Source organism: Coregonus clupeaformis, chromosome 19 (assembly GCF_020615455.1).
Source record: "Coregonus clupeaformis isolate EN_2021a chromosome 19, ASM2061545v1, whole genome shotgun sequence".
NCBI lineage: Eukaryota > Metazoa > Chordata > Actinopteri > Salmoniformes > Salmonidae > Coregonus > Coregonus clupeaformis.
Genome location: NC_059210.1, coordinates 48630858 through 48775036, shown reverse-complemented (window position 1 = coordinate 48775036; position 144179 = coordinate 48630858). Strand labels below are relative to the sequence as shown.

The 144179-nt window shown below is 43.4% G+C and overlaps 1 protein-coding gene and 1 pseudogene across 2 annotated transcripts; both read left to right on the top strand.

The window, feature by feature from the left end:
• The first annotated feature begins 35190 nt into the window (after positions 1–35190).
• Positions 35191–43838, top strand: ehf (ets homologous factor). 2 transcript variants are annotated; one of them, XM_041836660.2, is made up of 9 exons: positions 35191–35385; positions 39649–39754; positions 39923–40180; positions 40519–40575; positions 40987–41028; positions 41129–41191; positions 42515–42559; positions 42719–42914; positions 43024–43838. In XM_041836660.2, exons 2-9 carry the CDS (start codon positions 39658–39660, stop codon positions 43121–43123), a joined length of 858 nt encoding a protein of 285 aa, XP_041692594.1. In that variant the 5' UTR covers positions 35191–35385; positions 39649–39657; the 3' UTR covers positions 43124–43838. The 2 variants fall into 2 exon arrangements, with proteins under 2 accessions (XP_041692594.1, XP_041692593.1); XM_041836659.2 differs by having other exon boundaries at positions 40984–41028.
• A 14530-nt stretch (positions 43839–58368) lies between these two features.
• LOC121531220 lies at positions 58369–142981 on the top strand (annotated as a pseudogene).
• Positions 142982–144179: the final 1198 nt, after the last annotated feature.

Sequence of the window (144179 nt, the reverse complement as noted above, 5' to 3'; positions counted from 1 at the left end):
TATATATATACAGTGAGGGAAAAAAGTATTTGATCCCCTGATGGATTTTGTACGTTTGCCCACTGACAAAGAAATTATATAATATATATAATAATATAATAATATAATAATATAATATAATAATATATAATATATAATTATATAAATTATCAGTCTATAATTTTAATGGTAGGTTTATTTGAACAGTGAGAGACAGAATAACAACAAAAAAATCCAGAAAAACGCATGTCAAAAATGTTATAAACTGATTTGCATTTTAATGAGGGAAATAAGTATTTGACCCCCTCTCAATTAGAAAGATTTCTGGCTCCCAGGTGTCTTTTATACAGGTAACGAGCTGAGATTAGGAGCACACTCTTAAAGGGAGTGCTCCTAATTTCAGCTTGTTACCTGTATTAAAGACACCTGTCCACAGAAGCAATCAATCAATCAGATTCCAAACTCTCCACCATGGCCAAGACCAAAGAGCTCTCCAAGGATGTCAGGGACAAGATTGTAGACCTACACAAGGCTGGAATGGGCTACAAGACCATCGCCAAGCAGCTTGGTGACAAGGTGACAACAGTTGATGAGATTATTCGCAAATGGAAGAAACACAAAATAACTGTCAATCTCCCTCGGCCTGGGGCTCCATGCAAGATCTCACCTCGTGGAGTTGCAATGATCATGAGAACGGTGAGGGATCAGTCCAGAACTACACAGGAGGATCTTGTCAATGATTTCAAGGCAGCTGGGACCATAGTCACCAAGAAAACAATTGGTAACACACTACGCCGTGAAGGACTGAAATCCTGCAGCGCCCGCAAGGTCCCCCTGCTCAAGAAAGCACATATACAGGCCCGTCTGAAGTTTTCCAATGAACATCTGAATGATTCAGAGGAGAACTGGGTGAAAGTGTTGTGGTCAGATGAGACCAACATTGAGCTCTTTGGCATCAACTCAACTCGCCGTGTTTGGAGGAGGAGGAATACTGCCTATGACCACAAGAACACCATCCCCACCGTCAAACATGGAGGTGGAAACATTATGCTTTGGGGGTGTTTTTCAGCTAAGGGGACAGGACAACTTCACTGCATCAAAGGGACGATGGACGGGGCCATGTACCGTCAAATCTTGGGTGAGAACCTCCTTCCCTCAGCCAGGGCATTGAAAATGGGTCGTGGATGGGTATTCCAGCATGACAATGACCCAAAATACACGACCAAGGCAACAAAGGAGTGGCTCAAGAAGAGGCATATTAATGTCCTGGAGTGGCCTAGCCAGTCTCCAGACCTTAATCCCATAAAAAATCTGTGGAGGGAGCTGAAGGTTCGAGTTGCCAAACGTCAGCCTCGAAACCTTAATGACTTATAGAAGATCTGCAAAGAGGAGTGGAACAAAATCCCTCATGAGATGTGTGCAAACCTGGTGGCCAACTACAAGAAACGTCTGACCTCTGTGATTGCCTACAAGGGTTTTGCCACCAAGTACTAAGTCATGTTTTGCAGAGGGGTCAAATACTTATTTCCCTCATTAAAATGCAAATCAATTTATAACATTTTTGACATGCGTTTTTCAGGATTTTTTTGTTGTTATTCTGTCTCTCACTGTTCAAATAAACCTACCATTAAAATTATAGACTGATCATGTCTTTGTCAGTGGGCAAACGTACAAAATCAGCAGGGGATCAAATACTTTTTTCCCTCACATATATATATATATATATATATATATATATATATATATATATATATATATATATATACAGTGCCTTGCAAAAGTATTCATTCCCCTTGGAAATTGTTCCTATTTTGTTGCATTACAACCTGTAATTTAAATTGATTTTTATTTGGATTTCATGTAATGGACATACACAAAATAGTCAAAATTGGTGAAGTGAAATGATTTTTTTTTTACTTGTTTCAAAAAATTCAAAAAAATTAATAATGGAAAAGTGGTGCGTGCATATGTATTCACCCCCTTTGCTATGAAGCCCCTAAATAAGATCTGGTGCAACCAATTAACTTCAGAAGTCACATAATTAGTTAAATAAAGTGCAATCTAAGTGCCACATGATCTCAGTATATGCACACCTGTTCTGAAAGGCCCCAGAGTCTGCAACACCACTAAGCAAGGGGCACCACCAAGCAAGCGGCACCATGAAGACCAAGGAGCTCTCCAAACAGGTCAGGGACAAATTTGTGGAGAAGTACAGATCAGGGTTGGGTTATAAAAAAATATCCAAAACTTTGAACATCCCACGGAGCACCATTAAAACCATTATAAAAAAATGGAAAGAATATGGCACCAAGCAAATTAGTAAGATTGTCTCACCCAATGTTCAAGAATGGCCTTTTTCCCTTTATTCAGATTTCAACCGCTCATTTTCAGTCATTTGAAAAGGAAATAGTCTCCCAAATATCACCATTTCTAAAACAAGCCATAGAAAGTTGGTTTCAATTTCAATTTAATCCTCCAGAAACGACAGAACAAATAATGCAACAAATATTGTGGTTAAATTCATATATACTAATTGACAAAAAACCTTTATTTTTTGACAAAATGTTTAAAAAAGGTATAATCTTCGTAAATGATATCATCGGTAGGACTTTTGGAGTTATGTCGCACATGCAGCTAACAAAAACATATGGAAATGTCTGCTCTACCCAAAATTACAACCAAATAATTGCAGCCTTACCGCAAAAATGGAAGAGGAAAGTGGAAGGGGGAGAAAGTAAGGAACTTGTCTGTCGGCCTTGCATTAAAGAACATAATTGGTTAAGGAAAACTGTGATAAATAAAAAAGTATATCAGTTTCATTTAAGGACCAAAGGATTGACAGCCGTCCCATATAGATTACAAAATAGTTGGGAAGAGATTTTTGACGTACCGATCCCATGGCATAGTGTTTATGAACTGACACGCAAAACGACACCAGATTCAAAAATGTGAATCTTTCAATTTAAATTATTATATAAAATTATTGCTACCAATAGAATGTTATTTATATGGGGTATATAATCTTCCCAGCTCTGCAGATTTTGCTGTGAAGAGACAGAATCATTAGATAATTTGTTTTGGTTCTGTCCATTTGTAGCTTGTTTTTGGACACAGGTCCAGGAATGGCTAAAGGATTGCAATATTTACTTGGAGCTAACCTTGCAGATAGCATTACTGGGTGATCTGAAAAGTCATAGTCAATCGATCAATAATATAATAATATTTTTAGCAAAAATGTTTATTTTTAATTCACAATCTGTAGAAGCAATGAGAATAGAAAGGTTCCGAACATTTGTAAAACATCACAGTACAGGTGAAATATATATGGCAAATAGAAATCCTATATGGATGGTGTTAAGAGATAGATGGGAGGTGTTGAATGGAGTTGAAGGATGGGACTAATAACAAATAACAACTAATAATAACAAGATAACTAATAATGTAAGCATACTTTGTCCATAATAAGTATATAGGTTGTATGTTGGGAGCTTTTGGGAAAGTGCACAGTTAGAAAGATATGGCATATAGAAGCAAACCGGATGGACATAATGCAAATGACCGGAGAGGTTGAGAGTAGAAGTAGTTCAGGAGCAAAAACAAATAAAATATAATTATTGTAAAATTGACTGTGTCCAAAAAATTTAGATAGTAAGTATAAGCTGGAAGTAAAGGCCTAAGCATTGTTGTTCACTAATTTACCCCAAGTAGGGAAAGGATGGCGGGGTTGAAAAGTAATAAAGGTGAGTATATATTTTAAAAAAGTCATGCAGACAATTACATTGATGGAAGTTACAATTTATCTGCAATATTAAGCTGATCTACCCCGAAAAAATATAAGAAAATAAAAAATATATATAAAAATAAAAAAAATATGGCACCACAACAAACCTGCCAAGAGAGGGCCGTCCACCAAAACTCACAGACCAGGCAAGAAGGGCATTAATCAGAGAGGCAACAAAGAGACCAAAGATAACCCTGAAGGAGCTGCAAAGCTCCATAGCAGAGATTGGAGTATCTGTCCATAGGACCACTTTAAGCTGTACTCTTCACAGAGCTGGGCTTTATGGAAGCGTGGCCAGAAAAAAAGCCATTGCTTAAAGAAAAAAATAAGCAAACATGTTTGGTGTTCACCAAAAGGCATGTTGGAGACTCCCCAAACATATGGAAGAAGGTACTCTGGTCAGATGAGACTAAAATTGAGCTTTTTGGCCATCATGGAAAATGCTACGTCTGGCGCAAACCCAACACCTCTCATCACCCCGAGAACACCATCCCCACAGTGAAGCATGGTGGTGGCAGCATCATGCTGTGGGGATATTTTTAATTGGCAGGGACTGGGAAACTGGTCAGAATTGAAGGAATGATGGATGGCGCTAAATACAGGGAAATTCTTAAGGGAAACCTGTCTTCCAGAGATTTGAGACTGGGACGGAGGTTCACCTTTCTAGCAGGACAATGACCCTAAGCGTACTGCTAAAGCAACAATCAAGTGGTTTAAGGGGAAACAATTAAATGTCTTGGAATGGCCTAGTCAAAGCCCAGACCTCAATCCAATTGAGAATCTGTGGTATGACTTAAAGATTGCTGTACACCAGCGGAACCCATCCAACTTGAAGGAGCTGGAGCAGTTTTGCCTTGAAGAATGGGCAAAAATCCCAGTGGCTAGATGTGCCAAGCTTATAGAGACATACCCCAAGAGACTTGCAGCTGTAATTGCTGCAAAAGGTGGCTCTACAAAGTATTGACTTTGGGGGGGGTGAATAGATATGCACGCTCAAGTTTTCTGTTTTTTTTTGTCTTATTTCTTGTTTGTTTTGTGTAAATGATACAAACCCCCCAAAAATCCATTTTAATTCCAGGTTGTAAGTCAACAAAATAGGAAAAATGCCAAGGGGAGTGAATACTTTCGCAAGCCACTGTATATGTCAAATGCATCACTCTGCATCACTTCGAAGTATCTACCACATTACAGGGGAAACACATGCTCATCATCAGAAGACAGAGTGAATGAAGCTGAGGTGTGCGTGGAATTTCAAGTTCTGCCTCATCATACGTCTCTCAAATAGGATTTTCATTCTGTTCCCTTTTGAGATCCCTCAGATCAGTAATCTGTGCTCCAGGTAAGAGCAGGTTTTCAGGAGAATAGTTTGTCAGTCCAGGAAATGGTTCAGATTAAAGGGAGGTAATGACACATTTGCTGGGCCTTTTGTGTGAGCGGCCCATGCAATTTAAGGGGCTGCCATACAGGGTGAGTTAATATTTCATTGCGCGGGGTGGGAGGGATTGGGAATAGAGAGGTAGAAAATTCATATGTCTCTTTTCGCAATCTGATTCGTCTCAGCAAATCAGCCTGAGTCAATGTCATTCCGTAATGAACTCTCTTGCAGAATTCTGCTGCTGCGACACTGCCTGCCTGGCTGGATGTGGCTGCTTTCACTGGAGCTGAATGTGGAATGTCTCTCTGTCTCTCTCTCCCTCTCTCTCCTTCTATCTCACATTCTCTATTTCTCCCTCTCACTCTTACTGTCCCTCCCTCTCTGTCAGGTAATAGCCAGCTGCTGCCACCTACTCCTCCACCTCCTCCTCTTTTACCACCTCCACACCTGTTTCCCCTCCCACTGTTACACCCCCTCCACCTCCTCCTTTTCCCTGATAGACTAGCGAGGGAGAGGAATCACTGTTGGGTTCACTGTTGGGATGGAGGTGTGTGCATGTGTGTGTGTGTGTGTGTGTGTGTGTGTGTGTGTGTGTGTGTGTGTGTGTGTGTGTGTGTGTGTGTGTGTGTGTGTGTGTGTGCATGTTTGTGTGTGCCTGTGCGCATGTGTGCTTGCGCATGGGCGTGTGTGTGTGTGTGTGAGGGGAGGCAAGTCGCGTGGAGACTCTGGCTTACTACATCTCAAGCTCATTTGCTTGTATTTTACACCTGAGTTGGTTCCAGGCTCTCAGCAGTGTCCCAGCTCCACGTTGGATCTGCCTCTGACCCATTTTCAAAAATAAATCTCTAAGAGCAAACCAGGAAAACACGCTTTAATACATTAACACATCTTAAAATTGTATCCCTGTTTTATCTATTTATGTAAGGTGACCTTGAGTGTTTTAAAAGTGATCAAATAAAATGTTTTGCTGACACTGTTCAATTGCTTGCACTATGTGTTTAAACACTGTTCCCTCTGTCATCTCTCTGCTATCTCACATTCTGCCCGCTGCTACAGTGTGTGTCCCGCTGACCACAGTACATGCCATGAAATCTTCTGAAAGTGTCCTAGTGAAGGGTTTCGTATCAGCACTGCTATAATTTCAATGTGGGACCTGGACTGAGATGTCTCACCCAAATTGGACTGTGACAGCCTTCTCAATTGATCCAGTGCTTCCAACCATGATTGTGAAAATGAAATTATATATTTATTTATATTCTTCCTCTCCTCTTTTACTTAATCTGACCAAGCTTCCTCTGGAAACAGAGACTCGGATAGAAACATCCCTTTGACCTAGGCCTGCTCTCTGAATCCCAAGGTTCATCTCTCTCCACTCCCTCAGGCACTGAGACATACGTGAGCATAATAGCATAATAGCGCATATGCCGCTACCGCACCTCGGGCACTCTGCACATCAGAGGGGTTGAGGATCAACTAGCCCCTTAGGGATGTAAACATTCTGTACATAAACAGGAACAGATTTGATGTAAACAGAAACACACTGTACTCGACCATAAATATTTTTGTTTAGGGAAGCAGAATGAGAGGGTTGAAGACAACATAAACATTAATATGTCCAATGAAGAACATGTTAATACTGATTTATTTAATCCCATGTGTTCCATTTGGGTCCTAATGTAAACCAGAGATAAAGCAGGTTGGTAGGGAATCATACATATTTATGTATACATCAGAGGGATATTTGCTTTGTTGGAACAATGATTGATTGATGATGAACAATGAAACACAGCTTCATGATTATTTGCTATGCAGAAGAAGCAGCAACCCTGTGTCTGTATCATTCCCTATGCTGGAGCACCAAGCTTTAGTTCAGTGTTATCTGTATTAACTGCTATGCTTGGAGAGGAAACCCTGGTTCAATAGAATGTATAGTACTGGGTCTTTATCCTCTCTCTATGTGGATCTCCCCTGGGTTCCCCCTCCTCCAGGTGAGCTGGTGCAGAGAGAGAGGGGGGAGCCTGGTGATCCATGCAGCCCAGGTGTGGGGAAAGCAGGTGGACTGGGCGGGAACGCCAGCGGACCCAGTGGGCTGAGGGGGGCACAGAGGCTTAGTAGGGCATAGTGGGAGGGGGCGGGCTGTTCAGTCATCTCCCTACCCCAATGGCACCTCCAAGCCACGCAGCCATGAAATTCTCGAAAGCATCCATAGACACATAGAAAATCACAATATATCTTTAACATACATGTTTACATATGCACGCATGCACACACACACACACACACACACACACACACACACACACACACACACACACACACACACACACACACACAAACAGTGTTGTAGTGCTATTTTTTTAGGTGAAGGGGTGAAATATATTTTTTCAAACAACATCATGATTTCCTAAATCAAAGTTTGTATTGTAGAATACGCATAAAATGTATCCTCCAATCAGTTTCGTGGGAACAACCCTCTGATGTTAACATCCCTTGATGAGATGTAATTTTAAGCAATTGGAGCGCCCTTCGTGGTGCTGAAAGGAAAGTGCCAGGTTCACGCAATGTTAAAGAAGTTGAACCAACTTGTGGTGCCGAAAGAAAGCTGAAGGATAGCTCTGCCATTCGGCAAGTTCAGGAACAAACAACAATAATTAGGCCTACAACTACTTGATATAGCTATTTGTAGACTATAGCCTAATGTAAATACATATAGCTAGCTTAATATCATTGAACTGTTTGCGAGGAGAGATTTATTGCGAGTAGGCATTTCATTGTATTGTGTATCTTACACGCTGTATATTAAACAACTTTGATTTTGATTAGCTTGAACACATGGTTACAAAATACCATATTACAGAATAAAAGAAAACAGAGTGGTAAACGATCAATTCATATAATTTATTTGCATAGATTAAACATGGTATCAAATCAATTGACAAAGTAGTGAACATAAATCATTACTACGCAGAATTGCACGACATCCGTTTTAAAACAGCCATAAAATCAAGCTTTTGGTGTGGTGTATTCATGCATCTCAATAAACTATAACGTCAATGCATTATTACCTCCAACTTTGCCCAATTCACATTTCCAATTGCCCACCCTGACATACCAAGCTAGAACGGGCCCTGCATCTCAACCAAAGCCAATGTAGGCTAAATATCCCAAGCAGGGCTACAGCAACTTCCAGAAAGGGTCCGGCTCCTTGGGCTTTGCTGTGGACACTTGGATTTGGGTGTCTTCAGCAGAACAGTGTCGCCATAACCAAGTGGTCACATATCGTTCTGGGTTCCACTGTGCAAGAGGGGTCTGTGGAGTTTTATGAACATCAAGGCAGATACATGGTGAAATAGGATTTTTTTTCAGCGTTCTGATTGGCCAAAGTGGTCAAGCCTCTGACGGGCCTCACACGTAGCCTATAGTTCTTCATCATTATCGGCACCGCCAGAGAGAAGACAGGGAAGACACCACCATACCTCTAGGCTGCTATACATACAGGTATTTATTTGATTTGACATTCTAACGTTTTTTATGGAATTTTAGTGGTAATGAAATATAATTTATTTAGAATTTATCAGAATATATTTTCCAGACATAGTTTTACCAGCTCTGTGTATTCTAAAACTGAAAAAGGTGAGGGAGCGCCAATCCTCCGCGCTCCGGCATTACTACACCCCTGCACACACACACGTCTGCTTTACCATCCTTATGGGGACCAAACAATTGATTGCCATTCAAAATCCTATTTTCCCTAACCCCTAGCCCTAAACCTTAACCCTTAACCTAACCTTAACCTTAACTCCAACCCTAACCTTAACCTTAACCCCAAACCCATAACCTTAACTCCTAACCCCTAATTCTAACCCTAACCCTAAACCTAACCCCTAAGCCTAAAATAGCCTTTTTCCTTGTGGATCGGCTAAATGTCCCCACATTCTCCTTGTTTTACTATCCTTGTGATGACTTCTGGTCCCCACAAGGATAATAAAACTAAACACACACACACACACATAGGTGAACTCCACATAGCCTCAGAGCTCCCACCTGCACTCATCCCCCTGATCCCACTTATACCCCTATTGTCCCTCCTACACAGCTCCCTTCTATCCTAGCCTGGCTGCCTGTGTGGCTGCCAGTGTGGCTTAGAAAGGCTCATGCCATACATTATTCCCAGGCAGGAGATCATTAAACATTAATCTGAGAGGCTCCAGCTCAAAGGGAAGACTCTGACCCCTGGAACAGCTGCTGAATTATGTAAAAGCTAATAAAGTTGTTTGCCTTTGATCTGATTCCCAGCCTCTTCCAGGTGAATGAGAGGTACACACACACAGAAACACACACGTTACCAGAAAAACATACACTGGCACAGGCGTACAGACAAATGCCTGCATGCACACACACACACACACACACACACACACACACACACACACACACACACACACACACACACACACACACACACTGTCTTCGGAGGATGATGATGGGAACAATAACAGTAAGTTGCTTTTCCCAAGCTCCATGGGTGTACAGCGGATCCCCCAGATATCTGACTCTCACCCTGGACCCAATTATAAAGCAGGTTTGACCTGGACAACAGTTAAGAGGAGAACACCTAGCTAGATGGGGGAAAATATTTGCTTGAAGTGATTAAATTGTACCCGTTCCCCATCCCACAAAGCCCATTATCCTCCTCTGTCACGCCCTGACCTATAGAACTCTAGTTAGTTTGGTCGGGGTGTGTGTCACGCCCTGACTCATGGGACTCTTGTATGTTGAGTCAGGGTGTGGATTTCTATGTTGTATTTTCTATGTTTCCATTCTATGTTGTGTGTTTCTATGTTTGGCCGGGTGTGATTCCCAATCAGAGGCAGCTGTCGCTCGTTGTCTCTGATTGGGGATCATACTTAGGCAGCCTATTGGCACTCGTTAGTTGTGGGATCTTGTTCCGTGTTTAGAGGCTTGTATTGTGTTTAGCCTTAGGACTTCACGTTTCGTTAGTTTGTTATTTTGTTCGTGTGTTTATCGGTGGAATAAACATGTATGCCTTTCACGCTGTGCTTTGGTCTGACCCGTCCTTAAACGAACGTGACAGTGTGCATGTTTAGTATCGATGTTATGTTTTCTATGTTTAGAATCTAGGTATTGGTTTTCTATGTTTGGCCGGGTGTGATTCCCAATCAGAAACAGCTGTCGCTCGTTGTCTCTGATTGGGGATCATACTTAGGTAGCCCAGTTGCCTACTATGTTTGTGGGATCTTGTTCCGTGTATAGGCTTGTATTGTGTTTAGCCTGAGGACTTCACGTTACGTTGTTTTGTTGTTTTTGTTTGTGTGTTTATTTTAATAAATAAACATGTATGCATTTCACGCTGCGCCTTGGTCTGACCCATCTCTCAACGATCGTGACAGAAGATCCCACCAAAAATGGACCAAGCAGAGTGCGCAGGAGCAGACATCCTAGACATGGGAGGAGATCCTGGACGGAAAGGGATCTTGGACATGGGAGGAAATTCAGGCTGGGATGGATCGCCGTCCTTGGGAGGCGACAGTGGAGGCCCGGGTTAGAGAGGAGCAATGGAAACACAGAAGGCGCCGGCCGAGGAGGAAGCCCGAGAGGCAGCCCCAAGAAAATGTTTGGGGGGTGCTAAAGGGGTGGTCGGGGAGCGAGAGAAAAGAGCCCCGACCACTGCACCCGGTGGGTTTCCAGGTTGAGTCCCTACGACCATGGGAACAAGAATGGGAACAGTTTTATACTGAGGAGTCGGAGGATGACGACGACGATGAGTTTCTGTTCCCTATCTCGTGGGGGCTCCCAGAGGAGTCCTCACTGGATGAGTATTGGGCGCGGAGAGTAAAGGACTGGCTCCGGAATGGAGCCGCTGACCGGAGCTGGCTTGGCACTGGTGGAGCGGACTGCTCTGGCTCCGGAGTGGAGCAACCGACCGGAGCTGGATCAGGCACTGGTGGAGCGGACTGCTCTGGCTCCGGAGTGGAACCATTGCCCAAGCCAGTTCCGGTCAGCGGCTCCACTCCGGAGCAAGAGCGGTCCGCTCCACCGGGATCCGTTTCAGCTCCGGTCAGCGGCTCCACTCCGGGTCCAGACGTCAGCCCCTCTCTAGGTTCGGAGTCTCCCACACCAGGGTCCAGACAGGGATCGGTGCATCGTGGGAGGACTGAGAGGGGAAGTTCCGCGTTGAGGTCCAGACCGGTCCAGGGGTGCATCGCGGAGTCAGTAAGGGAGGAGACGTCATGCCCGGAGCCGGAGCCGCCACCGAGGCTGGAAGTCCACCCGGACCCTCCCTGTTAAGTCAGGTTTGTGCACCTTTTGGGGGGGTACTGTCACGCCCTGAACTATAGAGCTCTAGTTAGTTTGGTCAGGGTGTGCATGTTTAGTATCTATGTTATGTTTTTTATGTGTAGAATCTAGGTATTGGTTTTCTATGTTTGGCCGGGTGTGATTCCCAATCAGAGACAGCTGTCGCTCGTTGTCTCTGATTGGTGATCATACTTAGGTAGCCCAGTTGTCTACTATGTTTGTGGGATCTTGTTCCGTGTATAGGCTTGTATTGTGTTTAGCCTGAGGACTTCATGTTACGTTGTTTTGTTGTTTTTGTTTGTGTGTTTCTTTTAATAAATAAACATGTATGCATTTCATGCTGCACCTTGGTCTGACTCGTCTCTCAACAATCGTGACATCCTCCATACATGTACAAACTGCACGTCTTCAGGTTTTCCTCATGTGGATTGCTGCTGTTCGTTTCCAGGGATACAGGTAGCAGAAAATTCTGAGGATACAGGATTGTTTTCTGATTAATCGGGTGTGACCATGCCTCATTGGGTGTTGCGTTTTATTGTCTACAGACTGCATGCCTTCTCTCATGGATTTTGGTGGTGCTGAAAAGTTCAAACAACACACCAACATGAGCATGATACACATAATCACACATGAACACAAACGCACACACACAAACACAAACAACAACACATGCACACAACCTCTCCCTGACCCAGTCTGTAATACCTACATGTTTCAAGCAGACCACCATAGTCCCTGTGCCCAAGAACGCCAAGGTAACCTGTCTAAATGACTATCGCCCCGTAGTATCTGTAGCCATGAAATGCTTTGACAGGCTGGTCATGATTCACATCGTCATCCCAAACCCTCTGGACCCACTCCAATGTGCATACCGCCCCAACAGATCCACAGATGACACAATCTCTATTGCACTTCACACTGCCCTTTCCTACCTTGACAAAATGAACACCTACACGTGAGAATGATATTCATTGACTACAGCTCAGCGTTCAACACCATAGTGCCACCATAGTCACAAAGCTCAGGACCATGGGACTGAACACCTCCCTTTGCAACTGGATCCTGGACTTCCTGACGGGCCTCCCCAGGTGGTGAGTGTAGGCAACAACACATCAGCCACTCTGACCCTCAACACGGGGGCCCCTCAGGGGTGAGTGCTTAGTCCCCTCCTGTACTCCCTGTTCACCCATGACTGCGTGGCCGTGCACGACTCCAACACCATTAAGTTTGCTGATGACACGACGGTGCTAGGTCTCATCATCGATGACGATTAGACAGCCTACAGGGAGGATGTAAGAGACCTAGCAGTGTGGTGCCAGGACAACAACCACTCCGTCAACGTCACCAAGACAAAGGAGCTGATCGTGGACTACAGGAAATGGAGGGCCGAGCACGCCCCTATTCACATCGACGGGGATGTAGTGGAACGAGTCAAGAGCTTGAAGTTCCTCTGTGTCTACATCATTAAGGACCTATAATGTTCCAAACACACCAACACAGTCGTGAAGAGGGCACTGCAACGCATCTTCCCCCTCAGGAGGCTCAAAAGATTTGTCTTGGGCCCTCAGATTCTCAAAAAGTTATACAGCTGTACCATTGAGAGCATCTTGACTGGCTACATCACTGCTTGGTATGGCAACTGCTTAGCATCCGACCGCAAGCCGCTACAAAGGGTAGTGTGTATGGCCCAGTACATCACTGGGGCTGAGCTCCCTGCCATCCAGGACGTCTATAGCAGGCGGTCTCAGAGGAAGGCCCAAAGAATTGTCAAAGACTCCAGCCACCCAAGTCATAGTCTGTTCTCTCGGCTGCCGCATGGCAAGCGGTACCGGAGCACCAAGTCTGGGACCAAAAGGCTCCTGAACAGCTTCTACCCCCAAGCCACTACTCTCTTGCATTTGCTCTATGAACAGTCACTGGACTCTACCCACACACACTCATACGTACTACATTGACACTCTAGCACACACATACACACATACAAACACAAACACACACACTCACTCACACACTAAATATGCTCATAACCACAAAACACACACACACATGCATATTGACGCCACACACACACACACACACACACACACACACACAAACACATAGACACACATTCACACTGTTTCAGACTCTTCACAAACGCTGCTGCTACTCTGTTTATTATCTATTCTGATTGCCTAGTCACTTCTACCCATACCTGTACATATTAACTCAATTACCTCAACTACCTCATACCCCTGTACATTGACTCGTTACAGGTACTCCTTGTGTATCGCCTTGTTATTGTTATTTTATTGTGTTACTGTTTCCTTTTTTATTTAGCAATTTTTTTTTACAAAAAATAAAAATACTTTTACACTCTGAATTGTTGGGAAAGGGCTCGTAGGTAAGTGTTTCACGGCAAAGTCTACACCTATTGTATTCAGCGCATGTGACAAATACATTTGATTTGATTAACTAATTCCCTGTTCAGTTGTTACCAGCCAGGCAGGCCAGCGAGCGTGTAGTGTGTAGTGTGGTGTGTAGTGTGTATTGTGTGGTGGTAGTGTGTACTGTGTATTGTGTAGTGTGGATGCCACAAAAGGTCAGTTGTTGCTGTGTTGAGGAGCTCAGAGATTTTGGAACCAACAGACGTCTGGGAGCTGGGAGCCTGATTCCTGCACATAACAAGATGTCTGGTCAAGGGCAGGTTCATGGCACGAGGGGAGCATCAGGTGTGGGGAGAGTTTGTTAGGTGACCAGAGGGTAGCGGGGTTGGAGGTAGCGAGAGAGGGGGATGATGGTGTCTAGTGCTGTGATTGTTGAAGCAAAGCATGAAAAACAAGGTGATAAAAAAGACATATGTTCCAAGGGACAATTATTTGTGCCATCAGAGGGACGAAAGTCAACCTTCCAATGTCAGGTGATTCAGTCTGGGGATTCAGTGTGACTTCTTATGTATGTGTGTTGGGTTTTTTCCCAGAGCTGCCCTGACGTAAGAGCTAAGAAAGATTACATAGTCAAAGTTAGCTTTGTATTTTGTTTCAGCAGTGGGCTATATGACCACAACATAAGCATGCTTTTTTGTCAACCTGATTTCGCTTACCCTGCTACATGAATTATATAGCATATTGTGACATCATTGTCAACATATTTGCAGTAAAAATAACAAGAGGCAACAGAAGACTTTCCAAAATCCTATGAGTTCGTATAAGCATACACATTACCAATACAAACTGTCACGTATCATTCCAACGTTTTTATGATATAGGCTATATGGCTGGAATGTGTGACTGGGATAACATGTCATCCTCTATTGTTGATATCATAATAAGTCTATCATGTTTCATGTGGAGCCTATTGTGCACTGTGCTTTTATATATGGGAGCCATGTATTACGGTCCAATAGTGTTCACAGCACTCCACTCAGAGAGGAAGTGGCCATGTGTGTAATAAAGGACAGCTTGATGTCTCTAGATTCTGTATGCATGGCCCATGTAGAGTACTACACATTAAAACACAATGGAACCCTGAGTGAGTGGAAAAGACAATGTGTGGTGAACAGTAGCGGTGGGGAAACCAAACCCCCCGCTCCCTCTCCCCCCCTCTCCCCCCGCTCCCTCTCCCCCCAGAAAGCCATGTTACAACCTATGTGTTGTGATAATTGCATTGTTTGCTCTATAACCTGTTAGTTCACATGCCTTGCGACCGTGATATACAGTGGGGGAAAAAAGTATTTAGTCAGCCACCAATTGTGCAAGTTCTCCCACTTAAAAAGATGAGAGAGGCCTGTAATTTTCATCATAGGTACACGTCAACTATGACAGACAAAATGAGATTATTTTTTCCAGAAAATCTCATTGTAGGATTTTTAATGAATTTATTTGCAAATTATGGTGGAAAATAAGTATTTGGTCAATAACAAAAGTTTCTCAATACTTTGTTATATACCCTTTGTTGGCAATGACACAGGTCAAACGTTTTCTGTAAGTCTTCACAAGGTCTTCACACACTGTTGCTGGTATTTTGGCCCATTCCTCCATGCAGATCTCCTCTAGAGCAGTGATGTTTTGGGGCTGTTGCTGGGCAACACGGATTTTCAACTCCCTCCAAAGATTTTCTATGGGGTTGAGATCTGGAGACTGGCTAGGCCACTCCAGGACCTTGAAATGCTTCTTACGAAGCCACTCCTTCATTGCCCGGGCGGTGTGTTTGGGATCATTGTCATGCTGAAAGACCCAGCCACGTTTCATCTTCAATGCCCTTGCTGATGGAAGGAGGTTTTCACTCAAAATCTCACGATACATGGCCCCATTCATTCTTTCCTTTACACAGATCAGTCGTCCTGGTCCCTTTGCAGAAAAACAGCCCCAAAGCATGATGTTTCCACCCCCATGCTTCACAGTAGGTATGGTGTTCTTTGGATGCAACTCAGCATTCTTTGTCCTCCAAACACGACGAGTTGAGTTTTTACCAAAAAGTTATATTTTGGTTTCATCTGACCATATGACATTCTCCCAATCCTCTTCTGGATCATCCAAATGCACTCTAGCAAACTTCAGACGGGCCTGGACATGTACTGGCTTAAGCAGGGGGACACGTCTGGCACTGCAGGATTTGAGTCCCTGGCGGCGTAGTGTGTTACTGATGGTAGGCTTTGTTACTTTGGTCCCAGCTCTCTGCAGGTCATTCACTAGGTCCCCCCGTGTGGTTCTGGGATTTTTGCTCACCGTTATTGTGATCATTTTGACCCCCACGGGGTGAAATCTTGCGTGGAGCCCCAGATCGAGGGAGATTATCAGTGGTCTTGTATGTCTTCCATTTCCTAATAATTGCTCCCACAGTTGATTTCTTCAAACCAAGCTGCTTACCTATTGCAGATTCAGTCTTCCCAGCCTGGTGCAGGTCTACAATTTTGTTTCTGGTGTCCTTTGACAGCTCTTTGGTCTTGGCCATAGTGGAGTTTGGAGTGTGACTGTTTGAGGTTGTGGACAGGTGTCTTTTATACTGATAACAAGTTCAAACAGGTGCCATTAATACAGGTAACGAGTGGAGGACAGAGGAGCCTCTTAAAGAAGAAGTTATAGGTCTGTGAGAGACAGAAATCTTGCTTGTTTGTAGGTGACCAAATACTTATTTTCCACCATAATTTGCAAATAAATTCATAAAAAATCCTACAATGTGATTTTCTGGATTTTTTTTCCTCAATTTGTCTGTCATAGTTGACGTGTACCTATGATGAACATTACAGGCCTCTCTCATCTTTTTAAGTGGGAGAACTTGCACAATTGGTGGCTGACTAAATACTTTTTTCCCCCACTGTATAGGCCTAAAGGCCGAGACAATAAGAAGACACAGTGGCAGAATAAATTCAACTTTGTTTTATCACAAAACCAGATAGCAACCTCTGTCCAGTGAAGTCCACAAAGCATATTGCATGTACAGTAACAGACAGTTACGTGACCTACAGCATGGTCAAGCAAATTAATGTTTCCAACATTTTCGGTCGGAGGACAACAACACAATGAGATGCAACAATTCCAGTTTTTCTGTCAATGACGTACGCTCTCAATGGGATTTGATAGGAGTGACGCAAAATCCTCGCTTCCCTTGAGACTTTTCTTTGGTGCGCCAGGACCATTCACCAGGCACATTTTAAATACTTTTTTTGTGAAGGGAGGCCAGATGCTCGCTGGTTTCCCTTGCCTTCAATGCTATGGGTGGCAAAAACGTCATAATCGTTTGGACCAGACAGCATCAGATAGATGGCCTAGACATAGAGAGACAGAGGGGCACTTTTTCGCTCGCTCGGATGCTTTAACCTGTGAGATACATTCAGCCTCTTGCGAATTGAAGGAACATTATCAAACACAGAGAGACTAAATATATTTTTATTTTTATTTTTTTTATTGGTCAATTTTTTGGGGAAGCCTGGCATCCCTTGGCACCATGAATACACACCACTGGTGGTGAACACTCACTGCTACAGTGTGAGAGAGTGTGTCATAAATCACAATGTTTTTATCTTTTGTATCTTTATCTTTAACTCTGCATTGTTGGAAAAGGACCCGTAAATAAGCATTTCACTGTTAGTCTACACCTGTTGTTTATGAAGCATGTGAAAAACTAAATCTGATTTGATTTACAGAATGGAAGGGAGTCATTCGGTTTAAACGTTACTTTCTAAAGCTGGCTTTGGTGAAAGGCAAAGGTGGTAACACTTTCTTGACAGTCTAAATTGACAGATATTTGCAGTGGATGACACCAACTGTGAGGTGATAGAGATGATTGTCAAATGTTCCAATTAATTGGGATGCAGAGTGTTTTTTTTCATTTACAAATTGGTTTGTTAATCTGAAAATCATGGGAAAATGTATCCAAAGTGCAGATATTAAATTACAGAATTATTTCAACAAGCTAGTTATTCTATGCTTTAAATTGCCACTGATATATTAAAATATTAAGAGTATGATAATACATTGATATGATAGTCATATTCCATGCCCATTCCATTTAATAATCATATATTAAGTTGAATATTTTACTGTGCATCCATCATCATTCTCAGTAATAGTCTATTTTGGTTTGGGCTGTATTAGTTGATTAGGTAGGGTATAGAGTGGAAATTATTCACCAGCGCTCATAACTAACCATCAGTTCTTTAACTTGCATAATAAAGTGTGTTGCTTGAATCAGCAGTATGTCTAATGTAATTGGAGTCAGGCAGAAGTGCAGGTAAATAGATAAAAAGTAATTCTAGCTGTGTTTAATGTTTCCAATAAATGTACCACTCAGAATGGTTTATAACAAAGCCTGTCCTATATGGCTTGATCGATCCAGGTTTTACAATATTGTATGGCTCCTAACGTGAAGGGAATGGACTGATATGCAGCCGCAATGTCACACTGAAGGTCATAAACAGTGTTGCAGCTTAGATGATAATTGTATTGACGGCAGTTTCCACCCCACCCCCACTCCTATATCAAGCAGCCACTACATAGAGCATAGTATATATTTTCTCCAAGTGTGTGTGTCTACAGCCTCGTGGAGACAACCCCAGATGGTCCCCCCTTCGAAATGTCTGGTTTTATCACCTAATCTGTAAAAGAGTTACAAAGCAAATGTATTTCATTTGATTACTGTGGGGCAATGGTACCTGATTGGCACCTGCGATAGCGCTATCTCCATGGCCATCTGATAGAATGAGAGTATGCTTCAGGTCATCTGAGCCTACCAGTCCCAATCATGACCCCCTACTGTATATACAGTGGGGAAAAAAAGTATTTAGTCAGCCACCAATTGTGCAAGTTCTCCCACTTAAAAAGATGAGAGAGGCCTGTAATTTTCATCATAGGTACATGTCAACTATGACAGACAAAATGAGAAAAGAAAATCCAGAAAATCACATTGTAGGATTTTTAATGAATTTCTTTGCAAATTATGGTGGAAAATAAGTATTTGGTCAATAACAAAAGTTTCTCAATACTATGTTATATACCCTTTGTTGGCAATGACACAGGTCAAACGTTTTCTGTAAGTCTTCACAAGGTTTTCACACACTGTTGCTGGTATTTTGGCCCATTCCTCCATGCAGATCTCCTCTAGAGCAGTGATGTTTTGGGGCTGTTGCTGGGCAACACAGACTTTCAACTCCCTCCAAAGATTTTCTATGGGGTTGAGATCTGGAGACTGGCTAGGCCACTCCAGGACCTTGAAATGCTTCTTACGAAACCAGTCCTTCGTTGCCCGGGCGGTGTGTTTGGGATCATTGTCATGCTGAAAGACCCAGCCATGTTTCATCTTCAATGCCCTTGCTGATGGAAGGAGGTTTTCACTCAAAATCTCACGATACATGGCCCCATTCATTCTTTCCTTTACACGGATCAGTCGTCCTGGTCCCTTTGCAGAAAAACAGCCCCAAAGCATGATGTTTCCACCCCCATGCTTCACAGTAGGTATGGTGTTCTTTGGCTGCAACTCAGCATTCTTTGTCCTCCAAACACGACGAGTTGAGTTTTTACCAAAAAGTTATATTTTGGTTTCATCTGACCATATGACATTCTCCCAATCCTCTTCTGGATCATCCAAATGCACTCTAGCAAACTTCAGACGGGCCTGGACATGTACTGGCTTAAGCAGGGGGACACGTCTGGCACTGCAGGATTTGAGTCCCTGGCGGCGTAGTGTGTTACTGATGGTAGGCTTTGTTACTTTGGTCCCAGCTCTCTGCAGGTCATTCACTAGGTCCCCCCGTGTGGTTCTGGGATTTTTGCTCACCGTTCTTGTGATCATTTTGACCCCACGGGGTGAGATCTTGCGTGGAGCCCCAGATCGAGGGAGATTATCAGTGGTCTTGTATGTCTTCCATTTCCTAATAATTGCTCCCACAGTTGATTTCTTCAAACCAAGCTGCTTACCTATTGCAGATTCAGTCTTCCCAGCCTGGTGCAGGTCTACAATTTTGTTTCTGGTGTCCTTTGACAGCCAGCTCTTTGGTCTTGGCCATAGTGGAGTTTGGAGTGTGACTGTTTGAGGTTGTGGACAGGTGTCTTTTATACTGATAACAAGTTCAAACAGGTGTCATTAATACAGGTAACGAGTGGAGGACAGAGGAGCCTCTTAAAGAATAAGTTACAGGTCTGTGAGAGCCAGAAATCTTGCTTGTTTGTAGGTGACCAAATACTTATTTTCCACCATAATTTGCAAATAAATTCATTACAAATCCTAGAATGTGATTTTCTGGAGAAAAAAAATCTCAATTTGTCTGTCATAGTTGACGTGTACCTATGATGAAAATTACAGGCCTCTCTCATCTTTTTAAGTGGGAGAACTTGCACAATTGGTGGCTGACTAAATACTTTTTTTTCCCCACTGTACTCTCACTGCACAGTACAGTAGGCTACAAGCAAAGACAATGGACAAAGTGAGATAAGCATAGACTCTCTGACCAAATTCAATATCTGTCTGTTCTAGCTTCAGTTATATAACATGCTGGTTATTTTACACCGAAATCAGGGAGTGGAACAATGAATGTAGTTATTTATTGATGAAGACCGTTAGGCATATAACTTGTGACACATGTGGTTACATTACATTCATGTTATGTAACTGACATGCAACTGCCAGTGTTCAGCACATGTCCTCTTTACAGAGAATGTATTGTATCCAGCTCAGTGAGCCAATACTTCCTGGTCAACCTCTAAATAATGTCCCGTAATTCCTGTCCTCTGAACTGGGTGATTCTGAGACAGTGTTCCCTGAGCCTGCCGTCACAGGCAGGATTGCCCTTTTGTGGATGGCTTTTACACTAATAACAGAGCTTTCCTGAATTATATTTATATCCATCTCCCTAACGACCTAACGTTTCCAGATATCCACTAATAATATTACCTTTCCCCCCTCCCCATGGGGCGTGGCAAGCGGGCTGCAAGGCTGCTTACTAGCCTGAGCTCAGGGTCTCTTTAATGTGAGTTAATATCACAGCTGGAGCCCACTGACACGCAATCACACAAACACACACACAAACACGCACAGAGCTAGGCACTCGCACACACACAGACACACACATGCACCACTCAGATCAATGTGAAAAGGATCTCAGAGCAATTGCCTGGCTCTACTGGGAAAATAAAGACGTAGAGGTTAAAATGGAGTGAGATGAATGAAGAGTGTGAGAGAGATAGAGAGCGGGAGTGAGAGAAATAGAGAAAATGGTTTATACCATTTCCAAACCCTCAAGCCATACCATAAATAATACCTCATTCTGCTTTCTGCTTGATATACAGTACAACTATGTTTCCCATGGTATCCCAGGGATCAAGTCAGAATCAGAATCACTTTATTCCCCAAGTACATTTACACATAACCAGAATTTGACTTAGTGAATGGGTGCTGCCAGCAATAGACAATGTACAAACAGAATACAGACACAAAGTCAATATAGTCAACATACAGAATATACAATATTAAAGGGATACTTCGGGACACTTCCCCAGAGTCAGATAAACTCGTGGATACCATTTTTATGTCTCTGTGTCCAGTATGAAGGAAGTTAGAGGTAGTTTTGCGAGCCAATGCTAATTAGCATTAGCACAATGACTGGAAGTCTATGGGTATCTGCTAGCATGCTAAAGGACCTCATTGCCAAAATCCCGAAGAATCTCTTTAATACAGTAAACATAAAACATAAAACTCTGGAGTTTAAGCTGATTTACAGTGAGGATATACAATTTACAGAGGGGATTCTGCCATGTGAATATATACAGTGCAGTATTGTTCAGAGGTGTACATAGTGTAAATGCAGTATAGTGCAGTTATTAGTATTAAAGGTCATTGATGACAAGGTGCAGTGTTAGGCTGAAATGCAAAGTCTCTAAATCCCGATGGCCGGTTGATGAGCGCCACAGCATGGGGGAAGAAACTCGATGGAGGGCAGGTGACAGCCGAAGACCCTCTCAGTAGATCGGACAATGCGAATTAACACAAGTGAGTCACTGAGGTGAAAACATCACCTAAATAATATCTGGCTTTGTCAAAGTGCCTAGGAAAGAACACAGGATGCTGGTGAAAGTGGCTGATGATGGAGCAGCTTCTCCCTAAACCTGGCGCACTGCATGTTATCATGAGTAAGAATGCTCCTCCACTAGAGCGCATCAATGCTCAAATACATGGGTTTCCTGGAAAAAATATAATTGTATAGTTCGATAGAGGAATAATTGTGTTTGTTGCCATGTGGAGGTGTTATTAGAAGTACTCAGCTCCACACTCATTCCCTACCATCCCTGTTGTGATCAGGGACGTAGTGGTAAGAACACGATGGATACCGTAGATGCTGAATACAGGTTGAGATTATTTCTGAAACAGATGATGAAAACATAATGCCTGGTCTATATTTTAACAATCAACATTTCTTTATAATTCAGCACACATTACACAGGTTTTAAAGTGTCTGCACTGGCTGCCTGTGAGTTTTATAATTAATTTTAATTTCTATTGGTTTTTAAATCAATCCGCGATTGTGCACCCCAATACATGTCAGACATGCTTTTAAGTTATGTACCCAGTAGGCCCCTCAGGTCCTCTGGCACTGGCCTTTTAACTATCCCAAAGCCTAAGACCAAGAGGCATGGAGAGGCAGCCTTTAGTTATTATGCCCCCAGCCTCTGGAATAGCCTGACAGAGAACCTGAGGGTGGCCGAAACTGTGGACATATTTAAAAGAGATCTTAAAACACATATGTTTAGCTTTGCTTTTCCTTAGGGTGCTTTTTATTTGTTCAGTTTGTGTCAGTCTTTTGTTTTTTATCTTATGGTTGTTGTGTAGTAAATATTTCAGCTTTGATTTTCATTGTTTTTTATTAGTTTTTTCCTGTAAAGCACATTACGTAGCATTCCATGTCTGAAATGTCCTGTATAAATAAAGCTTGATTTGATTTCATCTGTTGTTTTGTAGTTTGTCCTTGGGTGAGTGTGGCAGGTGGATGGTGGGTGCCCACTTCTCTGCCGCCATACAGCAGTAAGCTGATGAATGGGGTGCCTTTTAAAAGCTAAAAGTCTTTAAGATGGACCAGCTCTCTTTCCCCAGCAGGAACACAGCAAACACCATTATCACCCTGTCTGTTAAGGCTGCTGTTAGCTGCTCTGCTCTGTCCTTTCAGCCCAGCGGGACACAGCCTGACACCAGAAGGCCAAGATCAGAGAAGTGAAAAGAGCATGGTGGCCAGAGATGTGTGGCTGTAATTTAACAGGTTGGGCAGTATGTGGGATTGATAGGACATGTCTGGGTGGGTTATTAGTCTTTCATTGTGTTGCCACATGAAGAAATGGCATGAGTGTATGTGTCTCCATTATGTTGCATTTGATCGGAATTGTGTTGCACCCATTTCTGTTGCCGTCTTTCTTGACATACTAGTTCTACACAGATCTAATGTGCTACCAAACTGGCCACCTGGGTCATACCTCCCATAGTAACAGCAGAATTGATGTGTATGGAAACAAGGAGAGACTTACAGACATGCACACATGCATGTACACAGACACTCACGTGAGCACACACTCCTAACAGAGTTACAACAGAAGCCGCAGGCAAGACTGTGCCACGTACACTTAGTTCTCACCGTCTTTCTTTTATTATACCCCCTCCTACAGGGCAGCCCTCAGAGACAAGCACCTCCCAAACACTTATTTAAGGAGTTTGTTTTAGCAAGCCACAGACAGTGAGGGGTTGGGTTGTGACAGGCTGTCATCTGTAGGCTTTTCCTGTGTTTAAGGACTATTATAATGTTTGGACCTCGGGCCAGGCCCAGCTGTGACAAGACTATCAGACTTCACAGGCTGACCGCAATATGAACAAAAATAAAACCTAATGAACCTTTTAAAGCCCCTTGACCGCCTGTAGGCCAGAGGGAGCATGTGTGGGACAGTGATGTTGGGAGACAAGGGGAGAATAGATCTGCTAACAGGGAAACAGAGAGGGGAGAGGGGCTGTCACTGTCTGGTCAAACACCATGATCTACCTCCGAGGGGACAGATGCTTTAGAGGTGGCAAACTGTGGCTGGAGGGGGTGGATGGATATTTGTGATTGTGTGTGTGTGTGAGTGTGTGTGTGTGTGTGTGTGTATGTGTGTGTGTGTGTGTGTGTGCGTGCGTGCGTGTGTGCGATATCATGGCAATATTGATTTTAACAAGATTTTTCCTTTTCATTCAATTCCTAAATTTCTCATGCACAAACCAGTATTGCTTCCCCAAACTAAAAACGGTTTTTATTCCATAGATGCATTGCACACAACACTTTCCTACCCATGTACAGTGGGGGAAAAAAGTATTTAGTCAGCCACCAATTGTGCAAGTTCTCCCACTTAAAAAGATGAGAGAGGCCTGTAATTTTCATCATAGGTACACGTCAACTATGACAGACAAATTGAGAAAAAAATTCCAGAAAATCACATTGTAGGATTTTTTATGAATTTATTTGCAAATTATGGTGGAATATAAGTATTTGGTCAATAACAAAAGTTTCTCAATACTTTGTTATATACCCTTTGTTGGCAATGACACAGGTCAAACGTTTTCTGTAAGTCTTCACAAGGTTTTCACACACTGTTGCTGGTATTTTGGCCCATTCCTCCATGCAGATCTCCTCTAGAGCAGTGATGTTTTGGGGCTGTTGCTGGGCAACACGGACTTTCAACTCCCTCCAAAGATTTTCTATGGGGTTGAGATCTGGAGACTGGCTAGGCCACTCCAGGACCTTGAAATGCTTCTTACGAAGCCACTCCTTCGTTGCCCGGGCGGTGTGTTTGGGATCATTGTCATGCTGAAAGACCCAGCCACGTTTCATCTTCAATGCCCTTGCTGATGGAAGGAGGTTTTCACTCAAAATCTCACGATACATGGCCCCATTCATTCTTTCCTTTACACGGATCAGTCGTCCTGGTCCCTTTGCAGAAAAACAGCCCCAAAGCATGATGTTTCCACCCCCATGCTTCACAGTAGGTATGGTGTTCTTTGGATGCAACTCAGCATTCTTTGTCCTCCAAACACGAAGAGTTGAGTTTTCACCAAAAAGTTATATTTTGGTTTCATCTGACCATATGACATTCTCCCAATCCTCTTCTGGATCATCCAAATGCACTCTAGCAAACTTCAGACGGGCCTGGACATGTACTGGCTTATGCAGGGGGACACTTCTGGCACTGCAGGATTTGAGTCCCTGGCGGCGTAGTGTGTTACTGATGGTAGGCTTTGTTACTTTGGTCCCAGCTCTCTGCAGGTCATTCACTAGGTCCCCCCGTGTGGTTCTGGGATTTTTGCTCACTGTTCTTGTGATCATTTTGACCCCACGGGGTGAGATCTTGCGTGGAGCCCCAGATCGAGGGAGATTATCAGTGGTCTTGTATGTCTTCCATTTCCTAATAATTGCTCCCACAGTTGATTTCTTCAAACCAAGCTGCTTACCTATTGCAGATTCAGTCTTCCCAGCCTGGTGCAGGTCTACAATTTTGTTTCTGGTGTCCTTTGACAGCTCTTTGGTCTTGGCCATAGTGGAGTTTGGAGTGTGACTGTTTGAGGTTGTGGACAGGTGTCTTTTATACTGATAACAAGTTCAAACAGGTGCCATTAATACAGGTAACGAGTGGAGGACAGAGGAGCCTCTGAAAGAAGAAGTTACAGGTCTGTGAGAGCCAGAAATCTTGCTTGTTTGTAGGTGACCAAATACTTATTTTCCACCATAATTTGCAAATAAATTCATTAAAAATCCTACAATGTGATTTTCTGGATTTTTTTTTCTCAATTTGTCTGTCATAGTTGATGTGTACCTATGATGAAAATTACAGGCCTCTCTCATCTTTTTAAGTGGGAGAAGTTGCACAATTGGTGGCTGACTAAATACTTTTTTCCCCACTGTATGGAGCTGCTGCTTTGAGCTCTTCTTCCCTCTGACCAGGACAGCTTATCACCCACTCCCTGTCAGGATAACTAATATAAATTAGGCAACTCCAACCTCCCTTCACCCAGCCCCACTGTGTCCAACTTTCAGGCCCCAAAATGTAATCCATTATCCAAAGTTTTACTACTGTGGTCTGTGTGCTTTGTTGTTCCCATGAGCACTGACACAATATTTTCTCAAAGGGAGAGAGAGGGTTGATGGCAGAGAGTGAGGGAAAAAGACAGAGGGGTAACAGAGGGAGAGAGGGGTGTTAAGTGAAAATAGCAATGTGTTTACTGTGAGAGTGTGAGTGTAAGGTGACTGGCTGGCTGGCTCCCCCTAGCACTGGTCCTGTAGTTAAACAAGATCTCATAGTTTACCTTCGAAATTCGACGAATTATGGATGAAGGTCTATTTTTGATGCATTAATTCTGCATGGTTACAGGGTTAATTCCGCGTGGTTACAGGGTTGAAACAGAAACAACTCGAGGCATTCCGATAAGGCTATGGTTTGGGGATGGCAAAAAATAAAAAATAAAATGACTCTCTATTACCATAAAGTATCACCAAGTATTCTCACGGCTTGCTAGAGCATTGTGAACTTTGGTGACGCAGTGGTCTGAGCAGTAAGCTTCGGCTCCGAGCATCACGAGTTCACACCCAGTTCTTGGCAATCATTAAAAAATGTTGTGTGAGTGCAGAGGAAGGCATATATCGATGTTCTCAGGACCTTTTCAAACGTCCGAAATCGAAGTCTATTTCTAGTGATCAGGCTACTCTAGTTAGGGGGATCTACTCAAAGCCAGGCTCCACTTGCACAGGCTCAATTATTCCTTACCTGTCATCCCTCGTACGCTGGCCATCCACTCCCTCCACTCCCCTCTGCTCCCTACACTCCCTCCCTCCTTCGATTTGGTTCATTTTCAGCACCATGAAATACCTCAAATCCGTAAGGACATCCAGCCAGACACACACTCTAAAGTATGCACACACACACACACACACTCACACACACACACACACAGCCATTAAAGTCATGGAATGGGAACTCTCAACTGCAACGATACTCATTTGCTAAAGGGGACAAAATCAATCATGGAAGTTATGGTGGTCAATGTTGATGATGAAAAGTATGTCATTTGAAATAAAAAATATGTCTCTCTCTAACCTCCATGAGGCCTTTTATGTCCTTTTATGCCCTTATTTAGCGGTGTCAGTCATGGAGCCTTGTGGTTACCCTACCTCCACTGCATTCCCTCCCTCCTTCTCTACCTCAATCTTTCTCTATCATCCAGAGTACAGGAGGAATACAAAGGTGCCTGAGCGAGGGAGGGCAGAGAGAGCAGGCAGGATGAAGTAAGGTCATTTCTGTTGTCTCACCTCAGCGCTTTTCCTTATTCTACTCTGATTAGCTCCAATAATGTATATCAGTCTTTTCAGCTGTTAGCAAAGAAAGGGTGGACGTAGAAGACCGAGAGGAGCGAGAGAGTGAAGTACATGTCCCCTCCATCTATCATCCTCCTCCTCTCTCCTCCCTCCATCTTTCAGACAAGAGGTCTGTGAAATACTGATTCTGCTGTGCTCATTTGTACCCATTAGAACTGCACCACATAGTGGTAATTTAATGTCTGAATCCAGTCTTGATCCCTCTGGGGAGTGATTCCGTTGGGAATGATGGTTAGGTGGTTAGATAGCTAGGTAATGTCCCTGAACCTGGTCATCCATTGCACTTTGATTGGATTCCACACACATCTTGAATAATCTTGAAAGATACAGGACACACCAATGACACCAAAGGGTATGGCTACAACATTTGGGCATTGGTATTGGAACTCAGATTCCATACTGAAGCTATTGGTGGGAATATTGATATGTCAGTCTGTTTTACATTTCACTATAGAGCTGCACAATCTGCTAGTTTCAACTCTAGTTCATTTGTATCCGTAGATAAACAATTAATCAAAATTAATTAAATATGTTGTTAGATGTTGTTCTGGTCTTGAGGGAAAAGCAGTGTTTCCCTGCCAGATAATCGTTGTTATGGTAATCTATGTGAGCAAAAAGTCATTCCACAACCATCTAACAGTGATTTGTAAAACAAAGAAACCCGAGGAGAGGATGTATCTTCAGTCAGTCAGTCAGTCACGATCAACACACATAATTAGTTACCTGACTCACCCATGCTAATTGTTCCTCTCATCATTCCCTCCTCTCTCTCCTTTTCAATCTCAGTTTTCTCCTTCTCTTCCTTTCTATCCCTCTAGACCACCTTCTGTGCAATACCACTTTTAGCCAAAAAGAGAGATAGAACTGAGAGAGAGTGGGGGAGGGGGGGTAGCACTGGGAGAGCTTTAACATCTGCCATGAGATAGAGTACTTGATCAGGCATTTACCATCATGAACATAGAGCAGCAGTGGAAACAGACAAAACAAAAGCCACCAAAGCGTTTGTTGTTTGCCCTCTATAATCCCATTGTTCTGTTCTGTACATTGTACTATTCTGCAGCATTGTTTTACCACTTCTCACTTATTTCAGACTGACACGAAACCCCATCACATTAACTTTTAATTGCAGCCGACATGTTTCAGAGCTAAACTGTTCTGTTTCACTGAGTTGCCCAAAAATTATGTTTTCCCCAAACTCTCAATAGACACAAAGCAAGAAAGGGAAGTATAATTGAAGAAAACCTCTCAACACAGTCTCTGTTGGCTTAATTTGCTTCCCTTGCATTTATGTCTGGAAATTAGCATGTTGTACTGCAACAGTACGGTATTCTTTTCTTGTCCAGTTCTTCTCATAACTACTACGCTACTTCTGAGATGCTTATATAGGCTGTTTGATCTAGTGGTATGCTACTAGCTGGGTCAGAGAGAGGCAGTTGTTGGGCCCGGGGCAGATAGATGTGGTGGCTTGTCTCTGAGTTTGGTTCATTTAAACACAGGGGGCTGGCTGGAGCTTTAGTAGGACAATGATACAGCCTCACACACACCAAAGACCCCAGTATGTCCACTCTAATTAGGAGTCTGCTGTCTTTTGTCTCTATCTCTATCTCTCTCTCTCCTTTTCCTCCCTCTCTCTGTCATTAGGAAAAGTATCTCCAAATAGGAGACTCACAGGAATCAGATGCCTTCACGAAGTACATGAGTTAGGCACAGTACTAGACTGTACTGAATCATCATTAGTTTTACATTATGTCACATGAATAGAGCATCCCAGGGTATGGTTTCCAAATGCGTGTGTGACTAGGAGCACATGCAGTGGCGTCATCACTTATTCATTGTCATTTCAGATGCATCTGTTGTCTCTCTTCCTTGGGCCCTCCATGTTTTCAGAAATCCACTGCTGTTCCTGAGACAACAGTGTCACCTATGGGTTTATGAGGGAGCCACACTCTCACAGTCCAGGTAATAGTCTTCCAACCAAGACTAATAAAGACACTCTGACATGACATTTGAAATCATTGGTACTCTCAATACAGTGAACTGACCTGTCATATGTAACATACACGCACGCACGCACACACACACAAACACACACAAACATGCACACACACTACCAGTTTTCTTTCACTCTCTTTTTAACCCAGTCGTCCTGTTAAACATTCAGCAAAGAGACCAGCTCCATATTCACCAGAGAAAGATTCTGAATAATTCAATCATTACTGTAATTACACAGCCATTGTTCTCTCTCATTCTCTGGGAGGGAGAAAATGACAAATTACAATTTAGGCAGAGAAATCGTCATTTGTAGCCGTAATTGACACTAATAAAATTATTCTTATTTTTCCCCCGTGGATCATATGCTCATCAAAATTTGAATTATTAAAGATGACACTAACAGGCGTGATAAGCTGTTAATGGAGGGAGGGGAAAGGAGGACCAGGGGATGTGTTCCGTGCTCGTTAGAGCATTGCTGCAGCTCCTGTACCCACCCTTCCACTCCTGTCTCGCCTGGATGGACTGACTGACAGCTATCTTGTCCCCTGTCAAAGTGATGGCCATGACCACTGACTGGAATTAGGTATTAGGGGCTTCAGAGAGGGGCCTATAGAGGGAAGTATTACTGTCCTTTAGGCCTGTTATACAGTGCATTTGAAAAGTATTCAGACCCCTTCACTTTTTCCACATTTTGTTACGTTACAGCGTTATTCTAAAATTGATGAAATTGTTTTCTTTTTTCTCATCAGTCTACACAAAATACCCTAGAATGACAAAGCAAAAACGGAAATATCACATTTAAATAAGTATTCAGACCCTTTACTCAGTACTTTGTTGAAGCACCTTTGGCAGCGATAACAGCCTCGAGTCTTCTTGGGTATGACGCTATAAGCTTGGCACACCTGTATTTGGGGAGTTTGCCCCATTCTTCTCTGAAGATCCTCTCAAGCTCTGTCAAGTTGGATGGGGTGGGTCGCTGCACAGCTATTTTCAGGTCTCTCCAGAGATGTTTGATCGGGTTCAAGTCCGCTCTGGCTGGGCCATTCAAGGACATTCAGAGACTTGTCCTGAAGCCACTCCTGCGTTGTCTTGGCTGTGTGTTTAGTGTCGTTGTCCTGTTGGAAGGTGAACCTTCGCCCCAGTCTGAGGTCCTGAGCGCTCTGGAGCAGGTTTTCATCAAGCATCTCCCTGTACTTTGCTCCGTTCATCTTTGCCCCGAACCTGACTAGTCTCCCAGTCCCTACCGCTGAAAAACATCCCCACAGCATGATGCTGCCACCACCATACTCACCGTAGGGATGGTAATGGCCAGGTGATCAGGGGAGCCTGGTTTCCTCCAGACGTGGCGCTTGGCATTCAGGCCAAAGACTTCAATCTTTCATCAGACCAGAGAATCTTGTTTATCATGGTCTGAGAGTCCTTTAGGTGTCATTTGGCAAAGTCGAAGCGGGCTGACATTCCCCTTTTACTGAGGAGTGGCTTCCGTCTGGCCACTCTACCATAAAGGCCTGATTGGTGGAGTGCTGCAGAGATGGTTGTCCTTCTGGAAGGATGATCAATGCAAACAGGATGCACCTGAGCTCAAATTCGAATGTCAAAGGGACTGAATACTTATGTAAATAAGATATTTCTGTTTTTTATTTTTAATTAATGTGCAACCTGTTTTCCCTTTGTCATTATGTGGTATTGTGTGTAGATTGATGAGGAAAACGTTTTATTTAATCAATTTTAGAATAAGGATGTAACGTAACAAACTGTGGAAAAAGTGAAGGGGTCTGAATACTTTCCGAATGCACTGTATATGATTAAATGCTGTAGAACTGTATCACTGTAGACTTTCATATAGGAATATGTGTATCTATTTCAAATGTAGAAGTATGAAGTGAAAGAAGTAGAATGTACAGTATATCGCTCCACTTTTCACTGCTCACACAGCCTCCAAAGAGTTCAAATAACAGACTTTGATCTCTCCTTCTCTGTCTCTCTTTTCTTTTTCCTATTTTCCCCAATGAACCTCTGTGTCATCAACCGCCACCCATCCACCTTGAAAAGGCGGAACAGAGATGCATGAAATGAGCTGCCAAATACTCGACTCTCCTTACGACTTGGAAAAAAAATTGTGAAAGCAAGACTTGAGCACGGTGGAAAGAAGGGATAAAGTTGAGAGGGAGAGAGGGGAAAAGCAGGCCAAGCCATCAGCTGTAATGAATAGCTTGCAACTCCAGTTCACAGCTGAAGTGCGTAATAATCTTACAGAAGTCAAATCTGGTCAGCCGTACATAGTTGGACGGCACCAAGCACGACTTAGGTCCCCAAATTACACCCTGGAGGGACTTTACCCTTTACAAGTAGGATGAAAAACTGCTCCAAAACAGCTGGCAAACAGCACCTGTGTTCCAAATAGGCAGCAGAGGGGCTGTGGGAGAGGCTGGGGGCTAGTCGAGGAGCCATGCAGGTATTAGGGTAGCTGGGGATTTGGGCTAGAGATCAGGAAAGGTGGGTTTTACCAAGCAGGCTGAGTAGCTTGGGGAGACAGGGACGGGGACGGAGGACAGGGGACTGGGGACGGGGGACAGGGGGGTTCTCAGAGACCATCATGGTAATGCTGGATTTCTTTATTCATTACCTCCGAGGCAGCAGTGTCATGGGAACTGGTCCCAGTCACATGTAGTAGAGAACTGCAGAGAGTTACTAAGCCAGCAGAGGGCAGCAATCCACCCAGCTTCTCCCAGGACTAAGGCCAGGTACAATACACTACATGGCCAAACGTATGTGGACACCTACTCGTCAAACATCTCATTCCAAAATCATGGGAATTAATATGGAGTTGGTCCCCCCTTTGCTGCTATAACAGCCTCCACTCTTCTGGGAAGGCTTTCCACTAGATGTTGGAACATTGTTGCGGGGACTTGCTTCCATTCAGAAACAAGAGCATTAGTGAGGTCGGGCACTGATGTTGGGCGATTAGGCCTGGCTCGCAGTCGACATTCCAATTCATCCCAAAGGTGTTCGATGGGGTTGAGGTCAGGGCTCTGTGCAGGCCAGTCAAGTCCTTCCACACCGACCTCGACAAAACATTTCTGTATGGACCTCGCTTTGTGCATGGGGGTATTGTCATTCTGAAACAGGAAAGGGCCTTCCCCAAACTGTTGCCACACAGTTGGAAGCACAGAATCATCTAGAATTGTATGCTTTAGCATTAAGATTTTCCTTCACTGGAACTAAGGGGCCTACCCCGAACCATTAGAAACAGCCCTGAACCATTATTCCTCCTTCTCTATCAAACTTTACAGTTGGCACTATGCATTCGGGCAGGTAGCGCTCTCCTGGCATCTGCCAAACCCAGATTCGACCGTCAGAGTGCCAGATGGTGAAGCGTGATTCATCACTCCAGAGAACGCATTTCCACTGCTCTAGAGTCCAATGGTGGCGATCTTTACACCACTCCAGCCGACGCTTGGCAATGCGCATGGTGATCTTAGGCTTGTGTGCGGCTTCTCGGCCATGGAAACCCATTTCATGAATCTCCCGACGAACAGTTATTGTGCTGACGTTGCTTCCAGAGGCAGTTTGGAACTCGTGAGTGTTGCAACTGTGGACAGACGATTTTTACACGCTTCAGCACTCAGAGGTCCCGTTCTGTGAGCTTGTGTGGCCTACTACTTCGTGGCGGAGCCGTTGTTGCTCCTAGATGTTTCCACTTCACAATAACAGCCCTTACAGTTGACCGCGGCAGCTCTAGCAGGGCAGAAATTTGAAGAACTGACTTGTTGGAAAGGTGGCATCCTATGACGGTGCCACGTTGAAAGTCATTGAGCTCTTCAGTATGGGCCATTCTACTGACAATGTTTGTCTATGGAGATTGAATTGCTGTGTGCTCGATTTTATACACAGCAACAGGTGTGGCTGAAATAGCCAAATCCACTAATTTGAAGGGGTGTCCACATACTTTTGGCTGTGTAGTGTATGTCCACATGGGCAACAACATCTACAGTTAATTAGACCAACAGAGAGAAGGGGAAAACAAATTTGATACATAGTAAACCTGTGTTGTACTGATTTATACATTTAATGACTCTGCTTATTTGAATACCAGTATCTTCAAATTGAATACATACACATTGAGGTTTATCTCTTATAGGACTGAATAAGTTGGCCTACAAGTTGTTATTATTGTCACTAATATCATACAGTTCAGGAAAGAAAGAGTTTTGTTGGAGAATGATAACTATGCTTAGGTAAACATATGAATCATGCATGACATGGATAGCCTTTGTTGGAAGAAACTTGACGTATACTTCCCTCTCTGACTTCTCCTTGCTTCAGCCCATTAGATAGTTTCAATGTTTCTAAATGTTCAATCAACGACATGAAGCTGGTAGCTCCAATCTAAGCTCTGCTGAACTCCAGAGAGAGTTATCTGTGTGCTTTAAGAACCTAGATGAGTGTGGCAACGTTACATTTGTCAAAACCCTAATTGGCGACAAGCAGAAATAGACTATTTGTACTTCTTCTGATCATTTTCGTAAGACAACTACTGCAAGTAAAAAGGGTGACATGGTTCATTAAAGAGCTGCATGTCATAAATCGAATTCTCTATCCACAGTATTCTGATTGTATTTACTGTTGTGTTATTCATATTATGTTTGTAGAGATCAAAGTAAGATACATCAAATATTAATGTCAAAGGAATAAAGTCACTCAAACACTGAACTGTCTAATTAGCCAGTAATTAATGTTCTGTTAGATGATTAGGTTGCCCAGCAACAGGGTTTGGTGGATTTGAATGGAGGCATGATAGTATCTCTGAATAACACAGTAATATGACAATCTCTATCCATCAGCTAATGCTGTTTCCATGGAACAGACAAAGAGAATCACATGATAAGAGCAGCAGGATAAGCTCTAAGCATGCCACACATCAGCTCTAACAAAGGCACCAGTAGCAATCAGATCATATTGAACACTCATCTCACTATGCTCATGTGTCATTCTGGTGTCTGTGTCAGACAAAAAAACAACTAGGTTGAAGTGTAAACAAATAGGTAGAGGCTCTGAGCACAGCATGGTGTGTCACCTTCAAACGTCTGGTGCTGGTAGGAGAACAGAGTATGCACAACACAGAACGCCACACACCTGGACTGGTCAAAGCATCTTCCACTCTCCATCCACAGTGGTCTCCCGTTGAGATGATACATTGTTAGTGTCCTAGACACACAGATCAATGTTCCCCTTTTTTTCTTTCTTCATCAGAAGAAACATCAGACAATGGGAATTATGTTACTGTAGCAAAGGGTATGGTTACACTGATTCAATGTCATCATGTTGAAGTATTCATATGAAAACAGGGTTCTCTAACGGACAATTAGTCGAAGGAAATCTAATTATGGGTAAGGACGATAAAAAAACATAAGTGTATGAGTAATACAAAAGGAACATGTTGGCCATTGTTCTTGTTGTTAGCTTCTAAAGGTTAGTAAGATATATTTTCAGAGTCTATCTTTAGCCAAATGTTCTGAGAACAGAAACATCATCAGGTTTGAGTCAATGTGAACTTCATGCCACCTTGCGACATTCTGTGTTTGTGTGTGTGTGTGGCCGTGCATGTGAGAAACAACGAGAGAGGAGAGAGAGAGAGAGAGAGAGAGAGAGAGAGAGAGAGAGAGAGAGAGAGAGAGAGAGTTACCAGAGACCACACCAGAGACCAGAGAGAGAGCCCAGAGAGTGAAAGTAACAGCCATGTCAGATGTGTTAAGGTAATTCACTCAGTCATTCGTATGTAAATTCCTACCTGTCCTGGTAGCCAATTGGGGAGGGATAAGGATAGGACAAGGAAGCTGACAGCATAAAATACCCACGCTGGGGCAGCACCTTGGTGTGTGTGTGGGCAGGAACTTTATTCAAGTTTTGGGAGGCAAAAGAGCACAGCTTCCAGCACTGAAAACAACACTCCACTCATCTGTGTAGAGAAGCACAGCAAGCTACCTCACCCACCTGAAGTCATCTGAGAGGAGAGAGAGAGAGAGAGAGAGAGAGAGAGAGAGAGAGACAACACCTCCCATCCTGGTTGGAACCCAGTCCATAGCTCTGGTAGGAAACCATGCTGAGCATTGCTAGGCAACCAGCTTTGCTTCTATGTTGTTAGTCGCTGTTATACTGACTGAATAGTGCAATCAAACCAATGGCTGAAATGGCTGGGCTTAGGAGTGAATTGGTGTTTTGGCTGTGCAGACACTGGGTATTCGTACTGTAACAAAGCAATGTAGGCACTTCTTTAGGTGTCTTTCAGACTAGAATGTGATGGTTTGGTAAATTTTTCTAACTGTGTGTCAAGCTTTGATTGCCTGTAATGCTCTTCGAGCATTAGAAAAAACTGTTACAGTGCCATTCATACAGTGTTAAAGAAGATGACTGAATATACATTAGGCTTTAAATAATTGTGTGTCTTGTATTTGAAGTCCTAAAATAAATGGCATATGCTTTGGCTTACAAGATAAATGTGATCATGGACAAATGTACTCCTCATGGGCTCTGTTTTGTTCTGAGATACAAACTGCGCTTTTTAAAGAGAAGTCAAACAAAATGTTGGTAAGCTCCTTTTATATCACATTAATATGCGACAAGGTACAGTATATCTACACACTAGTGTACCATAATCACCTCACATGGGTTGTAACTTAAATCAGTTTAGATAAAACTCCACAGAGGGATTCTCCAGAGCTTCAGTACCAGGAAAGTGTGACCTGCCTGCACTCGTTTACTGCTTACCAAAAGTTACATCGATCAGTGATAATTTGTTTGTCCGTTTACTTCCTTAATCTGTAAGCCTATCATCATCATCATATTTTTGGGTGATAAGATGCCGAGGTAGTGAATATTGATCAGGGGCAAGTTTCCCAAAAGCTTTGTCTAGCTAACATGTAACTTTATTACTCACTCCTGAATAGTTCACACCTTGTATCATGAATAAATTAACCTTGAACAGACCAGGAGATGATAGTAAATAGAAACTGCTACCTGATGATAGGGACAAGCCAAACTAAACGGTCAGGACATACAATACCTGCAGTCTACTTCCATGAAGACAGACAGTCTTCAGACTGCACAGACCAGATGGTAGGCAGACAAACAGTAGACAGCACTGAGGGTTAACACAAAGCACGCAGGTTGTGAGACTTGGCATCCTGAGCTGAACCAAAGCCATGGCCTAAACTGCCAGGTGCCACATACCTTCAGTGAAATCTCACTCAGGGATCTTGTTCTTGGGAAACTGCTTTTGTTTAGCATTGAGGAAGGCTTGGTATAATTTATGTTTCTCATTCAGCCTGTCACTGTGCCCATATAGGTAATGTACTGTAAAACATGGTGTTGTACAGTAATTTGGTGTCATTGTTTTATTAGCCATCATAATCCAGCCTTTTCCAGGTAGTGGTCAATAAAGAGAGGGTGAATATAGGTCACAGTATAAAGAGCTGAGTCTATTATTTGTCCAACTGAAACTGCAGGTGAGCACTATGACAACCTTTCACAGACAGACCATATTAGTATATAATACGCTCTTACAATATGATAAAGCAGATTACATTGTCACATTAAATATTCACTCCAAAATCAAGATGTTTTCAGATTTCAAAAGTGGGCTGATTTCAGATGAGCTGTCCCTGGAATTACCCATCACTGAACTACAGTGAGGGAAAAACGTATTTGATCCCCTGCTGATTTTGAACATTTGCCCACTGACAAAGAAATGATCAGTCTATAATTTCAATTGATTTGTATTTTAATGATGGAAATAAGAATTTGACCCCACTGCAAAACATGACTAAGTACTTGGTGGCAAAACCCTTGTTGGCAATCACAGAGGTCAGACGTTTCTTGTAGTTGGCCACCAGGTTTGCACACATCTCAGGAGGGATTTTGTCCCACTCCTCTTTGCAGATCTTCTCCAAGTCATTAAGTGGTCCTCTGTAGCTCAGCTGGTAGAGCACGGCGCTTGTAACGCCAAGGTAGTGGGTTCGATCCCCGGGACCACCCATACACAAAAAAAAAAATGTATGCACGCATGACTGTAAGTCGCTTTGGATAAAAGCGTCTGCTAAATGGCATATTATATTATTAAGGTTTCGAGGCTGACGTTTGGGAACTCGAACCTTCAGCTCCCTCCACAGATTATCTATGGGATTAAGTTCTGGATACTGGCTAGGCCACTCCAGGACCTTAATGTGCTTCTTCTTGAGCCACTCCTTTGTTGCCTTGGCCGTGTGTTTTGGGTCATTGTCATGCTGGAATACCCATCCACGACCCATTTTCAATGCCCTGGCTGAGGGAAGGAGGTTCTCACCCAAGATTTGACGGTACATGGCCCCGTCCATCGTCCCTTTGATGCAGTGAAGATGTCCTGTCCCTTTAGCAGAAAAACACCCCCTTAGCATAATGTTTCCACCTCCATAATGTTTCCACCTCTTGTTTGACGGTGTTCTTGGGGTCATAGGCAGCATTCCTCCTCCTCCAAACACGGCGAGTTGAGTTGATGCCAAAGAGCTCCATTTTGGTCTCATCTGACCACAACACTTTCACCCAGTTCTCCTCTGAATCATTCAGATGTTCATTGGCAAACTTCAGACGGGCATGTATATGTTCTTTCTTGAGCAGGGGGACCTTGCGGGTGCTGCAGGATTTCAGTTCTTCACGGCGTAGTGTGTTACCAATTGTTTTCTTGGTGACTATGGTCCCAGCTGCCTTGAGATCATTGACAAGATCCTCCCATGTAGTTCTGGGCTGATTCCTCACCGTTCTCATGATCATTGTAACACCACGAGGTGAGATCTTGCATGGAGCCCCAGGCCGAGGGAGATTGACAGTTATTTTGTGTTTCTTCCATTTGCGAATAATCGCACCAACTGTTGTCACCTTCTCACCAAGCTGCTTGGCGATGGTCTTGTAGCCCATTCCAGCCTTGTGTAGGTCTACAATCTTGTCCCTGACATCCTTGGAGAACTCTTTGGTCTTGGCCATGGTGGAGAGTTTGGAATCTGATTGATTGATTGCTTCTGTGGACAGGTGTCTTTTATACAGGTAACAAGCTAAGATTAGGAGCACTCCCTTTAAGAGTATTCTCCTAATCTCAGCTCGTTACCTGTATAAAAGACACCTGGGAGCCAGAAATCTTTCTGATTGAGTGGGGGTAAAATACTTATTTCCCTCATTAAAATGCAAATCAATTTATAACATTTTTGACATGCGTTTTTCTGGATTTTGTTGTTGTTATTCTGTCTCTCACTGTTCAAATAAACCTACCATTAAAATTATAGACTGATCATTTCTTTGTCAGTGGGCAAACGTACAAAATCAGCAGGGAATCAAATACTTTTTTCCCTCACTGTATATTTGATCTTAAATTGTACATTTACTGTAGATGCTCCAAAAGGTTAAACTACAGATAGGCATTCTCCTCCACAAATTCCAGATAAATGGACTACAGTCTAGACAAACAGTAAAAAATGTGACAAGGCCATTACAAGTACAGTGCTGCAACCTTCAATATTCTTGTCATAGGCCTCAGTGCCGACCTGCAATTCTAATGTATATTTACATATTACATGCAAATATAGTTGTGGTGAATTGTTTTCTCAACAACAGTTAAATGAACGTAGCCATGTTGTTGGCACACTAATGACATTTCACGGGCAGTCCTTTATGGTAGGGCTACGGAGAAGATACAGTGTCCACCTGCTGTAGCACTACTGACGTCTTCCCATAGATATTAAAACAACTATTCATTGATGCTATTTATGTTATATTTACTTTTACAATGACACTTCATTTCCAATTCTTTAGAACTTTATTTGAACTTGTTTTTAAACTTTAATCGTGTCATTAAAGTCAAAGTTGATCTGACCATGGCATTGGGAAGTGTTTTATTTCTTCATTTATTTTTCCAGTATACAGAACTATAATGGCTATTGTCTACCCTATTGCATAAGCATATTGCACACTGGATGAAGCATCCCTTCATATGTATACTATTATTTCATTGGCATTAGCAACTATAATTACCTGAGTATCAGCACTGCTAATATGTGTTGATATCCTAAGGGGATGTAGTTCTGAAAATAAGGAACTGCACAGTAACCTAATCTATTTAAAACACAGACATGTAATTTAAAGGAAGAGCTTGTTTTATGTATCTGGGTTGTCAATCATACATGTCCTGCAGGCGTTTCTGCACTAAACTGTCGAGTTCTCCGGTATTAACACATCATTGTGTGCACCGTGTGTGATTACACTGTAGCCTACCAATCACCTTGTTTACGGTTTTACTCCATACTGAATGTATGTGTCTTTCTCCCCAAGCTCTGGACCATGGTCCGTCATACCACCTGTATCATGAGCATCCCTTCCACTGCCAGCATTGAGAGCCAGCTGCCCACAACATGGAGCTCCTACCCCTGCTCAGACAGTGAGGACTAGTTTAGTTGCTCAATGTCTTTTTCAGTGAATTGCTCTGCTGGTTTAATTATTTACAAATACCTGGGCTAGCCGGAGTTAATATTTTTTCACTACACCCCCAGCACACTCAAAGTGTGAAAAAAACACACTTAATCTCTACCTTTACCCCTGACCCCAGTTTCCACAGTGATGCCTGGTTACACCAGTCGCCTGTGGTCCCAGGACTCCCAGCCTCAGTATTGGTCGAAGTATCAGGTGTGGGAGTGGCTGCAGCAGATGCTGGATATGCACCAGATCGACGCTGCCAGCATCCCCTTCCAGAACTTTGACGTGGACGGACGTCAGCTGTGCAGCATGACCTATCAGGACTTCACCCGTGCTGCGGGCACCGTGGGGCCTATCCTCTACCACAGCCTCACCGAGCTCAAATGGAGCGGTGGGTTCACACACTGAGCTGTAACGTCCTCTGTTATTGTTAGTGTCTTATGTTTATCAGAATGGAGGCCAGGTCAGGCCATGCATTGTTGAAACATATTGTGATAGATTAGGTAATCAAATGTTGAATAGTAGTATTTCATTTCAACAACACTTGAGGCGGTTAGAATACCACAAAAAACAGGAACAGCAAATTGAACCAGCGTAGGAGGATCAAGGATTTAGGAATTCAGTATCAAGTTTGATTAACACAAAATAAAGAAAGCCCATGTTGTTACTGTAAGTGTAATGGCATTACCCTTAAATGACCCCTTGTTTCTCCATGTCATCCCTACACAGGTCAGTATCCTGGTGTGGAGTTTTCACCACTGGACGTTATCAAATCAGAGCCAGATGGTAAGAGCCCTCAAAAGCACCATAGACAAACACTGGCATGAACGCAACGTCATGTACTTCAAGTCATCCCTAACAAGCTCATCCAGTTATTACATATCTATGCATGTCTCAACTTGTTTGACGCTAGTTAATTAATAAATGATGTAAGTTGAAACGAGTCTGTTATTTGACAAAACGCTTCAGCTGGGCGGCAGGTAGTCTAGCAGTTAAGAGCGTTGGGCCAGTAACCGAAAGGTTGCTGGTTCGAATCTCCAAGCCGACTGGGTGAAACATCTGCCGATGTGCCCTTGAGCAAGGCACTTAACCCTAGTTGCTCTGGATAAGAGTGTCTGTTAAATGACTAAAATGTTAAATGTATGTAATACCTCTTAAGCTTACATACAAGCTTAATGTGCTCTCCTGTTCTAGTAGATTTCCCTTGCCCATTCACAGAACCTAGCATCTATCCTGCAGGTAGGTACCACATTGGAATGGATATGATTTTGGAGAAAATTCAACATTTTAATTACATGTTGACATATTTTTTACATGTTGACATTTCTTTACTTTTTAGATATTTACGATCCCTCGTTTCAATCCCTCGCACCTGTGACCTCGCCCACTCCCTCCAGTCCAGGTAAGAAACAAGACCAAAGATGAAAACCTATAAAACATTATGTAAACACACTAATTGGAATGAGCCCCGATCCCAGGGAAGACATCAACTTACAGTAGCCTCCAAAGAAAATATTACTTCATCGTGGTCCTTTGTAGCTCAATTGTTAGAGCATGGTGCTTGTAATGCCAGGGTAGTGGGTTTGATTCCTGGGACCACCCATACTTAAAATGTATGCACGCATGACTGTAAGTCGCTTTGGATAAAAGCGTCTGCTAAATGGCATATATTATTATATTACTAAGCAAACAGAGTGGCAATACAAGGCTATTGAGTAAAGTCCATGAACGTTCAGTGAGTGATCATTTTGGGAATGAGGCAGCTGAGTCTACTCCTTATCACTAACAACATCACCACAACGTCTCTGAACAAACTCATCCTGTTTATGTTCCCATATGAATTGCTCCATAGAATTAATCTGAAATGTGTAAGACAGAGGTACAAAGGTTAGGCTAACACGTGTGGATTAGTGATTGGGGAAAAAATCTATACAATTACATAAAGGAATATTAATTTGGGACGATATTATATCGATATTTGACTCGTAGTATGGATTCGTAAAAAATATATATATATCTACTGTAGGTAGCGATAGCTAGCGGGCTGTACCTCCATCGAAACTACAATATTTTTCATCCTATAGCTTGTTCTTGATCTTCTTTTTAAATAGTATCCAACATGTTTTCAGCGCTTTTATTTCCCAGACTGATCAAAACTCGTTTTTTCATGCTCTCTCTACAGCAGACATATAGCGAGCAATACGTTTCGAACATCAAATCGCATGCATTGAATCAGAACCTAAGTATTGTGATAATAACCCATCATGAGGTCCCTGGCAATTCCCAGCCCTAGTGTGGATATAAAATGCATTATACTTCACAGCTATGTTTAATTCAGTTGGTGGGTGCTTATATTTGTCCTATTTCAAGTGTGAATTGGAAGTGTGTTTTTTGCACATCCCAACTCCCCCTGAGAGGGGAATCACAGCCAGGATCTGCCATTGTCAACTGCTACTCTGGAGCATTTAGGGTTAAGTGCCTTGCTCATGGGCACATCAACAGATTATTTCACCTTGGGGATTCAAACTAGCAACCTTTTGGGTACTGGCCCAATGCTCTAACCACTAGGCTACCTGCTGCTGTAGGTTAGTTGGTTGGACTACTATGATGCTAGACCCACTTGTGGGTTCGATTGCCACATATACCAAATGTATTAAATATCTTTATTTTAAATTGTTTTAAGCATCTGCTAAATGACCATATCTGTTTATTAATTTACTTTCAGACACAAAGAGATCTCACAGTCGCCCTCATCAGGTCAAAAAACACAGTGAGTAGTATTTACATGAACATTTTCAATACTATCGTATCATATATTTTAATGTAAATACTCAATGGGGTGATGGCTACATGCTGAACATTTTTCCCATGCTATAACTGATGTGCAGTAGATGGTTCCAATGTCCACCACCTGTGTATTTTTCCCCAGACCCCCGGGGGACACACCTGTGGGAGTTCATTAGGGACATTCTGCTGAACCCGGAGCGGAACCCAGGCCTGATCAAGTGGGAGGATCGGACAGATGGCGTGTTCCGCTTCCTCAAGTCAGAGGCTGTGGCTCAGCTGTGGGGCAAGAAGAAGAACAATAGCAGCATGACCTACGAGAAGCTCAGCCGAGCTATGAGGTAGAGACTGAAAGGATTAGGGGGAGTTTCATGTTTATTTCCTGGTTCACATGTTAAGAAGGAAGTCATTTTGGCTGTTCCGTTAAGGTCCCTGTTCGTACCATTCCAGATATTACTACAAACGGGAAATCCTGGAACGTGTAGATGGACGAAGGCTGGTCTACAAGTTTGGAAGGAATGCACGAGGATGGAGGGAGTCAGAGAAGTGAAAGAGGACACCTCTCCACCATTTTGTGCCTTTTTTTAACCACCATGTGAAGATGTCTATTTATGTTATTTTTTTGGATTTTAATATGTCACTGTGATGTTTTACTATATATGTTTTTGGGAATTTCTGTATGATATATTTACATATGGTTAAGAAAGACCCTATTTTACATTTGACTGCTTACATTTTCCTGTTCAAAGAGTGATGACTATTTGCACTGAAAGCCATTTTTGATTGAACTGCAAAAAGCATTGACATACTGTAGATGCATTATTTTAAATACTTCCAGCTTGTTGTACACATTTAAACTGTGTAATGTTCTATAACGAAGTATGTTTGATTGATGTTATGCAAGACATCTCCTTTAGTAAATATGAAACTCTTGTCTTCTTTGCATTTATCCTCATCAAATTTGATTTAGTTTTGATTAGGTAACATATCTAACAATAGAACCGCAAGTTCCCTATTTATGTGCAGGATAAACAGAACACAATGGCAGCTCAAGCTATTATGATAGAGCTCATTCAGATGCAACAATGTGACATGTTGAAATTAGATTATGTTCTGTGTGTGTGCTTCAAGATCTGATGCTGAGCAATGTCTTCTCGTTTTGCCATGTCAACTCGTCTTCACCCATTTACTACACTATGCTTTAAAATGAAATGTGTAAATATCATATATGTATTTTAAATAATAAAGGATGTGTGTTTTTGAAACAAGAGACAAAAGCCTGCCTGTGTGTCATTATTTGTGTGAGCTAGATGAACATCACACTGGGCAAAAACTGGTTGAATCAACGTTGTTTCCACGTCATAATTTATAAAAATAATGTGATGACAGAGTTTTGTATTTTTTTCACCCACTTGTAACCTAAATCCAATGGCATGGTGATTTTTTGTTGTTGATTTCACATTGGATTTACATTAGTTGACAACTCAACCAAATGTACAAATGTTTTACTTGAATTGACGTCTGTGCCCAGTGGGATGATTGTCACACACAAATCAGTTAAGAGACTTACAACTTACATTATTGACTGTGATCATGCAAATGTACATGAACTCGAGTTCAGTTTTACTATTCTCTCTCTCTCTCTCTCTCTCTCTCTCTCTCTCTCTCTCTCTCTCTCTCTCTCTCTCTCTCTCTCTCTCTCTCTCTCTCTCTCTCTCTCTCTCTCTCTCTCTCTCTCTCTCTCTCTCTCTCTCTCTCTCTAGTTAATTGTTCTCCGGTGCGTGTCATGGCCGTTCTGCTGACACCTTGGGGTGATGGACAGATGGACAGATGACTCACCTCTGATGCCCGCTTAGATAAGAAAAGCGACACTCAATGTCCCCTTTCTCATGCCATGTGTTCGTAGTCAAATCCCTGCCCATGCCTCCACACCTGCTCTGTGCAATTCATGTTTTTTTAATCCTCCTCCTTTACATTACAGTGATTGCTGTTTCATTCTTTTGGTATCTTTGTTGAAGGCCACAAAATGTACCCATCATTGAAAATGTTATCAATGTTCACTCTCTCTGCTTTCACACCCACTGTTGTACTACTTAATATAACTGGAGTTTGTGTTTGACATTGGAGCGAGGACGAGGTCATGGCAGTCTGTATTTTTTAAATGTTATGAAAAGGAAATTAAGTAAAGAGGGAAGCAAATGTCTTAATTTCAACATCAAGGGCCGGAATCAAGGCTAGGATATCAAACTGGCCAAAACTTCAACATTTCTTCTGATATGATCTGGTCCCAGTTGACAGCTGCCCATAATTATTTAAGTTCAAGATATTTTTCATAAAACTTGTTGATAAGTTGAGGACAGACACAAAGTCAGTCGACACAGAACATACATTGCATATTCTACTGAGATATTATGCAGACGGCTGTTAGTGTCAATGTTTGATTGCACTGCCATGAATCAGGACAATGTAAATTAAGTTTAACAATGCAAACCCTTTTATACTAAACCATAACTTGCATCATATAGGTGGAAAGTAAACTGAGCTGTTATATGAACATCAAGTAGAGAAAGCACACCTTATTCACCTTGCTCATCCATGAATTCCAGTGTTGCACAATGCATCACTGCATGCATATACTATCATATCCTGATAAGCCATCCTGTATGCATACAGTATCACAACTCCAGTAGATAAAGAGGTGATATTGATGATTTTATCAGTTTAATCAGCAACATTACTGGTCTGTGTGAAAGGCTGAAATCCGGTCTGATTTTAGTGTTGTGTTTGTTGATGTTGCTGCGAGTCTGATACATAGGGAAATGTGTGAATATGGGTCTCAGAGAGATTACTGAGCAGTTAGGCAAATGGTCTAGACTGACATAACCTCTGTTGTGCAAAGAGACAGGAGGCTGATTTCCCTAACCGACTACTGGCCAGTGAATGCAAAGGAGGGGAATAGAGACAAAGTACCCTGTATAGTTACAGAGTATAGGGTTCTGGTAAAAAATAATCTCCTGGTATGCAGATATTTTACTGAGTACTACATGTGCATATGTGCAAGTAGTATATGTATGCATGCTTCTGTTCAAGCTACGGTCAATTGAAAACCGTGTATGAGGATTCTGAGTAAGACAGTCTAGGACATAATGATAGTTAATCAAATGGATAAAGTTGTGCAGTCAGAGACACATCTAGGTTTTGAGGTGGCAAAGTGAAAGAGGTTTGAGGAAAGTGTTGGTGAACCAGCCAAACAAGGTCTCCCACGCAAGGTTAAACTCTTGGCACATGGGCACCAACCAACGGCGCCTGGCAGACAAACCTGAAAAACCCGAACTGGTTGTAATGCATCCTCAAAAGATGCTTAGACTCACATCAAAAAAGGTGAGCGAGCACATACACACATGCTCATGCCTTTGCATTGTACTGCAGTCACTGGCACTATAGTTATATTTTGTCCTCATGTCTCACTCTGAAAGTGTCTGGTTTCAAACCACCAAAAAAGCACAAAATGACCTAGAAGAAGAACAGACTCAGTTGTCTTAGTCCATGTCACACAGACATGGTGCAGTTGATGGACTAAGCCTAGGTGGAAATAGCTTGTAACAGGTGGTTTTGGCCCAGACTTACTGTCTGAATCCATGTCTGTTTGAGAATCTTGCAATTGTATCCTAATGGGAAAACTGGATTTAACAGATTAAGGATAACGGAGAGAACAATGTACAATGGCTGTATGGCTGGTTTAGTCAGTCTGAGATGTTGTATTTGTGCACTTCAAGAGATCAGTTTCACTGTGGAATGGTATGTTGAAACACCTTTGTGTTCAGGATCTGGAACAACAGAGTTTAAAATGGGATGTCAACAAACACATTTTCATTGATGAAATTGTCACAGGAATACTTTGTTTTAAATCAATGTGAATACCTTATAGGAGCCTATGTCTGGTTAGATTGACTGGATACCTTATCCACATTGTTTCATTAGAAGCTGGGAATCTCCCACAATGGTACAGTATGTATAGGCTATAACCCTTGCAATCACTGTTCTCTGGCTCCTCATATCTCTTGTGGCAGTGGAAAGATTATATCCCAATTTGAATGAGCCGAGACATTTTATTATTTAAAAGAGAAGACATTAATGCTATCAGATAGATGGTGGATGAAGAACAAGGAAGTGATGAGTGATAACCACAGGCATAAAGACAAACCCAGCAGGCTCTGTCTCTGTCCCAAACTCTGCTCACTGGAGGTATTGTATTCTCACAGCAGATACCCAATCACAGCTTATCAGAGCCTCTTATCACTCTCAGCCCACACTCACAGGGCCCTTGAAGGCATACGGTCCAAGGCACAAGTCAGACATATTCAGCTGGAGTTATAATGTAGGCAGAACAGCAAGCAGAAACATTTGATCCTAAGTGGACTGTAGATATATCTCACTATCCAAAACACACACTTAGAACAGGTATCATATGACTCCATCTGGAAAGCAGCAATGTGTGTTTGGAAACACTGTTTGTCCTCTACCAGAAGATACACTGTCACTTTTTGTTTTTACCACAGAATCAAGTGAGAGGGTCCTTTGCGTAGCCAGAGGGATAAAATATGTAAACAACTTTTAAACATGCAAGACTATCCACAACACACCATCCAGACAGGAAAAACAAAACAAATAAGTATTTGTATTTTATTATGGATCCCCTGTCACGACTTCCTCCGAAGCTGCCACCTCTCCTTGTTCAGGCAGGCTTCGGCGTTCGTCGTCACCGGCCTTCTAGCCACTGCTGCTCCGCTCCGCATCTCATCATTCCATTTGTTTTGTCTTGTTTATTACACACACCTGGTTCATCTCCCCTCATCAGTACCTGTATAAGTGTTCCCTCTGCACCCTTGTCTTTGTGTGTGATTGTTTATTGTGGAGGATAGTGAAGCTCGGTGGAGCTCTGTGTATTTTGTATCGCCGGGATATTTCCCTGTGTGCCATGTATTTTCCAGTGCGCCTGTTTTGCGCACTAGAGTGTTTTGACACATTTCTGCGTAACTCTGTAATTGCGGAATAAAGCCTGTTATTCTGTGATTTACCCTCCTGCTCCTGACTCCTTCGACATCACCTCATCACATCCCCATTAGCTGCCACCAAGGTAGCAGCTACTCTTCCTGGGGTCCCAGCAATATAAAGGCAATTTACATACAGTTAAAACATTACACTTCACAACACATTATTACACGCTACTACAACATATCTACAATACAAAATCCATATGTACGTGTGTGTAGAGTGCGTGTGTTAGCATGTGTGTGTATGCGTGTGTCTGTGCCTGTGAGTGTGTGTATCTCTTCACAGTCCACGCTGTTCCATAAGGCATAGTTATATTATTATTATTTTTAAATCTGATTTTACTGCTTGCATGAGTTACTTGATGTGGAATAGAGTTCTATGTAGTCACGGCTCTATCTAGTACTCTGCGTTTCCCATAGTCTGTTCTGCCCTTGGGGACTGTGAAGAGACCTCTGTTGACATGTCTTGTGGGGTATGCATGGGTGTCTGAGCTGTGTGCCAGTAGTTCAAACAGACAGCTCGGTGCATACAACATGTCAATACTCCTCACAAATACAAGTAGTGATAAAGTCAATCTCCCCTCTACTTTGAGCCAGGAGAGATTGACATGCATATTATTAATGTTAGCCCTCCATGTATATTTAAGGGCCAGCTGGGCTGCTCTGTTCTTGGCCAATTTTAATTGGCCAATGTCCCTCTTTGTGGCACTTAACCATATGACTGGTGTTTGCTTTTCAAAAGTTTGACAGCAACCAACAAAATAATACAGACAACTTGTGCCTCCCTGTCCTCAATAGTATCCTGAACTGTCTGGCAGGGTCCTAAAGACTGACGGCACCCTTTTTCTACAGGTTTTAAAGATCCGCAAATAAGAATTATAATTGATGCTCATAACACCTAGTCTTACCAGCTCTTGCTATGGCAAGTAAAATGGTCAGATTTAGGTATTCTCTCATTTGTGTCTGGAAGTACAGTGGGGGAAAAAAGTATTTAGTCAGCCACCAATTTCGCAAGTTCTCCCACTTAAAAAGATGAGAGAGGCCTGTAATTTTCATCATAGGGACACGTCAACTATGACAGACAAATTGAGAAAAAAAAATCCAGAAAATCACGTTGTAGGATTTTTAATGAATTTATTTGCAAATTATGGTGGAAAATAAGTATTTGGTCACCTACAAACAAGCAAGATTTCTGGCTCTCACAGACCTGTAACTTCTTCTTTAAGAGGCTCCTCTGTCCTCCACTCGTTGCCTGTATTAATGGCACCTGTTTGAACTTGTTATCAGTATAAAAGACACCTGTCCACAACCTCAAACAGTCACACTCCAAACTCCACTATGGCCAAGACCAAAGAGCTGTCAAAGGACACCAGAAACAAAATTGTAGACCTGCACCAGGCTGGGAAGAGTGAATCTGCAATAGGTAAGCAGCTTGGTTTGAAGAAATCAACTGTGGGAGCGATTATTAGGAAATGGAAGACATACAAGACCACTGATAATCTCCCTCGATCTGGGGCTCCACGCAAGATCTCACCCCGTGGGGCCGCCAGGGACTCAAATCCTGCAGTGCCAGACGTGTCCCCCTGCTTAAGCCAGTACATGTCCAGGCCCGTCTGAAGTTTGCTAGAGTGCATTTGGATGATCCAGAAGAGGATTGGGAGAATGTCAAATGGTCAGATGAAACCAAAATATAACTTTTTGGTAAAAACTCAACTTGTCGTGTTTGGAAGACAAAGAATGCTGAGTTGCATCCAAAGAACACCATACCTACTGTGAAGCATGGGGGTGGAAACATCATGCTTTGGGGCTGTTTTTCTGCAAAGGGACCAGGACGACTGATCCGTGTAAAGGAAAGAATGAATGGGGCCATGTATCGTGAGATTTTGAGTGAAAACCTCCTTCCATCAGCAAGGGCATTGAAGATGAAACGTGGCTGGGTCTTTCAGCATGACAATGATCCCAAACACACCGCCCGGGCAACGAAGGACTGGCTTCGTAAGAAGCATTTCAAGGTCCTGGAGTGGCCTAGCCAGTCTCCAGATCTCAACCCCATAGAAAATCTTTGGAGGGAGTTGAAAGTCTGTGTTGCCCAGCGACAGCCCCAAAACATCACTGCTCTAGAGGAGATCTGCATGGAGGAATGGGCCAAAATACCAGCAACAGTGTGTGAAAACCTTGTGAAGACTTACAGAAAACGTTTGACCTGTGTCATTGCCAACAAAGGGTATATAACAAAGTATTGAGAAACTTTTGTTTTTGACCAAATACTTATTTTCCACCATAATTTGCAAATAAATTCATTAAAAATCCTACAATGTGATTTTCTGGATATTTTTTTCTAATTTTGTCTGTCATAGTTGACGTGTACCTATGATGAAAATTACAGGCCTCTCTCATCTTTTTAAGTGGGAGAACTTGCACAATTGGTGGCTGACTAAATACATTTTTTCTCCACTGTAGCTAGCAAGCTAGCTAGCGCTCGAAAACACTTCTTCTTCGTATGTAGGGTTTTCAGCGGTTACATTCGCCCACTGTTTGCTCCATGTAAACTACAATTCCGACGCTGTGTTTTAACATTTAGAAACGTCAATAATCATCGCTTTCAAACTGGTTTTTGAAACATACGCTGATATGCCCCTTATCTTTCAAATCAGCAAGAATTCATCTTTCAAATAAAAAAGATACACTTACTGTAGCAGTTTTGCACAGATCTGTGCGTCCAGTTGACAAACTATACTTCCTCCCCAGTTACGCTTACACACAGGTGTTCAGAGCACACTAGATAGCTAATTAGCACTATGTCTTCTGTAAACAAGAGATGTAACATGGAGATATGGCAATGTGGGAACACTAACCCTAACCCTATAAAGGTGTGTAATAATTTAACCTTTTCTTTAAAATTATTATTTCTCGCTGATATGAAAGATATGTTCCTTATGTTTCCAAGACGTACCGCAAGCGATGCGTGTTAATGTTTAGACTAGTGTCGGGGTTCTTAACAAAATTCCCCCGGTCAGAAGATACTATCGTCAATAGGCGCTAAAGCAGTAAGCGTCTATGAATGGCAAGCTAGCCAACTTTAGCCAGTTAGCTTCGGTGCTTGCCTGCCGTTGTGAGATCAGAACGTTTAGCCAGCGTGTCTAGTGTGCGCTATGAGCTCTCCGGGAGAGAATTTATGAGGTAGCCCTAATCTCAGACGTTTGCCATTTTAGACTTAATATAAAAATACTACCTTTATATTCAAAGTTAGCATTTTTTCACTTTTTGTGAACTTTGTGACTAGAATTTATGTATGACTACCACCGATGCCACCTAGACCATAAAAGTGGCATATGTGTTATTTACCCCAGATATTATACCTGTCTTTCTAGAGATGGTTGGTCAGAGTTTAAGTGAGTTCTGTGATCTGTTTCTGACAATATATTCAGAAACCAGATATCAATATTTGCCATTCAGGGTCCACAGACATAGCAAGAAATAGGAATATCTAGCTACTGTATCTACCTCCTCATTCTACCAACAATGCTAGCTAGCTTTAGGTTAGCTTAGTCATCTAGCTAGCTACAGTTGAAGTCAGAAGTTTACATACACTTAGGTTGGAGTCATTAAAACATGTTTTTCAACCAGTCCACACATTTCTTGTTAACAAACTATAGTTTTGGCAAGTCAGTTAGGACATCTACTTTGTGCATGACACAAGTAATTTTTCCAACAATTGTTTAAAGACAGATTATTTCACTTATAATTCACTGTATCACAATTCCAGTGGGTCAGAAGTTGACATACAGTAAGTTGACAGTGCCTTTAAACAGCTTGGGAAATTCCAGAAAATGATGTAATGGCTTTAGAAGCTTCTGATAGGCTAATTGACATCATTTGAGCCAATTGGAGGTGTACCTGTGGATGTATTTCAAGGCCTACCCTCAAACTCAGTGCCTTTTTGCTTGACATCATGGGAAAATCTAAAGAAATCAGCCAAGACCTCAGAAAACAAATTGTAGACCTCCACAAGTCTGGTTCAACCTTGGGAGCAATTTCCAAACGCCTGAAGGTACCACGTTCATCTGTACAAACAATAGTACGCAAGTATAAACACCATGGGTCCACGCAGCAGTCATACCGCTCAGGAAGGAGACGCGTTCTGTCTCCTAGAGATGAACGTACTTTGGTGCGAAAAGTGCAAATCAATCCCAAAACAACAGCAAAGAACCTTGTGAAGATGCTGGAGGAAACAGGTACAAAAGCATCTATATCCACAGTAAAACGAGTCCTATATCGACATAACCTGAAAGGCCGCTCAGCAAGGAAGAAGCCACTGCTCCAAAACCGTAACCGTAAACCGAAGAACACCATCCCAACAGTGAACCACAGGGGTGGCAGCATCATGCTGTGGGGGTGCTTTGCTGCAGGAGGGACTGGTGCACTTCACAAAATAGATGGCATCATGAGGAATATATTGGATATATTGAAGCAACATCTCAAGACATCAGTCAGGAAGTTAAAGCTTGGTCGCAAATGGGTCTTCCAAATGAACAATGACCCCAAGCATACTTCCAAAGTTGTGGCAAAATGGCTTAAGGACAACAAAGTCAAGGTATTGGAGTGGCCATCACAAAGCCCTGACCTCAATCCTATAGAAAATGTGTGGGCAGAACTGAAAAAGTGTATGTGAGCAAGGAGGCCTACAAACCTGACTCAGTTACACCAGCTCTGTCAGGAAGAACGGTCCAAAATTCACCCAACTTATTGTGGGAAGTTTGTGGAAGGCTACCCGAAATGTTTGACCCAAGTTAAACAATTTAAAGGCAATGCTACCAAATACTAATTGAGTGTATGTAAACTTCTGACCCACTGGGAATGTGATGAAAGAAATAAAAGCTGAAATAAATCATTCTCTCTACTATTATTCTGACATTTCACATAAAGTGGTGATCCTAACTGACCTAAGACAGGGAATTTGTACTAGGATTAAATGTCAGGAATTGTGAAAAACTGAGTTTAAATGTATTTGGCTAAGGTGTATGTAAACTTCTGACTTCAACTGTATGTAAAACAACGTTTGGCGTGATCACCAAGTAACCACCAAGACAGGTAAAAATGTCTCAGATAATGTATTTAGGCCTACTCACCTTCACCAGCAAAACAACACATTCTCAAACAGCGTTCTACTCCTTGGTTTCTAAGTTGACACAGTTCCTGATTCCTCCATTGCACAACCTCTGGAGCCAAAACCAAACTGACCGTTGGAACTTGGAAGCCCCACCAGTTCAGTTAGAAGTCATTGCTACTTTGCTAGCTAGTGATATATTAGTGATTTCGCTAAATTGCGGTAATTATATTATTTTGAGAAATGTTGTAGGGTGTGGTTAACAAAAAATAAGAATTCACAATTGTGAGTTTCAAAAACGTGTGTTAGTTCATCAAAACCACTCTGGCTAGGTGACATTTTGAATGGCCGTCTACACTTCCTGTAAAGCTGATGTACATGAAGTATGCCAATTAATTTTTAGAGTTTAACATTTTAAAATGTTAAGGTAAATCTGTTTTTATAATGATACGCTCTGATATTGTAAAAGCAAGTAAATATTACATAGAATATTCTGTAAAACTACACATTTTACAGTGTACACTGTAGATCCAAGGTGAATAGTAGTTTTTTGGCTATGGAAAGAAACTGAGGCCTTTATCTGTATTACACTGGTTCAGTAGCACCTATAGGCTTTGGCACACGGGACTGCATCATCTTATCACCAGTTGGGAAATCCTTAGTGCTCACTCAGTAGTATAACCCAGATTCCAATGACAACAACAATCAGAACGTCAGCAAGACTTTTTTTCAGTCACATCCTTGTTCACACTGACTTGAGGAAATGAAAATATTGTTAATTATCTAAATCAACAGAGGCTATTGCCCTCACTTGTGAAACGTCACTACATAGGCCCTTGCCACCAACTGTATAAATTAGTCCACCATATGCATAGTTCCACACCTTTCATTAAATTATAGGTAGACATGCTCCAAATAGTCTTACACCTGAGTATGTGTTTTTCCTTGAAGATGATTAGGCTATGTAAGCCTGGGTTTAGACTACTGTCTTTTGGTGTTAGGCCAAATATGTAAACAGGGTTGCATTTTTTTCTACCAAGTCATGCTGTTTTTTCCATTGTACTGGTAGGCTGGTCCTCTTGTTTGGCACAGATGTTCACTTGTTGGGACAACCCGGTCTCATAGCATTTCATATTATTCTGTATGTAAATCTGAGACACTCCATTTAGCATGATATGTTACGTTTTGTACCGTTACATAAGACAGATGCTTACTTAAGGCAAAAACAAAATTAGGGTGGCTGGTCGGAGTGGATGGGTTGGCATATAACGTAAACGTCTAGCAACCCAAAGACAGCGAGTTCTAATTTCATCACGGCAAATTTTCGCATTTTAGCTAATTAGCAACTTTTCAACTACTTATTATTTTTGAGCTACTTTGCAACTACTTAGCATATTAGCTAACCCTTCCCTTAACCCTAACCTTAAGCCTTTTAGCTAACCCTTCACCTAACCCTAACCTTAAGCCTTTTAGCTAACCCTTCTTCTTCTTCTGTGGGATTTATGGCGGACTACAACCCAAAAAGGTGTATTGCCGCCACCAACTGGACGAGTTGAAACCAAAACAAGGTAAAAAGAAAATCCATACGTGATAGGGAAACTAACTTAATCCACCCAAATAAAAATAGTACATTGACAAACAAAACAAAATATTCTTTCAATTCTCTATATCCCCCTTCTCAGGCTCTAGGGCCTGAAAGGGTGGTACGGCTTGTGACAATATTCCATGTAACCGTGAAATCTTTCAGCCCCAGGAACCGCTCTGCCGCTGATTTCTATCTTCCTGGACCTTCTCTCCACCTTGGCATCGCCATTTATCACCATAACTATAAAGGCCACAAAGTCCACCTTCTTAACCTTTAAAATGTGAGGATTCTGCTGGTGAAAGACAACTCCTGCAGCCTGCAGTGAAGGCCTATACACCACATGGACTCTTCAAGTGCACCATTCAAACCCTCACTTTTTCTTAATTCACCACACAATTCATCCGACGTGTATCAATCACTCCAGGAATATTTTTTATCTCTTCAACATCTACTTCCCTCGAGACGCCAGATAAAAACCCCTTGAGGGGTACCCTGTTCCTAAGAGACACACAAGACAATTCAAACTTATCAAATCGGGTGAGACACAATACACGTTTCTTCTGATTTTATTTGATTCTGATCCTCAGAAACACAAAAAATCAAAACCAGCTCGGCTCTCGTGATCCTCACAGCCTTCACTCTACCCAGCACTCTCTCCACCAGTTTGGATATCTCAAATGGATTCCTCAAGATTGGTAATTCGATCAGCTGCTCCTCATTTACAAACCGTACTCCTACAAAATATGAAGTGACATTATCATCACTGTACTATACTTTGCTCTGTTTTCCATTCTTTTAGACAACATTCCAATTCTCGATTCTACCGCCATTAGATTCAGAGTCCACTTCATCATCCACTTCCACCATCTTTTTTCCGTCCGACTTTCTCAGACACCTCTCGAAAAACCCTGGCTTGTCTCTCTCCTAGCTACCTATGATCCGATCGGGCAGTCTAGCTAACCCTTCCCCTAACCTTAACCCTTTAACCTAACTCCTAAATTTAACCCACAGAAGGTTTGAGGCACCTTAATTGGGAGGACGGGCTTGTGGTAATGGCTGGAGTGGACTAATCCTAACCCCTAGCCTAGCTAATGTTAGCAAGCTAGCTAACATTAGCCACCTAGCTAGAATTCGTAACATAGTACATCATACTTTTTGAAATTAGTAACATCGTTAATTTGTAACATATTGTACGTTTTGCAAATTCGTACCATATAATTTGATTTGTAATTCATAACATATCATACGAAATGGGTTATGGACATCAACAAATTAATTAATACCATTCAAAATGTAACACATCATACCAAATGGTGTGTCTCAGATTTACTTACAGAATAATGCAAAATGCTCTGAGACCAGGTTGAATGCGAAGGGAACTGTCCAGTGGAGAAATAATTACATCATGATATAACCACCATATGAAAATATATTGATCCTAACAATAATATATTATAGGATATTTTTTATAAATGTAAAACACGCTTAGAAAAGTAAACCAAATAATCAAAAAATTCTGCTGTGGTGGACCTTTTTTCTGTGAAATATAATTAATTGACATACCATCCTCAGCAGGTTACAGCCAATGATGTACACTACCAGTGAAATGTTTGGACACACCTACTCATTCAAGGGTTTTTCTTTATTTTGATTTTTTTTTTACATTGTAGAATAATAGTGAAGACATCAACACTATGAAATAACACATATGGAATCACATAGTAACCCAAAAAGTGTTAAACAAATCAAAATATATATTTTATATTTGAGTTTCTTGAAATAGACACCTTTTGCCTTGATGACAGCTTCACACTTGGCATTCTCTCAACCAGCTTCATGAAGTAGTCACCTGGAATGCATTTCAATTAACAGGTGTGCCTTCTTAAAAGTTAATTTGTGGAATTTCTTTCCTTCTTAATGCGTTTGAGCCAATCAGTTGTGTTGTGACAAGGTAACGGGGGTATACAGAAGATAGCCCTATTTGGTAAAATACCAAGTCCATATTATGGCAAGAACAGCTCAAATAAGCAAAGAGAAATGACAGCCCATCATTACTTTAAGACATGAAGGTCAGTCAATACGGAACATTTCAATAACTTTGAACGTTTCTTTAAGTGCAGTCGCAAAAACCATCAAGCGCTATGATGAAACTAGCTCTCATGAGGACCACCACAGGAATGGAAGACCCAGAGTTACCTCTGCTGCAGAGGATAAGTTCATTAGAGTTACCAGCCTCAGAAAGTGCAGCCCAAATAAATGTTTCACAGAGTTCAAGTCACAGACACATCTCAACATCAACTGTTCAGAGGGGACTGTGTGAATCAGGCCTTTATGGTCAAATTGCTGCAAAGAAATCACCACTAAAGGACACCAATAATAAGAAGAGTCCTGCTTGGGCCAAGAAACACTAACAATGGACATTAGACCGGTGGAAATTTGTCCTTTGGTCTGGAGTCCAAATTTGAGATTTTTGGTTCAAACCGCCGTGTCTTTGTTAGACGTGGTGTGGGTGAACGGATAATCTACGCATGTGTAGTTCCACCATAAAGCATGGAGTAGGAGGTGTTATCGTGTGGGGGTGCTTTGCTGGTGACACTGTCTGTGATTTATTTAGAATTCAAGGCACACTTAACCAGCATGGCTACCACAGCATTCTGCAGCGATACGCCATCTCATCTGGTTTGGGCTCAGTGGGACTATCATTTATTTTTCAACAGGACAATGATCCAACACACCTCCAGGCTGTGTAAGGGCTATTTTACCAAGAAGGAGAGTGATGGAGTGCTGCATCAGATTACCTGGCCTCCACAATCCCCCAACCTCAACCCAATTGAGATGGCTTGGGATGAATCGGAAAGCAGAGTGAAGGAAAAGCAGCCAAGAAGTGGTCAGCATATGTGGGAACTCCTTCAAGATTTTTGGAAAATCATTCCAGGTGACGTTAGTTGAGAGAATGCCAAGAGTGTGCAAAGCTGTCATCAAAGAATCTCAAATATAAAATATATTAAGATTTGTTTAACACTTTTTTGGTTACTACATGATTCCATATTGTTATTTCATAGTTTTGATGTCTTCACTATTATTCTACAATGTAGAAAATAGCAAAAATAAAGAAAAACCCTTGAATGAGCAGGTGTGTCCAAACTTTTGACTGGTACTGTATATAAACCCAATTTGTATATATAAATTGGGTCGTGGTCCTCTGTAGCTCAGCTGGTAGAGCACGGCGCTTGTAACGCCAAGGTAGTGGGTTCGATCCCCGGGACCACCCATACACAAAAAAAAATTATGCACGCATGACTGTAAGTCGCTTTGGATAAAAGCGTCTGCTAAATGGCATATTATTATTATTATTATTATTATTATTATTATTATTATTATTATTATTATAAGCGCCATGCTCTACCAATTGAGCTACAGAGGACCACCAATATCTCGGCCTATGACGTCATGTGGCACTACAACACATGTTTATGTGATCCCATGACAATAGGGGGATATATTGTTTTTCACTTCATGTTAAGTGCACAGGAACAGCATTTAATGGGGGAACATCATTTTAAAACTGAAATCTGGACCTTGGTGATGCAGTACAGGAACGTCTGGATCACTGTCATCATTGCTCACACAGAATGCGCCCCTGCCCCAATGATTTGGCTATTCACAGAAGTATCCAGCAGAGGGCAGCATCATACCATACCGGAGACTGAGTCAAGGAAATCAAGTCTGTTTTGAATCACATTGGAAAGATCTCAATTGCATACTCCTTGCGTCCTCGTCTCCTTCTCAAAACCCATTGGAGGAGAAGTCAGAGGGGCGGGACCCACAACATTGAACATTGAACACACACATGCACAGCACACACTCAATTGCACATTGGGTTCCCCTGTCTGTTTGGATTAAGAGAGCCAGGCTTATGAATGGGGGGTTTCAGCGGGCATGCTTTCAGGGCATTGTTGTGCAGTGATGTGCTCATCCAGACCTGAGTTTCTTACACATGACATGCAGAGCAGAAGGAGACGCTCGTACATGAACAGCAAAATCACCACATGGACAACCACATAAGTAACAGTACATATGACACAAGGTTCCCTCTTTTCTCCCACAGTTTAAGCCCATCTCCTTGTATCATTCAGTCCTTGCAGGACATTTCAAATAGACTAGTGCTGTCTTCAGGTCTGTATTCTACCATTGTCATCCTCAGTGATCATAACATTGCAATACTGATAACTCTGTAAGCTCCTAGGCTTACATGTGCATGGAGGTGACTTAGTTGGGCATTCTTTTTCTTTGTGCATTTCTCCTCTAACATTTTGTTCCTATTCTTTCTCCATAGCCCAACTGAATACACTGAGTGTACATTAGGAACACCTGCTCTTTCCATGACATAGACTGACCAGGTGAATCCACTTGAAAACTATGATCCTTTATTGATGTCACTTATAATAATAATAATAATATGCCATTTAGCAGACGCTTTTATCCAAAGCACTTGTTAAATACACTTCCATCAGTGTAGATGAAGGGGAGGAGACCGGTTAAATAATGATTTTTAAGCCTTGGGACATGGATTGTGTATGTGTGCCCTTCAGAGGGTGAATGGGCAAAACAAAATATTTAAGTGCTTTTGAACATGGTATGGTAGTTTTGTAGCTTGACTAGAGGGAATCATTTCCCTTTTGGCTATAGTGAAGATGTGTATGTGTATTATTGCTGCCTGTTGTCTGACCAGTGTTTGTTGTTGTTTTTTGTCTGTCCTCTAGGGGCAGTCCCAGTCAAAGTGGAGATGCCTGCTCTCTCTCCCACCATGGAGGAGGGAAACATCGTCAAATGGCTGAAGAATGAAGGTAAGAGAGAGAAAGACAGCTTGCCTCAATTTGACAACATTCACAACATACGCAGCTTCTGTATTGCATGTAGACTACAGCGCTACATAATATAATCTAGCCTACTACACAAACCCAAAATGGTTGATTTTAATATAATTTTACATGTCCATCCATATACCTTCATCAAGACAGTCATCACCCTGAACGCTTTCTACATTTGAGATGTGAATGTCTGAATATTCCATAGACCAGAGTCCTTCTATGTCATTTCAGCAAGCCATGACTCAGAATGTTCTGAAATAATATCTGTAGTTAAACAGATAATATTAGCATTGACATTTTATTTGATCTCTGAGAATCAGTCACCTAACTAGTTGATGAATGCTGGGTTCCACATAAAAAGGGCAACAAATATGTCATTATGGCTGCTGGATCATTTAGCTCTGATAATGAAGAGGATGGAGGAAAGGATGGAGTGTTTTCCAGGCATAGCAGTACCACACTGAGTTACCATCAACATCCTCTCTCTCGTTAGGATGTAAAGTGAGGCTTTTCCCATCGATCTGACAGCGGAGGAAAAACTGCTTTCATCCAACAGCGCTCTTAACCACTAGGCTACAACCTGTTTGTCACATTCGTTGAGTAAAGGATTGGACCAAGGTGCAGCGTGGTATGCGTACATGTTAGTTTATTGAATAAACACCGGAAAAAAAAAAAGCAACATAACGTGAAGTTCTAAAGGCTAACATTCAACAAGCCAAACACACAGAAACAAGATCCCACAACATAGGTAGGCAACATGGCTGCCTAAGTATGATCCCCAATCAGAGACAACGATCGACAGCTGCCTCTGATTGGGAACCACACCCGGCCAACATAGATCTACAATATCCCCCCCCCCAAGGTGCGTACTCCGGCCGCACCAACCTGACTCATTAGGGGAGGGTCCGGGTGTGTATTCAGCCTTGGTCACGGCTCCGGCTCTAAGCGTGACGTCCTCTCCCTTTCTGCCTCCCCATTGCACCCCTGGTCCGGTCTGGACCTTGGCGCGATGCTTCTCCTCTCAGTTCTCCCACGATGCACCAAGCCCTGTCTGGACCCTGGTGTGGGAGGCCCCGACCCTGGAGAGGTGCTGACGTCTGGGCCTGGACCGGCAATCCTCCCGTGATGCACCAAGCCCTGTCTGGACCCTGGTGTGGGAGGCACCGACCCTGGAGAGGGGCTGACGTCTGGTTCTGGAGTGGAGCCGCTGACCGGAGCTGAACTTGACCCCGGTGGAGCGGACTGCTCTGGCTCTGGACTGGAGCAGATGACCAGAGCTGGGCACCGGTGGAGCGGACTGCTCTGGCACAGGAGTGGAGCCGCTGACCGGAGCTGAACTGGACCTCGGTGGAGCGGACTGCTGTGGCTCTGGACTGGAGCAGCTGACTGGAGCTGGACTAGGCACCGGTAGAGCGGACTGCTCTTGTACTGGAGTGGAGCAGCTGACCGGAGCTGGACAGGGCACCGTTGGAGCGGACTGCTCTGGCACTGGAGTGGAGCAGCTGACCAGAGCTGGACTGGGCACCGGTGGAGCGGACTACTCTGGCACTGGAGTGGAGCAGCTGACCGGAGCTGGACTGGGCACCGGTGGAGCGGACAGCTCTGGCACCAGCCGTACCGGGCTGGGGACACGCACCACTGGTCTGGTGCGAGGAGCAGGCACGGGCCGTGCCGGACTGGAGACACGCACCACTGGTTTGGTGCGAGGAGCAGGCACGGGCCGTGCCGGACTGGAGACACGCACCACTGGTTTGGTGCGAGGAGCAGGTACGGGGCGTACCGGGCTGGCGATACGCACCACTGATTTGGTGCGGGGAGCAGGTACGGGCCGTACCGGACTGGATACACGCACTACTGGTTTGGTACGGGGAGCAGGTACGGGGCGTACCGGGCTGGCGACACGCACCACTGGTTTGGTGCGGGGAGCAGGTACGGGGCGTACCGGGCTGGCGACACGCACCACTGGTTTGGTGTGGGGAGCAGGCACGGGGCGTACCGGACTGGCGACACGCACCACTGGTTTGGTGCTGGGAGCAGGTACGGGCTGTACTGGACTGGATACACGCACTACTGGTTTGGTGCGGGGAGCAGGTACGGGGCGCACCGGGCTGGAGACACGCACCACTGGTTTGGTGCGAGGAGCAGGTACGGGGCGTACCGGGCTGGCGACACGCACCACTAGTTTGGTGCGGAGAGCATGTACGGGCCGTACAGGACTGGATACATGCACCACTGGTTTGGTGCGAGGAGCAGGTACGGGCCTAACGGGCTGCGGAGGCGCACTGGTGACAGTGCGTAGAACCGGCGCAGGATATACTGCACCGTGGAAGCACACTGGAGGTCTGGAGCGTAAAGCTGGCACAACCCGTCCTGGCTGGATGCCCACTTTCGCATGGCACGTGCGGGGTGCTGGCACAGGACGCACTGGGCTGTGAAGGCGCACTGGCGACACAGTGCGTATCTCCGCATAACCTGGTTCCACAATGAACACACGCTCCTTACAGCGAGTGCGGCTAGCTGGCTCTGCTAACCTCTGCTCTAATGACTGAGCTCTCTGCTGCTGGAGGGTTAATTCCTCTCTCAGCTTCTCTTGTTGCCTGGCCAGCTCCTCTCTCCGTGCAACCATTGACTCCTTCTCCCTAAGGACCTCCTGCAGCGCCTCCTCTTGAAGGGAGCTCTCCTGCTCTATCATCACGATCAGCCCCCGTAAGGTGGTTGCCTCTTCTATCAGAGTGCTAATCTGCAGGCCTCTCCGAGCCTCCTGCTGCTTAGCCAACCACCCCGTGTGCCCCCCAAAATGTTTTTCTTGGGGTTGCCTCTCTGGCTTCCTTAGCGGTCGGCACCGTTGGCGTCGCCGTTGATCCTCTCCTACCTGGGCTTCTACCTTCGCCCAGGGTCCTTTACCAGCAAGTATCTCCTCCCAAGACCACGTCTTCCCCACCTCTGTCCAGGGTGTTTGCTCCTCCTGGACACGCTGCTTGGTCCGTTGGTGGTGGGATCTTCTGTCACGTTCGTTGAGTACAGGATTGGACCAAGGTGCAGCGTGGTATGCGTACATGTTCGTTTATTGAATAAACACAGAACAAAACAACAAAAGCAACGTAATGTGATGTTCTAAAGGCTAACATTCAACAAGCCAAACACACAGAAACAAGATCCCACAACACAGGTAGGCAACATGGCTGCCTAAGTATGATCCCCAATCAGACAACAATCGACAGCTGCCTCTGATTGGGAACCACACCCGGCCAACATAGATCTACAATATCTAGATCATACAGATAGAAATTCACACCCTGACCAAACCAACTAAAGAAAACCGGGCTCTCAAGGACAGGGCGTGACACTGTTATACATTTTACTGGTCTTTTGTGTTTTACAATTGAAGACCATTAGGGACATAACATTTGAAACCATTAGAACTGCTGTAGCCTAATGGTTTGCTTGTTCACCAGGAATGGTCTAACTAATCCAGACCTTTTTTGAAGGGAATAAACCACATACAGAGGGTCAGTTTCCTAGACACAGATTAAGCCTAAGAGAATGACGAACCAAATTGCTTTCATGGAGGACTGGCTTGAATTGTGAGGATGACCACACAATTTATTTTCATCATGAGTAAAAGCTATTGGTTTCCTGTTGTGATCTATTTAAAAAGCTCAAGAGCCCAGAAAAATTTATAAAAGGTTGTGGCGGTTGCAGGAACAGCAGCATCTAGTGGGTGATGGCAAACTTCAATGGCAAATTTATCTGAAAAGGGCAAAACAAAACATTGCCAAATACATTATATAGGATGAAGAAGCAATACTCCAAGCTGCAGCTCCATGCTGAACTGATACTGTATAGGCCTACTGGTTGTTTGGGTGGGGTTGGTGTAGGGGGGTCAGTGGGTGGCTTTTGATCATTTTATTTGATTCCTCATGTCCTACCTATTGTTAAGAATAATTAAGGTCCAAATCAGATGTTAGGTACTATATTTATTGAATATATATTAATCCTAATCTCCCATGGACAGATTCTCGTGGACTGATGATAAGGCGAGTATCTGTTAAGGCAGCAGTAGTTCCTGATTTGGGTTTTTTGCCATTGATTATTTGGACGAGTCAGGATTAGGCGAAGGCGGTACTTAAACTGGTGCAGTGATTTTCAAGGCTATGTGTGGATGATAAACTGTTTTCATTAGATTCCACAGCCACAAAGTCAAAATATGAAAACAAGAAATAGCTTTTTGGCCAACATGGGGGAAATTAGCGTAAGGGAGGGGTTTGGCCGAGAGTTTCCGTTTGCGAGAGAAGGGGTTTCGCTTCCTTCCTTTGCACAAAGGTAATCACAATTGTTAACAGCATTCTCCTCAGAATTAAAACAGGAAATGACAAACTTTTGCGAGAGAATTTCATTTTTGGGTAACTGAGATTACAGTGCATTCGGAAAGTATTCAGACCCCTCGACGTTTTCCACATTTGTGACTCGCTTCAGGAAACTAGGTGTATGTCGCGCGTCGATACTTCACAGGAGAGCCATTTGAACGTAAAGTTTTTTGGCAGAAATGCCTTCTTGAACATGTGAACTTAAATGTGACTTAATAACAAACTTGTATGCCATCTGTAAATAAGAAAACAGAGCCTAGTAGGTTTAGCCACGGAAAAAGACAGCAACCTTCCCGCTAGCCATGATTGCCTGAGATAATGAGTGGGCTGGACATGCTGAGAGATGAGTTCAGATTGGTCTGCCATGTAGCACGCTTCATGGCTGGTCAGTATGTGTAGGTAATCCTTTCTAACGCTGCTTTTTTTTAAATATATAACATAGTAGAACTGCATAAGTGTTGGTCTCCACTTTCTGGAGGACCGATTTTTGAAATCAGTGTAATTAAAATATGATAGCTAAGGAAATTGAGCAAATTCTGGCGTTTTATTGCAAATATGCAGACGGAGTCGATAAAAGAACACACAGAAGGCTGTTGTAAAACACATCTTCAAACTAAGGGCAACCATGGCATCCATGACAGAGCGGGAGAAGTGTCCATCCATGTAAAGCTAGCTACATTTTCAGATATTACACGTTTCTAATTTTATCAGAAAGTTGTTTTCATTTCAAGTTAAAGTGTACTGTTAGCTAGCTAGCTATCTAATGTTACGTGTATGATCTGTGTAGTAATATTATTCGTATCTCAGAGCCATTTGCATTGCTAGTTATAGCCTAATGTTAGTTAGCTAACATTGAACCTGGTTGGTTAGCTACCTGCAGATTCATGCAGGGTAGTAATGTTATGAGTTGGGATTATGGTTCATTGTTTAGCTAGCTAGCTACATGTCTAAACAAAAGACTTCGCTATGCAAGTAACTATTTCAATAGAATGTTTATGATGTCACTGTGACAACTGTCGATGGACGTAGCTGGTAAATTCGCTCTGGCTATCTACTCCGATTTCAGAGCACTCTCGTCTGAGTGTGCCAGAGTGCAGAATAACTGACGAATTTACGAACGCTCAACACCTGTTGAATATGGCCGGTGTCAGTAAACATTGGCAGAAAAGCGTAATTAAATTGTTTCCAGCAGCACAGTTGCAGTCACCAACGCTCTGGATAACATAAAAACAGCCTAACCAGCTCTGCTAGGGTGAGTAAAATAGTCAGTGAGCTGTTCTCTCATTTGTGTCTGGAAATAGCTAGCCAACGTTAGCCAGTTAGCTTGGGTGCTTGACTGCTGTTGTTAGGTCAGAACACTCAGATCAACCCTACTTTTCGGCCAGAGTGTCCAGTGTACGCTCTGAACGCTCCGAGAGCGAAACCCTCTGAATTTACGAACGGCCAATCTGACAACGCTCTGAGTTTACGAACACCCAGAGCACACTCTGACACTTCAGATTACATTTACGAACACACCCGTACTATAAGCCAGCCTTTAGTCTTGAAATCTGTGGTTGTTTAATACATAGCCTCACATGTGAATCCTTAAAGAGATGGGTGGGGCTAAAGCTTAAAAGGGTGTGAACGATGCTGAATGGGTGTAGACAAAGAGCTCTCCAGTAGGTACCAAAACATTCAAAGGCATTTTCTCAAAAGTGAGGTTACAAGTTTATCAAATTTTAAAAGCAGAATTACTTTCCCATTGTTCCTCAACTGTAGTGTATGATATACCATTTTCTAGCTCTGAGTCTGTACTTTTATCCAATGTAAAAAACACAAATTCAAATTTTGCTACATAAGACCGAATCGAGCCGGTCGGTCACATTTTTTTACATTACAGCCTTATTCTAAAATTGATTAAATTGTTTTTTTCCCCCCACATCAACCTACACACAATACCCCATAATAATAAAACAAACACAGGTTGTCATTTTTTTTTGCACATTTATAAAAAATTAATTTATTTTCAGGTCTCTCCAGAGATGTTCGATCGGGTTCAGTCCGTGCTCTGCCTTGGCCACTCATGGACATTCAAAGACTTGTCCCGAAGCCACTCCTACATTGTCTTGGCTGTGTGCTTAGGGTTGTTGTACTGTTGGAAGGTGAACCTTTGCACCAGTCTGAGGTCCTGAGCGCTCTGGAGCAGGTTTTTATCAAGGTTTTCTCTGTACTTTGCTCCGTTCATCTTTCCCTTGATCCTGACTAGTCTACCATTCCCTGCCGCTGAAAGACATTCTCACAGCATGATGCTGCCACCACCATGCTTCACCGTAGGGACGGTGCCAGGTTTCTTCCAGACGTGACGCTTGACATTCAGGCCAAAGACTTCAATCTTGGTTTCATTAGAGAGTCCTTTAGGTGCCTTTTGGCAAACTCCAAGCGGGCTGTTATGTGCCTTTTACTGAGGAGTGACTTCTGTCTGGCCACTCTACCATAAAGGCCCTTCTCCCCCGATTGCCCAGTTTGGCTGAGCGGCCAGCTCTAGGAAGAGTCTTGGTGGTTCCAAACTTCTTCCAGTTTAAGAATGATGGAGGCCACTGTGTTCTTGGGGACCTTCAGTGCTGCAGAAATTTTTTGGTACCCTTCCCCAGATCTGTGCCTCGACACAATTCTGTCTCGGATCTCTACGGACAATTCCTTTGACCTCATGGCTTGGTTTTTGCTCTGACATGCACTGTCAACTGTGGGACCTTTTATATAGACAGGTGTGTGCCTTTCCAAATCATGTCCAATCAATAGAATGTACCACAGGTGGACTACAATCAAGTTGTAGAAACATCTCAAGGATGATCAATGGAAACAGGATGCACCTTAGCTCAATTTCAAGGCTCATAGCAATACTTATGTAAATAAGGTATTTCTGTTTTTTATTTTGAATGAATTTGCAAAGATTGGTAATCCTGTTTTTGCTTTGTCATTATGGGGTATTGTCTGTACATTGATGAGGAAAAACAATCATTTAATCCATTTTAGAATAAGGCTGTAACGTAACAAAATGTGGAAAAAGTCAAGGGGTCTGAATACTTTCCGAATGGCCGATTTGGGCGCAATCAATTATCTAATTTCTCAGATAAAATGATATTTCAACAAGATAATGTTTCAGGAATGCTAATCATAACTACAGAAACGGTTTCAGCACAATCTGGGTGTCAATTCTCTTTCTTGTCGTTTTTGAGGTGGTACGAGCCACCATTTAATTAAGCCTTGGCGGTGGTGCTCCCCTGTTGGATCTTGTTCCCTGTGCACTTTCAGTCAGATCAGCCAGCTCTCCTCTCCTGTCACTCTTCCTCCTCCCTCGCTTCATTGAGAAAAGCAGCGCCACGTTCCTCCCTTTTCTCCACCATGGAGTGATGTCGAGAGTGATGGTCCCAGAGTGTTAATCATTGACCCTGTGACATCATATCCTTCTACACAGCAGTCAGACTCCAGGCAGGCAGAGGAAGGAAGGCACCTGCTGCCAGCTAATTGGCACAGGGATTAATGGCCGTTGTCTATTCATCACCAGGTAGCACCGCTGTTAACCTCGCCACCATAGCCACACAGACATTCATCAGAGACAGGCAGACAGGCAGCCCATACCCCACTGCTATTGGTCACTTTACATCTGTGTAGCCTCCGTGTTGCCATGTGGCTGCTCTAACACTGGAAGGGAATGTATGTCATGGTATAGAGAGAATATTTAATCGCTTTTTATAAAGACTTATGGCCATATGTTTCTAGAGAATGTAGGTTACACCATTGCTCTCTATATATAATGGGGTAATATTAATGCCATCATTTGGGTTTTGCCGTTTGTCAGAGGTGGTATAAAAAGAATCAGATGTAGGCTTGTGGAAATAAAACGTGCCCAGATGGAATGACCTTGTAGAGCACAGCAATTTGTTTTTCATTGCTGTGTGACGTGAGTATGGGAGCATGTGTTATTTCAAGTGGAGTAGGAACCCATCTATTCTGCAGCCCTGTGATTTTATGGCTGCAACTCTAACCAAGGCCACCTGTCAGTAGCAGTGAGGAAATTATAGAAACCTCAACAGAACCTGTATCCCATCCCCTTTGTATTGTAAGTGTCCAGTTTGTGTCACCATGAAGCCTAAGCCTATTGCCATTCCAGTCGGGGAGAGGTTCAAGGTGTAGGGTGTTGACTGTTTAAACTTTAATATTGCACATCACCGGCTAACCGCTTGGGTCATCTGGTGTTCAAACCACACACACAAATCCAATCTCGTCCTCCAATCGTTCTCTCGGCTCTCTTGGGCTTCTGATGTCAACACTCACTCCCACCCACTGCTACTCTCCTTTCCTCTTCCTTTCACTCCCATCCTCCCTCTCTCCTTGCCTCACACCCTCTCTCCCATCCTCCCACTAACCTCTCACCCTCACTCCCACCATTTTCCCTTTCTCTCTTCCTAACTTTTACTAGGCAGGCTGTTTGAGCTGAAGATGGTGTTTCCCAGTATGAATGTGTACCTTCTCTCTCCCTGTGTTACTGCCCTGCACTGAGGTGACCGTTATACCCTAGGATCACCTGCTGAAAATAAAGATTGACTCATCTGCCACATAGGCCCCAACCTCATCTGCCTTCTCTGACCTTTCTTCATCAATAACAAAATGCAATATTTTTTATAAAAGGGCAATTCCACGGTAACAGAATGAAGCTGAGACTCAGATTTTTCACTTTAGAATGTATGCCAAACAAAAGCCAATGATTGCTAAGTTAAACAAACCATACAACTCTATGCACAAGAGTGACTTTTTAACAATTATTACAGATAATTCTACAAAAACACATTGCAAAGTTTGGTAACAGAATTACTGTTTGTGCTGTTATTCTGTTACCTCTACAAATTTTCTGTGGAAATTGTTATATCGATGTTTGACATACATTTTAAAGTGGAAAATCTGAGTCTCTGCGTCATTTTGTTAGCGTGGAATTGCCCAAAACATATTGAATCATCCCTCCCCTCTCAGGTCGTGGATTTGATTGTGGAGACGAGGCGATATTAGGGAAAACATACAAATCCACCAGAACCCCTTTACCTTTACCACCAGTGCTGCTGCTATCCCCCTCTCTTTCTCCTGTTTCTCCTGTGTGTCTGTAGGTGTAATGTACAGATATGGATGTGGTGGAGGGAAGCAGAGCTTCCTAATTGCAGTCTTCTTTCATTGCTATGCAGATGTTAATGTATTCCTATCTCCTAGCCTCCCATACGACGACATTCCAGAGATGTAGCCTGCTATCAAACATTCCAGGGATCGGCGCTCCTGTTCTTTCCCATTAAATATTGACCGGGCTGTTCTTTTTATATTTTCTCGAAACATCTGGGTTTTTTAACACCACAGAGTCCGACTAGTTGATGAAGCAGAGGCAGTCCATCCTTTCTATCAATAGATGATGTGTTATGTATGTATGTAGCCAGATATAGCCTAATGATCAGGCTGTTACAGAAATGGACTTTCTATACTACGGTCTCTCGCTTATCTTACGTGTATCTTTTATTTAGTTAAGCAGTTATTAGCTTAAGTCTTTGATTACATCCTAAATGGTCTGACTGTTGCTTGTGTCCTGCGGTGGAGGCTGGCGATGCTCGCTGTGAGATCGAGACGGATAAGGCCGTGGTTACCCTGGAGTCCATCGATGATGGTGTCCTGGCCAAAATACTGGTGAGTGAACAGTGTGTGTGCATGTGGCAGCTCTTTGGGCTTCCCGCCTCTATAATTCGCAGAACATCACTGATGAGGTGTGCTTCGTGACAACTCTCTCTCTTTCTCTATCTCTCCCTCTCTGTTTGATGTGGGAAAATTAATGGTTTTGCCAAAGACGGACAGATCACTTGTCTCTCATCAGCACTGCGCCACGTGTGTCCCTCAGAACAGTGGCATGAAAGCTGTCAGATCGATCTGGCGGAGATGGAAAACGCCTCCTATTACATCCTAACGAGAGAGAGGATGTTGATGGTAACTCAGTGTGGTACTGCTACACCTGGAAAACACTCCATCCTTTCTCCATCCTTTCCTCCATCCTCCTCTTCATTATCAGAGCTAAATGATCCAGCAGCCATAATGACTTATTTGTTGGCCTTTTTATGTGGAACCCAGCATTCAACAACTAGTTAGGTGACCCTGATTATGCACACGCACACCCTTGCCTGTCTCAAAGCTGATGTCATTGTCCCCTCCAGTCAGTCATCCGACCAGTGAGTGTCACATCATTTAGAACAGTGTCCTACTGGCAATTAGCAGTGCAAACCAGGCTGTGTAGCACAGCACAGCTCAGCATGCCCATATTGTTTTAGTGCTGTGGTTCAGGTGGTGTCTGTGAGTGTACCCTAAATAAAGAGCGGATATGGAGCTGGTCTACTCTACCACATGCATATTGGAAGTACTTAGATAATTACTTCGATATTCCAATAGGATGGACTGGACCAAGTTATCACTAACAGCAGGAGAAGTGATCTATGTACTTTCAATTATTATAATTTATCTCTCCCTCGGTCATGGCTAGAAGGGTTCCAGCTTTTGTCAAATTAACGTCAGATTTGACTTTTCGTAGCAGGTTAGGAGAACTTACGCAGAAGGTTAGAAGAATTAACGTAGCAGGTTCAAATAATTAGGTTAAGGTTAGGAAAAGGGTTAGCTAAAATTATCTCGCTCTCGCTGTATGTCTCTGTCTTTTTTAGCCCTTGCTCTATTCCTGTGGTGCTCATTCTCTCTCACTCTCATTTTGTCTTTTTTATTGCTTTCTCTCTCTTTCTCTTCATCATCCCCCTCTCTCCCTCCTTCTGATCCATGTCTCAGCTGCCATGGGGATGAGGTAGTTTCCATGGCAACGGTCCATGAGTTGGGGGTAGCGGCTTAGGAGGGCTGGGAGCTGGCAGAAAGAGAGAGAGAGAGGGATGCAGTGAATTAGATAAGCCCCCCCCCAGGCTCAGACAGCATCCAGATCAACACCCCACTCCACCCCTGAACACTCCACCCTTCAACAACTCACCCCAGGCCCAGCCTCTAGTGGGGGTGTTGGAGAGGAAGCATACCAGTCTCTTGGTGTGTGTGAGGGATGTGTTTCTTGGCTGTGTGTGGCAGGGGCAGTATGGTCTCTGCTCTCTGTAGGTCACAGCACAGATTAGCCCACAGTGAGTGTATTATGGTTCTCTCTAAATACTTACACTAGGATTCTAATTTAGCAGCCACTTTAATGTGCAGCCTGTGGGGATAGGGCAGGGTATGGGCTAGTCAGGCTGCCTGCAGAGCTCCACTGGGGTTATTTATGAGGGTCAGGCCTTGCTGCAGCCTCCTAACAGCATTCAACCTAGCTCCTGGGTCTCCACAGGCTAAAGATCTGGTGCCTCATTTATCAATATTTCATGGAAATGATTCTAAAATACTACTTACGAATGGAATTTAGAATGTTCGTACGTATAGAAAAAGTGTGATTTATCAAACAATCCTACGAGCGTCATACGCACACTGGTAGGAGATAACCATTGATAAATATACACTACCGTTCAAAAGATTTTGGTCACTTAGAAATGTCCTTATTTTCGAAAGAAAAGCTATTTTTTTGTCCATTAAAATAACATCAAAGTGATCAGAAATACAGTGTAGACATTGTTAATGTTGTAAATGGCTATTGTAGCTGGAAACTGCAGATTTTTTTATGGAATATCTACATAGGTGTACAGAGGCCCATTATCAGCAACCGTCAGTCCTGTGTTCCAATGGTACGTTGTGTTTGCTAATCCAAGTTTATCATTTTAATAGGCTAATTGATCATTAGAAAACCCTTTTGCAATTATGTTAGCACAGCTGAAAACTGTTGTGCTGATTAAAGAAGCAATAAAACTGGCCTTCTTGAGACTAGTTGAGTATCTTGAGCAACTACCCATCTTAATCTTTTATTTTTATTGGCCAGTCTGAGATATGGCTTTTTCTTTGCAACTCTGCCTAGAAGGTCAGCTTCCCGGAGTCGCCTCTTCACTGTTGACGTTGAGACTGGTGTTTTGCGGGTACTATTTAATGAAGCTGCCAGTTGAGGACCTGTGAGGCATCTGTTTCTCAAACTAGAAACTCTAATGTATTTGTCCTCTTGCTCAGTTGTGCACCGGGGCCTCCCATTCCTCTTTCTATTCTGGTTAGAGCCAGTTTGCGCTGTTCTGTGAAGGGAGTAGTACACAGCGTTGTACGAGATCTTCCGTTTCTTGGCAATTTCTCGCATGGAATAGACTAGATTCTCGGAACAAGAATAGACTGACAAGTTACAGAAGAAAGTTATTTGTTTCTGGCCATTTTGAGCCTGTAATCGAACCCACAATTGCTGACGCTCCAGATACTCAACTAGTCTCAAGAAGGCAAGTTTTATTGCTTCTTTAATCAGCACAACAGTTTTCAGCTGTGCTAACATAATTGCAAAAGGGTTTTCTAATGATCAATTAGCCTTTTAAAATGATAAACTTGGATTAGCAAACACAACATGCCATTGGAACACAGGACTTATGGTTGCTGATAATGGGCCTCTGTACGCCTATGTAGATATTCCATAAAAAATCAGCCATTTCCAGCTACAATAGCCATTTCCAACATTAACAATGTCTACACTGTATTTCTGATCAATTTGATGTTATTTTAATGGACAAAAAAAATGCTTTTCTTTTCGAAAACAAGGACATTTCTAAGTGACCCCAAACTTTTGAAGGGTGGTGTAAATTGTTCTCAGCCTCAGTGCTTGTGCACGTCCTTGGCAATTTGCATTTTGTAAACACTCCTAATTAAACATACATGGTCAACCCTTTAAAGCCCATGGGGAATATACATCACCGTACCATGAAATGCAATTGCACAACCAAGAAAATATATAGTTTTCCGATACTGAAATAGAGGTGCTAGTGTCAGAGATTGAGTACAACCAAAATGTTTTATTTGGCTCGCTCGGTTGTGGCTTGACCTGTAAAAATAAAAACATATCTACGAGGAGAGTACCATTAGGACAATTAAAGTTTATTTAGCGATGGCAAATATTATATACTTCAAATGAGTAGGCAACACACACCAATAAGCAATCCATCCTCAACAGCTCCCTCCCGTAGGCGTATAGGCCAACATTGCAGTTCGGCAGAATGAACGAGTCGTGCGTGCCACTTTGCCACCAAATTAAGCAGTGTCTTTTGTGCATTACATAACCTATCACCTGCACATTAATTAAGAGTGGAAGCCTTTTCTGTTCACATATTTGAACTCGCTTTGGGATGGTACTTTTATGGTGATGTGGGTGCTGTCTATTGCTCTGTTCGTATTTGTGAACCCATTGATGGCAAAGAAACCCCTGTTGACTTCAACCTGTTGTGCAATGGTTGTATGTTACAGTTTGTTTCGCTGATAATTGCATCCAAAACATTGGCTCATCGAGGGCTGTGAGATGCCGATCGGCTGAGGGTGGATAGCACTTGCATGTGCACCAGAATGACATGTTTGCCTTTTAAAAGTAGGTCCTAAATCCTCACAAAAATCCTGTAAGGGAAAACAATCTGTACTTTCTGCAAAAAAAGTCCCACCTGCCTCTAAAAATGCACACTCTGCGAATTGCAGCTTTTGGCAAATCGTCCAACAGAGCAAGATCAGCGATCTCTCATTCGATTTCCCATTATCTCAGTATTTTACAGTATTTCAACAATGGTTTCCCTTTCACATGTATCTCTAATTTAACAAATTACTGTACTTTAAATGGATAATTATTATTGTAACAAATGCACTGTTGTGATCAAATTATATGATATAGCCTGTCAAGATATGTTGCATGAATTCACAATGGAAATAAAATACAATTGAACAATTATTTAATTATTACTCTCTCAATTTCACACATTTTCAACATATATTTTCCCCATTCTACGCTTGATAAACAGTTCCCGTATTCCACCACTTGGCGTACACATGGTCATGGCTGTGCATAAATGTACGCACACTCTTAAGCAAACATTTACGTTAATAAATCTAGCACTTTGCTTAGAAATTATCCCATGCATGGTTTACACACAGATTTGTGCCTACGTATGATTGATAAATGAGGCTGCAGGAGAGGGGGATGTTACTCATAGAGGGGGTGGGGTACGCATCAACACCGATTACAGAACTGCTACCCCAACCTCTACCCTGACCTTATGGCTTCAATATGAAAATCTAATCATGATGCAATCAATCACACCAATACACACACACTGGCCAAAACACAGCTATTATTACTGTGAACCTACAATATGCGTGGACACACACAAAAGGCTGATATGGCACATGTAGTTATCCCCCACACATTGATTGATGGGTGGATGAAGGGCGGGGGGTGGATTGATACTGTGGACAGAATGTATGTCAATGTTTAGCGGTTGAGACTTTGAGACTCAAAAAGCAGGTCTTAACGGTACCGCAGTTGATAATGCCATGGATTTTGAGAGCAGAAGTTCAACCTATCCAGCCATGATGCACAGTACCCAGGGAAGGAGAGGTGTGCCTTTTGTGCCGGTGAATCTCGTATTTCATAAAAATAATAATTATAAATTCATTAAAAATCAAAAGCTGACAAAAATACATTGAGGGGGCGCTGTGGATGGGCCATTTGTTACTGGATGAAGAGCTGTTGGAGTCTACGAGAACGGGATGCTGTAGATTTTACGAGTATTAAACAACTGAAATATAATCACGTGTATTCCTGTTTTGGTGAGAGGGTAGGGGAGGGAAATGGGGAGGTTTATGAGTTGAGATCTGGGAGGGCTCTTGGGAAATGTAATTTTATTTTTACATATGCTATGCTGATATATTGATTACTCATCTATTTACTTTTTTATTTACATTAAAATGAGAATGTACTCAATATTGCATTTGCAACAAAATATTTAACAAAATGTTTATGGTTAAGCTATCTGTACTTTCTTGGAATTTACAGGGTATAAATGAAATTAGAAAAAAAAAAAAATACTAGTTGTCTTGTTATTATGAATAGGAAAGGAGTAGATACAGTGGGGAAAAAAAGTATTTAGTCAGCCACCAATTGTGCAAGTTCTCCCACTTAAAAAGATGAGAGAGTAATTTTCATCATAGGTACACGTCAACTATGACAGACAAAATGAGGGAAAAAAATCCAGAAAATCACATTGTAGGATTTGTAATGAATTTATTTGCAAATTATGGTGGAAAATAAGTATTTGGTCAATAACAAAAGTTTCTCAATACTTTGTTATATAACCTTTGTTGGCAATGACACAGGTCAAACGTTTTCTGTAAGTCTTCACAAGGTTTTCACACACTGTTGCTGGTATTTTGGCCCATTCTTCCATGCAGATCTCATCTAGAGCAGTGATGTTTTGGGGCTGTTGCTGGGCAACACAGACTTTCAACTCCCTCCAAAGATGTTCTATGGGGTTGAGATCTGGAGACTGGCTAGGCCAGTTGCTGATGGAAGGAGGTTTTCACTCAAAATCTCACGATACATGGCCCCATTCATTCTTTCCTTTACATGGATCAGTCGTTCTGGTCCCTTTGCAGAAAAACAGCCCCAAAGCATGATGTTTCCACCCCCATGCTTCACAGTAGGTATGGTGTTCTTTGAATGCAACTCAGCATTCTTTGTCCTCCAAACACGACGAGTTGAGTTTTTACCAAAAAGTTCTATTTTGGTTTCATCTGACCATATGACATTCTCCCAATCCTCTTCTGGATCATCCAAATGCACTCTAGCAAACTTCAGACGGGCCTGGACATGTACTGGCTTAAGCAGGGGGACACGTCTGGCACTGCAGGATTTGAGTCCCTGGCGGCGTAGTGTGATACTGATGGTATGCTTTGTTACTTTGGTCCCAGCTCTCTGCAGGTCATTCACTAGGTCCCCCCGTGTGGTTCTGGGATTTTTGCTCACCGTTCTTGTGATCATTTTGACCCCACGGGGTGAGATCTTGCGTGGAGCCCCAGATCGAGGGGAGATTATCAGTGGTCTTGTATGTCTTCCATTTCCTAATAATTGCTCCCACAGTTGATTTCTTCAAACCAAGCTGCTTACCTATTGCAGATTCAGTCTTCCCAGCCTGGTGCAGGTCTACAATTTTGTTTCTGGTGTCATTTGACAGCTCTTTGGTTTTGGCCATAGTGGAGTTTGGAGTGTGACTGTTTGAGGTTGTGGACAGGTGTCTTTTATACTGATAACAAGTTCAAACAGGTGCCATTAATACAGGTAACGAGTGGAGGACAGAGGAGCCTCTTAAAGAAGAAGTTACAGGTCTGTGAGAGCCAGAAATCTTGCTTGTTTGTAGGTGACCAAATACTTATTTTCCACCATAATTTGCAAATAAATTCATAAAAAATCCTACAATGTGATTTTCTGGATTTTTTTTCTTCTCAATTTGTCTGTCATAGTTGACGTGTACCTATGATGAAAATTACAGGCCTCTCTCATCTTTTTAAGTGGGAGAACTTGCACAATTGGTGGCTGACTAAATATTTTTTCCCCCACTGTATTGCCATGCTCCAGGAAACTCATATAATGAAGGATGATATACGCAAAATAGAAAACAACAACTTCAAGGTGGCAGCCTTTTCTTCTGCTAATAATAAAACAAAAAGGGGTAATTATTATGTATGTTATTATTATGTTTTGCCGTAATCTCAAGTTTCATATATTAGACCAAGGGAATGATCAAGAAGGAATGATTGCCTATGTGAAAGGCATTTTCTCTGGCAAAATAGTTGTTTTAATTTCTGCATATGCCCCCAATACTTATGATTATTTGTTACTTTATCCAAAATACTTGCTGCAATATCTGATTTCCATGTGGTCTTTGGTGGTGACATGAATACAACACTCAACCCGACAACGGATAAATCTAACAAATTGGGTAGTGCACCATCAGCCAACATAGCGTTGCGAAATATGGTCTCTGATTTTGCACTAGCAGATATATGGAGAGTGCATAATCCACAGCTGAAAGAATATACCTTTTACTGTGCTAGGCACTGATCATTTTCAAGGATAGATTATATATTACAATGCAAATAGTCCAGGTAGCCATGATTAGCTGTTCAGGAGCCTTATTGCTTGTGAGTAGAAGCTGTTAAGAAGCCTTTTGGACCTAGCGCTCCGGTACCACTTGCTGTGTGGTAGCAGAGAGAACAGTCTATGACTATGGTTGCTGGAGTCTTTGACAATTTTTAGGGCCTTCCTCTGACACCGCCTGTTATAGAGGTCCTGGATGGCAGGAAGCTTGGCCCCAGTGATGTACTGGGCCATACGCACTACCCTCTGTAGTGCCTTGCGGTCGGAGGCAGAGCAGTTGCCATACCAGGCAGTGATGCAACCAGTAAGGATGCTCTCGATGGTGCAGCTGTATAACTTTTTGAGAATCTGGGGACCCATGCCAAATCCTTTCAGTCTCCTGTGGGGGAATAGGCATTGTCGTGCCCTCTTCACGACTGTCTTGGTGTGTTTGGACCATAATAGTTTGTTGGTGATGTGGACACCAAGGAATTTGAAGCTCTCAACCTGTTTCACTACAGCCCCGTCGATGAGAATGGGGGCGTGCTCGGTCCTCTTTTTTTTTCTTCCTGTAGTCCACAATCATCTCCTTTGTCTTGATCACTTTGAGGGAGAGGTTGTTATCCTGGCACCACACGGCCAGGTCTCTGACCTCCTCCCTATAGGCTGTCTCATCGTTGTCGGTGATCAGGCCTACCACTGTTGTGTCGTCTGCAAACTTAATGATGGTGTTGGAGTCGTGCCTGGCCATGCAGTCATGGGTGCACAGGGAGTACAGGAGGGGACTGAGCACGCACCCCTGAGGGGCCCCTGTGTTGAGGATCAGCATGGCAGATGTGTTGTTACCTACCCTTACCACCTGGGGGCGGCCCATCAGGAAGTCCAGGATCCAGTTGCAGAGGGAGGTGTTTAGTCCCAGGGTCCTTAGCTTAGTGATGAGCTTTGAGGGCACTATGGTGTTGAACGCTGAGCTGTAGGCAATGAATGGCTTTCTCACGTAGGTGTTCCTCTTGTCCAGGTGGGAAAGGACAGTGTGGAGTGCAATAGAGATTGCATCATCTGTGGATCTGTTTGGCGATATGCAAATTGGAGTGGGTCTAGGGTTTCTGGGATAATGGTGTTGATGTGGGCCATGACCAGCCTTTCAAAGCACTTCATGGCTACAGACGTGAGTGTTACGGGTCGGTAGTCATTTAGGCATGTTATCTTAGTGTTCTTGGGCACAGGGACTATGGTGGTCTGCTTGAAACATGTTGGTATTACAGACTCCGTCAGGGACATGTTGATAATGTCAGTGAAGACACTTGCCAGTTGGTCAGCGCATGCTCGGAGTACGCGTCCTGGTAATCCGTCTGGCCCTGTGGCCTTGTGAATGTTGACCTGCTTAAAAGTCTTACTCACATCGTCTACGGAGAGCTTGATCACATAGTCATCCGGAACAGCTGATGCTCTCATGCCTGCTTCAGTGTTGCTTGCCTCATAGCGAGCATAGAAGTGATTTAGCTTGTCTGGTAGGCTCGTGTTACTGGGCAGACGTCTCCTACATATAATACACATTACACCTAATATACCACCCCCCTGTGCAGTCCTGTCAATTGATGCGGAGAAGGCCTTTGACTGTCACTAATTGTCCTACCTCTCGTATACTATGGAACGTATGGGATTTGGCTAAATGTTTATGACTATGTAGAAAACACTGTATAGTACCCCTCTGCAATGGTCTTGACGGGTAACCGATGCACCTCACAGTTTGCCATTAAACGGGGAACTCGTCAAGGCTGTCCAGCGTCCAGCCTCCTATTTACCCACCTTATGGAACAGCGGGGACGTGAAGCAACACAAACATAGACACATGCATAGAAACACACAATGACATACGCACTATAGGAGATCACAAATATTATGATCACAAATATTATGGACACATTAGAAATGGTGGATATTTGAAAACTAAAAAACCCTGACCTAGTGAGATATACAGTGAGGGAAAAAAGTATTTGATCCCCTGCTGATTTTGTACATTTGCCCACTGACAAAGACATGATCAGTCTATAATTTTAATGGTAGGTTTATTTGAACAGTGAGAGACAGAATAACAACAAAAAAATCCAGAAAAACACATGCCAAAAATGTTATAAATTGATTTGCATTTTAATGAGGGAAATAAGTATTTGACTGCTCTGCAAAACATGACTTAGTACTTGGTGGTAAAACCCTTGTTGGCAATCACAGAGGTCAGACCATTCTTGTAGATGGCCACCAGGTTTGCACACATCTCAGGAGGGATTTTGTCCCACTCCTCTTTGCAGATCTTCTCCAAGTCATTAAGGTTTCGAGGCTGACGTTTGGGAACTCGAACCTTCAGCTCCCTCCACAGATTTTCTATGGGATTAAGGTCTGGAGACTGGCTAGGCCACTCCAGGACCTTAATGTGCTTCTTCTTGAGCCACTCCTTTGTTGCCTTGGCCGTGTGTTTTGGGTCATTGTCATGCTGGACTACCCATCCAGGGAAGGAGGTTCTCACCCACGATTTGACGGTACATGGCCCCGTCCATTGTCCATTTGATGCGGTGAAGATGTCCTGTCCCCTTAGCAGGAAAAACACCCCCAAAGCATAATGTTTCCACCTCCATGTTTGATGGTGGGGATGGTGTTCTTGGGGTCATAGGCAGCATTCTTCCTCCTCCAAACACGGCGAGTTGAGTTGATGCCAAAGAGCTCCATTTTGGTCTCATCTGACCACAACACTTTCACCCAGTTCTCCTCTGAATCATTCAGATGTTCATTGGCAAACTTCAGACGGGCATGTATATGTGCTTTCTTGAGCAGGGGGACCTTGCGGACGCTGCAGGATTTCAGTCCTTCACGACGTAGTGTGTTACCAATTGTTTTCTTGGTGACTATGGTCCCAGCTGCCTTGAGATCATTGACAACATCCTCCCGTGTAGTTCTGGGCTGATTCCTCACCGTTCTCATGATCATTGCAACTCCACGAGGTGAGATCTTGCATGGAGCCCCAGGCTGAGGGAGATTGACAGTTATTTTTGTGTTTGTTCCATTTGCGAATAATCACACCAACTGTTGTCACCTTCTCACCAAGCTGCTTGCCGATGGTCTTGTAGCCCATTCCAGCCTTGTGTAGGTCTACAATCTTGTCCCTGACATCCTTGGAGAGCAATTTGGTCTTGGCCATGGTGGAGAGTTTGGAATCTGATTGATTGATTGCTTCTGTGGACAGGTGTCTTTTATACAGGTAACAAGCTGAGATTAGGAGCACTCCCTTTAAGAGTGTGCTCCTAATCTCAGCTCGTTACCTGTATAAAAGATACATGGGAGCCAGAAATCTTTCTGATTGAGAGGGGGTCAAATACTTATTTCCCTCATTAAAATGCAAATCAATTTATAAAATGTTTGACATGTGTCTTTCTGGATTTTTTGTTGTTATTCTTTCTCTCACTGTTCAAATAAACCTACCATTAAAATGATAGACTGATAATTTCTTTGTCAGTGGGCAAACGTACAAAATCAGCAGGGGATCAAATACTTTGTTCCCTCACTGTAAATGAGATATTTCTGTATGTCATTTTCAATACATTTGCAGAAAAATCACTTTGTCATTATGGGGTATTATGTGTAGATGGGTGAATCTATTTAATCCAAAATTGAGTAATTCAAAGTGTATGAATACTTTCTGAAGGCACTGTAGCCAATTTTAAACACGTTGTTTTGATTAGAAGTATAAACTATCTTTTAGGCCATTTTCATCTTAATCAATTTAATCTTGTTTATTGACTACGTTTGGCATGTCCATGTCCAGATTGCAATTTACATTGGGCCTAGCACCTATATCAGTGTGAATGCTACAGCCTATGTTTAACAGTGTATCTCCATTTTGAAGCAATGCAATTAGAACAATGTGGACTGCAAACATGTTCAACATATTTAGCAAATATGGGGCAGGCTATTTATCGAACTAGGCTATAACGGACAAACATTTGAATTGGAGTTGATGACATCACAATACATAATAGACCATAAATACACAAGTTGAAGCAACCGCACATTTAGCTATGGAGCACATTCTGATTGGCCAGGAAGGGGGCAAGCTTCGACACACCCACAACTTGTTTATTCATCAACACCCAGCCCTTTCTCACCACTGCCAGCTACTGCTCCCATAATTCCGGATGTGAAAATATCAAAAATATTTCTGACACACCCATGAACCCATAACGCTACGCCAGTGCTAAGATTTACTATTGCGTTAGCTTTGTTCAAATAGAGCCCTGGATGTTTACTCAAAACGGTTACACTGTACATATTACATTTCCATCTGTGTATCACACATGCACGTACTCTCACTCACTCACTCACTCACTCACTCATTTGTGTGTTTGTATATCCATCCTCAATACGGCCAATATGCCTGGCTGTACCATCTGGTGCTCCATGTCAGTGGGACTGTGATCAGGTCTATTTATCGTGCCAGTGCTGTGGCCAGGCATTTTCAGTAGAGGTAAAGCCAGTGGTGTAATGGGCTGTGAGCTGATGCCCTCCTGGCACCTGGGATAGTTAGCCTACACTGTAGCTGGCTGGCTGGCTGATGGGGCTGGAATTCCCCATCAAGACAGCAGCAGGGACCAGCAGCACACCTATACCTATTCTTGGGTCTAAGACACACAGCAATTAGGCTACCTTTTCACTTCTAGGGTTGTGAGTAAGGCTAGTCTGAGCCATGTAGAGACAGAGGGGATTTCATGGTGTGTGGTTGTGTGTGCGTGTCTGTAGGTTACAGTATAATACAAAATGCATTGGTTAACCCTAATAAATTGGGTGTTTTGTCATATAATTTACAGACTACTTGATATATTAGAGAGAGAGACCTCCCTCCCTCCTCTGGACTCTTGTCCCGTGTGGCTCAGTTGGTAGAGCATGGCGCTTGCAACGCCAGGGTTGTGGGTTCAATTCCCACGGGGGACCAGTACAAATTTTTTTAATGAAAATCGCTCTGGATAAGAGCGTCTGCTAAATGACAAAAATGTAGTCTGCCGGGTAACAAGTCACATGATGTAGTATTCAAACATATCGCCTCAAATCCCTCTCTCGCTCTCCTGGCAGATCAGTTCACACGCACACACCCCACATAAATACAGTATTTTTTTTATCTCTAAATAAGACTGCCTCCTTCCCACCTCTCATTCTCTTCGATCTGGAGGCGAGGGAGTAATTGTGAACTATTTAGTCCCGAGTGTGAAGCCTATCCTTGTCTAGGAGGGTGAGAGCTGGGGTTTGAAGAGTCTTGAAATGTATCAGAGATCACAAGAGCATGGTGTGTGTATTAAGTTTCAAGTTGTAATGTCACGTGCGCAAGTACAGTGAAATTCCTTTTTGCAAGCTTTAAACCAGCAATGCATTAAATCGATAACAATGTAATACTAAAAATAACATAAGGTAGAACAAAAACACAGAATAAATAAGAAATAAGATGAACATGAGAAAGTAAGTAAGCAGACAATATACAGGGTCAGTCATTTCCACTACAATATTTACAATGTACAGGGATACTGGAGTGATAAGAGGTAGATATGTATAAGGGTAAGGTGACTAGGGATCAGGATATATGATAAACAGAGTAGCAGCAGCGTATACAGTGGGGAGAACAAGTATTTGATACACTGCCGATTTTGCAGGTTTTCCTACTTACAAAGCATGTAGAGGTCTGTAATTTTTATCATAGGTACACTTCACATTTGTATGATTTTTAAGTAATTAATTTGCATTTTATTGCATGACATAAGTATTTGATCACCTACCAACCAGTAAGAATTCCGGCTCTCACAGACCTGTTAGTTTTTCTTTAAGAAGCCCTCCTGTTCTCCACTCATTACCTGTATTAACTGCACCTGTTTGAACTCGTTACCTGTATAAAAGACACCTGTCCACACACTCAATCAAACAGACTCCAACCTCTCCACAATGGCCAAGACCAGAGAGCTGTGTAAGGACATCAGGGATACAATTGTAGACCGGCACAAGGCTGGGATGGGCTACAGGACAATAGGCAAGCAGCTTGGTGAGAAGGCAACAACTGTTGGTGCAATTATTAGAAAATTGAAGAAGTTCAAGATGACGGTCAATCACCCTCGGTCTGGGGCTCCATGCAAGATCTCACCTCGTGGGGCATCAATGATCATGAGGAAGGTGAGGGATCAGCCCAAAACTACACGGCAGGACCTGGTCAATGACCTGAAGAGAGCTGGGACCACAGTCTCAAAGAAAACCATTAGTAACACACTACGCCATCATGGATTAAAATCCTGCAGCGCACGCAAGCTCCCCCTGCTCAAGCCATCGCATGTCCAGGCCCGTCTGAAGTTTGCCAATGACCATCTGGATGACCCAGAGGAGGAATGGGAGAAGGTCATGTGGTCTGATGAGACAAAAATTGAGCTTTTTGGTCTAACTCCACTCGCCGTGTTTGGAGGAAGAAGAAGGATGAGTATAACCCCAAGAACACCATCCCAACCATGAAGCATGGAGGTGGAAACATCATTCTTTGGGGATGCTTTTCTGCAAAGGGGACAGGGCGACTGCACCGTATTGAGGGGAGGATGGATGGGGCCATGTATCGCAAGATCTTGGCCAACAACCTCCTTCCCTCAGTAAGAGCATTGAAGATGGGTCGTGGCTGGGTCTTCCAGCATGACAACGACCCAAAACACACATCCAGGGAAACTAAGGAGTGGCTCCGTAAGAAGCATCTCAAGATCCTGGAGTGGCCTAGCCAGTCTCCAGACCTGAACCCAATAGAAAATCTTTGGAGGGAGCTGAAAGTCTGTATTGCCCAGCGACAGCCCCGAAACCTGAAGGATCTGGAGACGGTCTGTATGGAGGATTGGGCCAAAATCCCTGCTGCAGTGTGTGCAAACCTGGTCAAGAACTACAGGAAACTTATGATCTCTGTAATTGCAAACAAAGGTTTCTGTACCAAATATTAAGTTCTGCTTTTCTAATGTATCAAATACTTACAGTGGGGAAAAAAATGTATTTAGTCAGCCACCAATTGTGTAAGTTCTCCCACTTAAAAAGATGAGAGAGGCCTGTAATTTTCATCATAGGTACACGTCAACTATGACAGACAAGTTGAGAAAATCCAGAAAATCACATTGTAGGATTTTTAATGATTGTATTTGCAAATTATGGTGGAAAATAAGTATTTGGTCACCTACAAACAAGCAAGATTTCTGGCTCTCACAGACCTGTAACTTCTTCTTTAAGAGGCTCCTCTGTCCTCCACTCGTTACCTGTATTAATGACACCTGTTTGAACTTGTTATCAGTATAAAAGACACCTGTCCACAACCTCAAACAGTCACACTCCAAACTCCACCATGGCCAAGACCAAAGAGCTGTCAAAGGACACCAGAAACAAAATTGTAGACCTGCACCAGGCTGGGAAGACTGATTCTGCAATAGGTAAGCAGCTTGGTTTGAAGAAATCAACTGTGGGAGCAATTATTAGGAAATGGAAGACATACAAGACCACTGATAATCTCCCTCGATCTGGGGCTCCACGCAAGATCTCACCCCGTGGGGTCAAAATGATCACAAGAACGGTGAGCAAAAATCCCAGAACCACGTGGGGGGACCTAGTGAATGACCTGCAGAGAGCTGGGACCAAAGTAACAAAGCCTACCATCAGTAACACACTACGCCGCCAGGGACTGAAATCCTGCAGTGCCAGACGTGTCCCCCTGCTTAAGCCAGTACATGTACAGGCCCGTCTGAAGTTTGCTAGAGTGCATTTGGATGATCCAGAAGAGGATTGGGAGAATGTCATATGGTCAGATGAAACCAAAATTGAACTTTTTGGTAAAAACTCAACTCGTCGTGTTTGGAGGACAAAGAATGCTGAGTTGCATCCAAAGAACACCATACCTACTGTGAAGCATGGGGGTGGAAACATCATGCTTTGGGGCTGTTTTTCTGCAAAGGGACCAGGATGACTGATCCGTGTAAAGGAAAGAATGAATGGGGCCATGTATCGTGAGATTTTGAGTGAAAACCTCCTTCCATCAGCAAGGGCATTGAAGATGAAACGTGGCTGGGTCTTTCAGCATGACAATGATCCCAAACACACCGCCCGGGCAACGAAGGAGTGGCTTCGTCTGAAGCATTTCAAGGTCCTGGAGTGGCCTAGCCAGTCTCCAGATCTCAACCCCATAGAACATCTTTGGAGGGAGTTGAAAGTCCGTGTTGCCCAGCGACAGCCCCAAAACATCACTTCTCTAGAGGAGATCTGCATGGAGGAATGGGCCAAAATACCAGCAACAGTGTGTGAAAACCTTGTGAAGACTTACATACACTTACAATGTGATTTTCTGGAGAAAAAAAATCTCATTTTGTCTGTGATAGTTGACGTGTACCTATGATGAAAATTACAGGCCTCTCTCATCTTTTTAAGTGGGAGAACTTGCACAATTGGTGGCTGACTAAATATTTTTTTCCCCCACTGTATGTCATGCAATAAAATGCAAATTAATTACTTAAAAATCATACAATGTGTTTTTCTGCATTTTTGTTTTAGATTCCGTCTCTCACAGTTGAAGTGTACCTATGATAAAAATTACAGACCTCTACATGCTTTGTAAGTAGGAAAACCTGCAAAATCGGCAGTGTATAAAATACTTGTTCTCCCCACTGTATGATGAATGTATGTGCATATTGTGTGTGAGCAAATTATGAAGTGAGTGTGTCTGTTGGAGTTTCAGTGTGCGTGAGTGTGTAGGACCCTGTGAGTGTGTGTATAGAGACAGTACAAAAATACATACAGTGAGGGAAAAAAGTATTTGATCCCCTGATGATTTTGTACGTTTGCCCACTGACAAAGAAATTATAATAATAATAATATGCCATTTAGCAGACGCTTTTATCCAAAGCGACTTACTGTCTTGTGCGCATACATTTTTACGTATGGGTGGTCCCGGGGATCGAACCCACTACCCTGGCGTTACAAGCACCATGCTCTACCAATTGAGCTACAGAGGACCACAGTTATGATCAGTCTATAATTTTAATGGTAGGTTTATTTGAACAGTGAGAGACAGAATTACAACAAAAAAATCCAGAAAGACGCATGTCAAAAATGTTATACATTGATTTGCATTTTAATGAGGGAAATAAGTATTTGACCCCCTCTCAATCAGAAAGATGTCTGGCTCCCATGTATCTTTTATACAGGTAACGAGCTGAGATTAGGAGCACACTCTTAAAGGGAGTGCTCATAATCTCAGCTTGTTACCTGTATAAAAGACACCTGTCCACAGAAGCAATCAATCAATCAGATTCCAAACTCTCCAAAATGGCCAAGACCAAAGAGTTCTCCAAGGATGTCAGGGACAAGATTGTAGACCTACACAACGCTGGAATGGGCTACAAGACCATCGCCAAGCAGCTTGGTGAGAAGGTGACAACAGTTGGTGCGATTATTTGCAAATGGAAGAAACACAAAATAACTGTCAATCTCCCTCGGCCTGGGGCTCCATGCAAGATCTCACCTTGTGGAGTTGCAATGATCATGAGAACGGTGAGAAATCAGCCCAGAACTACACGGGACGATCTTGTCAATGATCTCAAGGCAGCTGGGACCATAGTCACCAAGAAAACAATTGGTAACACAGTACGCCGTGAAGGACTGAAATCCTGCAGCGCCCGCAAGGTCCCCCTGCTCAAGAAAGCACATATACAGGCCCGTCTGAAGATTGCCAATGAACATCTGAATGATTCAGAGGAGAACTGGGTGAAAGTGTTGTGGTCAGATGATACCAAAATCGAGCTCTTTGGCATCAACTAAACTCGCCGTGTTTGGAGGAAGAGGAATGCTGCCTATGACCGCAAGAACACCATCCCCACCGTCAAACATGGAGGTGGAAACATTATGCTTTGGGGGTGTTTTTCTGCTAAGGGGAAAGGACATCTTCACCGCATCAAAGGGACGATGGACGGGGCCATGTACCGTCAAATCTTGGGTGAGTTCCTCCTTCCCTCAGCCAGGGCATTGAAAATGGGTCGTGGATGGGTATTCCAGCATGACAATGCCTCATAACACACGGCCAAGGCAACAAAGGAGTGGCTCAAGAAGAAGCACATTAAGGTCCTGGAGTGGCCTAGCCAGTCTCCAGACCTTAATCCCATAGAAAATATGTGGAGGGAGCTGAAGGTTCGAATTGCCAAACGTCAGCCTCGAAACCTTAATGACTTGGAGAAGATCTGCAAAGAGGAGTGGAACAAAATCCCCCTTGAGATGTGTGCAAACCTGGTGGCCAGCTACAAGAAACGTCTGACCTCTGTGAAGTACTAAGTCATGTTTTGCAGAGGGGTCAAATACTTATTTCCCTCATTAAAATGCAAATCAATTTATATCATTTTTGACATGTGTTTTTCTGGATTTTGTTGTTGTTATTCTGTCTCTCACTGTTCAAATAAACCTACCATTAAAATTATAGACTGATCATGTCTTTGTCAGTGGGCAAACGTACAAAATCAGCAGGGGATCAAATACTTTTTTCCCTCACTGTATAATCATTTATAATCTATGGTTCATTTCTGAAATCCATGCATAGCTGGCTAAAAATGGTGTCCTCATCCACCTTTTGACCTATCATTCTTCACTGAAATCAGGCAGGTCTTATAATGTGAGTCAGTCGTGTTAAACCAGTGTTGTTTCACTGTCTGGTCCAGCTGATGTGCTGCTCAGGTATTTGACTAAGTGACTGTGTTAGTGACGTAATGTCTCAGTAGCTGTCCTTTAACAGCCAGATGATGGCAGTGTTGAGCCCCACTAGTGGTGTGTTTGTGTTTCTCTCTTCTTTCACTCCCTCTGTCTCTCTCTCTCTGTAGTCTTTATGTGTGTTTATGTGCCTTTGCGTCTTTGATGGAGACATCCACACATAAGATGGCATGCCATATGTGATGAAAACAATTAAAATGACATTGGCAAGGTGTGTGTGTGTGTGTGTGTGTAAAGGTTGTGAATGACAGCCCCCAGCAGCAGCTTCTTAGGCAGCTGTATTAAATAAGTCTATACATACCTGGTTGTGTAATTGGTGTTTATGGAGAGCCTAATAGTGGGGAGGGAACATCACTGGGCTTTCTCACTCCCTCACACCCCAGTCACATGCTTTGTGTGTCACATCAGTATTGTGGAAGACTCTGTGGTTGTACATTTCCTTGTTGTTCACTGCTCAGAATGTGTCCCACCTAACATCAAGCTCTGATCTGGAGTAGGAAAAGGCACCATAGTCACAGTGGGAATTGAATGGGTTTATTGTGTAGTACAATAGATTGAGTAAAGGGTCTGAATACTTATGCAAATAAGGTATTTCTGTTTTTAATGTTTAATACATTTGCAAAAATGTCTAAAAACCTGTTATCGCTTTGTCATAATGGGCTGTTGTATGTAGATTATTATTTTTAAAAAATCCATTTTAGAATAAGGCTGTAACGTAACAAAATGTGGAAAAAGTCAAGGGGTCTGAATAGTTTCCGAACGCACTGTATGTCTATTGGGACAGTGATTGTCAGAGGCAGTTTATGATGTGTTGCACTGATCCAATAAAATAAAGATATGGATACCCCAGCCTCCACATTTCCCCATCCTCCACTCTGAGTTATAAGCAGGATCAACACAATCTCTGCCCCACTGCTCTGTATGTCTGTCTCGCTCTCTCGGTCTCTCACTCACTCATACACTCACTGTCAAAATCCTGGCTGCAGTCCTAACCACACACTCATTACAGCCAGTCAATATGTAATCATTAGTGGCATGTCATTCTCCACTGCTGTCTTTAGTGGTTATCATGTTTATAAATCTGTTGCGTGGAGAATCATAGTAACCCTTTGGGGTATACACGGATAAGATGGCGGCGCTGAGGACGGGGCCCGTCTTGCCGGTTCCTGCTCGATTTGCTTCTTTACGGCTATTTTTGTGTTATTATTACTTTGTTTGCTCAGAATGTTCGTGCAATTTCCTATGACCGACAAACACTTCTGGATCACGAATCGGAAGTTACACACTTATCTCTCAGGCTGGAATACTATATTCGCTCCTTTGTTCCCTGCACAGCGGGCTTATCTGTTGCTCCTGGCCAAGATGACCTAAGGCAACACCGGCGACAAAGAAGAGTAAGGAAAGGGGGAATCCAAGCTAGGCTGAAAAGATGGGCTACACAGCCTCTTCCTAGTATCCTGATGGCTAATGTCTAATCATTGGAAAATAAACTTTGAACTCAGAGCAAGGCTTCAATCGGTGAAACATGGCTTAGGGACAATACACTCGACTCTCTTTTCAACCAGACTGCTTCTCCATATTACAAATGGATTGAATGGCGGCTTGTGGTATGAGTTGGGGGGGGGGTGGAGAGGTATGTTTCCTCAAACAATTCCTGGTCTAAATTTTGTATCCTGCCCCACAAGAGGATCCAGCATGTTTGACCATGTGTACACAAACATCCATGACGCATACGAGGCCATCCCCCACCCCACTTCGGCCAATCAGATCAAGTCTCTCTACCTACTCCCCACCTACAAGCAGCAACTCGATGGAGCCACCAGCTAAGATTCATCCATCTGCGTCACGAGTGGCGCAGCGGTCTAAGGCACTGCATCACAGTTCTGAGGCGCCACTAAAGCATCTGGTTCGATCCCAGGCTGTGTCACAGCCGGCCGTGACCGGGAGCCCCATAGGACGGCACATAATTGGTCCAGTGTCGTCCGGGTTAGGAGAGGGTTTGGCCGGGGGGAATTCCTTGGCTCATCATGCTCTAGTGACTCCTTGTGGCGGGCCGGGCTCCTGCAAGCTGACTTCGGTCGTCAGTTGAACAGTGTTTCCTCTGACACATTGGTGCGGCTGGCTTCCGGGTTAAGCGAGCAGTGTGTTAAGAAGCAGCGCGGCTTAGCGGGTCATGTTTCGGAGGACGCATGACTCGACCTTCACCTATCCCAAGCCCGTTGGGGAGTTGCAGCGATGAGACAAGATCGTAACTACTAATTGGATATTACAATATTGGGGGGAAGAAAAAAATATACTAACAATAATTAAACTAATATTTATCCATCAACATTGAGGAATATACAGTGAGGGAAAAAAGTATTTGATCCCCTGCTGATTTTGTATGTTTGCCCACTGACAAAGAAATTATCAGTCTATAAATTGAATGGTAGGTTTATTTGAACAGTGAGAGACAGAATAACAACAAAAAAATCCAGAAAAACGCATGTCAAAAATGTTATAAATTGATTTGCATTTTTATGACGGAAATAAGTATTTGACCCCTCTCAATCAGAAAGATTCCTGGCTCCCAGGTGTCTTTTATACAGGTAACGAGCTGAGATTAGGAGCACACTCTTAAAGAGAGTGCTCCTAATCTCAGCTTGTTACCTGTATAAAAGACACCTGTCCACAGAAGCAATCAATCAATCAGATTCCAAACTCTCCACCATGGCCAATACCAAAGAGCTCTCCAAGGATGTCAGGGACAAGATTGTAGACCTACACAAGGCTGGAATGGGCTACAAGACCATCGCCAAGCAGCTTGGTGAGAAGATGACAACAGTTGGTGCGATTATTCGCAAATGGAAGAAACACAAAATAACTGTCAATCTCCCTCGGCCTGGGGCTCCATGCAAGATCTCACCTCGTGGAGTTGCAATGATCATGAGAACGGTGAGGAATCAGCCCAGAACTACACGGAAGGATCTTGTCAATGATCTCAAGGCAGCTGGGACCATAGTCACCAAGAAAACAATTGGTAACACAGTACGCCGCGAAGGACTGAAATCCTGCAGCGCCTGCAAGGTCCCCCTGCTCAAAAAAGCACATATACAGGGCCGTCTGAAGTTTGCCAATGAACATCTGAATGATTCAGAGGAGAACTGGGTGAAAGTGTTGTGGTCAGATGAGACCAAAATCGAGCTCTTTGGCATCAACTCAACATGCTGTGTTTGGAGGAGGAGGAATGCTGCCTTTGACCCAAGAACACCATCCCCACCATCAAACATGGAGGTGGAAACATTATGCTTTGGGGGTGTTTTTCTGCTAAGGGGACAGGACAACTTCACCGCATCAAAGGGACGATGGACGGGGCCATGTACCGTCAAATCTTGGGTGAGAATCTCTTTCCCTCAGCCAGGGCATTGGAAATGGGTCGTGGATGGGTATTCCAGCATGACAATTACCCAAAACACACGGCCAAGGCAACAAAGGAGTGGCTCAAGAAGAAGCACATTAAGGTCCTGGAGTGGCCTAGCCAGTCTCCAGACCTTAATTCCATAGAAAATCTGTGGAGGGAGCTGAAGGTTTGAGTTGCCAAACGTCAGCCTTGAAACCTTAATGACTTGGAGAAGATCTGCAAAGAGGAGTGGAACAAAATCCCTCCTGAGATGTGTGCAAATCTGGTGGCCACTACAAGAAACGTCTGACCTCTGTGATTGCCAACAAGGGTTTTGCCACCAAGTACTAAGTCATGTTTTACAGAGGGGTCAAATAATTATTTCCCTCATTAAAATGCAAATCAATTTATAACATTTTTGACATGCGTTTTTCTGGATTTTGTTGTTGTTATTCTGTCTCTCACTGTTCAAATAAACCTACCATTAAAATTATAGACTGATCATGTCTTTGTCAGTGGGCAAACGTACAAAATCAGCAGGGGATCAAATACTTTTTTCCCTCACTGTACATCGTCAGTCACAAGCATTTAGGAAATGTGTTGATGATGTTGTACCCACAATAACAATACGGACATACCCCAACCAAAAACCCTGGATGAACAGAGGTATCCGTACCATGCTGAGAGCCCGTACTGCATTATTCAATATCAGCAGAACGAACCCCAATGTCTCGGTGGCGCGACGCATACAAGGCAAGCAGGTACGATCTCTGCCAATCCATTAGGGATGCAAAACTATAATAGAGACTCAAACTTGAAATTGATGTTCGACAACATAGACTTGTGTCGTATGTGGCAAGGACTACAGACTATCGATGCGGTGCCCATCGAAGGCTCCCTCCCAGACGAGCTTAACACATTATATGCTTGCTTCGAGGCAGACAATACCGAGCCATCCAGGAAGAATCTCACTGCTCCGGACGACCAGGTGCTTTCACTCTTCGAGGCTGACGTGAGGAAAACTTTCGAGTGAATACTCACAAAGCCGCCGGCCCTTATGGCATCCCTTGCCGCGTCCTCAGTGTGTGCTGACCAGCTGGCGGGCGTCTTCTCGGACATCTTCAACCTGTCCCTGACCCAGGCTGTGGTCCCCACCTGCTTTAAGGAGACCACCATTGTCCCAGTGCCCAAGAAAAACAAGGTGACATGCCAAAATGACTGTCGCCCTGTCACGCTCACCTCAGTCATCATGAAGTACTCCGAGAGGCTTGTCATGGCCCACATCAAGGCCAGAATACCAGGCATACTGGACCCACTCCAAATTGCCTACCGCTCCAAGAGATCCACGAAAGATGCCATTTCCATTGCTATTCACATGGCCGTAACACATAATAATATAATATAATATGCCATTTAGCAGACGCTTTTATCCAAAGCGACTTACAGTCATGCGTGCATACATTTTTTGTGTATGGGTGGTCCCGGGGATCGAACCCACTACCTTGGCATTACAAGTGCCGTGCTCTACCAGCTGAGCTACAGAGGACCACATCTGTACACATGTGAGAATGCTGTTCATTGACTACAGTTCAGCATTCAACACTATTGTTCCATCCAAGCTCGACACCAAGCTCAGAGCCCTGAGTCTGGACACCACCCTCTGCAACTGGATCCTGAACTTCCTGACGGGAAGACAACAGGCTGTGAACATTGGCAACAACACCTCCTCCACATTGACTCTTAACACAGGTGCCCCCCAGGGGTGTGTCGTCATTCCTCTCCCTGTTCACCCATGACTGCTTGGCTTTGCACGACACCAACTCCATTATCAAGTTTGATGACAACATCACAGTTGCAGGCCTGATAACCAACAACGATGAGTGAGCCTATAGGGAAGAGATAAGTGAACTGGCATTGTGGTGTCATGTCCCTTAACGTCAGCAAAAAAAAAGGAGTTGATTGTTGACTCCAGGAAGCAGAAGAGGGAACATGACCCGATCCACATCAACGGGACTGTAGTAGAGAGAGTCATGAGTTTTAAGTTCTTGTCATGAACCAACAACAGGACCAGCAACAGCGACTCTTCTTCCTAAGGCGGATGATGAAATCCCTGATCATACAGTTCACTTTCATAGCAGCCACATAAAAACAGCATGATCACTTTGCTCGTTGTGTGTGTGTATATATATATTTTGTTTACTATTTTCTGCATTGTAGAATAATAGTGAAGACATCAAAACTATGAAATAACACATGGAATCATGTCGTAACCAAAAAAGTGTTAAACAAATCTTCAAAAAAGCCACCCGTTGCCTTGATGACATCTTTGCACACTCTTGGCATTCTCTCAACCAGCTTCACCTGGAATGCTTTTCCAACAGTCTTGAAGGAGTTCCCACATATTCTGTGCACTTGTTGGCTGCTTTTCCTTCACTCTGCGGTCCAACTCATCCCAAACCATCTCAATTGGGTTGAGGTTGTGTGATTGTAGAGGCCAGGTCATCTGATGCAGCACTCTATCACTCTCCTTCTTGGTCAAATAACCCTTACACAGCCTGGAGGTGTGTTGGGTCATTGTCCTGTTGAAAAACAAATGATAGTCCCACTAAGCGCAAACCAGATCGGATGGCATATCACTGCAGAATGCTGTGGTAGCCATGCTGTTTAAGTGTGCCTTGAATTCTAAATAAATCACTGACAGTGTCACCAGCAAAGCACCCCCACACCATCACACCTCCTCCTCCATGCTTCACGGTGGGAACCACACATGCGGAGATCATCCATTCACCTACTCTGCGTCTCGCAAAGACACTGAGGTTGGAACCAAAAATCTCAAATTTGGACTCATCAGACCAAAGGCCAGATTTCCACCGGTCTAATGTCCATTGCTCGTGTTTCTTGGCCCAAGCAAGTCTCTTCTTCTTATTGGTGTTATTTATTAGTGCTTTCTTTGCAGCAATTCGACCATGAAGGCCTGATTCACGCAGTCTCCTCTGAACAGTTGATGTTGAGATGTGTCTGTTACTTGAACTCTGTGAAGCATGTATTTGGGCTGCAATTTCTGAGGTGCAGTTAACTCTAATGACTTTATCCTCTGCAGCAGAGGTAACTCTGGGTCTTCCTTTCCTGTGGCGGTCCTCATGATAGCCAGTTTCACCATAGTAGCTAACGGGTTTTGCGACTGCACTTGAAGAAAATTTCAAAGTTCTTGAAATGTTCCGTATTGACTGACCTTCATGTCTTAAAGCAATGATGGACTGTAATTTCTCTTTGCTTATTTGAGCTGTTCTTGTTATAATATGGACTTGGTCTTTTACTAAATAGGGCTATCTTCTGTATACCACCCCTACCTTGTCACAACACAACTGATTGGCTCAAATGCATTAAGAAGGAAAGTTATTCACAAATTAACTTTTAACAAGGCACACCTGTTAATTGAAATGCATTCCACACAAAATAGATGGCATCATGAGGAAGGAAAATTATGTGGATATATTGAAGCAACATCTCAAGACATCAGTCAGGAAGTTAAAGTTTGGTCGCAAATGGGTCTTCCAAATGGACAATGACCCCAAGCATACTTCCAAAGTTGTGGCAAAAAGGCTTAAGGACAACAAAGTCAAGGTATTGGAGTGGCTATCACAAAGCCCTGACCTCAATCCTATAGAAAATGTGTGGGCAGAACTGAAAAAGCGTGTGCGAGCAAGGAGGCCTACAAACCTGACTCAGTTACACCAGCTCTGGCAGGAGGAAAACCTTGTGAAGACTTACAGAAAACGTTTGACCTGTGTCTTTGCCAACAAAGGGTATATAACAAAGTATTGAGAAACTTTTGTTATTGACCAAATACTTATTTTCCATCATAATTTGCAAATAAATTCATTACAAATCCTACAATGTGATTTTCTGGATTTTTTTTTCTAATTTTGTCTGTCATAGTTGACGTGTACCTATGATGAAAATTACAGGCCTCTCTCATCTTTTTAAGTGGGAGAACTTGCACAATTGGTGGCTGACTAATACTTTTTTTCCCCACTGTATTTGGCTAAAGTGTATGTAAACTTCCGACTTCAACTGTGTATATATATATATACACAACGAGCAAAGTGATCATGCTGTTTTTATATGGCTGCTATGAAAGTGAACTGTGTTTACGTGTGATCAGGGGTGTATTCATTCCGCCTCTTCTGTTGACATTTTTTTTCTTAAACGGAAGCAAACAGTGCGAAACGGGGATAAAAATTCCTGAATTTGTCCAATAGAAACTCTCATTTGCAACTGTTGGACTAATGATTACACCCTAGGTCAGCTAGATGCAGGCAAGAGTGTGCAAGGCGTTATTGAATGTGTCACTGTTTGTCACCTTGATTACTCAAAATTCTCTGAAAGTGTGCACCTACGTTGTAAACTTTAATTCATAGGTTATGTTGTAACAACCTCATGATGGGGACTGGGAAAATGTGAGTATCATGTATTAGCCTAAACCTATCGCTGTTACATTGAACTGGGTGAATGGAATATGAATGACTGTCATCCAATATACTGTAATAAAAATAAATTCATGCTCGTAAAAAAATAATCATCCTCCCTCATCCTCCCTCATCTTAATCATCCTCCCTGTGTGTGTGTGTGTGTGTAGCCTACCTCTCTATTCCCAGTAGAAACAGCACCCAATCCCCATCACCTCTCTGTGTTCATCCTCTACCTGAGTCTCTATGTGGAACAAACTCTATGGAGTGGAGGGTGGATAAGGGAGGAGTGGAGGGAGTGAGAGAATGAGCTGTCTATGGACATTTCTTGAATACCTGATTTCCCTGAGCGGTCATTATCTCTGCCATTAACCATCACGTCACACTGGGCCAGATGTGCCATGGAGGTACTGAGCTCACACACTTGATTCGACTCTTTTCATTGTTATTATTGATTTAAGCTGACTAGGTGAAAAATATACCGATGTGTCCTTGAGCACGACACTTAACCCTAATTGCTCCTGTAAGTCAGATGAGAAATCAGGCCTGGGCCAAAGCAAGGAAAACTGTCTCTGTAGTGGACTGGCAATCTTTCAGACAATTGAAAAACATATACTATCTTGATTTTAAGAAAGCTAAATCAACCTACTTTTTAAGCACCATCTCTGACTATGCTGGTGATCCTTCAAAATGTTGAAATGCATTGAAGTGTACAAATTCCCCTTTTTTCCCCTGCCTAAGCAAGTTCTGGATGACTCTGGCATCATAACTGAGAATAATGGAATAAGTGATGCTTTTAATCATCATTTTATCTCAGCAGGCTTTTTATTTGAGAAAAACTGTGGTTTAATTGACCCTGGTCAGTCAATCGACTGCTCTTCCCTCTGCCTGCCTCTAGCTGACTCGACAGTTAACCCGTCAACGTCTAGTGAATCTTTGTTTTCATTTCAACAATTTAGTTCCTGTGATGTGCTTGATGCCTTGCTTAAGATTGATGTAAAAAAATAAAAATCTACTGGGGCTGATACGCTTCATCCATTTTTGCTTCAACTCTCTGACCCCCTGATTTGCTGAATCATTAACTCATATTTTTTTACCTGATGATTATTTACATTTACGTCATTTAGCAGACGCTCTTATCCAGAGCGACTTACAGTTAGTGCATACATTATTCTATTTTATTTTTTATATATTTTTTATTTTATTTTGGCGTTGCAAACGCCATGCTCTACCAACTGAGTTACCTCCCTGTCGGCCATTCCCTCCCCAACCCTGGACGACGCTGGGCCAATTGTGCACCGCCCCATTGGTCTCCCGTTTGCGGCCGGCTACAGCAGAGCCTGGATTCGAACCAGGATCTCTAGTGGCACAGCTAGCACTGCGATGCAGTGCCTTAGACCACTGCGCCACTCGGGAGGTTATATCTGCTACTATCCCCAAGGTTTGGAAGGCGACCCATGTAACCTAAGTAATTATCGCCCTATTTCTAGCTAAAATATTTGAATCCTTGATTCATTCTCAGCTTTGAAATGTGTTCTAAATGTACACCAGTCGGGTTTTAGACCAGGTCATTGACCTGTCAAAGGCCTTTGATACTGTTGATCACTCATTGCTAAATCAGAAGTTTTCCTCAATTGGCCTAGACCAGGCTGCATGTAACTGGTTTAAAAATTACTTGACATAGAACTCAATGTGTAACTGTTGCGAAAGGTGTCCTGCAGGGGTCGATTCTGGGTCCTTTACTTTTTACTGTTTACATTAACAATATTGAATTGTCACCTGCCAATGATACTCTTGTGTATGCCATTTCTCCCACAGTTGACCAGGCTCTATCTGAACTACAGTCTGCCTTTATTGTATTACAGAACTTTATTGACCTGAAATTAGTATTGAATGCAGGTAAAACAAAGTATATGTTCTTTAGAGCGCATAAAAATAACTGATGATTTAAGCATACAGTGGGGAGAACAAGTATTTGATACACTGCCAATTTTGCAGGTTTTCCTACTTACAAAGCATGTAGAGGTCTGTAATTTTTATCATAGGTACACTTCCACTGTGAGAGACGGAATCTAAAACAAAAATCCAGAAAATCACATTGTATGATTTTTAAGTAAATAATTTGCATTTTATTGCATGACATAAGTATTTGATACATCAGAAAAGCAGAACTTAATATTTGGTACAGAAACCTTTGTTTGCAATTACAGAGATCATACGTTTCCTGTAGGTCTTGACCAGGATTGCACACACTGCAGCAGGGATTTTGGCCCACTCCTCCATACAGACCTTCTCCAGATCCTTCAGGTTTCGGGGCTGTCGCTGGGCAATACGGACTTTCAGCTCCCTCCAAAGATTTTCTATTGGGTTCAGGTCTGGAGACTGGCTAGGCCACTCCAGGACCTTGAGATGCTTCTTACGGAGCCACTCCTTAGTTGCCCTGGCTGTGTGTTTCGGGTCGTTGTCATGCTGGAAGACCCAGCCACAACCCATCTTCAATGCTCTTACTGAGGGAAGGAGGTTGTTGGCCAAGATCTTGCGATTCATGGCCCAATCCATCCTCCCCTCAATACGGTGCAGTCGTCCTGTCCCCTTTGCAGAAAAGCATCCCCAAAGAATGATGTTTCACGGTTGGGATGGTGTTCTTGGGGTTGTACTCATCCTTCTTCCTCCAAACACGGCGAGTGGAGTTTAGACCAAAAAGCTCAATTTTTGTCTCATCAGACCACATGACCTTCTCCCATTCCTCCTCTGGATCATCCAGATGGTAATTGGCTAACTTCAGACAGGCCTGGACATGCGCTGGCTTGAGCAGGGGGACCTTGCGTGCGCTGCAGAATTTTAATCCATGACGGCGTAGTGTGTTACTAATGGTTTTCTTTGAGACTGTGGTCCCAGCTCTTTTCAGGTCATTGACCAGGTCCTGCCGTGTAGTTCTGGGCTGATCCCTCACCTTCCTCATGATCATTGATGCCCCACGAGGTGAGATCTTGCATGGAGCCCCAGACCGAGTGTGATTGACCGTCATCTTGAACTTCTTCCATTTTCTAATAATTGCGCCATTTTCAGCTGCTTGCCTATTGTCCTGTAGCCCATCCCAGCCTTGTGCAGGTCTACAATTGTATAGCTGATGTCCTTACACAGCTCTCTGGTCTTGGCCATTGTGGAGAGGTTGGAGTATGTTTGATTGAGTGTGTGGACAGGTGTCTTTTATACAGGTAATGAGTTCGAACAGGTGCAGTTAATACAGGTAATGAGTGGAGAACAGGAGGGCTTCTTAAAGAAAAACTAACAGGTCTGTGAGAGTCGGAATTCTTACTGGTTGGTACTGGTTGCAAATTAATTACTTAAAAATCTACAATGTGATTTTCTGGATTTTTGTTTTAGATTGTCTCTCACAGTTGAAGTGTACCTATGATAAAAATTACAGACCTCTACATGCTTTGTAAGTAGGAAAACCTGCAAAATCAGCAGTGTATCAAATACTTGTTCTCCCCACTGTATGTACTTTGGATGCTGTCCATATTGATAATGTCCCTTCTTCCAAATATCTGGGTATCTGGATAGATGAAAAGCTGTCTTTTAAAATCATATTGATGAGTTATTTAAGAAGCTGAGAATAAAAATGGGCTTCTTCTATAGAAATAGGTCCTGCCTCTCGCTAAATAGTTGAGAGCAGATTATTCAGTCGACGTACCTATCGGTCCTAGACTATGGCAACATCATCTATATGAACGCAGCTGCCACTTCATTAAAGTTGTTAGATGCAGTTTGTCATAGCGCACTGCACTTTATTATGGGCGACAGTTTTAGCGCTCATCACTGCATTCTGTTTGATGTGTGCCTGGTTGGCTGGCTGACTGGCTGCTCAGTCTTCCTGGGAGCGCAGGTGGTCTCATCCTTCTGTTATTTTTGGTTAGTTGGAGTCAATGGGCTTATAGGAGCACTTCTTTTGTTTAGTGGGCACATTGGAGGAGGTGGGGCTGAACAAGTCACAGCTGTGGGTTTTCCTCCAAGTCTTATGGTTCAAAACTATGTCTGATACTGTGATCTGAACCAACTGACATTCAGCCAGTTACAAGGGTGATCTTGTTCAGAAACCAACTACCTGTTCAAGATCTGTGTCGCCATGATCAAAAGAGATGGCTCTCCCTGTCGGCAACAGCTGTTGTTGTGGTTTCTGTCTCTTATTTTTCCCTTCCTATCTGGCGAACAGAGCTACGCCCTTTAGCAGGAATGACAGCTCAATAAGAGTGTCGCGGCCCTGCCCCATCTATTGTGCCTGGCCTATCATTTAGAATTAATCAATATTGACCGAGGAAAAACACCTAGCTGACTATGAGGGGGTGAAGACATCCATGCTGTGCCTTTTTGATTCTGTTAGAAAGGAAGATGGAGAGAAATGGAGAGCTAGAGAGAGGGAGAGAATCAATGTGCGAAGGGAGGGGGGGTTAAGAAGCTGTAAGCAATCCATTCCGTCCTCCATTAGTCTTTGCCCTTGTTTGTGTGTTTTGTCAGAACAGAACAGCAGCCAGGGGAAATGAAGTAAATTGAGTAGGCAGTGGGGATGGACGCACAGCGATTTGAAAGGTCTGCCCATGTCCCTCTGGAAACAGTCATGAATGATGTGTTGAGGTGCGCATCTTTTCAAAACCCTCCCTCTCCTGGGTTGTTCTCTTTCCATTCTTCCTATGATTTGGCCTACTCCCTCTTTAGTTCCTCACTTATTCTCCCTTCTTTCTTCTCTTTTCTTTCTTCTTCCTAATGCTCTTCTTCCTTTCTCATTCTTTTACTTTTATTTTGTGCGTTCTCTCTTTCTCCTCCTCACCTCAGTCTTCTTGAGCAGTCTAAGTCAAATCAAATGCAACCTGATGAAGTTATTATTATTGTAAAAGTGTGTCTCTGTCGTCCCACAGATGGAGGAGGGCAGTCCTGCAGTGCGTCTGGGGACTCTCATCGCCCTCATGGTGGAGGAAGGGGAGGACTGGAAGATGGTGGAGATCCTGCCCCCTGGGTGCAGCCACGCCCACCCAGGCTCCTCCCCCTCCGGTGGTCCGAACTGCACCCCCACCACCTCCCCCAAGAGTAGCCTCCACAGGACCGTGAGTCTCACCTCACACTCCTTCTCTTCTTCCTCTCCTCCACTCGTCCATTCCTCCATCACACTGTACTCTTTTCTTCATCAATTAATCAATTAATCCGAAAATGTAAATTCATTTGTATAGTGCTTTTCACAAATACACAACAACCTTGGCATGAACCCCTAAAGAGCAAGCAACTGCCTCAGTGGTAAGGAATAAACTCCCTAGGTAGGAAGAAACCTTGAGAGGAACTAGACTAGAGCTGAAGCCTATCCTCTTTTGCCTGGCCAGATAAATGTTCAGAATACATAGCTATAATCTTTAGAAACAAAGATTTAAAAACTCAGACGCGTTTCGGCTGCATTGCCTTCGTCAGGTACTCCCTGAGTATTTAAATCTTTGTTTCCATAGAACATGCCATAAAAATGAAGGCATTTTAATTACTTATATGAAGAGTGCCTTGGTCCTCCTTTCTTTGTGATGACCAATTTCCACGTTTTACCTTTTGTCTACAAAGACCTACTATTGTGTACCTTAGCAGCGCTTCCTATCCTTATTTTTTCTACTTTAGAGCCATTTAAATATAATAAATTGGAAGGTTGTGCATGACGATGGTAGATAAAGGAACCAATCTATCTTTTCAGACTGTCAGATTATTTATCTGGTCAATATGTCAGTGTATTATGTCTGTTTGTAACAGTGTGTTATACACTACATCACAAAGTATGTAGACACCTGCTCGTCGAGCATCTCATTCCAAAATCGTGGGCATTAATATGGAGTTGGACCTCCTTTGCTACTATAACAGTCTCCACTCTTCTGGGAAGGCTTTCCACTAGATGTTGGAACATTGCTTCGGGGACTTGCTTCCATTCAGCCACAAGAGCATTAGTGAGGTCGGGCACTGATGTTGGGCGATTAGGCCTGGCTCGCAGTCAGCGTTCCAAACCCAAAGGTTTTCTATGGGGTTGAGGTCAGGGCTCTGTGCAGGCCAATCAAGATCTTCCACACCGATCTCGACAAACCATTTCAGTATGAAACTCGCTTTGTGCATGGGGGCATTGTCATGCTGAAACAGGAAAGGGCCTTCCCAAACTGTTGCTAGAAAGTTGGAAGCACAGAATCATCTAGAATGTAATTGTATGCTATAGCGTTAAGATTTCACTTCAATGGAACTAAGGGACGTAGCCCGAACCATGAAAAACAGGCCCAGACCATTATTCCTCCTCCACCAAACTTTACAGTTGGCACTATGCATTGGGGCAGGTGGTGTTCTCCTGGCATCCGCCAAAGTCCAATTCGTCCATTCGATTGCCAGATGGTGAAGTGTGTTTCATCACTCCAGAGAATGCATTTACACTGCTCCAGAGTCCATGGCGGTGAGCTTTACACCACTTCAGCCGACGCTTCGCTTGTGTGCGGCAGCTCGGCCATGGAAACCCATATCATGAAACTCCCGACTAACAGTTATTGTGCTGACGTTGCTTCCAGAGGCAGTCTGGAACTCGGTAGTGAGTGTTGCAACCGAGGACAGACGATGTTTATGCGCTACGTGCTTCAGCACTCGTAGGTCCCGTTCTGTGAGATTGTGTGGCCTACCACTTTGCGGCTGAGCCGTTGTTGCTCCTAGATGTTTCCACTTCACAATAACAGCACTTACAGTTGACCGGAGCAGCTCTAGCAGGGCAGAAAGTTGACTAACTGACTTGTTGAAAAGTTGGCATCCTATGACGGTGCCACGTTGAAAGTCACAGCTTCGGAAAGTATTCAGACCCCTTGACTTTTTCCACATTTTGTTTGGTTACAGCCTTATTCTACAGTTGATTAAATTGTTTTTTTTCCCTCATCAATCTACACACAATACCCCATAATGACGTAGCAAAAACAGTTTTTTAGAAATGTTCCATCATTTATAAAAAATAAAATTTGAAATATCACATTTACATATGTTTTCAGACCCTTTACTCAGTACTTTTTTGAAGCACCTTTGGCAGCGATTACAGCCTTGAGTCTTCTTGGGTATGACACTACAAGCTTGGCACACCTGTATTTGGGGAGTTTCTCCCATTCTTCTCTGCAGATCCTCTCAAGCTCTGTCAGGTTGGATGGGGAGCGTTGCTGCACAGCTATTTTCAGGTCTCTCCAGAGATGTTTGATCAGGTTCAAGTCCGGGCTCTGGACATTCAAAGACTTGTCCCGAAGCCACACCTGCGTTGTCTTGGCTGTGTGCTTAGGGTCGTTGTCCTGTTGGAAGGTGAACCTTTGCCCCAGTCTGAGGTCCTGAGCGCTCTGGAGCATCTCTCTGTGCTTTGCTCCATTCATCTTTCCCTCGATCCTGACTAGTCTCCCACTCCCTGCTGCCGAAAGACATCCCCACAGCATGATGCTGCCACCACCATGCTTCACCGTAGGGATGGTGCCAGGTTTCCTCCAGACGTGACGCTTGGCATTCAGGTCAAATAGTTCAATCTTGGTTTCATCAGACCAGATAATCTTGTTTCTCATGGTCTGAGAGTCTTTAGGTGCCTTTTGGCAAACTCCAAGCGGGCTGTCATGTGACCTATATAGACAGGTGTGTGCCTTTCCAAATCATCTCCAATCAATTGAATATAACACAGGTGGACACCAATCAAGTTGTATAAACATTTCAAGGATGTTCAATGGAAACAGGATTCACCTGAGCTCAATTTCAAGTCACAAAGCAAAAGGTCTGAATACTTATGTAAATAAGGTATTCCTGTTTTTTTTTTTTTTTATAAATTTGCAAACATTTCTAAAAAAAACTGTTTTTGCGTTGTCATTGTGGGGTATTGTTTGTAGATTGCAAAGGAAATTGTTTTATTTAATCCATTTTAGAATAAGGCTGTAACTAAATAACAAAATGTGGAAAAAGTCAATGGGTCTGAATACTTTCCGCAGGCACTGTATAGTGTAAGTGAAAATGTAATTGGATTATACATTTAATTTGAATGTTTAGGGACTCTTGGAAGATTTTTCCAAATGAGGACTAAAAGATATCCTAATAAAATAAAATATTCTCGGACCAATCAGGACATTACGGTGAGACTAACTTTGTGTGACTAACCCTGTCTTTCTGTGTGTATTTTGTCTTCTCCCCCCAGGTTGCGGCTGAGCCCGGCAGCCAGACACATCCTGGACACACACGGTCTGGACCCCCAGCTGGCCACACCCACCGGACACAGGGGCATGTTCAGGGTGGTGATATGTTCCAAATGTTGCAGATAGTAATGTAATGAATATGGTGTACATGAATCCCCTATTCTAATGTAGCTCTAATCAAGCTACATGACAGACGATCATATCATTATCGTGTAACTACAGAGTGTGGGTACTGGGTTGTGTACACTCCTTCCATGACAGACTGACCAGGTGAAAGCTATGATCCCTTATTGATGTCACTTGTTAAATCCACTTCAATCAGTGTAGATGAAGGGGAGGAGACAGGTTAAAGAATGATTTTTAAGCCTTGAGACAATTGAGACATGGATTGTGTATGTGTGCCATTCAGAGGGTGAATGGGCAAGACACAGAATTGAAGTGCCGTCGAAGGGGGTTTGGTAGTTGGTGCCAGGCACACTGGTTTGTGTCAAGAACTGCAACTCTGCTGGGTTTTTCACTCTCAACAGTTTCCTGTGTGTATTAAGAATGGTCCACCACCCAATGGACATCCATCCAACTTGACACAACTGTGGGAAGCATTGGAGTCATGGCCCAGCATCCCTGTGGAACGCTTTTGACACCTTGTAGGTTCCATGCCCCGACGAATTGTGGCTGTTCTGAGGGCAAAGGGAGGGGGGGGGGACTCAGTATTAGGAAGGTTTTCCTAATGTTTGTAATACTCACTGTGTGTCTTATACAACACTGAACAAGGTCAAGGAAATAGTACAGATCTCTCTGAGGAGGAAATAACTAACTAACTGTTTGTTTGGGACGAACAAATCATGTCCCAGGATGATAATGATTTTGACTAGGGGAGGTGTGTGATAGAAAGCTGTGCAGTTCAAATAACTTCCAGGTACAATCATTAAGAGGCCAGATTAAAGCGGATGCTCACCTCAGACATGAGCACACACATTCTTGTAAAATGCAGAGCTGACCATTTGTTAATTCAAAAAAGCAAGTGTGAGAGAGGAGACAGCGTGAATGAAAGGGAGAGAGAAAGAGAGAGTAAGGTATGAGGTTAGTGAGTGAAGTGACAGAATTTGACTGAGTAAAAAAGTGAGCGAGTTGCAAGGTGCTTTAACCCTGTTATGTTGGTGGGCTCACACAAGAGGAAGCTGTGAAACTGCACACACAGACACACACATCCATGCAAACGATTCTAATGGCCACCTGCTGTCACGCGGGTCTGATGGAACGTTCTTGTTACCCACCTCACACCCTGCTGGGGAATCTCATTAAGACACAGCTGTCTCCATGGCAATCCGGTCTCGGGAGCTCACTGGTGGCCATAGAAACGCAGCCCATATGTTTTGGGAGACGTGTGTGCGTGTCTGAGTGTTTCCGTGTGTCATTTCGTTAGTCGCACGTGTTTGTACACGTGTGTGTGTCTGTGAAAGAGAGTGTGTAAGGAGGTACTGCATGAGGAAGCACACCCAATGCAGAAAGATCACCTAAGGTAGACATTGCAGTAAAGTATTTAGCCTACTTTAGTGAGTGGAGATGACCAGGTAAAGGAAACCTCAGCCCTTTCCATGCCTACCTTGATATTTTACAGGCTATGTGACATGGTTTCATGTATCCTTTGTCAAACACATGCTTGGTTACAGTATATTGGTTATTTTGTCACCCCGATTATGTCGATGCTCTTGACCTCCTAGCCCTGTTTTCTTAGACTTAAAGGTGCTAGACATGGGATGTATTTTTTATTTTTGCATCGTAATTTCAGAAAATGTCCACAATATACTGCCGCTAATAGTGGAATGATGGTGTTTCACAGTATTACTTACCCGCCAGTGTTGTGATTGACTGTGATATTTGCCTATTGATTTTTCCCGCCGGAGTGGCATCAGCTGTTCTGACTTTGTAGCTGTGTTAATTAGTGGAAATCACTGTCATTTCCTGGTTGCAAAATTCTACACTATTCGCTAAATTTCAGTTTATGTGAGAAAACAAGCACTGAATAGTGTATGGAATCATTGTACCATCTAAATCACTGTGAAATCTATTTTCAGTAACAGAAAATATCATTGTTACAGCTATTTGAAGCTGATGGAGCAAAACTGAAAGGAAGTTTTGCTCCACCGCTCTGGGACCTATAGTGCCACCTCTGAAATCACCACACAATGTTACAAAAGAAAACACATATCCTATTTGTACGATGTACATTTTACATGTGATGGGCTTCCATAGTTTTACGTGGCTCAGTGCAGCACTGCCCTGCTTCAAGGGGGGCCACTGTCGGCCGAGTGTCGTGCACTACCTCCAGCGGTAGCAATCAAGACGTAGCGAGTACCCAAGTTTACATTTGAGTAATATGTGTAGCCGGCAGTACTTCTGCTAAGTGTGAAGAGGCTCAAAGTGGCCAGACTGGGCTTCTCTCCCTTCCTACCTGCCTTTGTCCTGTTATCAGATAAGATTGAGACCAGGGGAAGTGGTCCCCTACCTCCCATTGGCCTCCTGTTCTTGTGTGGGCCCACTATAGAAGGCCTGAACAACAGAACACAGAACAACACAGAGGGCCCATGGATGAGATCATAGTGGTTAGGCAAAACCACAACTGTCTGAGTATGTTTGGAATATTTATTTATAGCACAGAAGGAAGGACACGTTGACCAATAGAATAGGTGAACTTTTGTACTATGGGGAATAGTAGATTGACATAGGCTATTGCTTTTGCTGTTCGTTAAGCCTAGTCATCTTGTTGGCTGAATGTACCCTACTTCTTAGCTGAAATGCCTGTGAGAAGGACCCGATCATGTGACGGGCATTGGTTAATAAGAATTGCGATATCTGAGAGAGCTGTGTGAGTGAGAGGTACTTCGGAGCATGGCAGCTGGGTGAAGGGAATTATTACTATTATATTCCGCCCAAGGGCACAACGGTCACTTTGGCCACAAAAGGCATGGATTTTTTAGGGGGCATTATGGCCACATAAGGGGGATGCCACCAGAAAATTAGAGGCCTGGTGAGAATATTATCAAGTGCTTGTGAAATTGTGAATGAGAGACTGATGAAGTGTGTGCAGCCTGCACACAAAAAAACTAATCAGAGCTCATGCCTTTCTTGCTACTTTTTTCAAATCATCATTAGTCACATCATGCAGCCTTAGAAAGTGTAAAATCAAAACATATAGCCCAACGTTTGTATAACGACTAAAGTTGCATAAATAACTCTAAATTAAGCATATAGGAGGACCTGTTTCTTTGTTAACTGCTCAACACAGAATAGCCACATGTGCGCACTTCCTTGGAAATCATTTGGAGAAAATATCCTTTCTATTTTATTCAGCTACTGTATGTTCAGTTGTATACTTCATACTATAAAATAAATAAAAAATAATGCCATGGAATTCTTAGCAAAAATCAGCTAAATGAACTGCTGTAGCCCACAGCCATATTGCATAGCCATATCAGGGCCTAACATAAGGACAACTCAAGAGTATGCTATTCTGTTCTGAAATAGACTACATTTTCTTCATGTTTCTTTAGACCTGTCTAAAATAAATAATGTATTTATTGTGATGGTGTAGGCTATATTAAATGGATTAATTATACTTTTTGAAATGTAGATGTTCCAAATGTCTGCATCAGTGGCTTGTAGGCTATGCATGGAAGTCAGGAGATGCTATACGTGTTTATGTTAATTAACGGTCAATTACCGTGAGACCGGCAGTTATTTGCTTGACAATCACAGGCTGACAAAATTTCATGACCGCAACAGCCCTAGCTGTGTACCACGTGAGTCGTGTCAGCCAGGTTAATTCAGTGCTTGATTAACTATACCAATATCCCTCATACACACCCAATGCAGCAGGGAAGTAATTAAAAACAAACATGCGGATATTCCCACTCTGTTAAGTAACTCTTCAGTGTAGCCAACTGCTCATCTATTTTCTGGTGCCTCAGTGAGTTTCTAACTAAAGTAAACAGATGTTATGTGGAGCAGCTCTGCCACAAACTCAACTGTCAAATCATTAGTCTTTCTGTCTCTGTCTCTCTCTCTCTCTCTCTCTCTCTCTCTCTCGCTCTCTCTATTTAATTCAATCAATTCAAATGGGCTTTATTGGCATGGGAAACATTGCTAAAGCAAGTGAAATGGACAATAAACAAAAATGAAATAAACAATCAGAAATGAACAGTAAACAGTACTTTCTCTCTTTCTCTGTCTGTCTCTCTGTCTGTCTCTCTTTCTCTCTGTGTCTTTTCCTCCACTCATCTTAATTTGATGGAGAAGGGGAATGCCCTGTGTTTCTGGAAAACATTGTTTACTATGAAACTCAAAAGAGGAGGGAAGTGAGTGGTGTGTAGGTGGGAGAGAAAGGTCTTGATAGGCTTTCATGCTTTCATTCCCCCTGCAATGTTTAACCTTGGAAAACACAAAGTATCCAATAACAATGACAGGTATGTGGCTGCACTCTTTCTCCCCCCTCTCGAAGACCGACAGGTATGGCATGTACAGAGAACACACATGACTGGGTAGTTACAGATTGATAAAGCACTACTACCTATCTCTACCATGCTTCACCTCACCTCAATGGCTTGGAAATGACTATTTATCACTTGCTGGATGTGTTCCAACATAATACATGGTTAATGGGATTGATTTATACAATTATGATACATGAATATCGTAGCATGTGCATTATTTTTGTAATATCTGTGGTAATGCCTTTTTCACCTTAGGCTATAAATTAGACTATCGGGTGTTATTTCAAGGCATGCTGTACGTTTATTTTAGGTAGACTTTAGATTTAAGCCCAACCTGTCCGCAGCATTCATTTTCTAGATGTCTTATAGCCCTCTGATAAGTGATGTGAAAACTCTAAGCTTTAGTTTGATCAACATCAGCATTATGTGTTATGCCTTTACGGTATACCTCAACACAGAATGCCCTTCATAGAATGATAGACCATGGTAGATCTAGTGTTTGATGTTGAGAGACTCAGATATTTCCCTCTCTGTGGGGACATGAGGCTTTTTTTCACTGGAGTGTAGAGGTTTTCATGACCATCACTCTGTCCCAGATGGCAGTGTAGTCTGGGTTTCACTCAGGAACAGTCTGTGGTGTGTGTGCGCGTGTGTCTTTAATATTCCAGTCACCTCCTCGCAGACTTTGAGGCTCTTTTGCCTTGTCTGTCTGTCTGTCAGTGGGAGTGTAAATAGCCTGTGTGAAAAGCAGATACCTTGTGTGAGGAAGGATGGATCAGCCAACCAGTGAGCTAGCTAGCAGCACACAGTAGCCTATCAGTGGATGATGTCATCGCCACACACTGGGGACTCTGGGGTCAGGATTTATGAGCTGATCAATTGATGTTCTCCTCATCACACGGAAAATGCACTTCATATTGCATTGGGATTTATGGAGAACTGTACTTCACTCCATCATACAAAGGAATAGGAGGAATTTGGTAGATGGTACATACATTTATATTGTGGGGTTATTCTTCAAGTTATAATGGGAAAATCTCCCCATGCAGCCCCCATCCCTTTTTAAAGAAACTCCACAGGGAGGTAATGACATAGTCAGTGGTGGTAAATCTCATATCTCCTCTTGTTCACTGGCTGGGTTCGCAGTGTTCTCTTAGCTTGAATAGGAGCTGTCATGCGAATTCAGATGCACATGTATCAGCAGAATGGGTAGGGAGAGAGGAGTGGCAGGTAGTGATTGGGCCACCCAAGCAAAGTGGCACAGGTCTTTCAGAGGGCATGTAGCTTCCTGTAGCTCACCTAACCTGAAGGAACTGGCCTCTTTTGCCTGCGTGCCTGCCTGCCTGCTTACTCTGCTCTGTAATTATTAGTGAATGCGTTCGCGCCTGCACATTTGTTTGTGTGTGTCTCTCTCTTAAGTGTGGTTAGGCGATTTCCAACATTCCAACAAGGTCCCCACAAACAATAACCAAACAATGAGAAACAGAGAGAGGGAGGGAAGGAGAGAGGGAGGGAAGGAGAGCGAGACTGCATGGAAAGGGAATATGAGAGCAGGGTGGGGGGCCCAGCCTTCTCCCTGCTGTATGAACGAGGGCAGCAGGGGCAGCTGGCTCAGACATAGATGTGGGGTAGGAGGGCCTCATTGCACTGGTGTGGAACTAGAGAGCTCTGCGCAACCACACCTGATACCTGCCTCACCCTCCCCGCCCCACCACCCGGCCTCAACACACTCTCCCTGAAAGAGAGATTAGGAATACTGGGGCAGAACTTTCCTGCTCTTTGTTTCTCTTCCTCCACCCTTTACTTTCTCACATGTCTCTATTGCTCTCTTTGTAGGAGTGATAATGTAATTGTCTAGAGTCTAATTGGCAGTGTCTGGTCATAAAGGTGACAATGTTGATTGTATTTTATTGTATTAAATCCTAATTTTACACCAGGCAACAGATGGGTCATTTCATGTAATCAGTCACTTTTGAGTGCTATTTGAAGTAGAAATTGTGCACCAATATTGAATTTAAAAGCATTTTCTATTAAATGAAGTGCCCTTTAATATAGACCACATGGAGAATTCAAGATCAGATTTTCTATATGACTAAAGACTTGCTAAAGTGCCAAACATGTCAACCTTCTTACATGAACTGAACTCTCATTTTAATATGGTAAAACTATTCCTTTTTTAAATTTTAATTAAATAAATGTTGATAATCTAATAGTCAAATCATAGTGTTAAAGCAGGTGAGCTGGTTCTACTCTTTGCCCATTTTCTGGTGTTTTGTGGTGGAAAACTGAGTGGGTCAAGCATAACATGTCAACACTGTTATCCATACAGTGCCTTCAGAAAGTATTCACAACCCTTGACTTTTTCCACATTTTGTTGTGTTACAGCCTGAATTTAAAATTGATTAAATTGAGATGTATTTATTTTGTTACTGGCCTACACAGAACACCCCATAATGCCAAACTGGAATTATGCTTTTTGAAATTTTTACAAAAATTAAAAGCTGAAATGGCTTGAGTTAATACAGTGAGGGAAAAAAGTATTTGATCCCCTGTTGATTTTGTATGTTTGCCCACTGACGAAGAAATTATCAGTCTATAATTTTAATGTTAGGTTTATTTGAACAGTGAGAGACAGAATAACAACAACAAAATCCAGAAAAACGCATGTAAAAAATGTTATAAATTGATTTGCATTTTAATGAGGGAAATAAGTATTTGACCCCCTCTCAATCAAAAAGATTTCTGGCTCCCATGTGTCTTTTACTCTTAAAGGGAGTGCTCCTAATCTCAGTTTGTTACCTGTATAAAAGACACCTGTCCACAGAAGCAATCAATCAATCAGATTCCAAACTCTCCACCATGGCCAAGACCAAAGAGCTCTCCAAGGATGTCAGGGACAAGATTGTAGACCTACACAAGGCTGGAATGGGCTACAAGACCATCGCCAAGCAGCTTGGTGAGAAGGTGACAACAGTTGGTGTGATTATTCGCAAACGGAAGAAACACAAAAGACCTGTCAATCTCCCTCTGCCTGGGGCTCCATGCAAGATCTCACCTCGTGGAGTTGCAATGATCATGAGAACGGTGAGGAATCAGCCCAGAACTACACGGGAGGATCTTGTCAATGATCTCAAGACAGCTGGGACCATAGTCACCAAGAAAACAATTGGTAACATACTACGCCGTGAATGACTAAAATCCTGCTGCTTCCACAAGGTCCCCCTGCTCAAGAAAGCACATATACAGGCCCGTCTGAAGTTTGCCAATGAACATCTGAATGATTGAGAGGAGAACTGGGTGAAAGTGTTGTGGTCAGATGAGACCAAAATGGAGCTCTTTGGCATCAACTCAACTCGCCGTGTTTGGAGGAGGAGGAATGCTGCCTATTACCCCAAGAACACCATCCCCACCGTCAAACATGGCGGTGGAAACATTATGCTTTGGGGGTGTTTTTCTGCTAAGGGGACAGGACATCTTCACCGCATCAAAGGGACGATGGACGGGGGCCATGTACCGTCAAGTCTTGGGTGAGAACCTCCTTCCCTCAGCCAGGGCATTGAAAATGGGTCGTGGATGGGTATTCCAGCATGACAATGACTCAAAACACACGGCCAAGGCAACAAAGGAGTGGCTCAAGAAGAAGCACATTAAGGTCCTGGAGTGGCCTAGCCAGTCTCCAGACCTTAATCCCATAGAAAATCTGTGGAGGGAGCTGAAGGTTCGAGTTGCCAAACGTCAGCCTCGAAACCTTAATGACTTGGAGAAGATCTGCAAAGAGGAGTGGGACAAAATCCCTCCTGAGATGTGTGCAAACCTGGTGGCAAACTACAAGAAACAGAAACGTCTGACCTCTGTGATTGCCAACAAGGGTTTTGCCACCAAGGACTAAGTCATGTTTTGCAGAGGGGTCAAATACTTATTTCCCTCATTAAAATGCAAATCAATTAATAATATTTTTGACATGCGTTTTCCTGGATTTTTTTGTTGTTATTCTGTCTCTCACTGTTCAAATAAACCTACCATTAAAATTATAGACTGATCATGTCTTTGTCAGTGGGCAAACGTACAAAATCAATAGGGGATCAAATACTTTTTTCCCTCACTGTATGTCAGGTTGGATGGGGAGCGTCGCTGCACAGCTATTTTCAGGTCTCTCCAGAGATGTTTTGATTGAGTTCAAGTCCGGGCTCTGGCTGCAGGGGATCAAATACTTTTTTCCCTCACTGTAAGTATTCAACCCCTTTGTTATGGCAACCCTAAATAAGTTCAGGAGTAAAAATTTGCTTAACAAGTCACATAATAAGTTGCATGGACTCACTCTGTGTGCAATAATAGTGTTTAACATGCTTTTTGAATGACTACCTCATCTCTGTGACCCACACATACAATTATCTGAAAGGTCCCTCATTTGAGCAGTGAATTTCAAACACAGATTCAACCACAAAGACCAGGGAGGTTTTTCAATGCCTCGCAAAGAAGGGCACCTATTGGTAGATGGGTCAACAACAAAAAATGCAGACAGGGATTTTTCCATGAGGCCAATGGTGACTTTAAAACAGTTGCAGAGTTGAATGGCTGTGATAGGAGAAAACTGAGGATGGATCAACAACATTGTAGGTACTCCACAATACTAACCTAATTGACAGAGTGAAAAGAAGGAAGCCTGTACAGAATACACATACAGTGGGGAGAACAAGTATTTCATACACTGCCGATTTTGCAGGTTTTCCTACTTACAAAGCATGTATAGGTCTGTAATTTGTATCATAGGTACACTTCAACTGTGAGAGACGGAATCTAAACAAAAATCCAGAAAATCACATTGTATGATTTTTAAGTAATTCATTTGCATTTTATTGCATGACGTAAGTATTTGATCACCTACCAACCAGTAAGAATTCCGGCTCTCACAGACCTGTTCGTTTTTCTTTAAGAAGCCCTCCTGTTCTCCACTCATTACCTATATTAACTGCACCTGTTTGAACTCGTTACCTGTATAAAAGACACCTGTCCACACACTCAATCAAACAGACTCCAACCTCTCCACAATGGCCAAGACCAGAGAGCTGTGTAAGGACATCAGGGATACAATTGTAGACCTGCACAAGGCTGGGATGGGCTACAGGACAATAGGCAAGCAGCTTGGTGAGAAGGCAACAACTGTTGGCGCAATTATTAGAAAATGGAAGAAGTTCAAGATGACGGTCAATCACCCTCGGTCTGGGGCTCCATGCAAGATCTCACCTCATGGGGCATCAATGATCATGAGGAAGGTGAGGGATCAGCCCAGAACTACACGGCAGGACCTGGTCAATGACCTGAAGAGAGCTGGGACCACAGTCTCAAAGTAAACCATTAGTAACACACTACGCCGTCATGGATTAAAATCCTGCAGCCCACGCAAGCTCCCCCTGCTCAAGCCAGCGCATGTCCAGGCCCGTCTGAAGTTTGCCAATGACCATCTGGATGATCCAGAGGAGGAATGGGAGAATGTCATGTGGTCTGATGAGACAAACATAGAGCTTTTTGGTCTAAACGCCATTCGCCGTGTTTGGAGGAAGAAGAAGGATGAGTACAACCCCAAGAACACCATCCCAACCGTGAAGCATGGAGGTGGAAACATCATTCTTTAGGGATGCTTTTCTGCAAAGGGGACAGGACGACTGCACCGTATTGGGGGGAAGATGGATGGGGCCATGTATCGCGAGATCTTGGCCAACAACCTCCTTCTCTCAGTAAAAGCATTGAAGATGGGTCGTGGCTGGGTCTTCCAGCATGACAACGACCTGAAACACACAGCCAGGGCAACTAAGGAGTGGCTCCGTAAGAAGCATCTCAAGGTCCTGGAGTGGCCTAGCCAGTCTCCAGACCTGAACCCAATAGAAAATATTTGGAGAGAGCTGAAAGTCTGTATTGCCCAGCGACAGCCCCGAAACCTGAAGGATCTGGAGAAGGTCTGTATGGAGGAGTGGGCCAAAATCCCTGCTGCAGTGTGTGCAAACCTGGTCAAGACCTACAGGAAATGTATGATCTCTGTAATTGCAAAAAAGGTTTCTGTACCAAATATTAAGTTCTGCTTTTCTGATGGGGAAAAAAAGTATTTAGTCAGCCACCAATTGTGCAAGTTCTCCCACTTAAAAAGATGAGAGAGGCCTGTAATTTTCATCATAGGTACACGTCAACTATGACAGACAAAATGAGAAAAAGAAATCCAGAAAATCACATTGTAGGATTTTTTGTGATTTTATTTGCAAATTATGGTGGAAAATAAGTATTTGGTCAATAACAAAAGTTTCTCAATACTTTGTTATATACCCTTTGTTGGCAATGACACAGGTCAAACGTTTTCTGTAAGTCTTCACAAGGTTTTCACACACTGTTGCTGGTATTTTGGCCCATTCCTCCATGCAGATCTCCTCTAGAGCAGTGATGTTTTGGGGCTGTCGCTGGGCAACACAGACTTTCAACTCCCTCCAAAGATTTTCTATGGGGTTGAGATCTGGAGACTGGCTAGGCCACTCCAGGACCTTGAAATGCTTCTTACGAAGCCACTCCTTCGTTGCCCGGGCGGTGTGTTTGGGATCATTGTCATGCTGAAAGACCCAGCCACGTTTCATCTTCAATGCCCTTGCTGATGGAAGGAGGTTTTCACTCAAAATCTCACGATACATGGCCCCATTCATTCTTTCCTTTACACGGATCAGTCGTCCTGGTCCCTTTGCAGAAAAACAGCCCCAAAGCATGATGTTTCCACCCCTATGCTTCACAGTAGGTATGGTGTTCTTTGGATGCAACTCAGCATTCTTTGTCCTCCATACACGACAAGTTGAGTTTTTACCAAAAAGTTATATTTTGGTTTCATCTGACCATATGACATTCTCCCAATCCTCTTCTGGATCATCCAAATGCACTCTAGCAAACTTGAGACGGGCCTGGCCATGTACTGGCTTAAGCAGGGGGACACGTCTGGCACTGCAGGATTTGAGTCCCTGGCGGCGTAGTGTGTTACTGATGGTAGGCTTTGTTACTTTGGTCCCAGCTCTCTGCAGGTCATTCACTAGGTACCCCCCGTGTGGTTCTGGGATTTTTGCTCACCATTCTTGTGATCATTTTGACCCCACGGGGTGAGATCTTGCGTGGAGCTCCAGATCGAGGGAGATTATCAGTGTTCTTGTATGTCTTCCATTTCCTAATAATTGCTCCCACAGTTGATTTCTTCAAACCAAGCTGCTTACCTATTGCAGATTCAGTCTTCCCAGCCTGGTGCAGGTCTACAATTTCAATTTTGTTTCTGGTGTCCTTTGACAGCTCTTTGGTCTTGGCCATAGTGGAGTTTGGAGTGTGACTGTTTGAGGTTGTGGACAGGTGTCTTTTATACTGATAACAAGTTCAAACAGGTGCCATTAATACAGGTAACGAGTGGAGGACAGAGGAGCCTGTTAAAGAAGAAGTTACAGGTCTGTGAGAGCCAGAAATCTTGCTTGTTTGTAGGTGACCAAATACTTATTTTCCACCATCATTTGCAAATAAATTCATTAAAAATCCTACAATGTGATTTTCTGGATTATTTTTTCTCAATTTGTCTGTCATAGTTGACGTGTACCTATGATGAAAATTACAGGCCTCTCTCATCTTTTTAAGTGGGAGAACTTGCACAATTGGTGGCTGACTAAATAATTTTTTCCCCCACTGTATTAAATACTTATGTTATGCAATAAAATGCAAATGAATTACATAAAAATCATACAATGTGATTTTCTGGATTTTTGTTTTAGATTCTGTCTCTCACAGTTGAAGTGTACCTATGATACAAATTACAGACCTCTACATGCTTTGTAAGTAGGAAAACCTGCAAAATCGGCAGTATATCAAATACTTGTTCTCCCCACTGTATTCCGAAATATGCATCCTGCAACAAGGCACTAAAGTAATACAGCAAAAAAATTCAAAGAAATTGACTTGATGTCCTGAATACAAAGTGTTATGTTTGGGGCCAATCCAACATATCTCGCTGAGTACGGCTCTTCATATTTTCAAGCATGGTTGTGGCTGCATCATGTTATGGGTTTGCTTGATTAGGATGTTTTTTTTTGTTGATAAAAATAAATGAATACAGCTAAGCACAGGCAATCCTAGAGGAAAACCTGATTCAGTCTGCTTTCCACCAGACACTGGGAAATGAATTCAAGTTTCAGCAGGACAATAACCTAAAACACAAGGCCAAATCTACACTGGAGTTACCAAGCAGACAGTGAATGTTCCTGAGTGGTCGTGTTACAGTTTTGACTTAAATCTGCTTGAAAATCTATGCCAAGACCTGAAAATGGTTGTCTAGCAATGATCAACAACCAAATTGACTGAGCTTGAAGAATTTTGAAAAGAATAATGGGCAAATGTTGCACAATCCCGCTGTGGAAGGCTCTTTGAGACTTGTATTGGTGATGTTGAATACTTATCTAATGAAGATATATTAGTGTTTTATTTGTTTATTATTTTTACAAATGTTCGAATTTTTGTTCCACTTTGACATTAAAGTATTTTGTGTACATAATTGACAATCAAGTTTAATCCCACTTTGTAAGACAACACAATGTGGAAAAAGTCAAGGGGTGTGAATACTTTCTGAAGCCACATTAGATAGACAGGCTAGATTCTTATTTTTGGGAAGCTTGCATTCAATTGCCACACCCTGTTGCACACAACAAGCTTCCATTCCCAGTCAACTGTAAGTGCTGTTATTGTGAAGTGGAAACGTCTAGGAGCAACATCAGCTCAGCTGTGAAGTACTGTTTAGAGCTATAGCTGCCTTTCCCTTCACTGGAACTAAGGGGCCTAGCCCGATCCATGAAAAACAGTGCCAGACCATTATTCTTCCTCCACCAAACTTTACAGTTGGCACTATGCATTTTGGCAGGTAGCGTTCTCCTGGCATCCACAAAACCCAGATTCGTCCATCGGACTGCCAGATGGTGTAGAGTGATTCATCACTCCAGAGAACGCGTTTCCACTGCTCCAGAGTCCAATGGTGGCGAGCTTTACACCACTCCAGCCGAAGCTTGCCATTGTGCATGGTGATCTTAGGCTTTTGTGCGACTGCTTGCCATTGAAACGCATTTCATGAAGCTCCCGACGAACAGTTATTGTGCTAACGTTGCTTCCAGATGTAGTTTGGAACTCGGTAGTGAGTGTTGCAACCGAGGACTGAGGATTTTTACGCACCACGCGCTTCAGCACTCGGTGGTCCCATTCTGTGAGCTTGTGTGGCCTACCACTTCGCGGCTGAGCCGTTGTTGCTCCTAGACATTTCCACTTCACAATAACAGCACTTACAGTTGACCGGGGCAGCTCTAACAGGGCAGAAATTTGACGAACTGACTTGTTGGAAAGGTGTCATCCTATGACAGTGCCACGTTGAAAGTCACTGAGCTCTTCAGTAAGGCCATTCTACTGCCAATGTTTGTCTATGGAGATTGCGTGGCTGTGTGCTCGATTTTATACACCTGTCAGCAATGGTTGTGGCTGAAATAGCCAAATCCACTCATTTGAAGGGGTGTCCACATACTTTTATTTATATATACAGTACCAGTTAACAGTTTGGACACACCTACTCATTCAAGGGTTTTTCTTTATTTTTACAATTTTCTACATTGTAGAATAATAGTGAAGACATCAAAACTATTAAATAACACATATGGAATCATGTAGTAACCAAAAAAGGGTTAAACAAATCAAAATATGTTTTAGATTTTAGATTCTTCAAAGTAGCCACCCTTTCCCTTGATGACAGCTTTGCACACTATTGGCATTCTCTCAACCAGCTTCATGAGGAATGCTTTTCCAACAGTCTTGTAGGAGTTCCCACATATGCTGAGCACTTGTTGGCTGCTTTTTCTTCACTGTGCGGTCCAAATCATCCCAAACCATCTCAATTGGGTTGAGGTCGGGTGATTGTGGAGGCCCGGTCATCTGATGCAGCACTCCATCACTCTCTTTGGTCAAATAGCCCTTACACAGCCTGGAGGTGTGTTTTGGGTCATTGTCCTGTTGAAAAACAAATGATAGTCCCACTAAACGCAAACCAGATGGGATGGTGTATCGCTGCAGAATGCTGTGGTAGCCATGCTGGTTAAGTGTGCCTTGAATTCAAAATCAATCACAGACCGTGTCACCAGCAAAGCACCATCACACCCCCTCCTCCATGCTTCACGGTGGGAACCACATATGCGGAGATCATCTGTTCACCTACTCTGCGTCTCACAAAGACACGGCGATTGGAACCAAAAATCTCAAATTTGGACTCATCAGACCAAAGGACAGATTTCCACCGTGTCTAATGCAGCCGGCCGCGACCGGGAGACTCATGGGCGGCGCACAATTGGCCCAGCGTCGTCCAGGGTAGGGGAGGGAATGGCCGGCAGGGATGTAGCTCAGTTGATAGAGCATAGCGTTTGCAACGCCAGGGTTGTGGGTTTGATTCCCACGGGGGGCCAGTAAAAAAAATGTATTCACTAACTGTAAGTCGCTCTGGATAAGAGCGTCTGCTAAATGACTAAAATGTAAATGTAAATGTAATGTCCATTGCTCATGTTTCTTGGCCCAAGCAGGTATCTTCTTCTTATTGGTGTCCTTTAGTATTGTTTTCTTTGCAGCAATTCAACCATGAAAGCCTGAGTCACGCAGTCTCCTCTGAACAGTTGATGTTGAGATGGGTTTGTTACTTGAACTCTGTGATGCGTTTATTTGGCATGGAATCTGAGGTGCAGTTAACTCTAATGAACTTATTCTCTGCAGCAGAGGTAACTCTGGGTCTTCCTTTCCTGTGGCGGTCCTCATGAGAGCCAGTTTCATCATAGCACTTGATGGTTTTTGCGACTGCACTTGAAGAAACTTTCAAAGTTCTTGAGATTTTCCGTATTGACTGACCTTCATTTCTTAAAGTAATGATGGACTGTCATTTCTCTTTGCTTATTTGAGTTGTTCTTGCCATAATATGAAGAAAAAGCCATATCTCAGACTGCACATCTTAATCTTTTCTTTTTATTGGTTTTTTCTTTGCAACTCTGCCTAGAAGTTCAGCATCCCGGAGTCGCCTCTTCACTGTTGACGTTGAGACTGGTGTTTTGCGGGTACTATTTAATGAAGCTGCCAGTTGAGGACCTGTGAGGCGCCTGTTTCTAGACACTCTAATGTATTTGTCCTCTTGCTCAGTTGTGCACGGGGTCTCCCACTCCTCTTTCTATTCTGATTAGAGCCAGTTTGCGCTGTTCTGTGAAGGGAGTAGTACAGAGCGTTATATGAGATCTTCAGTTTCTTGGCAATTTCTCGCATGGAATAGCCTTCATTTCTCAGAACAAGAATAGACTGACACGTTTCAGAAGAAAGTTATTTGTTTCTGGCCATTTTGAGCCTGTAATCGAACCCACAATTGCTGATGCTCCAGATACTCAACTAGCCTCAAGAAGGCCCGTTTTGTTGCTTCTTTCAGCTGTGCTAAGATAATTGCAAAAGGGTTTTCTAATGATCATTGCTTCTTTCAGCTGTGCTAACATAATTGCAAAAGGGTTTTCTAGTGATCAATTAGCCTTTTTAAAATGATAAACTTGGATTAGCAAACACAACGTGCCATTGGAACACAGGACTGATGGTTGCTGATAATGGGCCTATGTAGATATTCCATAAAAAATCTTCAGGTTCCAGCTACAATATCCATTTACAACATTAACAATGTCTACACTGTATTGCTGATCAATTTGATGTTATTTTATTGGACAAAACAATTGCTTTTCTTTCGAAAACATGGACATTTCTAAGTGATCCCAAACTTTTGAACGGTAGAGTGTGTGTATGTATATATACAGTGGGGAGAACAAGTATTTGATACACTGCCGATTTTGCAGGTTTTCCTACTTACAAAGCATGTAGAGGTCTGTAATTTTTATCATAGGTACACTTCAACAAAAATCCAGAAAATCACATTGTATGATCTTTAAGTAATTAATTTGCATTTTATTGCATGACATAAGTATTTGATATGTCAGAAAAGCAGAACTTAATATTTGGTACAAAAACCTTTGTTTGCAATTACAGAGATCATAAGTTTCCTGTAGGTCTTGACCAGGTTTGCACACACTGCAGCAGGGATTTTGGCCCACTCCTCCATACAGACCTTCTCCAGATCCTTCTTACTGGTTGGTAGGTGATCAAATACTTGTGTCATGCAATAAAATGCAAATTAATTACTTAAAAATCATACAATGTGATATTCTGGATTTTAAAAAACATATTCTGACCAGTACAACTCTTAAAACGACATGGCACAAAGTCCGTGGCACTGCCTCTCATGGCAAACAAATGAGAATCCCTAACTAAAGTAAAATAGCCATTCAGATACTGGGGAGACCATGCCATGTAAGATTTTGTGTGTCAATCACATTTTCAGCCGAATTACCCTTTTATCAACCGTTAGCCACTTACTAGTTCCCTTAATTGATTTTAACACATACAGCAATGTATTAACACTTACTGTAGATTGCAGCTGCCAATCAAGTAAGCTGTGGGAAAAGTGTATTCAGTGTGAAGCGGAAGCAATGTACAGCAATGTGTCCTAGCTATCATCACTAACGATAAAGCAGTTATTAATATTTCTGTCTTGGGGAAAGTTCTGATCCTCATATCAGCCTATGCTCTGGGCTAGAGAGAGGGCGAGGCGTTTACCTTGAGGCAATTTACTGCTCCCATCTGTTTGATAAGCAGATAATTCAGCCCACATCAAAGATGGCTGCCGACTTTGAACCTCCATGCCAGGTGCCTTTCTGACAAATCACATTAATTATGCTTCAGGAACTCTTGATGAAACTAATGATAATCAGAGTCAGGTTTTGTTTTGTTTTCCCTCAGCGGTTGTGATTGGTCATTGGATTGATGAAGATAATAATTTGGAGAGCGATATGTGGGTGTAGTTGACGTCATTCGTTGCTCATTTGTTTTGTTGGCCTTTTATTTACCTGCATCTCCTGACTTGTTCAGCCTGCCCAGTGTACACATGTGATATGCATGCTCTGTTTGTCCGATGAGAGAGTGAATGCATCTGACACCCGATCCTGGCCTCCCATTGTGGGGAGGTTTTTGTTTATGATTGGTGAGCGCTTCTCTTCTCACGTCCGTCCCTGTGCTGGTCCTAGGAGTATTTAATAACCGAGAGTTACCGCTCTTGCTCTTGACTCCGGTTGAGATACATTTAGAGATTAGTGTTTTTCTCCCCCAAAGCCAAGCACGGTCCATATCAATAGGCCCAGTCACTCAGGGAAGGCCAGGATGTTTACGCTGGGATTGAAAGTACATCATGTATGCTTTCCTTAGACATTCAATAACACAACACAGTTAAATGGCTGCTTAGTGCCTAGCTACCTAGCTACACACTGGTGTTTCTGTATCTACTGTCATACTGCATACAGGTGTGTGAGAGCATAGTGAGGGCAGTTTTTATTTCCATTATGAGTTTGTTTGCGCATATGGATGTTGGGACTGTCAGGGTTTCAGAGGAGTGGCCCAGCGTTCCGTCTTTTCAAAGCCCTGTTCTCAGATCCACCCTCCCTGAGTCACACTGTACTCATAGCCTACATTACTTTGGTCTTGTTCAAATTATACTTGCTTTGTATTGATCTGTGTAATAGGTACATGTGGTGGTGAATGTGTGTCTTTTTTCCCTTTTGCCTCGTTTGTTAAGTCTATTCTCAACAACCTTGTGCCATTCTTTTCCTTTACAGAGATGCTCTGAATCTCCTGAAAAAGTTCCCTGATTCCAAGGCAGCTCCAGTTACGGTAGCCCCAGCAACGGTTGTCCCCAGTCCAGTGGCCACCGTAGCAGCTGCCCCGCTCCCCCCAGGCAGCAGGCCCATGTACCCACCTCAATCCATACCTGGCAAGCCTGGAGCACCGGTAAGTACAAACACAGCAAACTGCCCTAGCACTAAACACTCACATTTCCAAATTGAGATCTACACAAAGTGCTCATGGGCCTAGGGCTTGATTTTGGATGGGCAAAAGTCCTCTAAGAAAGTGCATGACTGCCGTGCACCTCAACACAGTGGAAAACATCATGATGTTGGAAGAGCATGTCAGGGCCAGGGTTAGAGACGAGTGGGTTTGACTCTTCAAGGCTCACTGGTTTGCGAGGAGATAAAGGGAGACAGGGACCACCTCAAGGTTAGTATGACTCACTATGGGCTCCTACCCTCCCTACCCTATACACACACACACACTCTACCTTGCCTTCTCTCAGTGCTGCAATTCACTGAAGATGATGGGCATTACCCACAATTTATCAAGATCTATGGGGCGGCAGGTAGCTTAGTGGGTAAGAGCGTTGTGCCAGTAACCGAAAGGTCGCTGGTTCTAAACCCCGAGCCGACTAGGTGAAAAATCTGTCGATGTGCCCTTAAGCAAGGCATTTAACCCTAATTGCTGATGTAAGTCGCTCTGGATAAGAGCGTCTGCTAAATGACTTAAATGTAAATCTATGATTGGTTGAATTGAGGCCACGTTGTCACAGATTCACATAGAAGGTTCACGTTGATTGATTGACTCCTGACTTCACATTACTAATTTGTCTGTAAGTGTTGGAGCCTCGTCTAGCCTTATGTAACATTTGTATAATGTCCTGTGGGGGAGGAACAGCAGATTGATAAGTCCCTCATTCAGAAAGTTCAAATATTTTCCACTGTGCCTATCGGTATTTAAATGCCGTGATTTGTGGCTTTCATGTCCTTAATTTCCTCCTGTTTATTCCTGTTTTGGCACCTCTTCCCATGTACTGGTAGTAATAAGCATTTTAGTGCCGGTCAGTGAGATTGGTGAGTGGACACAGTTATTTTGTATTCCAGCTGGGTTTGGAAGAAATACTAGGTAATTAACCAAACACAAACAACTAGACTTCAGATACAAACAAACACTGTAGTGCCATTCTGCTCCAGAGTTTATAAATAATTGGTCTTAGAAGATATTAGCAGTGTCTTAATAGTCCCCCTGAGTCCCCCTAAGCCATATGTGTTGTGATAGGTTTGCTATGAAACAGATCCTTATCGTTGTTTGCACAATGGAGAGTTTACTCACAGCCCCCATGCTCCAATGCAAAGTGAGCATGAAGGCCTATCGCCTTACTCCTCACGCACAGAGAGACCTAGCCATCAGATAGACCGACAGACAGAGACCTAGGGCTTGGGGCTGTGCAGGGGGCATCCAGACCTAATCATCTGGTCAGTGGAGACAGTGTAGAGAGCTGAAGACATGGACCTCTGACAGTGTCCTGACCAACTCCTCTAACCTCACTGTATTTTGGAATGCGTGCTGTTGACAGCATTTTCTATGTTCTGGCACCAAGGTCACAGTGTTAACAGGACACCATGTAAAAATGTATTTATTGATTGACTGGTTGATTGATGAAGCCCTTTGGTTTGATATGTGTATGACGTCTGTAAGCCGTGCATAACATTGGTGTTGATAGCCATCCCTCCCTCCCGGCTTAGCGAGGGAGTAACCGTATGTAGACGAGAGCACCAGTAACCTCCAACACAGGCACTGTCTCAACATGCCTGTTAAAAACATAGAGGAGACGGATAGAGAGACGATCGGCTTTGGTTTCCTCAGGTTTATCTCGCTCTCTCTATAAAAATGCCCTTGCAGCTCAGTGACTGCTGGGACTCCAAATGAGACATCAGTATCACCTCGGTTTCCTTTGACAGACGGCGGGTGAGGAGGCGGGAGGGAGGCTCCTGGGTCTCTTGATAAGTCAGAATAAGCCCACCTCCAGTGATAAGATAACACTTTAACATATTTCTAAGTTGTAAGGTGATGGGGGAATTTGTTTTCAATAATCTGATGATGTGAGGGAATAGGATACTGTGGTATGATGACTCACATACACATAGGTTTCTCTGGCCTGTCAGTCTATAACTGCCGAATAACGGCACCTCGACTTTTGCTTTAGTTTTGTTATTGAACATATTTGTACTTTTATTTGATAGCTTTGTTTTGTTAAGCCTGATTGAATGCCTTTGTTTAGAGTAGGCTAGTGTTTATTGGACAATTCTGTATTGTGAGGTGGATAGAAGGCTCCTCCTGTACTCAGAGCCCAGACCCTGGCCAAGCTAAGAGCCAGGCCTGTCCAAACACTCCAAGCAGCAGCCTCATAAAGACGACCCAGACTGGTTGGGGTTGGCCATGGTCAGGCGCCCAGCCTGCTTTCCATCCCTGCCTCTTTCTCACTGTAATGGGGATGGAAAGATCCTGTTTATTTTTATGACTTTGCTGAGTACTAAATGTAGCATTACTGCAGAAGGGGTTACAGCAGGAAAGATTTACACAGGAAATTAGGAAATTACATGCTGGATTTAGTCACAATGGTTATTTCAGTAATGTTTACAAAAATGGCACAGGATTCCTCCTTGTCTTGTTTGCCATATTGGAGTTTATTGGGTTTTTAGTATCTAGTAAAGAACCTTGCATGTCAATATGTTTCATGCTAATTGTATTTCCAAGACATTACATCGACTGGTCGCAATAAATGACCACCTCTGAGTTGGTCCTATTTTTTGTTCAACAACATCGATCACAATCAATCAATCCATCTTTTGTAACAAGCTTTTCAATAGCATCGAGAGTCCTATAGCTTCAGAGGGAAATCTCTAACTTCAGATGAGTGTCTGTAACCTGTAATAGGTTACAGGGGGGGATACATTTCAGGTGAAAGTTAATTTGTCCAGAATGGAGTCATTGATGGAAGCTGAGTCATAAAGTCATCCAGAAACATAAATCTTCACAGTGACCGAGTGACAGTCTTCTCTTTTCTCCTCTCCTCTCTTTTCCTAGGGCACATTCACAGAGATCATGGCCTCCAATGTGTGGCGTGTCATTGCCCAGAGGCTAACACAGTCCAAGACCACCATCCCCCATGCCTACGCCACCGTTGACTGTGACCTGGGCGCCGTCATGCAGCTCCGCAAGTAGATGGCCAAAGGTGAGGCCACAGCACAACACAACATAACAGAACACAACACATCAGAACACTACATAACAGAACACAACACAACACATCAGAACACTACATAACAGAACACATCAGAACACTACATAACACAACACAACACATCAGAACACTACATAACACAACACAACACATCAGAACACAACACAACATAACAGGGCACAGCACAACACAAAGCTGGCTAAAGATGAAGGCTGGCTGTGTTCAAGTACGTAGTAGCACTACACGATACAACCCAGCTGAACACTCATAGGTATATGAGCACTGTATAAGACCTGGGTGGGATTTAGCTCATAGTAGTACAGCATATCGCAATGTACAATTCATGTGGAAAGTATTCAGACCCCTTCCCTTTTTCCACATTTTGTTACATTACAGCCTTATTCTAAAATTTATTTTTGGAAAGGCACACACCTATCTATATATCGTCCCACAGTTGACAGTGCATGTCAGAGCCATGAGGTCAAAACTGAGCAATCAGGGTAGAAGGGTCTTGGTCAGGGAGGTGACCAAGAACCCGATGGGCACTCTGACAGAGCTCCAGAGTTCCTCTGTGGAGATGGAAGAACCTTCCAGAAGGACAACCATCTCTGCAGCACTCCAGCAATCAGGCCTTTACGGTAGAGTGGCCAGACGGAAGCACATGACAACCCGCTTGGAGTTTGCCAAAAAGGCACCTAAAGGACTCTCAGACCATGAAAAACAAGATTATCTGATCTGATGAAACCAAGATTGAACTATTTGGCCTGAATGCCAAGCATCACGTCTGGAGGAAACCTGTCACCATCCCTACGGTGAAGCATGGTGGTGGCAGCATCATGCTGTGGGGATGTTTTTCAGCGGCAGGGACTGGGAGACTAGTCAGGATGGAGGGAAAGATGAACAGAGCAAAGTACAGAGACATCCTTGATAAAACCTGCTCCAGAGCACTCAGTGCCTCAGATTGGGGTGAATGTTCACCTTCCAACAGGACAACGACCCTAAGCACACAGCCAAGACAACGCAGGAGTGGCTTCGGGACAAGTATCTGAATGTCCTTGAGTGGCCCAGCCAGAGCCCGGACTTGAACTCGATCTAACATCTCTGGAGAGACCTGAAAATAGCTGTGCAGCGACGCTCCCCATCCAACCTGACATACAGTGAGGGAAAAAAAGTATTTGATCCCCTATTGATTATGTATGTTTGCCCACTGACAAAGACATGATCAGTCTATAATTGTAATGGTAGGTTTATTTGAACAGTGAGAGACAGAATAACAACAAAAAAATCCAGGAAAACGCATGTCAAAAATGTTATGAATTGATTTGCATTTTAATGAGGGAAATAAGTATTTGACACCTCTGCAAAACATGACTTAGTACTTGGTGGCAAAACCCTTGTTGGCAATCACAGAGGTCAGACATTTCTTGTAGTTGGCCACCAGGTTTGCACACATCTCAGGAGGGATTTTGTCCCACTCCTCTTTGCAGATCTTCTCCAAGTCATTAAGGTTTTGAGGCTGACGTTTGGCAACTCGAACCTTCAGCTCCTTCCACAGATTTTCTATGGGATTAAGGTCTGGAGACTGGCTAGGCCACTCCAGGACCTTAATGTGCTTCTTCTTGAGCCACTCCTTTGTTGCTTTGGCCGTGTGTTTTGGGTCATTGTCATGCTGGAATACCCATCCACGACCCAAGATTTGACAGTACATGGTCCCGTCCATCATCCCTTTGATGCGGTGAAGTTGTCCTGTCCCCTTAGCAGAAAAACACACCCAAAGCATAATGTTTCCACCTCCATGTTTGACGGTGGGGATGGTGTTCTTGGGGTCATAGGCAGCATTCCTCCTCCTCCAAACACGGCGAGATGATGCCAAAGAGCTCGATTTTGGTCTCATCTGACCACAACACTTTCACCCAGTTCTCCTCTGAATCATTCAGATGTTCATTGGCAAACTTCAGACGGGCCTGTATATGTGCTTCCTTGAGCAGGGGTGACCTTACAGGCGCTGCAGGATTTCAGTCCTTCACAGCATAGTGTGTTACCAATTGTTTTCTTGGTGACTATTGTCCCAGCTGCCTTGAGATCATTGACAAGATCCTCCTGTGTAGTTCTGGGCTGATTCCTCACCGTTCTCATGATCATTGCAAATCCACGAGGTGAGATCTTGCATGGAGCCCCAGGCTGAGGGAGATTGACAGTTCTTTTGTTTCTTCCATTTGCGAATAATCGCACCAACTGTTGTCACCTTCTCACCAAGCTGCTTGGCGATGGTCTTGTAGCCCATTCCAGCCTTGTGTAGGTCTACAATCTTGTCCCTGACATCCTTGCGGAGCTCTTTGGTCTTGGCCATGGTGGAGAGTTTGGAATCTGATTGATTGATTGCTTCTGGCTCCCAGGTGTCTTTTATACAGGTAACAAACTGAGATTAGGAGCACTCCCTTTAAGAGTGTGCTCCTAATCTCAGCTCGTTACCTGTATAAAAGACACCTGGGAGCCAGAAACCTTTCTGATTGAGAGGGGATCAAATACTTATTTCCCTCATTAAAATGCAAATCAATTTATAAAATTTTTGACATGCATTCTTCTGGACATTTTTGTTGTTATTCTGTCTCTCACTGTTCAAATAAACCTACCAATAAGATTATAGACTGATAATTTCTTTGTCATTGGGCAAACGTACAAAATCAGCAGGGGATCAAATACCTTTTTCCCTCACTGTAGCTTGAGAGGTTCTGCATAGAAGAGTGGGAGAAACTCCCCAAATGCAGGTGTGCCAAGCTAGTTGCGTCATACCCAAGAAGACTCGAGGCTGTAATCGCTGCCAAAGGTGCTTCAACAAATTACTGAGTAAAGGTTTGGGATACGTATGTAAATGTGATATTTCTGTTTTCTTTTATACATTTGCCACATTTTCTAAAAAAATGTTTTTGCTTTGTCATTATGTGGTATTGTGTGTAGATTAGATTGATGAGGGGGGGGGGAATCAATTTCATCAATTTTTGAAATAAGGCTGTAATGTAACAAAATGAGGAAAAAGTCAAGGGGTATGAATTCTTTCCGAATGCACTGTATATAACACAGTACAGAACGGGAGAACGGGAGAAGAACATGGGGAGGGAGATGGAGAAACTGAATAAGATATGGAGAGAGGAGGGGTGGTTTTTGTTGTGTTGTGATCTGATGTGAAGTGATTAGGCAGGCCTGGCAGTGTCTAACCCATTTTGTCCTGCCTGTGCTCCTCTCACAGTCTCACCTCTCATCCCATCTCTCCACCAATGAAATTAGCCAAAGCATTTTGCACAACATGTGTTCCATGTTACTTCTGCTGAATGGCTATTCTCAGTGAAGGGTGGTACATGTACTCTCCAAGACAAGAGAGAGTGGGAACATCATAAGAATGTCATAACAACCACCCAAGGGTGTTTTTTAAACTTGGACCAGAGCCAGTCCAGAAACCAGAAACCCCTGGAGATGTGAAGGGGTGACGTGAGGTCCCAAGTTGTTACTTCTCAGTTTACATGGTCAGGTGAAACTCCTGGTTCTGCTCATTATTCCCTATGAGAGATGAACACAATGCAAAGTCTCCTCATTAAATATAAACCTGACAGTTAAACCCCACTGTATTTATATTCTCTTCAAGATGACATTGAATTTAATACATTTCCGTTTCCTGGGATGAAAGAATTAACATATGATTTAGCCTGATTTGATCAACATACATACTGCTCTTCAGCCCTGTTTCAGCCCTGTGTGTCTGTGCTGCAGAATAAACAGACAGAGAGACTGGCCATTCCAGTCCTATTAGCAGCAGGGTTGTGTGTGTGTGTTGAGGGATTCTCTTTCCGTCCGGTTGTTTTCCCTGGCTCTCTTTGTTCAGAAGCACAGTGATTTCACGGTTAGCTCGTTAGTCATCCCACTAAGAGCATTCATAACCGTTTTGTGCTAATAGGCACTCCTATACAGCCCAGTGTTAACGCCATGCCAGGCACTGCCACCACACCATGGGCACTGTATGGAGAGAGCAGAGAGAGGGAGAGGTATAGAGGAGATAAAGAAAGAGAAGGAGGATAGATGGAGGACCGAGAGAATTAGAGAGACGGGAGAGGCAGGACAGAAGGTCAGGGAAGTTGAAGGAGAAAGCTTATTTTTATTAGAACAGTAATAGAAAGTTGTGGGTGTTCTCTAAAGGAGTGGTTTTAGTTTTTTTAGGTTTTATTTATTCGCACCAAAGAAAATAAGTGATAGACAAAACAGTACAGATAAAAAACTGGTAAACATGGTGTGCAAGTGAGGTTGGAAGCCCAAAAGGGCTTATATGAAAACCACACTACAAATATAGGGACAAAAAAAAAAGTAAAGTAAGTGTTGGTTTGTTAAACTGGACATTGTTGTGAGAGAAAGTGTATGGGTGGGTTGGTGGTTGAGTTTATATTGTACTGGGTGGGGGAGTGGAGGGTATTTGTTCATATAGAACCTGACCTTTTCTCTACCACCCAGTTGCCCCTCACCCAGTCCCCCCTGCCCTGTTTGATAACACTGCCCTTCAACTGGAGGAGAGAAGAATGGAAAATAAACTCCACTAGTAACAACAGTAACAGTATAAGGCCTCTCTTGGTTCTAAACACACATAATTAGCATGTCTGATTCTCTCACAATGTACGTCATCCTATAGCTTGCATACCAGATGTCATCTGCCATGCTCTTTGGAGCAGTTGGTATGGAGATACTTTGCTCTGGTGCTTTGGCGAATAAGAAAGTATTTTTTTTAAACCTCCTGCTTTGGGCTGGATGTATCAATGTGTAGTTCATACATGCATAATATATGAGCAGAATTACTGTCTTACCTCAATTAGCCATGAAATCCCAAGTTTGAAAGCAACTGTATTCTTGAAGCGGTGCTGTGTCATTTTTCCTACATTTCTCCACTCGTGGGCCAGCTCCCTAGCAATTTGAGTTCTAGCCAATGAGCTTCAGCCCCTCACATTTGAGTGACGGCTAGCAAGAGGCCTGTCCAGTGTTATCCAATGAGGTCGCAGTGGACACAGCAGAGAGAGAGCAATGACGTGGTGCACATATCTACACATATGTGACATAGTACGCAATTTTCAGGGACCACTTTTGGCTTGAGTGCTACTTTCAGAACTACAGGCTAAAAAGTATGCAAAAGTACCAGAGAATCTCTCAAAATTGCCTGACTAACAGCACTTGAATGATAGATCTGTAGTGTTTGTCAAGTGTTGTCTCCTTTCTTTCCAGCGGAGATCAAAGTGTCTGTCAATGATTTCATCATCAAGGCAGCTGCTGCTACATTCAGAGGAAATATTGCCTACCCTGCCAGTTTCTAGCAATGTTCATTTTCAAAAAACGATATGTTTGATATACAGCTCTGGAAAAAATTAAGAGACCACAGCAAATTGTTCTTAAATCAGCATCTCTACATGTATGACAGCCATTCCATTACAGTGTCTGTTGAATTCCAACACAGACACACCTCATTCTACTGAATTAGGTACTGATTAGGTGATCACATGAACCAAATCTTATTTAATGAGGAAAAGTATAAAAACCACTACTGTGGTCATCACTATCCTCTTGCAATAGGACCAGCTGGATGGCAAAAACAGTGCTAAAATTACCTCAAAAGTAATATTAATCAAAAAAGAACTATTGACCATGCCAAAAGAGTTGAAAAGGAATGTTTTGAGTGAGGAAAAGAAGGGTTCAATTCTGGCTTTACTGGCAGAGGGATACAGTGAGCGTCAGGTTGCTTCCATCCTTAAAATTTCAAAGACGGCGGTTCATAAGAACAAGGTCAAGCAGCAGACATTGGGGACAACAAAGCTACAGATCGGCAGAGGGCGAAAACGACACTCTACTGACCGGGATGACCGCCAACTCATTCGAATGTCACTCAACAACTGTAGGATGACATCAAGTGACCTACAAAAAAGAATGGCAAACGGCAGCTGGGGTGAAGTGCACGGCGAGGATGGTTTGAAACAGGCTCCTAGGGGCAGGGCTGAAGTCGTGCAAAGCTAGAAAAAGAGCCCTTCATCAATGATAAGCAAAGAAGAGCCAGGCTGAAGTTTGCAAAAGACCATAAGGATTGGACCGTAGAGGACTGGAGTAAGGTCATCTTCTCTGATGAGTCCAATTTTGAGCTTTGCCCAATACCTGGTCGTCTAATGGTTAGACGGAGACCTGGAGAGGCCTACAAGCCACAGTGTCTCGCACCCACTGTGAAATTTGGTGGAGGATCGGTGATGATCTGGGGGTGCTTCAGCAAGGCTGGAATCGGGCAGATTTGTCTTTGTGAAGGACGTATGAATCAAGCCACGTACAAGGTTGTCCTGGAAGAAAACTTGCTTCCTTTTGCTCTGACATTGTTCCCCAACTCTGAGGATTGGTTTTTCCAGCAGGACAATGCGCCATGCCACACAGCCAGGTCAATCAAGGTGTGGATGGAGGACCACCAGATCAAGACCCTGTCATGGCCAGCCCAATCTCCAGACCTGAACACCATTGAACACTTCTGGAATGTGATCAAGAGGAAGATGGATGGTCACAAGCCATCAAACAAAGCCGAGCTGCTTGACTGTGTGGCTGAGTGGCATAAGTCACCCAACATCAATGTGAAAGACTGGTGGAGAGCATGCCAAGACGCATGAAAGCTGTGATTGAAAATCAGGGTTATTCCACCACATATTGATTTCTGAACTGTTCCTAAGTTAAAACATTAGTATTGTGTTGTTTAAAAATGAACATGAACTTATTTTCTTTGCATTATTCGAGGTCTGACAACACAGCAACTTTTTTGTTATTTTGACCAGTTGTCATTTTCTGCAAATAAATGCTCTAAATGACAATATTTTTATTTGGAATTTGGGAGAAATGTTGTCAGTAGATTATAGAATAAAACAAAAATGTTATTTTTACCCAAACACATACCTATAAATAGTAAAACCAGAGAAACTGATAATTTTGCAGTGGTCTTGTCACGACTTCGGCCGAGGCTGCCTCCCCTCCTTGTTTGGGCAGGCTTCGGCGTTCGTCGTCACCGGAGTACTAACCACTGCCGCCCCAATCATCATCACAGTTGTCTTGTCAATCACACACACCTGGTTCTATTCCCGTAATTAGTCAGTGTATAAGTGTTCCCTCTGCCCCCTTGTCCTTGTGAACGAGGTGTTTCGGGACATGCTTGATCGCTGTGTAGTGGTCTACATTGATGACATCCTGGTGTATTCCGCTACGCGCGCCGAGCATGTGTCCCTGGTTCGCAAGGTGCTGGCCCGACTGTTGGAAAATGACCTTTATGCTAAGGCAGAGAAGTGTATGTTTTTCCAGCAGTCCGTCTCCTTCCTTGGATACCGCATTTCCTCCTCAGGTGTGGAGATGGAGGGAGATCGCATTTCAGCCGTGCGTAATTGGCCGACTCCAACCACGGTTAAGGAGGTGCAGCGCTTCCTTGGCTTTGCCAACTACTATCGGAGGTTTATCCAGGGCTTTGGCAAGGTGGCAGCTCCCATTACATCCCTGTTGAAGGGTGGGCCATCCCGGCTCCGCTGGTCTGCTGAGGGTGACCTGGCCTTCAGGAGACTGCGGGGTCTGTTCACCTCAGCGCCGGTACTGGCCCACCCCGATCCATCACTACCGTTCGTAGTGGAGGTGGATGCGTCCGAGGTAGGGATAGGCGCTGTCCTGTCCCAACGCTCGGGCATGCCACCCAAGCTCCGCCCCTGTGCTGCCTTCTCTAAGAAGCTCAGCCCGACGGAGCAGAACTACGACGTTGGTGATCAGGAGCTGTTGGCTGTTGTCCGAGCCTTGACCGTGTGGAGGCATTGGTTCGAAGTGGCGAAACACCCTTTCCTCATCTGGACGGACCACCGTAACCTGGAGTACATCCGGGCAGCGAGGAGGCTGAATCATCGCCAGGCCAGGTGGGCCCTATTCTTCACCAGGTTTGATTTTACATTGTCATACATTCCGGGTACGAAGAACGTGAAGGCAGACGCACTGTCCCGGCTGTATGACACAAAGGAAAGGCCCAGAGACAACACCCCCATACTCACGGCCTCCTGCATTGTGGTGCCGGTAGTATGGGTGATGGACGCGGATTTAGAGCAGGCATTACGCACAGATCCATCTCCACTGCAGTGTCCAGCTGGGCTGCGGTACGTGCCTGCTCTTATCCGTGATCGTCTGATCTTCTGGGCACACACGTCACCCTCCTCTGGTCACCCAGGTATCGGCCGTACAGTGCGCTGCTTGACCGGAAAGTACTGGTGGCCTACCTTGGCTAAGGACGTGAGGGTGTACGTCTCCTCCTGCTCAGTGTGCGCCCAAAGTAAGGCACCTAGGCACCTCCCACCGGATAAGCTACAACCCTTACCAGTTCCACTACGACCATGGTCTCATCTTAGTATTGATTTTCTGACTGATCTTCCCCTCTCCCAAGGTAACACCACCATCCTGGTCGTTGTGGACCGCTTCTCCAAGTCCTGCCGCCTCCTTCCTCTGCCCGGTCTCCCCACGGCCCTGCAGACTGCGGAGGCCCTGTTTACTCACGTCTTCCGGCACTACGGAGTGCCAGAGGATATAGTGTCCGACCGAGGTCCCCAGTTCACATCAAAGGTTTGGAAGGCGTTCATGGAACGTCTGGGGGTCTCGGTCAGCCTGACCTCTGGGCTCCACCCCGAGAGTAATGGGCAGGTGGAACGAGTAGATCAGGATGTGGGTAGGTTCCTGCGGTCCTACTGCCAGGACCGGCCGGGGGAGTGGTCGGTGTTCTTGCCATGGGCAGAATATGCCCAGAACTCTCTCCGCCACTCCTCTACTAACGTAACACCATTCCAATGTGTTTTAGGTTACCAACCGGTTCTGGCACTGTGGCACCAGAGCCAGACCGAGGCTCCTGCGGTGGATGACTGGTTTCGGCGCGCGGAGGAGACGTGGGACGCTGCCCACGTTCACCTCCAGCACGCTGTGTGTTGTCAGAAGGCCAACGCTGACCGTCACCGCAGGGAGGCCCCGGTTTTCATACCAGGGGATCGGGTCTGGCTCTCAACCTAGAATCTGCCCCTCCGCCTGCCCTGCCGGAAGCTGAGCCCGCGGTTTGTGGGGCCATTCAAAGTCCTGAGGAGAATCAACGAGGTTACTAATAGGTTGTTACCCCCCCCTGATTACCGAATGAACCCCTCGTTTCATGTGTCTCTCCTCAGGCCGGTGGTGGTTGGTCCGCTCCAGGAGTCTGAGGTGCGGGAGGTTCCTCCACCTCCTCTTGACATCGAAGGGGCCCCGGCATACTCTGTCCGTTTCAACCTGGAATCGAAGCGTCGGGTGGGGGGCCTTCAGTACCTTGTGGAGTGGGAGGGGTACGGTCTGGAGGAACGGTGCTCGGTCCCGTTAAGGGATATCCTCGATCCCTCCCTGTTGCGGGATTTCCACCGTCGCCATCCGGCTCGCCCTGATCCGCGTCCTTCTGGGCGTCCCTGAGGCCGGGGTCGGTGCGCTGCTGGAGCTGCGTGTCGCGGGGGGTGGGGTACTGTCACGACTTCGGCCGAGGCTGCCTCCCCTCCTTGTTCGGGCAGGCTTCGGTGTTCGTCGTCACCGGAGGACTAACCACTGCCGCCCCAATCATCCTCACAATTGTCTTGTCAATCACACACACCTGGTTCTATTCCCCTAATTAGTCAGTGTATAAGTGTTCCCTCTGCCCCCTTGTCCTTGTGGGTGATTGTTTGTTGTGGAGGTTAGTGAAGCTCAGTGGAGCTTGTGTATTTTGTATCGACGGGAGTATTTTCCCGTGTGCCTTGTATTTTACAGTGCACCTGTTTTGTGCCCTGGAGTGTGTGTGACGCATTTCTGCGTAAACCTGTATTTTTTGGATTAAAGCCTGTTTCTGTGATTTGCCCTCCTGCGCCTGACTCCTTCAACACCACCTTATCACAGGTCTCTTAATTTTTTCCAGAGCTGTATGTGCCCATAGAAAGTATACAACCCTTTGCACAAATGTCACAGTTTTGCCTCACAGCCTGGAAGGTAAATGCATTAAATTATGCACACACACAAAACATCTGGGAGTGTATACTCTCTAGGCACTGTATGTATTCATTTATCTACTGGGATCAGGGATACGTACAGGCTTCCAGTGTTATTCGGCTTCAGTTTCCTGAGCAACAAAGCCACATCACATCACAGTTACAGATCCCCTGAAGCCATTCCTCTACAACCGTCCGTGGTTCAAACACCAACTGACTGTCTGGTGGCAGGCTGAGGCACAGAGCCTGCTATCGTCTGGCTGATGGAGGAACCTATAAATAGACACCAATTCCCAGTTAATTATATCCTGTCTTTCCCCCATTTGATGGGAATTCTGAGGAAATTGGCTGAGTATTAATCTCTAACCAAACAGGTTTTCAAAATTAATTTTCAAAATTATTCATGGCGAAGAAAGAGAGAGAAGGTTAAAAGGCATCCTTGTCTCATCTTAGTAGGGAAATGTCTGTCGATTTTCCATTCTCTGTGTTTTACCTGGGGCTTTTCTTGATAAATTACAATGCCTTATTCCGTGCGTTCTCCTGTAGTTCCTTATGTAGGGTCTCCCCCCCCCCCCCTCTCCTCTTACCCTCTGTGTGAAGACTGGGAATGTAATCACCAAGCAAACTCCCTGGGATTCAGCTGGGTGCCTTGGCTAGTACAATTTGGGGAGAGGATAAGCCTTGATTTTCATAATGTGCATTTTGAATATGAATGTGGCTCCTTTGTGTGACTGACTGTATCCATGGAAACAGAGACAGAGGTGAATAGAAGATGAGACCATGTCTCACCACTTTGTTAGGCCCTGTGGTCCTGCCTTTTGTCAGAGCACTGAATCTACTGTAACACTGGCCCATTCACCTTTCACCCTGACCCACCCTTACTTCTGTGGAAACATTATCATATCTTATCTCTTATCTTATCAATCGTGGGGATAGGACAGGGTATACCAAATTACTCTGTCCTGTCTTATGAAGGCCATGGATGGATTGTTATTGAGTCTCTATCTTCCTTGAGTCCCTTTTCCTCTTCCATCCCTCCACTCTCTCTTCCCCTCAGTCCTCTTCTCCTCCTCCTTGAATCTCATCTGACAGAATCTGTCCTGACCTCTGACCTTTTCCTTTAGGAGCTGCCGGAGGTCAACGTGACCTGGTCGGGGGTGGGGCCCCAGGCGCTGGACTCCATCAGCATCTCCATCGCTGTGGCGACCGAGAAGGGCCTCATTACCCCCATTATCACAAACGCTGCTGACAAGGGAGTGCAGGAGATCTCCGCTAATACCAAGATATGGTGGAAGACTACTGATACCTGGGTACTGTGGAGCTCGTAATTCAGAATGGGGGCCTGTGCTGTTGGAGAAATACATGCCAGTGAGCTTCTAACTATCCCGGGCGGAGTGGAATAAAATAATTAAATGTTACAGTATCTGAAATGGAATTAGCTGTCTCCATTATTTAGTGGCAGTTACAAAGCACTCAAATTAAAGTTCTATAAAATGAGTGTAGAACGGTAATATCACCAGCAGCCCCTTAGCCTTGAGGCTGTGGCTGAATCCCAAATCACCCTTGACCCTCCATTTGCACATTCACGCGTGCCTCTACAATATGAGCGTGTCTCAAAGCTGAGGGTGTGAAAATAATGGAGGGTGTAAGGGCTAATTAGACCCTCCAATAGCCACTTCGACATAGTCCGCTATGCTGCCGGCTTCAGAGCAAAGGGGTATGCCATAATGCACTGCATAATTGTTTTAAGTTGCACAAGTTCACTTTTTTTTTGCCACCTGTATTTGTTTGTCAGATTTCGAGACTTGACACGTGTAACATTGGAAATACCTCCCAAATTAAATGTGTAACTGTTACTGAGGTTTATATCTTGTAAAACGACAGGGTGAATTTTCTCATTTGAATTTCATGCTCATTTTATTATTTAAATGTGGAACATGAATTGCATCATTCAAGTCACGAGTGTGTCCCGAAGTTGATTGGTTTATTTGATCCCCTCGGCAGTCTTGAAGTCACCCTCAGAGTTTCGTCAGCAACACTTGACAACGGAGGGCCCTCCAATCGAGTTGGTAAGGGCCAGGGGCTGGTTTCGGATTCACTGTGTAACTGCATTCCTCAGGTGATTTCTTTAGAAAGGTCAGGCTGTGTAATGAGTTGTAGTGTGGGGGCTCATTCTGAATCACTCTCTAAGTAAACACATTATCAGGGTTGGTGGTGTTTACCTTCCTGGACAGGGACCAGAGAGTGTTGTGCTTCAGGCTTAAACCACACCATTATTTGCATAATTTTTTGCAGCTCTTAAATCTGCCACAATTGGGCTTCTCATAATGATTTTGGTGATGATGGTGGATTGCTAAAATAACTTAATCAAATGATTGACACAGTAGATAACCATACTAGTGATGGGGGAGGGGAAATCAATACAGTTACATATCGGGATATTATTTGTTACAATATCGCAATATTATTTTTGCGGCCGCTAGTCAGCTGTACCTACACCAAAACTCACCATCTTCTTTTTTAATAGTGAGCCAAATTTGTTTTCAGCTATTTAATTTCCATGACTGATCAAAACTTGTTTTCTCATGACTCCCTTATCCCCCTGCAGCAGTCGTATGGTGAGCAATATGTTTGGAACATCAAATCGCAATAAAATCGCAGTATCGAATCGCAATATATATATCATCTTGAGAATTGCAATACATATCGTATCGGCATCTAAGTATCATGATAATATTGTATCGTAAGGTCCCTGGCAATTCCCAGCCCTAAACCATACTGAATCTAGAGGGTGTATACATGTCTGTGTGATATGACACTGTAGTTATAATAATAATAATATGCCATTTAGCAGACGCTTTTATCCAAAGCGACTTACAGTCATGCGTGCATACATTTTTGTGTATGGGTGGTCCCGGGGATCGAACCCACTACCTTGGCGTTATAAGCGCCGTGCTCTACCAGTTGAGCTACAGAGGACCACCCATACATAGTTCTCTCCATCTCAGCAGCCAGCTATGAACTGAACGTGCCATGATTATGAGTAAATAAATGTACACACAGAAACACCGATATGATGAGATGAGATCACCATGCTAGATCATTTGAAGCGATTAATGGAGGGTTAAATAAGGGGCGGGTACAGAGGCCTCAGCAGCTGGGTGCACACACACACACACCAGTGCGCCAGCTTAGGAAATAGAGAATGTGACAATGTAATTCCAATGTATCCCCTGCAAATGATGCAGTGGACAACATGTTCTCCCGATCTGTGGCCAGCCATAACACATGTATTAAACACATGCACACTTGCAGTGTCACACGCACGCACGCACGCACAGTAGACTCCTGTCTGTGTGTTCCCACCCAGAGTCAGAAGCCTGGTTTGAGTTAGGGCAGAATATAAACCCCTTATTAGCAGCTAATTTAATACAACATGTGGTCTGGAAGGGGCACAGCGCGCTCAATGGCTACCATGCCTGATCCCACAAAACACATGATTGCTTTTCCTTTTCCTGCTGTTATCGCAAATGTCTCCCCATGTATTCTAATGTGTCTCTGGGTCTTTTGACTTAGTTTTTTAGTTAAAAGCAGTGTCACTGCAATATCTGTAAAGCATTTCCATTTGAATGAGCATGACATACATGAGTGTTAGATGTATTATTGCAAATCTGCTGCAGGTTGCGCAGGTTAACTCATAACCTGCAGTCCCGGCAGTTATATCCGCAGGGTGGGTCATTAAATATTGTGTGGATGAAGGCCGGATGGGTGGCGGGCGGGTTGAATAAACAGAAAACAGTAACTTAAAAATATCCATAAATGTATCATTGTTGATCAATTTATATCTATAGGCTACATTGAGGTTTTTCTTTCCTTATTTTAGGCTATCTGGCATTAGTGCATAAGCCTAATTAAGCTTTAGGGCCTAACTGTACGCGCGCCAAATAACCTACACGACAATCGCCAAATGCTTTTGGGAACGAGCAGAAAAAGTTAACTTCGATCCATGTAGGCAAAAACGATTCAGTAAGAGAAAAGCTGCGAAATGGAGAGTTCAAAATAAAGAGAAGGGAGGGCCAGAAATGTAATGTTTGGAAAAGATTTGGTGAAGTGGTAAAATAGGATGATAGCAGTGTTATGTGTGATGATTGTGAAGCACAATACAAATTTGACAGTCACAAGATCAGGACTTCAAATAGGCCTATGGCACGTAAAGGAACTGTAGAGTCACGTACAGTATACTGTTCAAATGGGTAAATGGAAACGTAAATCTGGACACTGACTGTAGGTCCATAACCTCTCACATAGCCTTAATATTAACTCCTGCAGAATTAAGCATTTCTTGCAGTAAAATGACAAATGTAGGCTACATTTTGACGAGTGGCGAAATATGATTTTTGACATCTTGAGAGAATGCGAATGCGCAGTTAGATACCATCTGTAGAGGTGCTAACTTTATCAGTATCATAAACGCTGATAGAGCCTATTTCAACCACATAAATTATGCATCCAAGCCAAACTAAAATCTTATCAGAAACATGTTGGGTCGTTTTCACAGCTCTCTATTTCCTTATATCCAGTCAAACTGATGTCATTTGGAAATTTTACACACAAAATCTTTCCTGTTTTTTTTCTCCCTGGTCCGTAAAAGTCTTTGCTCCGCGAAAGAAGCAGAGATGGCAGAGAACTTTACCGATGTCAACTAGATTGTAGCATTCATTCTATCGATTTATGACATTCTGGAGAGCCAGGGTTTATTTAGTTTTCTAGGGCAACATATAATGACAGAAGAGAAGCTACATGTACATTATCTAATTATAGACAAGTTGACTAACAAATAGCCTACCAAAATGTCAGAAATTATAAGCAGAAACATTATCTAAATCGGGAAAGTAAATTCCTGCACCCCCTGTCAAAAAAATATTTCCACCGTGTCTGACTGTAGCCTACAGCAAATTTTTCTATATTAGCGAGTTGGGGCAGGGTGCAGGCCTCAGATTTTCACTTTATCAGCTATTGTCGGGCGGTTGCGAATGGGTTATTAGCAATTGCGGGCGGGTGTGTGTGAACCAACAGCTGACCCACGCACTACTAGTGTATGCATGTGAGGAAGCTATGGAGGATTTTCCACCTCACATGCACTGGGATGAGAGTCAATAACCCAGAAAACACCCACACACCTATAGAAAGTGCAACAGTGCGGCCTCCAAGCTCCTTATGTAGCATACTGATTCGTGCTCTAGTAGCATATTGATTCATGTTGACTTTTGAGTGATGGAAGGAAGCGGGTGGGGTGTTTAATTGTTTCTAAAGCACAATTACATTAGAGAACTCCTCTTCTCGTCTCTGCTCATTGAGTCATGTCAACTCCCTTACTCCAGCTTGCCAATCCACAGGCGGAGAAAGCCCACTCAAAGACAGAGAGTACACACATAATCAAGTTGGCAAAGCAGCAACATGGACTTACACACATCTGTGTGCAGGAGAGGAAAATGTATAGCCTACAATAGTAATAGGGTCTGAAGTTGAAGACCTTGGAATTGGAATCAGCGGGGTTAAACATTGATGATACAGTAGGTCTACATGCATTCAGACAAAGTGGTCAATTTTGTGTAAACAATGTTCATTTGTCATTATTCTAGTGCAGTCCCATTCCACCCCAGATGGCCTGCTTGGAACCCTCCTAAATCAAATCAGATGTTATTTGCCACATGCACCGAATACAACAGGTGTAGACCTTACAGTGAAATGCTTACTTACAAGCCCTAAACCAACAATGCAGTTTAAGGTAAAAAATGTATAAGTAAAAAAAAAAGCTAATCATTAAAGAGCAGCAGTGAAATAAAATAACAGTAACGAGGCTATATACAGGGGGTACCGGTACAGAGTCAATGTGTGGGGGCACCGGTTAGTCGAGACTAACTCTCAATTGATTTTTCATTAAAAGCAATTGCTCACACTGTTTCCTCCCGCTCAGCCAATTTAGTTCTCATTGTGTTAATGTAAAAGTGTTGCCTTCGATGGGGTTCAACACAGTGGGATTGAACTTCACTCTGCTCTAGCTCTGTGTGTGTTGATGCCTGGGTTTATTTAAGTGATGCTAACAGAAGCTCTGGCATGAAGCCCTTTTTTAGTGAAGCATTTGGAGTATACAGTCTGAACTCTGAGTGAGGGCTGCCTTTGGAGTGTTGACTATGGCAGGCTGAAGGGAGGTTGTCAGCATTACATTATTTCAACATTATCATTGAACAATGAGGTCCATACTGTATCACTGAGACTGCTAGAAGCCTGATTGATGGATCTTATTGAACCATCACCACCTCTAGACAGTAGATCGTTGATTAGCCTATGGCTCAGAGTGGATCCCTGCAGATCTCATTCCAAAGGATCTCTGATCATCTGACTACAGTAGACGACTGACTGACTGCAGATCTGTTTTCTCCAGGCGCTGGCCCAAAATGCTTGTGATGGGAAGCTGCTTCCTCATGAGTACCAGGGAGGCTCCTTCAGGTAAACACAACACACCTTATTATCTGGGAGAGAGATAATACTAACCCTCTGTCCTTTACACCTGGAATATTATTTAGATAGATATGCTTTGTACAAATGCAGTGTAGACTATGCTGTGGGATTTGTCTCTTGGCTTGTTAGAAGGTGAACTGGTGTTTGACTCAGGTTCTTACTTAGCACTTCAACATAGTCAAAAGTTTGAGTATGCAGACATACAGGTCTACGGTGTGGGAGACCATGTGTGGCAGAAAGGTGTTCAATAGCTGTATCTGGTTCACCGGTGACTTCACTATTATAACAATCTGGAGCTTTTGTACCAGGCGCTAAGCTAGTCATTTCTTGTATAGTTCAGTAGGCTGCTGATAGGGAGCAGTCATTCATGTCCTGCTATTAGAGTTATAACCATCACAGCTAGATCATATAATATGCAAATTCTACATTATCACATGCATGCATGAAGAGAATATGTGGCCAGACGACAAGAGCTATCAATTATGTGGCCATCCATTCTAGGGGAGGGGGGGCTGTTTTAACTCATTAGAATGAATGGGGTCATTTAGACATAAATGGAGTTTCTGTGTCAGAGAGGAGGATAATTAATTCCTATAAAGGATGCAAGCTCTTTCTAACTCTTCTTGAAGATGTATGCATGCTTCCTCTCTCATTTTATCCATCCCCCAGGCCTGGCTATGTCATTAACCCACACAGCAAATTGCATGTGGATGTTATTGCTCACTCAACACAGAGATGGGATGGTCTCTCTCTCTATGAGTTCACCTCATGCTGTTGGAAGTGGCACAATGTCTTTATGTGTCTATTGAGGAAATGTCTCCTGGTATCCTCTTTTGTATTCTCCTTAATTCACCTCACACACAGTCTCTTTGTGGTGTGAGTTCATGCTGTCTTGACTGAATTAGTAACAGGGAATAGGTAGTAATAAGGCCCCATTATGTCTGGCAGTAATCTCCCCTTGGTTAATTGTCTGCATGTTTTCCCTGGCTGAGCCAGACTAATGATGCAATGCCCATTGTCTCCTCTCTCTCATTCTCCTCCCTTCCTCTCTCACCACCCTCCCACTTTTTTTCTCGCTTTCCCCCACCCCTCCTTCATTCTCTCTCGCTCTCCTCCCCCTATTTATTCCTCCCAATTCCTCTCACAAATCAAATTAGCTTTATTGGTACAAATGGTGAAATAACTTTCTCTATCCCTCCCTTCCTGTCTCTCTCTGACAGTATTTCTAACCTGGGCATGTTTGGCATCAGTGGGTTCAGTGCGGTGATCAACCCTCCGCAGGCGTGTATCCTTGCCGTGGGCACCTCCAGGGCTGTGCTTCGTCTGACCGAGGAGACAGGTGCCCTGAGCACCGTTACCCTGTCTAGAGACGGGCGCCTAGTGGACGACGAGCTGGCATCACACTTCCTGGACAAGTTTAGTGCCAACCTGGAGCGGCCGCAGCGCATGGCACTAGCCTGAGAGAGGGATGGAAAAAGGGAAGGAAGGAGAGAGAGTGAAACACTTACAGTGGGGAAAAAAAGTATTTAGTCAGCCACCAATTGTGCAAGTTCTCCCACTTAAAAAGATGAGAGAGGCCTGTAATTTTCATCATAGGTACATGTCAACTATGACAGACAAATTGAGGAAAAAAATTCCAGAAAATCACATTGTAGGATTTTTTATGAATTTATTTGCAAATTATGGTGGAAAATAAGTATTTGGTCACCTACAAACAAGCAAGATTTCTGGCTCTCACAGACCTGTAACTTCTTCTTTAAGAGGCTCCTCTGTCCTCCACTCGTTACCTGTATTAATGGCACCTGTTTGAACTTGTTATCAGTATAAAAGACACCTGTCCACAACCTCAAACAGTCACACTCCAAACTCCACTATGGCCAAGACCAAAGAGCTGTCAAAGGACACCAGAAACAAAATGGTAGACCTGCACCAGGCTGGGAAGACTGAATCTGCAATAGGTAAGCAGCTTGGTTTGAAGAAATCAACTGTGGGAGCAATTATTAGGAAATGGAAGACATACAAGACCACTGATAATCTCCCTCGATCTGGTGCTCCACGCAAGATCTCACCCCGTGGGGTCAAAATGATCACAAGAACGGTGAGCAAAAATCCCAGAACCACACGGGGGGACCTAGTGAATGACCTGCAGAGAGCTGGGACCAAAGTAACAAAGCCTACCATCAGTAACACACTACGCCGCCAGGGACTCAAATCCTGCAGTGTCCCCCTGCTTAAGCCAGTACATGTCCAGGCCCGTCTGAAGTTTGCTAGAGTGCATTTGGATGATCCAGAAGAGGATTGGGAGAATGTCATATGGTCAAATGAAACCAAAATAGAACTTTTTGGTAAAAACTCAACTCGTCGTGTTTGGAGGACAAAGAATGCTGAGTTGCATCCAAAGAACACCATACCTACTGTGAAGCATGGGGGTGAAAACATCATGCTTTGGGGCTGTTTTTCTGCAAAGGGACCAGGACGACTGATCCATGTAAAGAAAATAATGAATGGGGCCATGTATCATGAGATTTTGAGTGAAAACCTCCTTCCATCAGCAAGGGCATTGAAGATGAAACGTGGCTGGGTCTTTCAGCATGACAATGATCCCAAACACACCGCCTGGGCAATGAAGGAGTGGCTTCGTAAGAAGCATTTCAAGGTC

Bases quoted from the DNA above. Each gene is read 5' to 3' on its own strand.
- ehf (XM_041836659.2), top strand. From the start codon at position 39,658: ATGGTCCGTCATACCACCTGTATCATGAGCATCCCTTCCACTGCCAGC. The intron at 40,181-40,518 runs GTGGGTTCACAC...ATCCCTACACAG, and splicing joins CACCGAGCTCAAATGGAGCG to GTCAGTATCCTGGTGTGGAG. The intron at 41,029-41,128 runs GTAGGTACCACA...TTTACTTTTTAG, and splicing joins ACCTAGCATCTATCCTGCAG to ATATTTACGATCCCTCGTTT.